The sequence below is a fragment of the Heptranchias perlo genome, chromosome 6 (assembly GCF_035084215.1).
Source record: "Heptranchias perlo isolate sHepPer1 chromosome 6, sHepPer1.hap1, whole genome shotgun sequence".
In the NCBI taxonomy this organism is placed as follows: domain Eukaryota; kingdom Metazoa; phylum Chordata; class Chondrichthyes; order Hexanchiformes; family Hexanchidae; genus Heptranchias; species Heptranchias perlo.
Genome location: NC_090330.1, coordinates 46,172,250 through 46,276,582, shown reverse-complemented (window position 1 = coordinate 46,276,582; position 104,333 = coordinate 46,172,250). Strand labels below are relative to the sequence as shown.

The window sequence follows — 104,333 nt, the reverse complement described above, 5'->3', positions numbered from 1 at the left end:
TCTATGCCCCCTCGTTATAGACTCCCCTACCTTTGGGAAAAGATTTTGACTATCGACCTTATCTATGCCCCTCATTATTTTATAGACTTCTATAAGATCACCCCTTAACCTCCTACTCTCCAGGGAAAAAAGTCCCAGTCTGTCTAACCTCTCCCTGTAAGTCAAACCATCAAGTCCCGGTAGCATCCTAGTAAATCTTTTCTGCACTCTTTCTAGTTTAATAATATCCTTTCTATAATAGGGTGACCAGAACTGTACACAGTACTCCAAGTGTGGCCTCACCAATGCCCTGTACAATTTCAACAAGACATCCCAACTCCTGCATTCAATGTTCTGACCAATGAAACCAAGCATGCCGAATGCCTTCTTCACCACCCTATCCACCTGTGACTCCACTTTTAAGGAGCTATGAATCTGTACTCCTAGATCTCTTTGTTCTATAACTCTCCCCAACGCCCTACCATTAACAGAGTAGGTCCTGGCCCGATTCGATCTACCAAAATGCATCACCTCACATTTATCTAAATTAAACTCCATCTGCCATTCATCGGCCCACTGGCCCAATTGATCAAGATCCCGTTGCAATCCTAGATAACCTTCTTCACTGTCCACAATGCCACCAATCTTGGTGTCATCTGCAAACTTACTAACCATGCCTCCTAAATTCTCATCCAAATCATTAATATAAATAACAAATAACAGCGGACCCAGCACCGATCCCTGAGGCACACCGCTGGACACAGGCATCCAGTTTGAAAAACAACCCTCGACAACCACCCTCTGTCTTCTGTCGTCAAGCCAATTTTGTATCCAATTGGCTACCTCACCTTGGATCCCATGAGATTTAACCTTATGTAACAACCTACCATGCGGTACCTTGTCAAATGCTTTGCTGAAGTCCATGTAGACCACGTCTACTGCACAGCCCTCATCTATCTTCTTGGTTACCCCTTCAAAAAACTCAATCAAATTCGTGAGACATGATTTTCCTCTCACAAAACCATGCTGACTGTTCCTAATTAGTCCCTGCCTCTCCAAATGCCTGTAGATCCTGTCCCTCAGAATACCCTCTAACAACTTACCCACTACAGATGTCAGGCTCACTGGTCTGTAGTTCCCAGGCTTTTCCCTGCCGCCCTTCTTAAACAAAGGCACAACATTTGCTACCCTCCAATCTTCAGGCACCTCACCTGTAGCGGTGGATGATTCAAATATCTCTGCTAGGGGACCCGCAATTTCCTCCCTAACCTCCCATAACGTCCTGGGATACATTTCATCAGGTCCCGGAGATTTATCTACCTTGATGCGCGTTAAGACTTCCAGCACCTCCCTCTCTGTAATATGTACACTCCTCAAGACATCACTATTTATTTCCCCAAGTTCCCTAACATCCATGCCTTTCTCAACCGTAAATACCGATGTGAAATATTCATTCAGGATCTCACCCATTTCTTGTGGTTCCGCACATAGATGACCTTGTTGATCCTTAAGAGGCCCTACTCTCTCCCTAGTTACCCTTTTGCCCTTTATGTATTTGTAGAAGCTCTTTGGATTCACCTTTGCCTGATCTGCCAAAGCAATCTCATATCCCCTTTTTGCCCTCCTGATTTCTCTCTTAACTCTACTCCGGCAATCTCTATACTCTTCAAGGGATCCACTTGATCCCAGCTGCCTATGCATGTCATATGCCTCCTTCTTCTTTTTGACTAGTGCCTCAATCTCCCGAGTCATCCAAGGTTCCCTACTTCTACCAGCCTTGCCCTTCACTTTATAAGGAATGTGCTTACCCTGAACCCTGGTTAACACACTTTTGAAAGCCTCCCACTTACCAGACGTCCCTTTGCCTGCCAACAGACTCTCCCAATCAACTTCTGAAAGTTCCTGTCTAATACCATCAAAATTGGCCTTTCCCCAATTTAGAATTTTAACTTTTGGGCCAGACCTATCCTTCTCCATAGCTATCTTAAAACTAATGGAATTATGATCACTGGTCCCAAAGTGATCCCTCACTAACACTTCTGTCACCTGCCCTTCCTTATTTCCCAAGAGGAGGTCAAGTTTTGCCCCCTCTCTAGTCGGGCCATCCACATACTGAATGAGAAATTCCTCCTGAATACACTCAACAAATTTCTCTCCATCCAAGCCCCTAATGCTATGGCTGTCCCAGTCAATGTTGGGAAAGTTAAAGTCCCCTACTATTACCACCCTATTTTTCTTGCAGCTGTCTGTAATCTCCTTACATATTTGCTCCTCAATTTCCCGTTGACTATTTGGGGGTCTGCACAACTAATAAAATAATTTAACCATAAAATAAATTTTCGACCAAACAAAAGGAAACTTATAAAATTAAATTATAATATTATCACTTAAGTCTATAAGACACTCCAGTCCTTGCGGTGCCCACCGGTTGCGGAAGGTCTCAAGTGTACCGATGGACACCACATGTTCCTTCTCCACGGCCATCTCAGCATCTGAAAAAAGACACATTATGATGTTCTGGGCATGTATGGGTCCACACCCAAAATGTGATATCCTGTCTTTTTATAGATGCTAACTGACTTGTGTAATTTCAACACATTTTATTATTTTTTTCAGGAACATTTTTTAAAACTTTGATCTATTCTGTATTTAAAGTGTTATCTTTGTAACTGCTTTCCCTCACATTCCCTTTTCAATCAGTCTGAAAATGGCTGGTTGATTTAATTTTTTTGTAACTATTAATAAGGTTTGTTGTCAAAGGAATATTTGGTTTTTAGTAAAGCTAAAAACAAGATTCTGAGCATTACTGTGTCCCTCTTTTAAAGTTTATTGCATTTGTAAAATGGTTCAGCACTCAGAAAATATTGCGGCTGAATGCAGCACATTCATGTATTTAGAACAAATTCTCTTTGTTCATTTAATATATGCATTTTTGTGAATATATACACTGTACAAATAATATTTATTTAAAAAGACCATATTATCAGTAAAGAGAAGTAGTGGTGGAGACCTTGGAGTAAAAAAAAATCAATATATTGCATTGACACTGCAGTCAGAGCTCATGTTTGGTTATCTGTTTACTCCTTCATCATCAAAACATGTAATCAACTTTCAATAGATTGAAATTTTTAACCCATAATAAAAATGTATTTTTTGGAAAACTAAGTACTGTATTAGGTTATTACATAAATTAGCAACCTTTTTCATGAGATTTCTTCTAAAACCTCATTTAGTTAGCAAATATTTATTTTTTCATTAATTTCAAAATCTTCACTCTTATCTATAAATCCCTCCATGACCTTGTCCACTTGCACCTCTACGATCTCCTACATTCCTCCTACTCTATTCTTCAGTGTATTCTTCCTTCCCTTCATCCCACCACTGGTGCCAGAACCTTCAACTGCCTCAGTCCTACTGTTTGGAATTCCATCCTGAAATCTCTGCATCTCTATTTCCAGCCTTAAAAACCTCCTCAAGGCCCATCTCTCTGACCAAGCTTTCAGTCAACCTCCCTCCACCCCAACTTTTCCTTCCAGGCCCAGCATCCATTTTTCATATAAGTATTTGTGAATGCCTTGGATGTTTCCTTACATTAAAGGCATGATATAAATGCAAGTTGTTGTGCTGTTGTTTTAAAGCATATCTTGCTCTAGAGTCCTGATTTTTTAAAATGCTAACCTCTACCCAATCTACATATATATATATATATCTTACAAATCATTAAATTTCTGAAATGCTTAATTTTCTTAAATAAGTACAATCTTACCTTAGTACAATTTATGACAGTACACTAAAATCCAGGAATCATTTTGTTGTCCTCCCTACATTTATGTATAGAATTAAAAGTTTGGCATGTGACTTGGCTCATCTGTTTTTAGAATGCAGGAACATTTCTGACATATGTCCCTACAGGGAGAGAGCGTTCACTCCATATTGAACAAACAGAAATAGGAGGTTGGGCAGTTGGGAGTTTCTGCTTGTAAGGAGGCAGTGATAGATGACTCCATGGGCCCTTTGGAGAATGCTGTGAGAGGCTCAGAAGGTAACAATGAGATTCTCCAGGGGGATTCAAGCTTGGGATGGCAATAAGAAAGTAGGAAGGCAGGGAAGAAAGTCATGTCAGTGGGTGGCTTGAGGATGACAAAGCCTATCCTCTGCTTCCTCGGATAATGGGCCCACTAAGAGTGGACAGAACAGCAGCAGAGGAGTACTACAACAAGGCACATGCCTCTACTAGATTGGCCATTGAGAGGATCATTAGGGTCTTAAAGGGATGTTTTCACTGCCTAGACAGGTCAGGAAGGGCTCTGCAATATGCTGCAAAATGTGTGTCCTGCACAGTTGTAGCTTGCTGTGCCCTGCACAACTTTGCCATACAAAATGATCTGGACTTTGACATTTCTGGGGAGGCAGAACTTCATGGAGGAAAGCATCGCAATGACCTGTACTCAGAGGACTCCTCAGTGACTGCTGCAAGGGGCATCAGACCACATCTCATCACTGAAGTCTTTTTTTCTATGTACAACTCAGTCTACGTTTGACACCAGAGCCTTACATTCCCTCAATCCACTACCCATCTTAGAGGATTGCAACATATTAGCCCTCTTTGCCCCTACATGACCATGCCAATAATCATCACGAAACCTGCAAAAATGTAACTCGTGCCAGTGCCACCTCCCTCCACATGGCATGAGTTACATTTTTGCAGGTTTCCTTTCATACACACTCAATAGTCTGTGTCTTCTGAGCTCAATTCATCCAGGAGAGTTTGCAGGTCCATTTCCATGAAATTATGGCATCTCCTCCTCTGCCTATGTGCCATGCCTTAGTCCCTTATTTGGCTGCCTGCGTCAGCTGCTCCTGTGTTGGACATTTATGAAAAGTGACACAAAACATTCATGAGATATGCAGTCAAGCTAGCTGACAGTCAACTCATTAAGCCAAGCACCGTGCCTTACTTATCTGCTGCTCCCCCAGCCTGCTACTGCAATCCTCAGCTAGAACTGGCTTTTTAATGTGTGCACTCTAATTTCCATGCACCCCAGCAGATTACTCATGTTTTACATGGGTTCTAAGCCAATTACTACTCCAATGAATATGCAAATGAGTTGATAAAGGAAATTCTCGTGAAACTCTTGGCTGGCACAACCATTTTTCCATTGGCATACAAGTGGTGCAACTTGACGCGTGGAAATTTGTGACAAGGGAGTATAAATTTGAGGTTACTACCAAGAGAATAGTCTTGAGCAGCAAGAAGTCAATGGAGTATTAAGGACCTGTGGAGTTAGCCTCAGAATGAGTTTAGCCTTGAGTTGAATTTGGCCTAAAATTATATATTCAAAGGATTAAATCACTAAGTTGTTGAGTTTGGTTAGGTAATTACTCAGACTGGCAAAACGTGGAAAGTGTTGTTCCACAGGATCGGTGCTGGGACCACTGTTGTTCACCATTTACATAAATGATTTGAACTCAGGAATCTGAACTATAATTTCAAAATTTGCGGACAACACCAAATTAGGGGGTATAGTTAATACTGAGGAGAACTGCGACAAAATACAGGAAGACGTAATAAACTTGTGTGTAATCGGCAAATGAACTTCAATATAGATAAGTGTGAGGTGGTACATTTTGGTACAAAGAATAAGGAGGCCACATATTCCTTGGAAAATAAGAGTCTAAATGGGGTAGAGGAGCAGAGGGATCTGGGAGCACAGATACAGAAAGTAGTGACGCAGGTTAATAGGGCCATAAAAAAAGCAAACAAAACACTGGAGTTCATTTCTAGAGGGATAGAATTGAAAAGCAGGGAAGTTAGGTTAAACTTGTACAGAACCTTGGTTAGACCAAGTGAACAGTTCTAGTCTCCATATTATAAAAAGGATATAGAGGCACTGGAGACGGTGCAAAAAAGATTCACAAGTATCATACCAGAACTGAGCGGTTATACCTATCAGGAAAGATTGAACAGATTGGGGCTCTTTTCTCTAGAAATGAGAAAACTGAGGGGTGACCTGATAGAGGTCTTTAAGATTATGAAAAGACATAGAGAAGATGTTTCCACTTGCAGGGGAGACCAGAACTAGGGGCCATAAATATAAGATAGTCACTAATAAACCCAATAGGGAATTCAGGAGAAACTTCTTTTCCCAGAGAGTGGTTAGAATATGGAACTCGCTACCACAAGAAGTAGCATAGATGCATTTAGGGGGAAACTAGATAAACACATGAGGGAGAAAGGAATAGAAAGATATGTTGATGGGGTTAGATGAAGAAGGATGGGAGGAGGCTCGCGTGGAGCATAAACACCGGCATGGACCTGTTGGGCCGAGTGGCCTGTTTCTGTGCTATATAGTCTATGTAATTATTAAGCAGTTCAGGGAAAACATTTTATTTAGTATAAAGCCTGAGATGTGCAGTACCTGTGTTATATGGGAGGTCCTGGATCATTTGTTTGTCTGGGATGACCACATGTGCAGTGAAGTGCCTCCGATTGCTTATGCTCATGCTCAAAAGTGTTTGAGAAGCTGCCAGGGACACTTTATCACACACAGGAGATGGAAGGGTTCATGGAATATACATGCTAGGATATGGTCACATCACAGGCAGAGAGAGTTAGTGAAAAAGGCAAATTGGGGTTGGAAGCAGAGATAAAGAAGGGACACAAATTGCTATGGGGAGCATGATATAACAGCATTTAAAGATACATTTCTTAGGTTAGAGGCAGACTGGGACCTAATATTACTGGTTCAAAATGTTCAGGAGGGATAGAGTAGGAAAAATGGAGGAGTGGTGGCAGCATTAATCAGAACTAAATCATACCAGTGATACAAGGAATGGTGAAAAACCTGAATCTATTTGGTTTGAGTTAAGAAATAATAAGGGAACTGTTACTCTATTGGGAGTATAATATAAATACTGGAAAGAAGATAGAACAAATCATATGAGACAAATTAGAGAAAATGTAGAAATAACAGTTTTTTTGTACAAGAAACTTCTTGGAGTTTGTTGCACACTTCCTTGCATCTCCTTAAAGCTGCTCTTTTGTGAGTGACTCTTTGTCCAGCTACGGTTGTTAAACAGCTCTATTCCTTTCAGGTAGAGGTATTGTACTCCTATGGGTGTAATTTGGTCTGCATTTTTTGAAGGTCAAGCCTGTGCATCAGAAAGAAATGAAACACAGGTGAGCTTTCACTTTACAAGCTCCCTGTGGACATACCTTCTACTGATGTTCGAGTATACAGCACCAGTTGACTTCTTAGATTAGATTTGGCAGCACAGACTTCAATTCCTGAAGGAAGCCATCATTGAACTCTGCACACTTTTGCAACATAGAGACAGTGTTAGTCAAATGTGGGAGATCTTGGTCAGAGCTCCCAACCCACAATTGTATCAACAGGTAACTGACACATTGTTTGCCAGGGCCAGAGATTTCGTACTGTTTCCTGTGGAAAGCAGGCAGCAGCAAGAAAAAGTCCTCCAGTTTTCCCATCTGTCAGAATTCCCACAAGGGCAGGCCATCATTAGCTGCACTCATGTGGCCGTACCTGCCTCTAGGTCAAACAATGTTCCATTTGTGAATAGCAAGGGTACTGTATCATCAATGTGCAGGTGGCCTGTGATTACAGCAACAGAATCGTGCACATAACTGAGCATTACTCTGGCTGCTCTCATCATCTTTTCATTCTTTGGCAGTCAAACATGCCAACCTTATTTGAAGGACCAAGAAGACTCCAAAGGTGACTTTTTTAACGTGTTAAATGAGCTGTGGAGTCTTCTGTAATCATCAGACAATATAATTGTGATGGCATCTCAATAAATGTCTTTGACTACCAATGTACAGCAGTCAGAGGAACAGGAGTAGACGATTCAGCCCCTCGGGCCTATTCCGCCATTCAATTAGATCATGGATGATCTGTATCTTAACTCCATTTACCCGCCCTGATTCCATATTGCTTAATACCCTTACCTAACAAAAATGTATCAATCTCAGTTTTGAAATTTTCAATTGACCTAGCCGCAACAGCTTTTTGGGGACAGAATTTCTGATTTCCACTACCCTTTGTGTGAAGAAGTACTTCCTGACGTCACCCCTGAATGGCCTAGCTCTAATTTTAAGGTTATGCCCTCTTGTACTGTACTCCCCCACCAGAAGAAATAGTTTCTCTCTATCTACCCTATCAAATCCTTTAATCATCTTAAATATCTCAAGTAGATCACCCCTTAACCTTCTATATTTGAGGGATACAAGCCTAGTCTATGCAATCTCTCCTCATAATTTAACCCTCTAAGCCCCGGTATTGTTCATCCCCTTCAAGGCCAACATATCCTTCCTGAGGTGCAGTGCCCAGAACTGAACGCAATACTCCAGATGGGGTCTAACCAGAGCTTTATACAACTGTAGTATAACTTCCATTCTTTTGTATTCCAGACCCCTTGAGATGCAAGCTAACAGTCCATCAGCCTTTTAAATTATTTTTTGTAACTGTCCGCTAAGTTTTAGCGATTTGTGTACATGGACCCCTAAATCTCTCTGCTCCTCCACAGTTCCTAGCTTCTCACCATTTAGAAAATACTCTGATCTATCCTTCTTAGGTCCAAAGTGGATGACCTCACACTTCCCCACATTGAACTCCATCTGCCATAGTTTTGCCCACTTATTTAATCTATCAATGTCCCTTTGCAACTTTCTGCTCCCATCTACACTACTTACTATGCCAACTAACTTGGTGCCATCAGCAAACTTGGATATACGGCTTTCTATTCCTTCATCTAAGTCATTGATAAATACAGTGGAAAGCTCAGGCCGCAGTACAGATCCCTGGGGGACACCACCAGTCACATCCTGCCAATTGGAGTACATACCCATTATCCCTACTCTCTGTCTCCTACCTTCTAATCAATTCACTACTTATATCAAAAGGTTGCTGCCAATTCTATGCGCTTTCATTTTTGCTAACAGTCTTTTGTGTGGAACCATATCGAACACCTTCTGGAAGTCCATATAAATAACAAGCATTGACACTCCCTTATCTACCATGTTAGTGACTGCCTCAAAAAATTCAACTAGGTTAATTAGACATGACTTACCCGTTACAAGTCCTTCCCACATGTGCTCAATCTCCATCCACGTGCAGCTTTCCTTCCGTTGGGTCCAGGTGTACCTCAGCATCCATTAATGCTACTTCATTTCTCCCCAGCAACTTAAATGGGCCAAAGACCAAAGATTAGCAAAGATGATACCTGAGATGAGATTAGAGACACTGGGGCTTTTTAATAGGACACCGATTTGCATATTGAAATGGGCCTACCATCTGAAACAGGCAGGTGCTTCATGCGCCCAGCAGTAGGCCCCCATCAAAATGGCACCAGCTATGTCAGGGTTAACTGGGTGGTAAGGCTACCGACCCCATTTTGAGGCTGCTACTGAATCCATTAATGCCAGGTGATACAAATTAAAATCAACCCCATCCTTCCTGAAGTTCCCTATCTCTGGAATCTCCTTCAGCGGTACAAATTTCCCTGAACTCGTCGTTCATCTGACTCCTGCCTCTTGTGCATCCCCTCCTTTGTTTGCCCCACCACTGGTGGCCATGCCTTCAACCACTTAGATTTCACCCACTGGAATTCCCTCCCTAAAACGCTTCGCCTCTCCACCTTTTTCTCTTCCTTTAAGACCCTCTTTTAAACTCACCTCTGACCGAGCTTTTGGTCACCCCTCCTAATATCTCCTTCTTTGGCTCCATTTTATTTTCCTTATGCCTCTGTGAAGCTTCTTAGGATTTTTTCCACATTAAAGGTGCTATATAAATGCACATTGGTTGTTGTGGTGATACTGCAATTTTGGGCAACTAATAATAGAAAGGACATTAAAGCCATAGAGAGGATACAGTGTAGATTCACCTGTATGATGCCAGGAATGGGAAACTATAGTTATAAGAAGAGACTTGAGCTATTGGTTCTATTTCCAAGGGAGCAGAGAAGTCTGAGAAGATTAACGTAGGTTTCTAAAACTATAAAGGTTTTTGATAGAATAAATAGGAAAAAACTGTGGTGGATTTTCATCTATATCACACGGGTGTAAAGTATCATCTGGATGGAGCACAGAGAGGAAAATTAGGCATCAAGGATTGCATGCCCATAACAGACCCCACCCAGTTTCCGTCCATTTAAGTTAACGGATACTTAGGTCCTGATATTAACGGGGAGGGTCCAGAGGAGCCTGGTAGCGGGCGAAGAACCCGGCAAGACAGGGGACATGGAGGCCTTGCCGATCTTAACGGCAGGACCTCATTTGAATAATTTTGGGCAGACTCTCGCCCAACAGTTGGCCAGATCAACTGCCTGGCCGGCAGACAGGAGCAGTAGCTAGAGGCAGGTGGCCGCAGCTGGAGCAATCGGTAGTGGGGTAGGCTCCCCAGGCAGCGATTGGGAGAGGAGGGAGACAAAAGATCGGGGCCGTGATCGGGGCTGGGGTGGGGGGAGGGAGTCAGAAGGTCGGGGTTGGGAAGGCCAAAGGCTTCCATTGTCAGGCCTGGGGAGAGCACTCCTGTTCCTCCTGACCCACAAGGAGTTCTAAAAGGAGCTGATCTTCATAGGAACATAGGAACAGGAGTAGGCTGATCTGTGACCTAATTCCATATACCCGCCTTAGCCCCATATCCCTTAATAACTTTGGTTAACAAAAATTGATCAATCTCAGATTTAAAATTAACAATTGAGCTAGCATCAACTGCCATTTGCAGAAGAGAGGTCCAAACTTCTACCACACTTTGTGTGCAGAAGTGTTTCCTAAATCAGACAGCAAGGATTGCATGACCTGAACAGATCCCACCCAGTTTCCGTCCATTTAAGTTAACGGACACTTAGGCCCCAATATTAACGGGGAGGCGGGAGGGTGCAGGGGGAGCCCGGAAATGGGTGAAGAACCAGGCAAGGCAGGGGACGTGGAGGCCTTGCCGATTTTAACAGGAGGACTTACCTTAGGCAGTCAGCGCCTCCTGCCTTGGATCTGCAGCTGGGCAGCCGACAGCGCGGGCTTCCCCAACGTACAGTTAAGTTTAAGTCGTGGTGCTGATGATGTCATTGGCCTCCACTTTTGAGTGTTAAGTGGGCTCCCGCCTGCCTTTTGTGGGAGCCTCGACAATGGTCTGATTTGGGTTTATAAAAATTCAAACAGCTAGGAAGTCGACGGTTTGGAGCAGGGATGCAGAGGAAAAATGGTGCGTGGGAGGGGGATTAAAGTCAGGGCCTTTATGTCCAGGCAGCAGGGAGAAAAATCTACCCCAATTTTCTCTGGTTGGGGAATCAGTAATGAGGCAAAATCAATTTAAAATTGTTAGGAGAAATTTATCGACACAGAAGGTTGTTGGAGCATGGAATGTTTTGCTCTATAAAGTGGTTGAGGCAAAGACCATTGCATCTTTTAAGGGAAAATTGAATAAATATTTGAAGCAGACATAGATACAAGGCCATGGGGAGAGCGCTGGGCAGTGGGATTACTTTTGGATAGTCAGTTTTTCAACCCATGTTTCAATTTGACAATGTTTTACAAGAAAAAACAACTTTTTTCACTGGCACTGGAGGTGGTCAATATCAATCAATAAGATCATTTGGAAGAAGGATTGGAGCTGGCAGAACTAAATCCAATCAGATGTTAGTTTTTTCCATTGTTTGTTGTGCACAAACTTGAGGCAGAACATCTTTAAATGAGCTGTTGGTTTCTGAGAAGTCTCAGTTACAGTTGTATTTACTTAGAGTTTGTACCCAAAGAAGTAAAATGTATCAAATAAGTTACTAAAATGAAGCCTCTAAAATCTTTTTTTCCCTCAAAGAGAATTTTCTGGAGCCTGCCTGTCTGTTGTCTTATGTGAAGGTTTATTTTCTTCAATGCTGATTGCAGTCACATCTTGAGATAAGGTGGATGTTCCCAGGTGTGAATGCAATAACTTGCTTAACTTGACGATTCCTGCCACTGTACTTGTGGAATTGCCACAGTTTAGGAATAAGATTGTGTGTGGGGTTGGCGTGATGCATTTTATTTAATTAAAAAAATTATGACTGAGAACCACACTCAGAATTACAATAGATCCAAAATGCCAAATCAGGTGTCAAAAATCAAAATGTTCTGGAGGGCGTATACTACCAGACAAATTAACCCTTGTGCCATAAACATGCACATTAAATAATTAAATAATTTCTAAATCACTACAGCTGCTAACTGTGCTTTTGTGCACTGCAATAAAAATGGTGGAGTGTTGAGTACATCTGCAGCATAGGTTATATATTTCATTGCACTTTCAGTCCAACTTGTCTTCATGTGTCATAAGTCTATATTCAGAATTATTTTTGAACCATCAGCTTTTGGGGGATGGGCCAGCCTTTTTGAAGCTTTTGCTAGTTTTATGGTTGGCATGTACATGCAAGAATTCTATTTGGTGAGTTTGAGCAGTCTAAACCCAGTTCCCAGTCACTATGGGGCCAAAGCAGAATACTGACCCTAATTTGACACAAAGAATGGCCTGTGTGGGAAATGAAAATATCACAATAATAGAGAATGCTTTTCTGAGGTAGGAGAAGATCAGAAGGAGCATCATTCTGCGGCTGGCAGTGCTCTGCTGGAGCAGGGAGTGCCTGATGTTGACACTAGAGGCCTGAAATGGGAAAGAGTTCCATTCCCCAGCATTAATATCCCTTATCTTGATGAGCAAAATTTAATCAGAAACACTTTTTTTTAATTTTCAGAAATGGAATTAAGAAAGAAGGTCTTGTATTTTTTAAGTGCCTCATCATCTGTTCAAAACATCTCAGAGAGCTTCATCCAGAGGGGTTATTTTCTCTAAAATTGTTATATTGGGGTCAATTTTACTAAGTACGGCTCCTGGAGCAGAGCTTTGTGCAATAGAAGCGCATATCGGGAATTCAGGCATGAAGGTCAGCGTGCTCCATATGATTTTCCATTAATTTTAATGGATAGGAAATTGTGTTGGGTGCGTTGATGCCTGCCTCTGAATTCCCAATATCGGCTTCCATCACGTAAAGCTCTGCTCCAGAAGCAATTATACCCCATTAAATGGATTTTAGACAAAGTTAAAACTTACCACTGTCAAATGAAATCAAAGAAGGCATGCTGTTATTGATCATTGAACCACATTATAGTGATCGTTGGTTTCAGGCCTAAGCATGAAAGCATACTGAGATACATTGCAAGCGATCCTCCACTTTCAGAAGATGAAAAGCCTTCTCTAAAACCCAACTAATTGCTTTACTTATAGTTGCCTGAGAGCATGTTTACTTGTATAATACTTTTGTGAAGAAACAAAGTAAACTGTTGTATTGATGTTTGTAAGCTAGTTCAGTACTTAACATCTCCAATTTATGCAGCTCACCACCACATGATAAATTCTTATGTATTTGAAACCCAGAAAATGCCTTTGGTGATGGGAGAGAATAGCCATGGCAACCACATGTAATGTTCCTTACAATTACATCCTCATAACACTATGGCATGTTTTGATTTCTTCACAGCAATTGGGAAAAATTTTCTGTGTTTACAAAACATTTTTTCATTCAGAGTGAATATTAAAAACAAGATTTCAAAAGTGAGGAAATGGAGCTGCAACATATTCCTTTATATCTTGTAACCCAATAGTGAAGTTACTAAAAACATTAAAATTAGAGATTTAACATGAGGAAGATTACTGGTGGATAGATGACATATAACATCTGTAGATAGTCTGACACTGCTAGATAGTTTGTGTAATAGTGCTATAGTATTCTATTTTGACTTTTATAAGTTTCTGAGTACCTCTTACATAATTCCCATAATAAGCCATATAATCAGTAATCTAATGATAAATCAGTTTTATAAGTTTTAAAAAATTTACACATGTATAAAGCCAAGGAAGGACATAACAAGTGAAAAACATAGAAGTTTCAATATGGATTGGCACAAACCCAGTATATTATGTTTTTCCTGTTTTAACCTCTCCACTGTTTTCTGCTGTCATCACACTTTTTCTTTCAGTTATTTGCTTTCACTTGCAATAAAATAATGTCTACCTGCTCTGAATAAACCTTGAGTACTGTGTCTAGTTCTGGTTACTAAGAAACAAGGGAACCATTTAAACCATGGAGAGAGTGCGGAGAAGAACCAGATCCTAGTACCAGGGGTCTGAGTAATAAAGAAAGACTGGAGAGAGTTGGGCTTTTCAGCCTGGAAAGGAGGTGTCTGAGAGGTGATCTTATAGAGGAACCAAAGATAACAAATGCTATGGAAATTGTTTAGTAACCCACCTTCCAATTCATAAGTATTTTATCTGATTTATGTGTTTTCAGATCAAAAATAATTTTCTATAATGCTTCTGATGTTAGGAAATATACTTTGCTCCCCTCAGGTGATTTAATGAATGGGAAATCCATACCTTATTCCACAATGTAGTGCGTATTATATCAGTACACTGCTGATTTGATTGTCTTGGGTATGTTTTCTTAATACCTGTAAATTGCCTGTGGTGTTGCCCACTGTCAATTGATGAATATACAAGATGGCAACAGGTTTGGGAGAGAAACGTCAGAAATTTGCTCCACAGAGCCACCTGGTGACCAGAGCCAGCAAATGCATTGTGACAGTTGACATAGTAACATTGAATAGGGAATGTTGACAAAGCAATTTACAATGGGAAATGTTGACACAAAAGCCTGCCCTGTAGAAAGCGTATGCATGAATTTTGGGTGAGAACAGGATCATACTCAGCAGTGATTCCCTGAATTGTTGAATAACCTGCCAACACTTACTGTTTGGCGCACATATGAAAAATGGTCATTTGGATGGGGGAATGGAGTACTGCTGGCATCTGTGGAACCATTCCCCAGCGGCAATCAGTGCTGTGATTTTGTACTCTCCAGATACATCCCAGCTCAAATGCTTGCTATAACAAACCCACTGGTGGATCAATAATCCCAAAACAATTAGCTCTGTCCTCTTGCATTTGGTAATCAAGTTTTTAAATTATTACATCTTTCTGGAGCGAGAAAGCATGAATCGTTAGTTCTTTATCCCTTAATAAGCTGGCTCATTTATTGCAGAACATTTTACCTCTGGCATTCTCTTGCATATAAGACTAGAAAGCTTCCACCTCACATGGCTCTTCTATATTTTCCTGAAGTGCAATTAAAGGCATCAAAGAACAGGAACTCAAAGTCCCATTATTTACATTGCTATGAGCTATTAGTGGTTGGAGTCCTGGTCCAGGTAGTGAAACAGAATTTTCTTTTAATCTTAGACAGGTGGCATCTAGAGACAATTGTAATAATATTTCATAAAAGTTGGCCTGCTGGTTGCTAGGACCATGAAAAGAGAAATTGAATTGGGATGCCAAAGGCCATTGCCAATAGCCTACTGCATACTCCCAGAATCCTGGTATATATATACATACAAAAAAAAAGCAAATAGCACTTCATACATTGAAACAGAAAGTGAAAATGTACTTGTTGGAGCTCTTGTTTTCCTGGTCTAAACATTGTAATCTGGCTTTAGTGCTAGCCAGTCATGTGATACTGCTCTGGTGACAATATTGTAGATGACGGCTCAGTGGACAGTGGCATAGAGTAAACCATCTTTATCAAGTGCACTGGACACATAGAGGCTTTGTGGAATATTGAAGTTGTTGACAATGATAAGTAAGGTAGAACGTTCTTGAGGATCCCATTCTCCTATCAGCTTTCCAATCATAGAATTTTACATCACAGAAGGAAACCATTCCGCCCATCTTGCCTGTGCCAGCTATCTGAAAAAGCTATCCATTTAGTCCTTTTCATCATAGAATCATAGAAATTTACAGCACAGAAGGCGGCCATTCGGCCCATCGTGTCTGTGCTGGCCGAAAAAGAGCTATCCAGTCTAATCTCACTTTCCAGCTCTTGGTCTGTAGCCTTGTATGTTACGGCACTTCAAGTGCACATCCAAGCACCTTTTAAATGCAATGAGGGTTCCTGCCTCTACCACCCTTTCCAGGCGGTGAGTTCCAGACCCCCCCCACCCTCTGGGTGAAAAAAATTTTCTTCAGTTCCCCTCTAATCCTTCTACCAATTACTTTAAATCTATGCCCCCTGGTTATTGACCCCTCTGCTAAGGGAAGTAAGTCCTTCCTATCCACTCTATCTAGACCCCTCATAATTTTATACACCTCAATTAAATCTCCCCTCAGCCTCCTGTGTTCCAAAGAAAACAACCCCAGCCTATCCAATGTTTCCTCATACCTAAAATTGTCTGGTCCTGGCAACATCCTCATAAATCTCCTCTGTACCCTCTCTAGTGCAATCACATCTTTCCTGTAATGTGGTGACCAGAACTGTACACAGTACTCTAGCTGTGGCCTAACTAGTGTTTTATACAATTCAAGCATAACTTCCCTGCTCTTATGTTCTATACCTTGGCTAATAAAGGCAAGAATCCCATATGCCTTCTTAACCACCCTATCTACGTGCCCTGCTACCTTCAGGGATCTGTGGACATACACTCCAAGGTCACTTTGTTCCTCTACACCTCTCAGTATCCTCCCATTTATTGTGTATTCCCTAGCCTTGTTTGCTCTCCCCAAATGCATTGCCTCACACTTCTCCGGATTGAATTCCATTTGCCACCTTTCTGCCCACCTGACCAGTCCATTGATATCTTCCTGCAGTCTACAGCTTTCCTCCTTACTATCAACCACACAGCCAATTTTCGTACCATCTGCAAACTTCTTAATCTTCCCCCCCACATTTAAGTCTAAATCATTGATAGATACAACAAAAGGCAAGGGACCTAGTACTGAGCCCTGCAGAACCCCACTGGAAACAGCCTTTCAGTCACAAAAACACCCGTTGACCATTACTCTTTGCTTCCTGCCACTGAGCCAACTTTTCTCCATATCCTTTAAAATTTTTCTTTTTTCAAATATTTATCCACTTCCCTTTTAAAAGTCATTATTATGAATTCTGCTCCCACCACTGTTTCTGGTAAGACATTCCATGTTCTAACAACCCACTGCATTTATAAAAATGTTCTAACTTCCCCCTTCATTCTTTTGGTGGTGATCTTGAATTTACCAACTCACTAGCCAGTGGAAGTCATTTTTCCCTATTTACCTCATCAAAACCCCTCGTAATTTTGAACTGTTGTATCAAATCTCCACTTTATCCTTGCTCTTGTGAAAAGAGTCCTTTTCTCTAGTCTCACTTCTTAATTCTGGTGTCATCTTAATAAATCTCTTCTGTACCATTGAAATCTTTCCCAAAGTAGGATACTCAGAACTGGTCAAAATATTCTATGATTCACAACCCCTCAGATAATGAAGCAGTCCGTGCCCGCATGCAGCAAGACCTGGACAACATCCAGGCTTGGGCTGATAAGTGGCAAATAACATTCATACTAGACAAGTGCCAGGCAATGACCATCTCCAACAAGAGAGAGTCTAACCACCTCCCCTTGACATTCAACAGCATTACCATTGCCGAATCCCCCACCATCAACATCCTGGGGGCCACCATTGACCAGAAACTTAACTGGACCAGCCACATAAATACTGTGGCTACAAGAGCAGGTCAGAGGCTGGGTATTCTTTGGCGAGTGACTCACCTCCTGACTCCCCAAAGTCTTTCCACCATCTACAAGGCACAAGTCAGGAGTGTGATGGAATACTCTCCACTTGCCTGGATGAGTGCAGCTCCAACAACGCTCAAGAAGCTCGACACCATCCAGGACAAAGAAGCCCGCTTGATTGGCACCCCATCCACCACCCTAAACATTCACTCCCTTCACCACCGGCGCACCGTGGCTGAAGTGTGTATCATCCACAGGATGCACTGCAGCAACTCACCAAGGCTTCTTCGACAGCACCTCCCAAACCTGCAACCTCTACCACCTGGAAGGACAAGGGCAGCAGGCACATGGGAACAACACCACCTGCACGTTCCCCTCCAAGTCACACACCAACCCGACTTGGAAATATATCGCCGTTCCTTCATTGTTGTTGGGTCAAAATCCTGGAACTCCCTTCCTAACAGCAGTGTAGGAGAATCTTCACCACACGGACTGCAGCGGTTCAAGAAGGCGGCTCACCACCACCTTCTCAAGGGCAATTAGGGATGGGCAATAAATGCTGGCCTTGCCCGCGACGCCCACATCCCATGAACAAATGTTTTAAAAATGATTTGTTTAGATTTAGCATTACCACTCTGCTTTTGTACTCTATTTAAAGTTTTACCATTTAGTTTACATTTCCTTATTTGTCTTTCCAAAATGTATCACCTCACATTTTTTTTGCATTAAATTTTGTCCAATCTATTAGCCTGTCTATGTCCTCCCAGAGCAACTTACAGTTCTCTTTACAGTTAACCATGCCCCCCATTCTGTTTACATTCTTCCAGTCTGAAAAACATCCATTAATCACGACACCCTGTTTGCTGTCCTTTAGCCAACTTCCTATTGATACCTCCACACTCCCTTTAATTCTGAGCACTTTCATTTCATAAACCAAGCTCCTATTTTCACCAAATGTTTGAGGTTGAGCACATGACAGATGTGATTACCAAGTCAAGGAGTGCTTTTATGTCAAATGAATCAAAAGCTAGATGCAGAACCAAGCTCTCTTTACTCAGCTGCCTCTACTCCCTAACTTCAGAAGATTGTCCTTACTGCACCAGTGAGAATTTTTCCATTTCCTCTACAAACTATTCTTTTATCACAAACTGGTGTTTACTAGGTATTGGGTTCAGAGTCTTATAGGACCTTTCGGGTAGCAGAGACTTTCACCCCAGCATTCTGGTCTATTCTGATGTAAAGGTCACTGCTCAAATCCTACTTGGAGTTCTATGTGCTTGATAGAGGAGAGTGATAATTCAATCAACCAGAACATAAGGTATTATTCGGAAATGTGGGATCCCAACATGCTAATTCTTTAAGAGTTAGGCGATTTTTTAAGGTATTTGTCTTTGTTATGATTTTAGAGCTCCAACAGATATTTTTGTCACGCTCAGTGTCAACGGCTATTACCTTTGCTCATAAATACCTGAGCGTGATTTCAAATGCACATGGTAGAAAATTTCTTGAGGATCTCAATTGCCATCCTGCTCACTAGGGACGCTGCATTGACCTCCTCTGTGATCTCTTTTGTGAGCTCCTCCCACATATGCCTTGCTGCAGTTGTCCATGGAGGGTTTCTCTTAGATCCAAAGATGACAATCTCCCTTTGCTACACCCTCTGCAACATCACCTGAATACACAGTAGACGCCCTTTAAAATTGTTGCTGTGCCAGATAATTGGCCCCTGTGGCAACTACGTTACCTGCACAGTGCCCACTTTACGCAGGGAACGCACACTTATATTTAAATGAGTGAACCTTCTGTAGACTGGAAGGAGGCTAATGTAGAACCCATCTTTAAAAAAGGAAACAAGACGGACCCGGGTAACTAAAGGCCCATTAATTTGACATCAGTAATAGAAAAGATGCTTGAGGGAATCATTAGGGATGTAATATATGATTACTTGGATAGAGAGGGACATATTAGGGACACCCAACATGGCTTCAAAAAAAGGTCATGTCTTACAAATTTGATTATATTTTTTGAAGAAGTCACCAAGAGGGCGGATGAGGGAAGCCCAGTAGACATTGTCTATTTAGACTTCCCAAAAAGCTTTTGACAATATGCTGCACAAGAGGCTTTGCTACAAGATCGAAGCCTCTGGTATTAGTGGTAGTATATTGAGCTGGATTGAGAACTGTCTGGAAGGCCATAGGCAGAAAATAGTTATAGATGGATGATTGGAGCTGATTGCAGATCTCACTGCTTCTGGTGGTGTTAGATCTGGCAGGAAAGAGGATGCTATTCCCCAGTTCTAGATCTTTTGAGTTTCCTGTACTTTAAATTTGGTGGCATTTTCTCTTTCTTCCAAACAGATTTTTTCTATCAAAAGGCAATCTTTTGAAATGAGGTATGTTTAGTTTTGATGTAAACCTGATGTGACCTCCTCAGCTAAGAAGTGTTCAGGGAATCTCCTCCATCAGAAAGAGCTGCCAGTGAGGGTCTTCTGCTGAATTAAGGTGTCTGGAGCTGCTAAATGAGCTGACTGGTTGTGTGCCAATGACAGGAGTTAAGTAATCTAACCACCTATAAGTGTATTCATTTTGATGGAGAATTTCAGATCCATGTAAAACCAAGACTGAGTCTAATTTTTTTTTGGTCAATTGCTATTTGTGGTATTCGGAATATGAATGAAAGAAGATCGAATGCCATGGTGTCAGAGGTGGCTCAGTGGTAGCACTCTTGCCTCTGAGTCACAAGGTCATGGGATCCTGTCCCATTCCAGTGATCTGAGCACACAAGTAATACTGACACTTCAGTACCGAGGAAGCGTTCCACTGTCAGAGGTGCCATCCTTCAGATGAGACATTACACTGAGGCCAGTCTGCCTTCTTAGGTGGATGTAAAAGATCCTATGGCACTTTTTGAAGAGCGGGGTAGTGACATGTTTTTCCTTCAGTCAGCGCCATCAAAAAAAAATCTGGTCATTTATTTCATTGCTGTTTGTGGGACCTTGCTGTGTGCAAATTGGCTGTGGTGTTTCCCTACATTGCAACAGTGACTACACTTCAAAAGTACTTCATGGATGTTAAATGCTTTGGGATGTTCAGAGGTTGTGAAAGGTGCTATATAAATGCAATTTGTTCTTTTATGGTGAATACTACTTACATGAAAGCTCAGCAAGAACTTGAGAGACCATGAATGGAACGTGCCATACATTTCCAAGAAATATAAATCAGACCCAGTGGAATGAAAATAAGTACTCCAACTTTACTTAAGGGGAGAAACAATTTGCTACATTACACCTCAATAAATAGACATTTACTTTAAGAAATATGTAATGATTTTACAATCTTTGCAGCACTGCATAATTACATTATAATTAACAGGAATGTTAACAAAATAATTTTATCGCATTTGAAGAAAGTACTGTTCAAATAACTTTTGTTATTGAGCTTTATTTCAGTAGCTGTCAACCAATTCAAGCCAACGTACTAAATAAATGAAATACAATACTGCCTATTATGTGTGGTAATGGCATTTGGACATTGGAACAGAATTTCTAAGCAGTTCTGGTTACCCAATGTAACTTCAAAGATAGTTCTAATCCACTCAAGAATCAATAGTAGTCCCTATAAACCTGAATCATTTCCTTTCTCTAAATCATAACATTCTATATTGATCTTTGGAAAGCTGTTCTGTTACTGAGAAGTTACCGTGTGACTGTGTCAGTTAAAAATGAGGGGACTCAATTCATAGAATCATAGATTGGTACAGCACAGAAGGAGGCCATTCAACCCATCGTGCCTATGCCAGATCTTTGAAAGAGCTATCCAATTAGTCCCACTCCCCTGCTTTTTCCCCATAGCCCTGCAAATTTATCCCTTTCAAGTATTTCTGCAATTCCCTTTTGAAAGTTATTGGGCCGGAAATTGTTTAAAAAAGAACGGTGAAGCACCATTGTTAGTGGCAAAATCGAGGAGCAAGTTCCGGCGTTCGCACGTGTGCAGTGAAATGCAGGCATCCGGAACTTGCTCCTCCTGGTTCACCGGCGATATGACAGCTTCACATTAAAGAGATATCACCAGCTGCAATCAACAGAATCAACGGACCAGCGCCAAATTGCTCTTCCGATCAGTTGGAAAGTAACTAATATCGTCACAAAACAGGTACGCTTAAATATACTAGGTCTAAACTAAATTTTAACCGTGCTGTAAGTCATAATGACTGCTAAACAATCAAAAATTAACTTTTAAAAATGTGGAGTCTCATTACTCCTTATTTTAATAGTTTTTGGTCATTAAAATTTTTTAAAACTTTTTCCTTGTCTCTTTTTAATTATTTAATTTGATTATTTCTTACCCTCCCTTTTGTTTGCTGTCTATAACTGTTTTTACAAATGATTTTAGTGTTGGGTAACTTTCACTTCCTGGATTTTACGTTCCAGCTTCCAGAAACTGTTCACAGCATGTCAAAAATGCTGCAATCTGATTGGTCGAGGGAAGAGATCGCTTCTCTCCTCCCATGGGTGCTAGCTTTGTTAGAGCTAATGCTGGGCTATTCTCCACTTCCTATTTGAGGAAGTGCACCCAGTAAAGACCGTGGTAAGTTGGTGGGTGAATATAAATCTATGGAGCGGCAAGCACTGTTAGTTCGCCGCTTGGAGCAATTCCTGGGCCATTATTGAATCTGCTTCTTCCACCCTTTCAGGCATTGCATTCCAGATCATAACAACTCGCTGTGTGAACATTTTTTTCCTCATGTCGCCTCTGATTCTTTTGCCAATCACCTTAAATCTGTGTCCTTTGGTTACTGGCCCTTATAGAATCATAGAAGGTGGAGCACGGAAGGAGGCCATTTGGCCCATTGTGTCCGCGCTGGTTCTACGTAAGAGCAATCTAGCAAGTCCCATTCCCCCATCTTATTCCCGTAGCGCTGCAATTTTTTTCCTTTCAAGTACTTATCCAGTTCCCTTTTGAAGGCCATGATTGAATCTGCCTCCACCACCTTCTTGGGAAGTGCATTCCAGATCCTAACCACTCTCTGTGTAAAAAAGTTTTCCCCCATGTCGTCTTTGGTTCTTTTGCCAATCACCTTAAATCTATGCCCTCTGGTTCTTGACCCTTCCGCCAATGGGAAGTTTCTCTCTATCTACTCTGTCTAGACCCTTCATGCTTTTGAATACCTCTATCAAATCTCCTCGCAACCTTCTCTGTTCCAAGGAGAACAACCCCAGCTTCTCCAGTCTATCCACGTAACTAAAGTCCCTCATCCCTGGACTCATTCTAGTAAATCTCTTTTGCACCCTCTCTAAGGCCTTCACATCTTTCCTAAAGTGCGGTGTCCAGAACTGGACACAATACTCCAGTTGTGGCTGAATCAGTGTTTTATAAAGGTTCATCATGACTTCCATACATTGTACTCTATACCTCTAGTTATAAAGCCCATGATCCTGTATGCTTTTTTAATTGCTTTCTCAATCTGCCCTGCCACCTTCAACGATTTGTGCACATATACCCCCAGATCTCTCTATTCCTATACCCCTTTTAGAGTTACCTCTCCTTGTTCTTCCTACCAAAATGTATCACTTTGCATTTTTCTGCGTTAAATTTCATCTGCCACGTGTCCACCCATGCCACCAGCCTGTCTATATCCTCTTGAAGTTTATCACTATCCTCCTCACTGTTACTACCCTTCCAAGTTTTGTATCATCTGCAAATTTGACAATGCACTTCTGCCACTGGAAACAGTTTCTCCTTATTTATCAAATCATGATTTTGAACACCTCTATCAAATCTCCCCTTAACCTTTTCTGCTCTAAGAAAAATAACCTCAGTTTTCTAGTCTCCACATAACGGAAATCTTTCATCGCTGGTACCATTCTATTAAATCTCCTCTGCACCCTCTTTAATGCCTTGACATCCTTCCTAAAGTGTAGTGCCCAGAATTGAGCACAATACTCCAGCTGGGGCCTAACCAGTGTTTTATGAAGGTTTAGCATAACTTCCTTGCTTTTGTACTCTATTCCTCTATTAATAAAGCCAAGGATCCCGTATGCCTTTTTAACAGCCTTTTCAATTTGTCCTACCACCTTCAAAGACTTGTGTACATATTCCCCCAGGTGTCTCTGTTCCTGAACTTCCTTTAAAATTGTACCATTTAGTTTATATTGCCTCTCCTCATTCTTCTCACCAAAATGAATGACTTCACACTTCTCTGCGTTAAATTTCATCTGCCATGTGTCTGCCTATTTCACCAGTCTGTCTATGTCCTCCTGAGGTCTGTTACTATCCTCGTCACTGTTTACTACATTTCCGAGTTTCGTATCATCTGCAAACTTTGAAATTATGCCCTGTATACCCAAATCCAGGTCATTAATATAATATATATGAAAAAGAGCAGTGATCCTAACACCAACCCCTGGGGGACACTACTGTATACTTCCCTCCAGTCTGAAAAATAACCGTTCACCACTAACTGTTCCTTAGTCAATTTTGTATGCACGCAGCCACTGCCACTTTAATCCCATGGGCTTCAATATTATAAACTAAAATTAATTAAAAAAGCACGTAAATTAAAAATATTTGTGAAGAAAAAGGAAACAGTTTTACAACAATATACCTTGCACTTATATAATTCCTTTTTAATACAGCAAAACATCCCAAAACACTTCATACAGGAGGGGGAAGTAGGAAATGGACACAGAGCTGGAATAAAAGCAGAAAATGTTGGAAATACCACTTGCCAGCTACCGTAAAGTGAAAAGGACAGGTTAACGTTTCTGGTGTAGTCTCTTCCTCAGAACTGGAAACTGGAAGATAAGTGAACCCTTTAATGGAATGCAACAAAACAAAAGGGAAAGGGGGTGGAAGAAAGATTGCTCAAACAAAATTTTTGGAAGACCTGAAAGAAGTGAAAGCTGATGGAAGATATATGAAGGTATATCCATACTTGGAAGTGCCGTAACCTACAGGGCTATGGACCAAATGCTGGAAAGTGGGATTAAGCTGGATAGCTCTTTTTCGGCCAGCACAGACATGATGGGCCAAATGGCCTCCTTCTGTGCCGTAACTTTTTATGATTCTATGAAGGTCAAGTGAAACAATTAAAGGGTATTAAAAAATAAAAGCACATGAAAATAGTAAGTAAGACAATGAAAAGACATGGAAGGAAAATGAGAGAAATAAATGAAAAACTTCAAATGCAGAAAATCTTGACCTATAAACAGAAAATGCTGTAAACATACATAGCCTGCCTACACTCAATAAGAAGCAATACCCCAGGTACTGACCTCATGTCAGAATTCTATTTTGATAACAGGTGATGACAACGCTAACCTGCCTCTTCAGTAGATGCCAATGGAACCCCATGGCCACCGTCACCCCCACCCCCAGCACATTCCTGGTCTCTGAGAAAATGAGAGAGATTTTAAGATCTGAAGTTGCTAAAGTCAAATTTCAGACCAGAGGGCTGCAGAGCACCCAGAATGATGAGATGCTTTTACTTGTGCATTAAGCTTGGCTCAAACAATGTAGGAAGCCAAAGATGGAGAGTTCAGAGTGGGAAATGGAGATGAAGTTTAAGTGGTAAGCCACAGGGATCACATTTGTTAAGAGAAAGTTGGGAAGGTGACCAAAGACACAATTAAAGAAATAGGTTTTGAGGAGGCTTTTGAAGATTGGAGAGATAAAGCAAGAATGAACAGTTTAAGGAAAGAGTGCAAGGGTGTAATGGTTAAAAGGCTTAGCTACCGATGATGAAGCGAGGGAGAGGCAATGCCTTGAGGGATTTGTAAATGAGGAGGACTTTGAAGTCACTTATGTTTAAAACTACATTATGATAAATTTTATGGACCTTCTGAATTATATGATCCATGTTTATTTATTTATTATTAAGTGGTAAATTCTTGGTACTGTTCCAGTGTTTCTTCATTCTTGTAAGGTGATGTCTGTAAAGCCATAAGGACTACAGTAGAACTCATAGGACACGAGTTTCAATACCCATTTATTAGACAGAATTGCTTCCAGATCTCCAAATCCAGAATTACAAAACACCATAATTAAATTTTTAAAAATGGAAGTTAGTGCAAATATTCATGGAGTGAATAATTATCATTAATGTAACCCAAAGAGGAGATGTCCCATAATGTTAAATCCAGAACTTAAAAAAAAGAACTGCACTAGCCTAAAGATAAAATTAACAAATCACTTATACAGAAAAAGAAAAATCAAGTGGGAATTATATTCCTTTTAATCAGGAATATTTTTGAAATGAATAAATATGAATACCCAGAAGAAACAGACTAACTCTTTTCCAAAGTGGCTTTAAGCCTCTAACCGGAAATTACTCTAAATTGTAATAACATTTTAATCCTTAGCTTTAATGCAATGAAAGTACTTTTCATTTTTCAATAATTGTATCTGGAAATATATTATTTATTGGAGAAACTATATTTCATAAATCTTGTCTAGTGGTTGTTTATTACCTGTAGTCAATCCAAGGTTAAGCACTGGGTCACATCTGCAGATTACTAACTGGATCAGTTTAAAGTTTTTCAGTGATATGATCTATCCATTCTTTCAAGAATTAAGGTTGACTTGAGGATCATAGGTCAAACTTGACTGAACATGAGGGAAAAAAAATCATGCTACAGGCAATAATCAGCAGACTAAATGGGAACCACTACATCAACAGTAGCAGTCAATAATGAATGGTTATTGGAAATGCTGCATATTTGCATATTGTAGGCATGCAAATCATGTCCTACTGTATGCATGAAACTATTTACTTTTGAATATTTTCAGAATTAAAGTTGTAGTATCCATTTCCCTGCCTTTTTATAAGCTTATGCTGTAGGCAGTTAACTCATTAGTTCTGCAGATAATCATTAGATTTCTCAAAATATTTAAAACAATAATGCAAACAAAAGTAGTATTACAACAGTGCAACAGAGTTTTAATTGTGAGTTACTTTTAGCATATTATATTAAAAATTCCTGTATGCCTGGAAGATTAAAATTTAAAGTATGTCAAAAATATATTTCTAAGCACTGTGTAACTAAGTGCTAATAATACTGCATTGTTTCTATCTGTGTACAAGTAGTCTGTGATGTGCATGTTTGGCTTAAAAGAAAATGATTCACATCTGAGCATCTCTGGTGTATTCCACTTGTTCTGCGCACTCTTCTAATTAATACAATGGAATGGAGGTTCCTATAATTCTATTTATAACAACTTGCATTTATTTGGCACCTCTAACATAGATAAACTATCTCCGGGCGCTTTATAGAAGCTGATTCAGATAAAAATCGACACCAAGCCAAAGGAGGAGATATTAGGAGGGGTAAGGAAAAGCTTGGTCAAAGATGTGGGTTTTAAGGAGGATCTTAAAGGACAAGATGGAGGTGGAGAGGTTTAGAGAGACAATTCCAGATCTTAGGACCTAGATGGCTGAAGCCATGGCTGCTAATGGTGGGGCAAAACGAGTGGGGGATGCACAAGAGGTTGGAGTTGAAGGAATGTAGAGTTCTTGGAGCGCTGTGGGGCTGGAGAAGGTTACAGAGGTAAGGAGGAGTGAGGCCGTGAAGGGCTTTAAACATGAGATGAGAATTTTAAACCTGAAGAGTTGGGGGACCAGGAGCCAATGTAGGTCAGAGAGGACAAGGTGATAGTTGAGTGGGACTTGGTGTGGGACAGGATACTGACAGCAGGGTTTTGGATAAGCTGAAGTTTATGGAGGGTGGAGGATGGGAGGCTGGCCAAGGGAGCATTGGAATAGTCGAGTCTGGAGGTAGCAAAGGCATGGACCAGGGTTTCGGCTACGGACAGGTTGAGGCATGGGTGGAGATTGGCAAGGTTACGGAGGTGGAAGTAGGCGGTTTCTGCCGCAGGAAGTTTGGTACAGTCACGCATTACAACAAAAAAGTTTTCCTACAATTTAAAAAAAATGCTTTTTGGGAAGAAAAATGCCAATGTCTGACACCCAAGAGGTTAAAACAAACAGTTTCATATGTATCTTGTGCACCAGTTTTAATATATTTATGAAGGACAGCTACTTACATGAATAGATATGCCAGCTAGCACACTTAAATATCATAATCATGATGCACAGAAGTTCAAATATGTATTTGCTAAAGTAGTTTGTAAAATAAAAACCTGTTTTTGTGAAATTAATCTTTACTGTTGTATAGTGAATTTATCAGCAGATTAATTTAAAAGTTTAGAAATAACAGTGGCTTGGTAGCTTAATCAGTTGGCTGCTTGATCCTCAAGCATATTGTCTGAGTTCCAAAATTTGTTGTCTCTCCAACTTGCTTACTGTATGGTTAGGCAATTTCCAGTCATGACACAGATGCAGGGTGTTCCAATCCAGAGGGAAGCCAAAGATGAATTCAAACTACTAAATCATACCTTCCACTGGTCTGTGTTTTTCAATGACTATTGCTAATCTTGTGTTTTTTTTTCCTCCTCTCAGCTGAAAAAGGTTGTGTGTGTTTGTGGGGGTGGGGGTGGGGAAGAGAAGGGAATTGAAATCAAGTTCACAAAAAGTATTTGTCAACTAGTTAATTAATAAAACTAACAATGGTATGTTTGAAAACGGGTACTGCAGCTTTAAATGTGCAAATTTTAGTTTTATTATCTGTTGTATTAAAAGACTTTTCCAAGCAGCAGCATTGACTCCTAAATTGAACAAATCACAAAAAATTATTTTGCCAGTACCTGTGACTATATGTGTGACAGTGACAATTCAACATAGGGGTCAAAAGGCATATACAGAAAAATCTTACAACTGATATGCTGCTCAGCAATTAAATTGACTTTCACTGTACTTGTCCTTGGAAATATTTTTGTTAAATTTTGATGATCTGTAATGCTGTTTTGATGTGCTCCATGCATCATACTATTGCTTATCTACTTCTAAAAATCATAAAATATTGTTATGCCTGTGTTCATTTATTACTGCATACATGCATGGATTAAACTGCTAAGATGTTTCAGGCTTTCTTTCACTCTGTGTGCCTTCACTGACCTCTGCTGGTGGTAGCATTAAAATGTTCAGTGTGTAACAAAAAACCCCAAAAGAAATGTAAACATGCACTGTACCCCTATTAGGCACAGTACTTGGGTAAATCAGTTTAGCAAAAAATCGGGTTCATCATAACCAAACAGTTTGAAATCTCCTTTGAAACGAGCATCAAGGCGCTTTATATCTCGTTTGCTGATTCCAGAGAAATACTGCTCCACCTTGGTTCTGTTGTATGCTGTAATACCAGGTGGGATTGGGGGATAGGATACCAAATTACTCATTCCTGCTTTCTTTAGAATGTATGGAGCATCCTTTTCCAGTGTTTCATGATGTCCTATGACACTATAGTTGATCTCACAAGGTGCACAAAGCTCTACATATGTTACCCAGTGAATAATGGGTTCTCCTATTTTAATATCAAGCCACTTATGGTTAGGATCGCCTAAGTAGCGAATAAAGTCATCAAATTGGAGTCCTTTAGTTTCTGTACGATTCCTTCTATATTTTTGAATAATTGCTGGAGCAATGTTATATCTGTACCATGGTTCAAATCGAGGATTCTTTAGAAACTTGTCTTTGAATGCAGAAATAAGTCTTTCAAATGGATCCCTAACAATGAAGAATTTGAAGTATGTATTCAATCTGGAAAAAAAAACACCAAGAAAGTCATTATTATGCTAGTGCAGTTCTCATATATACATATAGACTGGAGGACCCATTTTTATGAATAAAAAGGGCATTACAGCTGTGATCCAGTAGGCGGAGTATTAGCATTCATATTCGATAAATAAAGTTCAAATAGATGATTTAGTCAGGATATATTTTGTGCAGAAACATTGTCAAAATATGTTTACTCCAACCTTTTTGTTATTTCTGGTTCGCTGTAGGATGACAAGCGGGGCAAGCCATTCTTCTCATGATTATGGATCAAAGGCTCAGGGATATCTTCAACAGATTTAAATTCTCCTGTACAAAGAAAGAGAAAAATATGTTAAATACAGCTCTCCCGTATTCCAAAATCTTGTATTCCTGCCTCCACGTAGTATGGACAGGGACATAGAGCTGAAGAAGGTTGCAGAGGTAGGTGGAGACAAGATCATGGTGGGGATTCAGAAACGATTTCAGATGTGTTGGGTAACAGTGAACCAACAGAGGTAGACAAAGGCAGTGGTGATGGGCAAGCAGGACTTAGTGTGGGACAGGATGTGGGTATTGTAGTTTTGGATGAGCTGGAGTTTGTGAAGGACACCAAAATTCTCTAGACTCTGGAACAGTTCCTACAGATTGGAGGATGGCAAATGTAACCCCACTATTTAAAAAAGGAGGGAGAGAAAAAACAGGGAATTACAGACCAGTTAGCCTAACATCAGTAGTGGGGAAAATGCTAGAATCTATTATAAAGGATGTGATAACAGAACACTTAGAAGGCATTAACGGGATTGGACAAAGTCAGCATGGGCTTATGAAAGGGAAATCATGCTTAACAAATCTACTGGAGTTTTTTGAGGAGGTAACTAGTAGAATAGATAGGGGAGAACCAGTGGATGTGGTGTACTTGGATTTTCAGAAGGCTTTTGATAAGGTCCCACGTAAGAGGTTAGTGTGCAAAATTAAAGCACATGGGATTGGGGGGAATATATTGGCATGGATTGAGAATTGGTTGTTAGACAGGAAACATAGAGTAGGAATAAAATGGTCTTTTTCCGGGTGGCAGGCAGTGACTAGTGGGGTACCACAGGGATCAGTGCTTGGGCCCCAGCTATTCATAATATATATCAATGATGTGGATGAGGGAACGGAATGTAACATTTCCAAGTTTGCAGATGACACAAAGCTGGGGTGGAATGTGAGTTGTGAGGAGGATGCAAGGAGGCTCCAATGTGATTTAGGCAAGTTGGGTGAGCGGGCAAGAACATGGTAGATGCAGTATAACGTGGATAGATGTGAGGTTATCCACTTTGGTTGTAAAAACAGAAAGACAGATTATTATCTGAATAGTGATAGCTTGGGAAAAGGGGAGGTGCAACGAGACCTGGGTGTCCTTGTGCACCAGTCGCTGAAAGCGAGCATTCAGGTGCAGCAAGCAGTTAGGAAGGCGAATGGTATGTTGGCCTTCATTGCAAGAGGATTTGTGTACAGGAACAGGGATGTCTTACTGCAGTTATACAGGGCCTTGGTGAGACCACATCTGGAGTATTGTGTGCAGTTTTGGTCTCCTTATCTGAGGAAGGATGTCCTTGCCATGGAAGGAGTGCAACAAAGGCTTACCAGACTGATTCCTGGGATGGCAGGACTGACGTATGAGGAGAAATTGGGTCGACTAGACCTATATTCACTAGAGTTTAGAAGAATGAGAGGTGATCTCATCAAAACATATAAAATTCTAACAGGACTAGACAGATTAGATGCAGGGAGGATGTTCCCGATGGATGGGGAGTCTAGAACCAGGGGTCACAGTCTCAGGATACGGTATAGGACATTTAGGACTGAGATGAGGAGAAATTTCTTCACTCAGAGGGTGGTGAACCTGTGGAATTCTCTACCACAGAAGGCAGTGGAGGCCAAGTCATTAAATATATTCAAGAAGGAGATAGATATATTTCTTAATGCTAAAGGGATCAAGGGATATGGGGAAAAAGCGGGAACAGGATACCGAGTTAGACGATCAGCCATGATCATTTTGAATGGTGGAGCAGGCCTGAAGGGCCGAATGGCCTACACTTGCTCCTATTTTCTATGTTTCTATGTAGGACACTGGAGAAATTGATTCTGGTGGTAACAAAGTCTTGAATGAGAGGTCTCAGTAGTTATGGTGGAAGAAACAAGGGCTGAGGGGAGCGATGAGTCTGATGAAGGAAAGATATGGATGTGTGGAGACTGGTTTTGAGACGCATACCAATGCGACTTTGGGAACCACCTTTTTTTGTTCCAGTTGTCAGGGCGATGCTTTAATCCTGTGGATCCTGAAGGATGACATGAGCTAGCAAAGAGCCCTAACCAACTTGTTTTGATGGGTACAATAGGGGCCATGATCTGAGTGTAAGTCTCAGTACCAGCCCATTGTTAAAACTGGGTGGGCCTTGACTGGAGCTCAGAGTTACCTCTGAGTGGTACAAGTTGGATTTAAGGACATGGTGTTGTTGACGGGTAAATCTGGTTGCAGTCCATGATGAGTCTCGTCAGCATTTTTATGATGTCCCTTAGATGGAACTAAGTGGTTTGAAGAGGAAAATTGCAGAGGTGGAATGGCCATTGGAGTGATGATTGGTGGTTTTATGCAATATACAATCAGAACATTCGTGGTGAATGTTATCTGTTGAGTGGAAATGCTCAGTGCCTTTGAAGCATTGATTGATTGATGCCCCTGACAGTGGCAAATGTAGTTTGGGGGTGACTGCTGGTGGATGGTAAGGGCGCTTTGCTACTGGTGGTGTCAGGAGGAACCACTTATCTGTTTTCTCCCTAATTATGATGCAGTTTGTGAAGCCAGTCCTATCTGGTGCAGGCTGAAAAGAGCAAGAGCACACTTTACAATATTTAAAACCATTTACTAAATCAAATTTTTGAAGATTTGTTTTGGTGAATTTGATGAGCTGAAGCCTTGATGAATTTCGATAATGAAACTAATGAATAGAGCAGGAACAAAAATTATTCCTGCCATTGCAAAACCAGACTGAACCTTGTTCCTTCAGGTATGCTAAATTTTCTGATTCTTTTATTTAAAGTCATACTAATCAATGAATGTGTCTTAATTTGTCCAGTGGAGGGAGTTGCTGTAATAATATGTATAAGGTAACAAAGATTGGATAAATACAGTCACACCTCAAAGCAGCTTTTGAGAACTAAGGTAAAAGATTTCCTTTGTATTCTGTGTAGCAAAATTATAAACAGGGTTATCATTCTGTTACAAAAACAGAATGAAAGGGAAATTTTCCTCTCACTATGGTACAGTTCCACAGGTGCCATCAGCCCTCTGGTACCTCACCCAAGTGACTATTCCTTGTGTATGAGTGGGCCAAAAATGAAGCACTTATGGCTCTGTTAGGATGATCTTTCAGATCCTTTATTATTGGTAATAGTATGCACGGGTATAATTGTTTCAAACTTCAGAAAGGTTTACAAATGTACCTATGCTGGGAATAAGATGATAAAATACATAAAGTGCTGAATTAGTGTCTTTGATATCTTTTCAAGCAAACCATGAAATGAATATTATGCATATAAAACAACAGGAAAACTAGCAAAGTCTTAACCCTTAACAGCTACTAGCAGTTTGCTATTAATTGTGCAACTGTGCATCTAAAAATTGTGCAAAATTTGTCTTCAATGTTGTAGCATTAGTCTCCGGAAATCCAAATAAGTGATATATGTTCAGTTCCATTCAAACTAGTGAAATAACACTGTACTATAAAGATGATTAATAGGAGCAATGAATCACAAAAGAAAATATGGTCTCCTTTGTTGTTAGTCTTCTCTGCTCCTCCCTGAAGGCGCTGGCTCTCATTGTGGTACAGTTCCACAGGTGCCATCAGCCCTCTGGTACCTCACCCAAGTGACTATTCTTTGTGTATGAGTGGGCCAAAAATGAAGCACTAATGGCTGTTAGGATGATTTTTCAGATCCTTTATTATTGGTAATAGTATGCACGGGTATATCAGCTGTTGCTACCTATCTTCTGCAGGGAATTCACATTAGCCTGGATAATATTTATACCTCAGGGCAAACACTGGTAGTTCTGGAAGTGCTTGTTATGCATTGTTGCTATTGTAGGTGCATGGAAGCCCGTCTGGCAGGTCATTCAAAATATTTGGCATAGATTAGTGAAAATGGCCATCTCATTTAATTCCAAATCTAACTGATTTATACCTGGGACAGTGATTGTTGATTGATAGCTCTGTCTGGGGAAAATGGAATAAATTACTGAACTAATTCCAGCATATAGGACAGTTCCATGATGGGGTAAAATGAAAACAGAAAATGCTGGAAAAAGTCAACACATCAGGCAGCATCTGTGAAAGAAGGAAAATGGTTAACGTTTCAGGTCTTAGGTCCTGTTGTCAGAACCAGAAGATGTTACAGATGAACAGCTTATAAGGGGGAACAGAGCAAGGAGAGAGAAAAAGATATTCAGGGGAACGGATAGGATAGATAGAGAGAAACTATTTCCGCTGGTTGGGGATTCTAGGAGTAGGGGGCACAGTCTAAAAATTAGAGCCAGACCTTTCAGGAGCAAGATTAGAAAACATTTCTACATTCAAAGGGTAGTAGAAGTTTGGAACTCTCTTCTGCAAACGGCAATTGATACTAGCTCAATTGCTAAATTTAAATCTGAGATAGATAGCTTTTTGGCAATCAAAGGTATTAAGGGATATGGGCCAAAGGCAGGTATATGGAGCTAGATCACAGATCAGCCATGATCTTATCAAATGGCGGAGCAGGCACGAGGGGCTGAATGGCCTACTCCTGTTCCTATGTTCCTACCAACCTAGGAAGAACCATATTGAGTTACTTGTAAATTGTCACCAGTGGTTTATCAAATAGAAATATCTATGACTGGGAAAAAGTGGCACAAATGGGTTGTTATTAATCAGCTGAAACCCTATGTGCCTGAAGAGAGTCAGGCATTATAACAAATGACAGGTTCCAAAAGAACGAGCTTTAGCTCATTGACAAACTGGAAGTAAGTTTAATAGATAACTAATTTTAATAGGATATTGATCTACATTGATATTTCAGTTTTTCTAATCACCTTAATTGCTAATTGTTACTTAAATTTTGTGATTTTACTAATATGCTTCTTCTGATTACGACTCAGAAGTGGCTTTGCCATCCCACTTGTGTATCAATTGTGTTACTTATTTTAACAATGTGTTGGTGTTATTTTGTATTTACTTCATGGTTGTCATGTATTGTATGTATGACTGATGGTAGACTCACACATGTATCAGAGATTCCTTAACTAATTTACCCTCTACAAAGGTCATATCAATCTCCTGTCTTTTCCTGGGGGTTGTGGGGGGGGGTGGAGAATATGTAGGAGAAATGCCTTTTCGCCTTAAACGTGTCCTTAAAATGCAGTTAATAGTCAGACTGAATGCTAAGATAGGAAAGGGCTAATGCCAATTAAACAATGAAGGCTTACAAAAACAACATTCCCCACTAGGGCTAGAAGACAAGCCATCAAGACCATAGGCCCAGAAATAGCTTGTCAAGGATGACATAAAGATGTCCTGCCTTATCTGAATCTGCGTGCGACTCCTTTGTTAGCAAAGGCCTGATAAGCTAGGGAGTAAACAGACGACCTGGCACGGCTACGTGCTGGTGCTTCATTGATTTTGAGATAATCAGGGGTACCAATAGAGCTGTGCGAGGTGATTGGCATCAGAAGGGCTGAACTCGTCTAACACGTGTCACTCAGATTGAGGAGATTTCTTTGGAAATTAAGGATATATAAACCAGTGTTTTCAGTCTTCAGTTCTCAGTCCTTAATTTAGTTGTAGTTCTTTTTAGTAGTGGAAGGTATAGGTATAGTCTAGATACAGCTACCAGTGTGGAAGATGAATTTACCCACGAGCAGTGAATTCAGGAGGAATCTTGACAGAGATTCATCAGTCTGATGTCCCAGATGGCAAATAACATCCTCCCAGAGGAAGGTGAGGCAACCAGATCATCCACACCAATTTATATGGATGTAAAGTTCTAGAATCAGTGTCAACTACAAGCACAGAGCAAGTCTACTGAATAGATTAAAGTCTATCTAATACTGTCAACTTGTCAGTTATCTAAGGAGTCTAATCCTAAATTAATCTCAGCAATTTATATCAATCTCAGACACTGATCTCAACTGTAAATTTATAATCAGCAAGCAGTTACTGCTGAATTACTGAGACATAACCGAATTGACTTTTTAACCATTGTTATTTATTTTGTCAGTTAATCCTATCTATTAATTATTTGCATACTCAATGTTAAAGTTTGGGAGCTGCTAACTATGATTCTAGGATTAATAAACAATTATTAGTTCATGACTGTTGTTTGACTTCTTTGATAATTGGCAAGAAAGGGTTAATTCATTCACTCAGTAGTTTGTGTGGATCCTGATGGGAGGTTGGTAACTTAAGTGCTAACATAATCTGAAGTGGTTGACATAAGACAGTTTGGCAAGCCTAATTTAGATGTCATTCACCCCTGGGCGTAGTCTGGATGGTAAACCCCAGACGGTTCATTGATGACGAGTTAAGGTGAAGGGGTTAAGGATTCGTCTGATGCCCTTGATGAATATTCCTATCAAGGTATTAATCCCAGTGTTCTTACAAAATAGATTACATGAGAGTGACCAAAAGCAGGTTCAATCCCCAATTCCACTAAGTTTCCAATCGTAGCCATATTGTAGAAAGAAGGAAAAATTGTTGTGGAAATCTCTACTGGCCTGTTTTGCAAACTTCCAGTACCTGGCTAACTGCAGCAATAGAGGAGCCTGCCAGCATTCTAGTCCCTCTGCTCTCGCAGATGGAGGGAGTATGTGATCTTGGTTTGGGGGTGGGGAGGGGGGGAAATCAGCGCAGGAAAAACAGATGTCCTTAATGCCACAACACCTAACTAAGTGGGATCAATCAAATCACTCCATGATTACACAGGCCTAGAAATTGGATCGTGCCCAAAAGGGGTGCGCACTACACCCGCCTGTTCATGTGGACCCAGGCAGCATATTAAATTTGTGCTGGGGCATCATTATAATGAGCCAGGCGTGCAGCCAGCGCTAGCCGCGCTATTCATTGGCTGCATGCCTGTTTGGGGGGTCGTAGATTGGGTGTTTCTGAAGCCACTTAAAAGCAGCCAGCACCTCTTAAAGGGGAGTTGCACTCTGGCTGCAGACACCAGGGATAGACTTCTGAGAAAAGAAATGGCTGCAAGACCTGTAGATCGTGCCAACAGGTTCTCCGATGCTGCTTTGGAGGCCTTGGACCAGGTGGTGAACTGGAGAAGGAAGATTGTGTTCCCAGCAGGGGGCAGAAAGCCCTCCAGGCAACACCTGCACCACCAGTGAGAAGAGATCGCAGGAGGTCAATACCAGGAGCTTAGCTCCAAGAATGTGGCTGCAAAGCCACAAAAAATTCAATGACCTCACCAAAGTTGTCAAGTTGGAATACTGCTCTCTTACTCTCTGCTCACACCTCCAGCTTCACTACTCACGATACTCTCCTACAATCACTGCACCACACCTCACTCCACCTCCTTCTCTTCATACTCACCACTATACCAACTCTTATTTCCTGCCAGCGAGCTTCGCACAATCTCGCAGAGCATGGAGGAGTCCAGCTTCAACTTGTATCAAGGCTTCACGCAGAGCATGGATACTATTCTATCCAACATAGACTGAGCAGTCAACTCCATGAACACGACAGTGGCGTCCACCATGATGGAGCCTCTCCTGACAGCTGCGACAGAAGCACAGACATCTGTCATCTTGGCTTTGGGGGCTACTGGTGACAGAGGCCTCCAGGTGTCACATCATTCCTGCACTCTGTTCTCATTCTGAGCCTGAGGAGTTCTGAGGCACGGTGCCAGGGGAGTGGCTTTGGCTCCATGGGTGAGGCACCTGCTGTCTACTCTCAGGACAATAGCATGCCTGCTCTCCTGCCACCCACTCCGCCAGTACCCTTGTTAGTACCACACAGCCAACTGGCCAGGCTGCCCTGGCCCATGCAGAGATGCTACAGTCTACAGGCAGACCCCCTGACTGCTGCCAGCAAATCAGACCTGCATGATGAGCTGCCTGTGGTCGCAATCCAGCTGGACACTGAGGGACTCGAATCCCTTTTGATTGATAAAGATGCCAGGCAGTGATGGAGAGCATGCATAGCTATGTGGGAACAGTCTATGGCACCTTAGACCTTGGGGAAGCCTGCCATGCGTACAAAGCCTAGTGCTCTCTCGTCCTGCTTCACTCTGTCCATGGGGAAAGTAATGTAACTGTTCCTCCTGGTGTAGAGAACCTCGTTGACATCCCTGAAACAGTAGTACACTGCAAACTGTGAGATGGCGCTAATGTCACCTGCTGCAGCTTGAAAGGAGCTTGTTGCATAAAAATTAAGATTCCCGCTGACCTTGACAGCCACAGGCGGTGTTGTCCATGCCCTGGTGTGTGGCTCGAGCGGTAACTGCAGCAGGTGTCATAGCTCGGTGACAGCCTCCTTAGTGAAGCAAAGGCACCTCATACATTGCTCCTCCGAGAAGTTGAGATGGGAGAAATGCTCCCAGAAGACCCTCTGTGGGTATGGCCTCCTGTGCAGTGCCCTCCTCCTGCTACTCTCCCTCAAGCTCCAGCCCCAAAGGCAGTCCTACCAGACCACCCATGACTGCAGTCAACCTTTTTTGAAGGCAGCCATTAACAGTGCAACAGCTGCAAAAATTTCTTCTCAACAGTCAGAATTAAGTTTTCAGAGACAGAAAACAGGCCAAAAACCACCCAGAAGTTAATCAGCAGTCTCAAATGACAAACCAGCAACTAACTTGTAAGTAGTGAATGAGCCCTTTAAATAGTGCTGCTGAAGGGTCCTTCCTGCCTGTTAGCGCCACAAGTTACTGGGCGAGTTTATCACGTGGCTTTAAATTATTACATCAATAATAAATAGGAGTTAAGGAGATACTAAAATAAAGAAGTTAATAAATGAAAAAACAAGACTAATTAATTTCAAATTAATCTGAAAACAAGCTAAATCTATCTGCTAAATATAATCTAGATCAAGTAATTCTATTATATCTAGAACTAAATTACTACTAATAAATAAATAATAACTAGAAATAGCAATGCAAACTATGTGTTGGGGCTGTGATATGTGGGAGTTTGTGGACAGTGAGACTGTCCCGGATTGCCACATCTGCAGGAAATGTTTCTTCCTTGAGACACTCCAGTTCAGAGTTCTTGAGCTGGAGTGCGAGTTAGAGACATTCCGACACATAAAGGAGGGGGAGGAATTTCTGGATAGTTTTCTCCAGAGCACAGTCACACCTCAGAGGGAAGCAGAGGTGCAGGAAGGGGAGACACTAACTGTCAGTCAGCAGGGCAGGGGGAACCGAGAGAAGATAGAGGAGGAAATCCAGCAGACACTAGTCCAATCCAACAGGTACAATGTACTTACTTGAAACCTGTGAGGATAAGGAGAAAGACTGCGGGGAGGACAGTCACAATGCTGACCTAGGCACTGTGGAGCAGAGGGCTGTCCAAAGCGGGGAGGTGTAGAATAGAAACGTAGTAGTTATAGGGGATTCAATAATTAGGGGGATTAATAGCATCCTCTGCAATCACAATCAAGAGTCCCGAAGGGTATGTTGCCTACCTAGTGCCACAGTAAGGGATATCTCGATGTGGCTGGAATCCCCATGTCGGGACCAACGACATAGGGAAGAAAAGGGAGGAGGTCCTGCTGAGGGGAGTTAGGAGCTAAATTAAAAAGCAGGACCTCAAGGGTGGTAACCTCAGGATCATTACCCGAATTACATGCTAATTGGCATAGGGACACACAGATTAGGAAGGTGAACACATGGCTAAAGGAGTTGTGTGGGAAGGAGGGGTTCCACTTCATGGGACACTGGCACCAGTACTGGGACAGGAGGGAGCTGTACTGTTGGGACAGGCTGCACCTGAACTGGGCTGGGACCAAGGTCCTAGCGGAAGGAATAAATAGGGTGACAAAAAGGACTTTAAACTAATAAATGGAGGGGAGGGCTGAGTCAGAAACAATAGTAAAAACGACAGTTAAAAGATCTAAAAAAGGGATAAGAGCAGATTTCAGGTCACAGTGATATAGATACTCCAGGTGAAGGGAATACTAAAATAACTAAAGTAGTTACAGCAGGAGTGACAAATAAATAACGTGTTAAGTTAAACAGTGTGAGAAAGACAGCATCAGGGCAGAAGGACAGGTTAGAGTCTCTTGCCCAAATAAAAGTTTTATACTAATGCACGAAGTATAAGAAATAAATTGAGTGAATTAGAGGCTCAAATGCAGCTTAGAGGGTATGACATGGTGGGCATTACTGACACATGGCTGCAAGTTGGTCATGATTGGGAATTAAATATTCCAGGTTATAAGGTCTTTAGAAAGGATGGGGAAACAGGAAGAGGAGGAGGGGTACACATATTGATTGAAGATACTATTACAACATTAGTAAGAGAGGATATAGGTAAGGGAAAGCAATCAGCAGAGACTCTGCTTAGAATTGAGGAATAAGAGAGGACTTAAAATTGTAATGGTAATTGTCTACAGGCCTCCTAATAGCAGCAATGTAGTGGCAGAATGTATTAATTCATGAATTAGAGAGGCTTGTAGCAAAAGCAGTGTTATTTTAATGGGAGACTTTAATTTTCATCTAGATTGGGAAGAACAGAGTAGCTCAAATCAGAAAGGTAGTGAATTTCTTGAGCGCATTCAAAATAGTTTTCTGGAGCAATATGTTCTAGAACCAACAAGATGGCAGGCCATACTAGATTTAGTAATGAGCCAGGCTTAGTTAATAATCCTACAGTAAGGGAACATTCATCTAACAGTGATCACAATATGCTTGAATTCAATGTTAGGTTTGAAAAGGAGAAACATAAGAGTTACTAAGATTCTAGATTTTGGTAAGGCTAACTTTAACGGGATGAGACAAAGACTGACAACAGTAAACTGGTCAAAACTGTTATTGGGTAAAACTACAGATGAACAGTGGGAGGTGTTCAAAAAAGAATTTAGCTTAATACAGGACTAATATATACACCTAAGGGACAAGAGCACCACTTGCCATGATCGACAAAAGAGGTGAGAGATAAGATAAAACTAAAGGAAAGAGCATACAAAAGTGTAAAGAATAATGTAGATCCAGGGGACTGGGAGAGATATAAAGAATAGCAAAGGAAGACAAAAAGGTAGTAAGAGCTGCAAAAAGGAAATACAAAAAGAGGGATATCAAGATTAACAGAAAATGTTTTTACAATTATATTAGAAAAGGCTAGTCAAGGGCAATGTGGGCCCTTTATCAACAGATGTGGGTAATATTGCAAATTAAAATAAGGAAATGGCAGACTTGTTGAATAGTTACTATGTGTCATGTCTTCACAGTAGAAGAAGAGGATAATATACCTGACATTCCAGGGAAACTAATAATGAATCAAGGACTGGAGCTCACTAAAGCTAACGTAAGCAAGAAAACAGTATTAGAAAAAATAATGGTGCTAAAGACTGACAAATCTCCAGGTCCTGATGATTTCCACCCCAGGGTTTTAAGGGAAGTAGGTGAGGAAATTGCAGATGCTTTAGCCATAATCTTCCAAAGCTCTCGCGATTCAGGAATTGTCCCTTTTCAGATTGGAAAATTGCAAATATAACTCCGTTATTCAAGGAAGGTGAGAGCAAGAAACCAGGAAATTATAGACCTATAATTTAACATCTGTTGTGGGTAAGTTATTGGAATCTATAATTAAGGACAGAAGTGACTGAGCACTTAGAGAAACTTGAGCTGATTAGAGAGAGCCTTCATGGATTTGTAAAGAGTAGGTCATGTCTAACGAACATAACTGAATTTTTGAGGAAGTAACTAAAGTACTGGATAGGGGACTATCTATGGATGTAGTTTATATGGACTTCCAGAAGGCATCTGATAAGGTTGCACATAAGAGACTTAGCTAAAATTAAAGCCCATGGAATTGAAGGCAAATTACTGACCTGGTTAGGAGATTGTTAGGTGGTACAAGACAGAGAGTAGGGATAACTGGTATTTATTTGAATTGGAAGGAAGTGACTAGTGGTGTCTCACAAGGATCTGTGCTGGGGCCTCAACTATTCACTATATTTATTAGTGACTCAGATATCAGAATAGAGAGCCATATATCCAAGTCTGCTGATGACACAAAGATTGGTGGCATAGTTAGTAGTGTAGATGAGAGCATAAAATTACAAAGACATTGATAGATTAAGTGAATGGGCAAAACTGTGGCAGATGGATTTCAACACAGGTAAGTGTGAGGTTACCCATTTTGGACCAAAAAAAAGATAGATGAGTTTTTTAAATGGTGAAATGCTAGGAACAGTGGAGGTCCAAAGAGATTATGAGATCCATGTACACAGACCACTAAAATGTAGTTGTCGGACACAAAAAATAATCAAAAAGGCTAGTGGAATGTTGGCCTTTATATCTAGAGGGCTAGAATATAAAGGGGAGGAAGTTTTGCTACAGCTATATAAAGCCCTGGTTAGACCACATCTGGAGTACTATGTGCAGTTCTGGGCACCAAACCTTAGAAAGGATATATTGGCCTTGGAAGGAGTGCAGCACAGATTCACCAGAATGTTACCAGGGCTCCAAGGGTTAGATTATGAGGAGAAATTACATAAAATGGGCTTGTATTCCCTGGAATATAGAAGATTAAGAGGTGATTTGATTGAGCTTTTTAGGATTTTGAAAGGAATTGATAGGTTAGGTAGAGAGAATTTTTTTCTGCTGGGGGGGTGGGGGGTTGGGGGTGGTGTCTAGGATAAGGGGACATAACTTTAAAATCAGAGCCAGGCCATTCAGAAGAAAAGTTAGGAAACACTCCTTCACGTAAAGGGTGGTAGAAGTGTGGAACTCTCTCCCACAAAAAGCAGTAGCTGCTGGCTCAATTAATAATCTTAAATCTGAGATCGATAGATTTTTGCTAGCCAAAGGTATTAAGGGGGATGGAGCCAAGACGGAAGGTTGGAGTTAAGATACAGATCAGCCATGATCTCACTGAATGGAGGAACAGGCTCGAGGGGCTGGAAGTCCTACTCCTGTTCCTATGTGCCGAGTCAGGCAGTGGGGCAGCCCAATATCAGAAAGGGGTCTTAGAACAAGGGTAGGATCCTTATTTAAATATTTTAATTTGCCATTTTAATGTTTTTGGTGTGCGCCCTGGATGCCTATGGAACAGCCCTATCTATGGCGGGCAGCACACTTCTGGATCATATTGGATGCTTAGGCATCTTCTTTGCACTTAAAAAATGGGTATGGTGCCATCTAATTTCTTGGCCACAGTGTCAAGAATAAAGGGGAGATTTGAAAATTGGAGCTGTACCACACACTGCTATTTTTGGAATAATGTTATTGCTTTTAAACTCAAGGGCCATCAGAAGAAAACATGAAATTAAAGAAGATTTTTATCTAAATGATTTGTTCTTTGGCAATGAGGGCTAAATGTTCTGTTAAAACTATAGGAACAAACTACTTTGGTAAATTACAAACTAAATTTACAAATTTACTCCAGAACATTCACTGCTGATAGTAAAATATTGTACCAGATACAATAAATCACAAATTTCCATAATTACCATTTAAAACAATGAGAACTTTCTTCCATTGTGTATTACCAACTTTTGGGGTTTGACAGAACAGAATTTTGTGCTTATTGCACACAAATATACGATCCAAGACAAACTTTGTGATAGGAGAATGTGTCAGATTCCTTAACGATGCATTTCTGCACACGTTCTTCAGAAGATTGAGGCGTTCAGCATGTACTGCGTCCCAGTGAGGATCCACTTCATTCAAAGTACTTTGAGAAGGCTGAAAAATAAAGAAATAAACAACCTTTCTAATAAAATTTGAAACAAATTCTACAACACAAGAGCTCCACCCTAATTTTTCAAATTATGTTTCTGAATATGTTCACCAGCAATCCTCCACTTGTCGAGTTCACAAACATAGCTACAATGAGATAGGAAAGCACAGAGCAGAGGATAAATGCTTTCCCACTGCATGAGAGAAAAATCAATGGGAAAGTCAGCCTGGAAAGGTGACTTTCCCATTGTTCTCCGCAGCCTTCAACATGTCATCAATGAGGACAAACACCTCGCTATGGCCATCCCCACACCTCCACTACTCGCCTTTAAACAGCCACCCAACCTCAAACAGACCATCGTTCGCAGCAAACTACCTAGCTTTCAAGAGAACAGCGTCCACGACGCCACACAACCCTGCCACGGTAACCTCTGCAAGACATGCCAGATCATCGACACAGATACCACCATCACACGAGATGACACCACCCACCAGGTGCATGGTTCATACTCCTGTGACTCAGCCAACGTTGTCTACCTCATACGTTGCAGGAAAGGATGCCCCAGAGCATGGTACATTGGCGAGACCATGCAGACGCTGCGACAACGGATGAACGGACACCGCGCAACAATCGCCAAACAGGAGGGTTCCCTCCCAGTCGGGGAACACTTCAGCAGTCATGGACATTCATCCACCGACCTTCGGGTAAGCGTACTCCAAGGCGGCCTTCGAGACACACGACAACGCAAAATCGTCGAGCAGAAATTGATAGCCAAGTTCCGCACCCATGAGGACGGCCTCAACCGGGATCTTGGGTTCATGTCACGCTACACGTTACCCCACCAGCGAACAAATGTTATCTGTTTTTAATATAATGGGTCATTTGCTGGCTCTCTCTGCCTTCCGGATGTTTCTGCCTCTCTCTGTGTTTTTTTTTTTCTCTTTTTTTTTCCCTGTTTGTTTTTTTATTGAATGTGTATTCGGAGGTTCTGCAGGTAACACCTCTCTGTCTGAACACGGTGATTGCCTTGGCAACGGGCAGTTGCAGAGGCAGTCTGTAAACACCATTTATTATTGTTCAATATGTATAAATGCGTAGGCTTCAAGGAGATCTTGAAACATTTGCCTGAGGAAGGAGAAAATCTCCGAAAGCTTGTGAATTTAAAATAAAATTGCTGGACTATAACTTGGTGTTGTAAAATTGTTTACAATTGTCAACCCCAGTCCATCACCGGCATCTCCACATCATGACTACCATCGACACCACAAACTGCCGGCTCACAGTGGAAAGGATATCCAAGAAGATCGCGCATTTAGACACAGACATCAAGTTTTTACAGAGCTGCAAGAAAGCAGACAAGATCCCGAAAGGACTCCAGATCACGAACCCACTCAAGTCCACATACAACTCGGATTACGCTGAGAGACTCTGCCGCCGTACCTCTCGCACACTCCGCAACCATCTCATACACCAACTCTACAGCAGACGCCACAACCTCGAAACCAAGATAGAGTCCATACTCTCAACCTGTACTCAGGACACAGCAGACCAGCTACGTTATACCGCCAAACAGACGAGGCAACGGAACTACGCTGCCTACATGAAAACCAAAAGCAGGAAGCTTGAGAAACTCGGCATCACCACCAGCAACGACCAAGCTTCCCCTGGTACCACGGTTGCAACCACAGGGAAGTCTATTGTCAATTTATCCGACCACACCCTTCAACCAGACGAAATCGAAGTTCTCAGCCGAGGGCTCAATTTCTGCCCCACTACCAAAATGGACCCCACTAGTCTCGCGGCGGACACAGAGGAATTCATCAGGAGAATGAGGCTCCGGGAATTCTACCACAAACCCCAAGATTTCAGCAGCGAACCCAATGAGACAATCGACGATCCGGAACAGCAGACAGAGGGATCCGCGGTACAGCAACCGAAGAGGAAAGAGTCAAACTGGACTCCTCCGGAGGGTCGCTGCCCTCAGCTGGACATGTATGCTCAAGCTGTCAGGAAATGCGTCAATGCCAGATTCATCAGCCGCACTCAGAAGACAGTCCAGAATGTCACCCGAGCACAACGCAACGCCATCAACGCTCTCAAGACCAACCGCAACATCGTCATCAAACCAGCGGACAAAGGAGGAGCCATAGTCATACAGAACAGAACAGACTATTGCAAAGAAGCATACCGACAACTGGACAACCAGGAACACTACAGACGGTTACCCGCAGATCCGACCAAAGAACACACCCACCAGCTCAACAAACTGATCAAGACCTTCGATCCAGACCTTCAAAGCATCCTACGCATTCTCATCCCACGTAATCCCCGCGTGGGAGACTTCTACTGCCTCCCAAAGATACACAAAGCCAACACACCCGGACGTCCCATCGTATCAGGCAACGGAACCCTGTGTGAGAACCTCTCTGGATACATCGAGGGCATCCTGAAACCCATCGTACAGGGAACCCCCAGCTTCTGTCGTGACACTACAGACTTCCTACAAAAACTCAGTACCCACGGACCAGTTGAACCAGGAACACTTCTCACCACGATGGACGTCTCGGCACTATACACCAGTATCCCCCACGATGACGGCATCGCTGCGACAGCATCAATACTCAACACCAACAACAGCCAATCTCCGGAAGCCATCCTACAACTCATCCGCTTCATCCTGGATCACAATGTCTTCACCTTCGATAACCAGTTCTTTACCCAAACACACGGAACAGCCATGGGGACCAAATTCGCACCCCAATACGCCAACATTTTCATGCACAAGTTCGAGCAGGACTTCTTCACTGCACAAGACCTCCAACCAACACTATACACCAGATACATCGACGACATTTTCTTTCTATGGACCCACGGCAAGGAATCACTAAAGAGACTACACGATAACATCAACAAGTTCCATCCCACCATCAAGCTCACCATGGACTACTCCTCAGAATCAGTTTCTTTCTTGGACACACGAATCTCCATCAAAGACGGGCACCTCAGCACCTCACTCTACCGCAAGCCCACGGACAACCTCACGATGCTCCACTTTTCCAGCTTCCACCCTAACCACGTCAAAGAGGCCATCCCCTATGGACAGGCCCTGCGAATACACAGGGTCTGCTCAGACGAGGAGGAACGCGATGGACACCTACAGACGCTGAAAGACGCCCTAGTAAGAACGGGATATGACGCTCGACTCATCGATCGACAGTTCCGACGGGCCACAGCAAAAAATCGCATAGACCTCCTCAGGAGACTAACACGGGACGCAACCAACAGAGTACCCTTTGTCGTCCAGTACTTCCCCGGAGCGGAGAAACTACGCCATGTTCTCCGCAGCCTTCAACATGTCATCAACGAGGACAAACACCTCGCTATGGCCATCCCCACACCTCCACTACTCGCCTTTAAACAGCCACCCAACCTCAAACAGACCATCGTTCGCAGCAAACTACCTAGCTTTCAAGAGAACAGCGTCCACGACGCCACACAACCCTGCCACGGTAACCTCTGCAAGACATGCCAGATCATCGACACAGATACCACCATCACACGAGATGACACCACCCACCAGGTGCATGGTTCATACTCCTGTGACTCAGCCAACGTTGTCTACCTCATACGTTGCAGGAAAGGATGCCCCAGAGCATGGTACATTGGCGAGACCATGCAGACGCTGCGACAACGGATGAACGGACACCGCGCAACAATCGCCAAACAGGAGGGTTCCCTCCCAGTCGGGGAACACTTCAGCAGTCATGGACATTCATCCACCGACCTTCGGGTAAGCGTACTCCAAGGCGGCCTTCGAGACACACGACAACGCAAAATCGTCGAGCAGAAATTGATAGCCAAGTTCCGCACCCATGAGGACGGCCTCAACCGGGATCTTGGGTTCATGTCACGCTACACGTTACCCCACCAGCGAACAAATGTTATCTGTTTTTAATATAATGGGTCATTTGCTGGCTCTCTCTGCCTTCCGGATGTTTCTGCCTCTCTCTGTGTTTTTTTTTTTCTCTTTTTTTTTCCCTGTTTGTTTTTTTATTGAATGTGTATTCGGAGGTTCTGCAGGTAACACCTCTCTGTCTGAACACGGTGATTGCCTTGGCAACGGGCAGTTGCAGAGGCAGTCTGTAAACACCATTTATTATTGTTCAATATGTATAAATGCGTAGGCTTCAAGGAGATCTTGAAACATTTGCCTGAGGAAGGAGAAAATCTCCGAAAGCTTGTGAATTTAAAATAAAATTGCTGGACTATAACTTGGTGTTGTAAAATTGTTTACAATTGGAAAGGTGAAGGGAGAGGAGGAGAGAACTTGGTAGACTGGGAAGGAGTGAGAGGTGGGGTTGAGGGAGAGAGGGAAGTGGAGAGGGAAAGGAGTGTGGGAAATTATAAGGAAGGATAGAGGAGGAGGGAGAGGGAGAGAGAAGGGGTAAGGGGGAAGAAAAGACAGAAAAACTATCCAAGCAGAAAGGGGAGCCCAGATTTTGGGGACTTATGAAGAGCTATACCTTCCTTCCCTGGTGCCCTGAAATTACTCTCAGTTGGAGAAGGGTTTACATCTTCCCTTCAAATGGGGACAAAAATTATTCTTGGTGCTGGGGTTGTGCTGAGCAACATCTTCCTTCCAATCGGGGGAAGGAATTGGTGATTGGGGTGATGAGGGAAGGAGGAGAAAATGTGAAAAGAGAGGGAGGGGTACGGAAACAGGATGGAGGGCAGAGAGGAGAGGGAGGTGGAGTGCAGAGGAGAGGGAAAGGAGGGGGAGGGAAGAAGGGCGATGAGAAGAGGAGGAAGGGGACGGTGAAAGCAGAAAGCAGAGAAAGGGAAGGATGGAGCAAAGGCAAGGTACTAACTCATCAGAGAGGGGCAGCATGGATTTTCATCTGAACTGGGATTATGCTGAGCTACATGTTCCCAGAGACACAGACAGGTAAGAGAAAGACTATTTTATTTTCTCCAACTAGTTAAGTGCAAGGATTAGTGCTATTTTAAAAGTCTTGTGTATAGTGCATGCTTCCTTCCTTCCTGCAACACTCTCGCTGTCAGTTTCCCCATCACATTGATAAGACCCCAATTATTATAAAATAGTGTACCCACGGACTCACCATAAGCAACACCAGGCATTTGGCAGTATCCCAAAAAATTACTTTACACGGCCTCCTGTACTTCTTACTCAACAGTAGCTGTACTAACAAATCTTATATAAACTGATTAAATACAAACAAAGGGATTGTGTCTCTCAGCTTGGCACATACTTTGGAGTAAATAAAATAAATTAATAGCTTTTACTTAAAAATTTAGTTGAAAACCTCCTTAAATTCACTGTCCAGCTTGTATTCAAATCATTATCAAAATCACACAAACTGCTATTCAGGGACAGAATCTGAATTTTCCAATGAGAAAAATATTTAAAAAACACAAATAAACTTTATCTGAATAAAGCTTTTAAAATTTGTCCCCTAGCTATTTTTCAAATCACAATGAAAAACAACCAAGCACATACAGTTAGAATAAAAGAAAGGCCACAATTTTCGGTGAACGTTGGCTGTTAGTCAGGCACAGAAGTGAATGGCAAATGGCGGAAGGTCAGCAAATGGAGAATCCTGTGTGGGTGGAGAGATCTGGCTAGGGCCACTGGTTAACTTTAGAGTGGTGGATTGCAGGGTGACTTTTTGGCTAAGAAGGCATTGGCTAGGGCTGCAGGCAGGTTTCATGTCACCAATGAGGGGAGGGCTCTGGTACAGGACAGCATTGGAAAGAATTGTAAAGGGGGTGGAGCTCTAACTACCCCTTGCACCACATCAACAAGTGATATGATGCCCAAAACATTTAATGCTTGTGTCATGATATCACTACTAGAAATCATGCTGTTGTTGGAGCCAGAAAAACCTGCTACAACAGGGAAGACCCAGTGGAAAAAAATTGTCTTCCTGGTTGCCAAACTGTTATTGTCTCTGGTAACGTAGTCTCCAGATAGCGTAGAGTCAGCATGCTGAACCTCACCCAGTCCTCCATAGACAACTGTATTTCAAGTGACGCCCTACCGGTGACTTGCTGCTGCTGTTCATGTCTCTTCTGTGCTTGCAGTTAAAACAGCAGATCCCCTGCCCATGGACAAACTACCCACTGGATAACTTTCAACTGCTCATTTAGTTAGCACCTTAAGAATTCTAGTAGATTTGTGACTTGCACCTCCTAAAACCATGCTGACTGGAGTAATACCTGACACAAAGGAAGATGGTTGTGCTTGTCAGAGGCCAATCATTGCTGTCCCAGGACATCGCTGCAGGAGTTACACAGGGAAGCGTCCCTGGCCCACCATTTACAGCTGCTTCATCAGTAAGTGGGGCAGTTTGCTGATGATTCTACAGCGTTCAGAAATCCTCGGATAATTAAGCAGCCCATGTAAGTCTTCAGCAGGGCCTGGATAACATCCTGGCTTGGGTTGGCAAGTAACATTTGCACCACATAAAAGCCAGGTAATGGCCATCCCCAACAAGAGAAAGCCCAGCCATCTCCCCCTGACCTTCAAGGAACCACTTGCATTTATATGACGCCTTTAATGTAGCAAAACGTCCCAAGGCGCTTCACAGGAGCGTTATCAAACAAGATTGGACAGCGGCCACTTAAAGAGATATTATGACAGATGTCCAAAAGCTTGGTCAAAGAGGTAGGTTTTTAAGGAGCGTCTTAAAGGAGAAGAGAGGTAAAACGGCAGAGCGGTATAGGGAGGAAATTCCAGAACTTAGGCAGCTGAAGGTTTGGCTGCCAAAGTGGGGTGGTGGAAATTGGGGATGCGCAAGCAGCCAGAAATAGAGGAGTGCAGATATCTCGGAGGGTTGCAGGAGGTTACAGAGATAGGGAAGGGTGAAGCCATGTTAAGATTTGAACACAAGGATGAGAATTTTAAATTCGAGGCGTTGCCAGACTGGGAGTCAATGTCGATCAATAAGCACAGGAGTGGTGGGTCAATGAGACTTGGTGCGAGTTAGGATATGGGCAGCAGAGTGTTGAGTTAGCTGAAGTTTACGGAGGGTATAAGGTGGATGGCCAGCTAAGGGAGCATTAAAATACTATCGCCAAGTCCCCCACTGTTAACAGTTTGGGAGTCAGAAGCTTAACTGGACCAGCCATATCAACATTGTGGCTACAAAAGCAGGGCACAGGTTGTGTAATTTGTGATGAATAGCTCACCTACTGGCCTGTCAAAGCTATCTACAAGACTTAAGACTTATTTACCTGGATGGGTGCAGCTGCAACAACATTCAAGAAGTTCAACACCATCCAGGGCAAAGCACTTCGCTTGATCAGCCCTGTACCACTGGACTCAATATCCATCTCCTCCACCAATGACATATTGTGGCCTCAGTATGTATGGTCTACAGGATGCATTGCAGCAACTCACCAAGATTACTTTGACAGCACCTCCCTCCCTTGCGACCTCTATCACCAAGAATGGCAAAAGCAGCACTATCATGGGAACACAGTCACCTGCAAGTTCCCCATCAAGTCACACACCACCCAGACTTGGACATATTTCACCGTTCCTTCATCATTGCTGCATCAATAATATGCATTTCTCTAGCTAACGCATTGTGGGAGCATCATTACCACAATAATTACACAATGACTACAGCTGTTCAAGCAGAAGGCCCACCATCATCTTCTCAAGGCAACTATAGATGAGCAATAAATGTGGCCTCACAGTGTTCCCCACATGTCAAGAACTATAAAACAATTACTCATTCATGAATTTCTGGGATCTGATGCACACAAAGTTTCCATACACCTTGAAAATTTGGGATACTGTCTGAAACAATATGAATATTCCAAAAATTATGTCTAGATTATCACCAGTAACATAGCATCCAGCTTTCAGACTGGATAACTCGATCATTCATTTTGCACAATGGCAGATCATAATAGTTTGCACATTAGGTAATTTGACTGAGTTAGATCATCTCAAGTCTTTTGGACTGTTCAAACCAAAAATTGATCTTAATTAGTTCACATTTTTCAGATTCATTCAACTTTATTTTTTCCAAAAGGAGAAAACTTGCATTTATATAGCGCCTTTCACAACCTCAGGACATCCCAAAGTGAATTAGAGCCAATGAAGTACTTTTGAATAATAGTCACTGTTGTAATATAGGGAAAAGAATGGGTTTAATTCAGTTTCTCCATTTTCTTCTTTAGAATCCACAGCTCATGCATCAACTATAGTCAAGATGGTAGATGGGCTACTTGGTCCTAAACTTCCACCAATTTCACTGTTACAAATTTTGGGTCTACAGGAGATATTCTCTTGAGTTCAGGATCATTAGTCACTCCCGTAAGCAAATCCTTTGTCGTCTATGATCCGGAGAGCACCTTTATTGCCCAATACCCAGTTAAACTATTGGTGACCCAGGGACCGGAACAATATGATTCCCCCGTTGTGTTTACTGGATACTGTGATCTCACATATGCTGCCACATGCATTCTCTTATCTTTTCGGGAGGCTGACTGAAAAGCACTAGTGAGATGAGGCCAATTGCAAACCAATTTTTTTATATAAAATGCATGAAAGAATAGAATAGAGTTTTCACAATGAGATTTACCTATTTCCTACTTTGCCCTTTGTTATGGGCTACATTCACTTTACAAGTCAGCAGTCCCTGAACTCATTGGCACTAACTTTAAAAAATGAGACCTGACTGCCTATCTCTCCGTTCTAGATTCAGACTTCCCTAAACCTCTCCAGGAGACATGATGTGGAGATGCCGGTGATGGACTGGGGTTGACAAATGTAAGGAATCTTACAACACCAGGTTATAGTCCAACTGTTTTATTTGAAAATCACAAGCTTTTGGAGGCTTTCTCCTTCGTCAGGTGAGTGTCGTCCCACACTCACCTGATGAAGGAGAAAGCCTCCGAAAGCTTGTGATTTTCAAATAAAACAGTTGGACTATAACCTGGTGTTGTAAGATTCCTTACACTCTCCAGGAGAGATAGAGAAACAAAGACTGACTGACCTCTGATCTCTCCCTCAGCTCTCTGTGACAACAAATAACTTGCAGAACAGCCAATCAAAACTTAAATGAGAAACTCCCCTCCCTGGAGTGGGAACTATGACAACTACATTTAATTCCCCTGATGGGCACCATAAATGAAAACCTTTCTATTATTAAACAAGCAAACAGCTTTGGAATGTGCTTAATGGCCTCTATTATCTTAAAAACAATATAGTATGTGTGAATCTACAATCTTTGACAACTGCTTTATTTGGTATTCTAATTAATGGTCCCAGTCAAAAACCTGGATGACTTGTGTCTCTCTGGGAGTTAACCCTTTGTGAAATGAGCTTGACTTTATATCAGTAATATAATATAGAATGAACCCAAATCCCTCCCAGTCCATATAGGTAAAACTCTCAAAATGTTGCATTAAACCGAAGTGGTTATTAGGATGTGCATAGGAGTTACCTAGGAAAGACGGTCCCTCTGCTCAACATATTCCAGCAACATAGTTGAGATTAGCACTGGGGAAAATTAGAGCCAGACCTTTCAGGAGCGAGATTAGAAAACATTTCTACACCCAGGGTTGTAGAAGTTTGGAACTCTCTTCCGCAAACGGCAATTGATACTAGCTCAATTGCTAAATTTAAATCTGAGATAGATAGCTTTTTGGCAACCAAAGGTATTAAGGGATATGGGCCAAAGGCAGGTATATGGAGTTAGATCAGGTGAACGAAATGAAATCCCTGAGGAAGGAGGAAGCCTCCGAAAGCTTGTGAATTTAAAATAAAATTGCTGGACTATAACTTGGTGTTGTAAAATTGTTTACAATTGTCAACCCCAGTCCATCACCGGCATCTTTTTTTTCGTTCACGGGATGTGGGCGTCGCTGGCAAGGCCGGCATTTATTGCCCATCCCTAGCTAGATTTTTACAACTGAGTGGCTTGCTAGGCCATTTCAGAGGGCAATTAAGAATCAACCACATTGCTGTGGGTCTGGAGTTACATATAGGCCAGACCGGGTAAGGACGGCAGGTTTCCTTCCCTAAAGGACATTAGTGAACCAGATGGGTTTTTACGACAATCCGGTAGTTTCATGGCTATCATTACTGATACTAGTATTTTAATTCCAGATTTTTTTATTTAATTAATTGAATTTAAATTCGCCAGCCGCCGTGGCGGGATTTGAACACGTGACTCTGGATTTTAGTCCAGGCCTCTGGATTACTAGCCCAGTAACATAACCACTACGCTACCGTACCCTCAGCATTATGGTAGGGGAAGGGAGGGTTGAGGAGATGTTTGGTGTTAAAGGAGTAGAGAGTATGTACTGGGACATAAGACAGGAGGATATCATTAAAGTAGGGGCGGGTGAAGCCACGGAGAGATCTGAAAGCAAGGACGAGAATTTTGAAATCGAATTTGAACCAGGTAAGGCATGGGGCCTTAAGAAAGTCATCAATTGCTAACTCCACAATTAGAGAAAATGGAGTTCTACAATAGTTGTTGAGATGCTTCTTTCAAATAATAGGCAAACTATAGTCATTAACATTTTTATCATGATATCCTTATTTACAAATCATTTTTTTGACTGCATAAATAACATCATAGGGAATGCAAGAAATATGAAAAATACTGCATGAGCATTAGCAAAGATTCTGCACTATTAAATACAATTTATTTTCAGATTCATTGCTGGAATATCTAGATCAAAATGATCAATTATATTTCACTGATAGTCCACATAATCCAATAAAGGAATAATTAGCTACTAGCATGCTCATAGTTCAAAACAGCTGTTTAGTTCTCTCTGATATTTTAGCCATACAAAAGTAAATGTCAACATCAAACATGGGTAATGAATAACTAGATAACACACTTCACAATATAAGCAGTCTCTGATGGCTTTTCTACAAAGGTTACATCAAATATATTCCCACTTTTTTGAAAAAGATTAAACATCCCAAATGTTACCACTGAATAAATATCTCATTAATCTATTTTCATCAAACCGTTAGCATGAAGCGTTGGTTTTTCTAAGTTTTCCAAACACGTCTTCCAAATATGTTGTAATCATGTAAATTTTGCAAATGGACTTACAAAAATCAAATATTCTGTAGATGTTGTCTTACAATCTGTCAGTAAAATGCAGTGCTTTATTTGGTTTGTGCGCTTGTAATTTTTGCTATGGTTATGGTTCTTTTCCTCAATCCACATATTACTGAGGGTGAGCGGGCAGGCACTCAGGCCTTTGTCAACAGTAATAAATTGGTGGTCAGGAGGAGTGTGATAGATGCTAGCTAATCTCTCTCAATCTTCTAAATCATTCATCTGAGCTGGCACACATTCTGTAGAAGATTTTCAGTTATTCCTCCCTTAGGCAATTACTTGTGAGCATATTACACAGGTACAGGATACATTTCTTCCCACTCGCCTTTCAGTGTGACAATATTCAGATTGCGCTTGTAACCCTCTTTTACATGGAGAGGTCATCAAATTATGGACTAGAGAACAAGGAAGAGCTGTAGGGTATAATTTAAATCCCATAAGTGGCCTCATCCGATAAATTACAAACTACAAACTTTCAAGTTAAGTTAGTCAGTACCACGAGTGGGAAATGGATCAAATTCCATGGCTCCTCATAATGTATGCCAATTATACCACTATTGGGAATACGATATCGGACCGCTTAGGGAGTCCCTGCTCCGCTACTTACTTTCCAGTTCTGAAACATTCGAGTTGACACCAATTAGTTATAGTGGCAAGTATTTTATTGCAAAGAACAGTTTAATACACTCAGTATTTAAGCAGCAGTTTACAGAATGGAAACTGGAGATATACTACCTGCTTCCACACTGAGTAGAGCTCATGCCTTGGCTTCACGCCTCTCGCGGTCCTCTCGGCCCCCACCCCCTGGATCCCGCAGATCTTGCCTTCTGCAAACTTCTTCACTTCTTCTGACTACACAGGCATTAGGCTCCTGCCAGCATTTACGTCCATCCAGACAAATCTAGTCTCCGTCTACACAGGTGTTAGGCTCCCGCCAGCATTTACATCCGCCTGGAGAAATCTAGTATGCACCCTCGGGGGATTCCTCTACGCTGAACCTTTGTTTGAGCTGTATCTTTATACGCTGTTAACTAAAGATCATGTGGTACGCTGACTTCTCATCAAAATTGATGAGGAGGCCAGATTTAGCCTCATCACTTGCTGAAAAGATCCCGGCTGATGGCGCCAACTTGACATTATCAACTTGTTGAGGAGGCCAGACTTAGCCTCATCAATTTTGATGAGGGGATTAGGCTGATAACAGTAATGAGTCTTAGGCAATCACAAGAAACTTAACCTCATCAGTTTTGATGAGGAGATTAACCTCATCAATTTTGATGAGGAGATTAGGCTGATAACAGAAACATATCTTAGACAATGGCAAGACACTTAATGTTCCCCTTATCTCTTTTGGGGAATGTAGCTTGCCTTTTTCCAGACATGCCACATTCTTCTATGTCTATGAAACTCAAACAAAGTGTGAACTGTGGGATTTAAATACACCTCATCCAAGCTAACTACTTTAAAATACTGAATAAATGTGGCTGATACAAACGTATGATTTATACAATACTTGTGGTTACATATTAAATGCATTTCATGATAACATACATTGCGTAAGACAATTCTTTGATACTTGTTACATTTTTAGTACACACCGGCATAGTTTAACACCACACATTAAAAATAATTAGAATTATCAGTGTTAGATGTAAATTTTAATTTGAAATGAGAACTAAATTGATGCACTGATTGGGTAAAGGGCCCCACTAAGGCAGTGAAACTTTTTCCACTTACAGTGCAGTCCATTCTCAATTGTGACATTTTCTTTGTGAAATACAAAATAATCTCATGGAGATGGTGTCACTACGTAATGGGGCATATTCTGACAGGAACGAGAAAAAAATGCCCTTAGATCTCATTCTAGGCATACCATTAGTCCCATGTTCCTGATCTTTGACCAGCCGATGCGGAAGGGGGCAAGCAAATAGGAGAACCTCCTTGTGGGTCTGTTCCTGGACCTGGCCAAGGTGGCCATCCACAAGTCCAGGTTAGACGCGGCCCATGGGGGTGGTTGCTCCGGTTGCCTGTCTTTCTTCCGCAGCTTTGCCTGCGCCTGGGTGGCCCTGGAGAAGGTACGCTCAAGGCCTTCCGTGACCGGTGGGTACTGCAGGGACTGGAGTGCTTGGTCGATACAGAAAACAATATTATTTAATTTGATAAGTTCCTTTGTCTTTTCATAGTAGGTATAGCACAGGAGGCTGCCATTTGGCCCATCGTGCCTGTGCCGGCTCTTTAAAAGAACTATCCAATGAGTCCCATTCCCTTGCTCGTTCCCTATAGCCCTTTAATTCTTTTCCCTTCAAATATTTATCCAATTCCCTTTTGAATGTTATTATTGAATCTGCTTCCACCACCCTTTCAGGCAGTGCATTCCAAAGCGTTATAACTCGCTGAGTAAAAAAAATGTTTCCTCATGTCGTCTCTGGCTCTTTTGCCGATCACCTTAAGTCTGTGTCCTCTGGTTACTGATCCTTCTGCCACTTTGACACTGGAAACAGTTGCCCCTTATTTACTCTATCAAAACCGTTCATGATACGGCGATATATTTCCAAGTCGGGATGGTGTGTGACTTAGAGGGGAACGTGCAGGTGGTGTTGTTCCCATGTGCCTGCTGCCCTTGTCCTTCTAGGTGGTAGAGGTTTGGGAGGTGCTGTTGAAGAGGCCTTGGCGAGTTGCTGCAGTGCATCCTGCTGTTGGTACACACTGCAGCCACTGTGCGCCAGTGGTGATGGGAGTGAATGTTTAGGGTGGTAGATGGGGTGCCAATCAAGCAGGCTGCTTTGTCCTGGATGGTGTCGAGCTTCTTGAGTGTTGTTGGAGCTGCACTCATCCAGGCAAGTGGAGAGTATTCCATCACACTCCTGACTTGTGCCTTGTAGATGGTGGAAAGGCTTTGGGGAGTCAGGAGGTGAGTCACTTGCCGCAGAATACCCAGCCTCTGACCTGCTCTTGTAGCCACAGTATTCATATGGCTGATCCAGTTAAGTTTCTGGTAAATGGTGAGCCCCAGGATGTTGATGGTGGGGGATTCGGTGATGGTAATGCCGTTGAATGTCAAGGGGAGGTGGTTAGACTTTCTCTTGTTGGAGATGGTCATTGCCTGGCACTGGTCTGGCACGAATGTTACTTGCCACTTATCAGCCCAAGCCTGGATGTTGTCCAGGTCTTGCTGCATGCGGGCTCGGACTGCTTCATTATTTGAGAGGTTGCGAATGGAACTGAACACTGTGCAATCATCTTCAAACATCCCCATTTCTGACCTTATGATGGAGGGAAAGTCATTGATGAAGCAGCTGAAGATGGTGGGGCCTAGGACACTGCCCTGAGGAGCTCCTGCAGCAATGTCCTGGGGCTGAGATGATTGGCCTCCAACAACCACTACCATCTTCCTTTGTGCTAGGTATGACTCCAGCCATTAGAGAGTTTTCCCCCTGATTCCCATTGATTTCAATTTTACTAGGGCTCCTTGGTGCCACACTCGGTCAAATGCTGCCTTGATGTCAAGGGCAGTCACTCTCACCGCACCTCTGGAATTCAGCTCTTTTGTCCATGTTTGGACCAAGGCTGTAATGAGGTCTGGAGCCGAGTGGTCCTGGCGGAACCCAAACTGAGCATCGGTGAGCAGGTTATTGGTGAGTAAGTGCCGCTTGATAGCACTGTCGACGACACCTTCCATCACTTTGCTGATGATTGAGAGTAGACTGATGGGGCGGTAATTGGCCGGATTGGATTTGTCCTGCTTTTTGTGGACAGGACATACCTGGGCAATTTTCCACATTGTCCGGTAGATGCCAGTGTTGTAGCTGTACTGGAACAGCTTGGCTAGAGCCGCAGCTAGTTCTGGAGCTCTCTGCTTTCTGTCCCTTGCCAATTTTGTACCCATGTTGCCACTGTCCCTTTAATCCCATGGGCTTTAACTTTGCTAACAAGTCTATTATGTGGTACTTTATCAAATGCCTTTTGAAGGTCCTTATACACATCAACCGCACTACCCTCATCAACCCTCTCCGTTACTTCATCAAAGAACTCAATCGAGTTAGTCAAACACGATTTTCCTTTAACAAATTTGTGCTGACTTTCATTTCTTAGCCCATACTTTTCCAAGTGCCAATTAATTTTGTCCTGGATTATTGTCTCTAAAAGTTTCCCCAACACCGACGTTCGGCTGACTGGCCCGTAATTGCCAGGTTTATCCCTCTCCCCTTTTTTGAACAGGGATGTAACATTTGCAATCCTCCATTCCTCCGGCACCATCCCCATATCTAAGGATTTTGTATAATTTGGGTGATATTAGTTGTGCCCCTCAAAAAAGGGGGCACTTTTGTTAGATTTTTTAGTTGATGACAAAAGAGGCCTCCATGAATGTAAAGAAACAGACTTAATCCTCATGATCACTGTACATGGTCCAAATTAACCAAACATCTTTATTTCTCTTCCCCCTTTTAGCCTGCCATCTAAAGCCATATTGTTACAAGGGTTAGGCATTCTTCAGTTGTAGTTCTTTTCATCCCACTGAAACTAATTAATTTCCAGTCCAAAACATATATGTTGGACTCATCTTTCTCTTTACTTTTAATGTTAACCTAATTAGGTTCCGGTCGCTATTTATCAAGTATTCACCTACTTTTATGTCACTTATTTGTCCTGCTTCATTAGAATCAGATCCAGCACCACATCCTTCCTCATTGTGTATGCAACGTACTGATTAAGAAAACAAACCTGGATGCATTCTAGAAACCTCTTCCCATTTTGACGTAAAAATTTGTCTTATTCCAAGCTATCTTAGGATGGTTAAGGTCTTCCAATATTACGTTTCTGTTACTATTGCAAAACTCTGAATTGCCTCTAATTCTTAGTCTCACATTTTTCGTACTACTTGGTGGTCTGTAATTTGGTAACAGATCCCTTATTATTTCTTAACTCAATTCAACTCTGTCTCGGGACCAAAACCAAAAAAACTTTCCTTTCTATAGCTGTAATTGTGTTCTTAATTAATAAGGCTAACCTCTTCCCTTTTTTCTTATCACTTCTGAAAATTTTATTGCTGGGAATAAATACTTGGCTGAAACAAAGTTTCCATCAGGCTTACAGCATTATAGGAACATAGGAACAGGAGTAGGTCATTCAATTAGACCCTGGCTGATCTGCATCTCAACTCCATTTTACACGCCTTGGTTCCGTAATCCTTAATACCCTTACATAACAAAAATGTATCAATCTCAGCTTTGAAATTTTCAGTTCACCTTGTCTCATCAGCTTTTTGGGGGAGAGTTTTCTAGATTTCCATTACCCTTTGGGTGAAGAAGTGCATCCTGACATCACCCCTGAAAGGCTATGCTCTAATTATAAGGTTATGCCCTCTTGTTCTGGACTCCCCCGTCAGAGGAATTAGTTTCTCTCTATCTAACCTAGCAAATCCTTTAATCATCTTAAACACCTCAATTAGATCTCCCCTTAATCTTCTATACTCAAGGGAATACAAGCCTAATGTATGTGATCTGTCTTCATAATTTAACCCTTTTAGCCCCGGTCAATTAATTCTAATTAGTGCCTCTAGTTTCCTGATTTTATTTCTAATGCTCTGCATGTTCACATACCTGAACTGCAAACCTGACCTTTTTATATTTTTCGGTATGCTTTTCCGTTGTATTTCCTTCCTTATCTTTCTCCTATCTGTTCTAAGGTACGTCTTGCCATACCGCCCCCTTGAGCTTACATTTTTACTGTTTTGCTGCTTCACTATACTTATTCTGAGCCACCCAATACATTTTACGCCTTCCCCAACCCTACCATACTAGCTTAAATTTTCCTCTAAGCGCTAATTACTCTTTCTGTGAGGACATTGATACCTGTTCAGTTTATGTGAAGCCCATCAAGTTGGTTAAAATTTCCCCTGATCTGGAACCAGTCCAAATGACCCAACAATCTAAAAGCCTCCTTTCTACACCATTCGTCAAACCCCGCATTACATAAGAAATAGGAGCAGGAGTAGGCCATACAGCCCCTCGAGCCTGCTCCGCCATTCAATAAGATAATGGCTGATATTCTACCTCAACTCCACTTTCCCGCCGATCCCCATATCCCTTGATTCCCTTAGTGTCCAAAAATCTATCGATCTGTTTTGAATATACTCAACGACTAAGCATCCACAGTCCTCTGGGGTAGAGAATTCCAAAGATTCGCAACCCTCTGAGTGAAGAAAATTTTCCTCATCTCAGTCCTAAATGGCTGCCCCCTTATCTTGAGATTATGACCCCTAGTTCTAGACTCTCCCACCAGGGAAAACAGCCCCTCAGCATCTACCCTGTCAAGCCCTCTAAGAATTTTATGCATTTCAATGAGATCACCTCTCATTCTTCTAAATTCCAGAGAATATAGGCGCATTCTACTCAATCTCTCCTCATAGGATAACCCTCTCATCCCAGGAATCAATCTAGTGAACCTTCATTGCACCCCCTCTAAGGCAAGCATATCTTTCCTTAGGTAAGGAGACCAAAACTGTACACAGTACTTCAGGTACGGTCTCACCAAAGCCATATATAATTGCAGCAAGACTTCCTTACTCTTGTACTCCAACCCCCTTTCAATAGAGGCCAACATACTATTTGCCTTCCTAATTGCTTGCTGTACCTGCATGTTAACTTTCTGTGATTCATGTACAAGGACACCCAAATCCCTCTGAATACCAACATTTACTAGTCTCTCACACCTTTTAAAAAATATTCTGCTTTTCTATTCCTCCTACCAAAATGGATAATTTCACATTTCCCCACATTATACTCCATCTGCCACCTTCTTGCCCATTTACTTAATCTGTCCATATCCCTTTGTAGCCACTTTGCGTCCTCCTCACAACTTACTTTCCCACTAGCTTTGTATCATCAGCAAACATGGATACATAACACTCAGTCCTCTCATCTAAGTCATTGATATAGATTCTAAATAGTTGAGGCCCAAGCAATGATCCTTGAGGCACCCCACTAATTACAACCTGCTAACTAGACAGTGACCCGTTTATTCCTGCTCTCTATTTTGTCTGTCAACCAATCCTCAATCCATTCTAATATATTACCCCCAATCCCATGAGCCCTAGTTTTGTGGCACAAGAGGTTATCGAATGCCTTTTGAAAATCCAAATATACTACACCCTGCTGGTTACACCCTCTTAAAACTCCAATAGATTTGTCAAACACGATTTCCCTTTCATAAAATCGTGTTGACTTTGCCTAATCATATTATTATTTTTTAAGTGCCCTGTTACCACGTCCTTGATAATAGATTCTAGCATTTTTCCTACTACCGATGTCAAGCTAATTGGTCTATAGTTCCCTGTTTTCTCTCTCCCTCCTTTCTTGAATAGCGGGGTTACATTTGCTACCTTCCAATCCACGGGGACCATTCTAGAATCTAGGGAATTCTGGAAGATCAAAACCAATGCAACTACTATCTCTGCAGCCACCTCTTTTAAAAGCCTAGGATATAGGCCATCAGTCCAGGAAATTTGTCAGCTTTTAGTCCCATTAACTTCTCCAGTACTTTTTCTTTACTAGTATTAATTACTTTAAGTTCCTCACTCTCATTAGACCCTTGGTTCCCCACTATTTCTGGGTTTTTGTTGTGTCATCTACTGTGAAGACAGATACAAAATATTTGTTTAACGTCTCTGTCATTTCCTTATTCCCCATTATAATTTCTCCTGTCTCTGCCTCTAAGGGACCCACGTTTACTTTCGCTAATCTCTTCCTTTTTACATACTTGTAGAAGCTCTTACAATCTGTTTTTATATTTCTTGCTAGTGTACTCTCATATTCTATTTTCTCCCTCTTTATCAATTTCTTGGTCATCCTTTGTTGATTTCAAAACCCTCTTGATCCTCAGGCTTACTATTCTTTTTGGCAACATTGTAAGCCTCTTATTTTAATCTAATACTATCCTTAATTTCTCTAGTTAGCCACAGTCGAACCACTTTTCCCGTGGAGTTTTTATTCCTGAAGGCAACGTATATTCGTTGAGAATTATGAATTATTGCTTTAAATGTTCGCTATTGCTTATCTACCGTCATATCTTTTAATCTAATTTCTCAATCTACCTTAGTCACCTTGCCCCTCATATCTACATAATTGGCTTTGTTTAAATTTAAGACCCTAGTTTAAGATTTAACTACATCAATCTCAAACTCAATATGAAATTCTATCATATTGAGATCACTCTTCCTCTGAGGACCCTTTACTATAAGATTACTAATTAACCCTATTCTTATTACACAATACTAGATCTAAAATAGCCTGTTCCCTAGTTGGTTCCTCGGCATATTGTTCTAGAAAACAGTCTCAAATGCATTCCATGAACTCGTCCTCTAAACTACTTTTGCCAATTTGGTTTGCCCAGTCTTTATGAAGATTAAAACCCCCCACGATTATTGCATTACCCTTGTTACATGCTCCACTAATTTCCTGATTTATACTCTGTCCAACGCAGTAACTACTGTTAGGAGGCCTATAAACTAGCTCACCAGTGTTTTCTGCCCCTTGTTCTTTCTTAGCTCCACCCATATTGATTCTACTTCCTGATTTTCTGAGCGAAGATCCTTTCTCACTACTGTCTTTATTTCATCCTTTATTATCAGGGTTACATCCCTTCCTTTTCCATTTTGCCTATCTTTTCTAAAAGTCAAGTACCCTGGAATATTTAGTTCCCAACCTCAGACACCCTGCAACCACGTCTCTGTAATGGCTGCTAGATCAAACTTATTTATTTCTATTTGTGCCATTAATTCATCTAACCTGTTACGAATGCTTCTTGCATTCAGATATAACGCCTTTAATTTTAACTTTTTACTATTTTTTCCTGATGTGACCTTAGTCACTAATGCCCTATAACCTTTGTTAAACTCTCAGTTCCTTCATGGCACACACTCTTGTTTTTACCCAAATTGCTACTCTGCTCTACAGCCTTGACTTTTCTCTTTAGGCTTATAAATTTACCCTTACCTGAACCCTCCTCCCCCCCCCCATTAGTTTCAAGCCCTATCTACCGCCCTAGTTGTTCAATTCGCACCAGGCAGGCAACACAGCCTTCAGGATTCCCAGTCGCGGCTGCAGAGAACAGTATCTATCCACCTTACTATACTATCGCCTAACACTACCACATTCCTTCTTGCTCCCCCCCCCACTTAAATGGCCTCTTGTACTATGGTGCCGTGGTCAATTTGCTCATCCTCCCTGCAGTCTTTGTTCTCATCCACACAGGTAGCAAGTAGCTTGTACCTCTTGGACAAGGGGAAAGGCTGAGGCTCCTCCATCACTGCATCCTGGGTTCCCATACCTGCCTGACGTGCAATCACATCCTCCTGTCCCTGACCACTAAGCAAATCTAAACCACTACCTAACCTAAGGGGTGTGACTGCCTCTGGGTCAAAATGTCCAAGTAACTCTCCCCCTCCCTGATGCATCGCAATGCCTGCACCTCAGACTCCAGCTCAACAACTCTGAGCCGAAGTTCTTCGAGTTGCAGACACATTTTCCCCCCCAAAAATATACTTTATTCATAAAATTTGCAGCAATACATACAATACAGTTGTCATGTCTCATTCCAAACGTACACCATACAGATTATACAATTTGCAGGTTACATCAAGTACAGTTCAATGAACACATTGGACATAATTACAGTTCATGACACTCTAGGATGCCTCATTGTATCACAATCAATAAAGGTGATTCATTACAGGTACATTACATTTCATTACATCAATTTGAATTTTACGTTCTGCCCGAGTGGTTTTTCCCTGATTTCAGCCCCTCGGTGTACAGTGGCGGGAAGGCCCTAAACGGTTGCCTTTCCCCACAGAGCCTTTGTGGCGGCCGCACCCATCCTCAGTGCGTCCCTGAGCATGTAGTCCTAGACCTTGGAATGTGCCAGTCTGCAACACTCGGTCGAGGACAGCTCCTTGCACTGGAAGACCAGCAAGTTTCAGGCAGACCAAAGGGCGTCATTCACCGAGTTGATGGTCTTCCAGCAGCAGTTGATGTCCGTCTCAGTGTGCATCCCCGGGAACAGCCCGTAGAGCACAGAGTCCTGTGTTATGGAACTGCTCGGGACGAACCTGGACAGATACCACTGCATCTCTCTCCAGACATTCTTTGCAAAGGCACATTCCAGAAGGAGATGGGTGACGGTCTCGTCTCCACCGCAGCCTCCTCGGGGACAGCGCGCGGTGGCGCTGAGAGTCCGGGAGTGCATGAAGGATCTGATGGGAAGGGCCCTTCTCACCACCAGCCAAGCTAGGTCTTGGTGCTTGTTTGAAAGCTCTGGTGATGAGGCGTTCTGCCAAATGACATTGACAGTCTGCTCGGGGAACCAAGCGACAGGATCCACCATCTCCTTTTCCTGCAGAGTCTCGAGGACGTTACGTGCGGACCATTTGCTGATCGCCTTGCAGACACTTACTGCAGATGTGGTTGCCTGGAATCACCCTGCTCTCTACAAACTCCCACATGCTGCAGTTACGGCACACCACTTGCACCGCCACCTTTATCTAATCTTGTTTTATTTATTTAATTAATCAAAGCTTTTATGTAATTAACTCACGGTTTATTTTTATTTTTTAGATTTTTTAAAAACTAATTAATTTATCTAGTTTAAACTAGTTTCCTGCTCTTTTTAACTGTTTGTTTAGTTTTAAGGCTTTTTAACTAACGCTAACAAACTAACCACTAAAATCACTAACCACCACTAAACACAATAGCCACTAAAAACATTTACCTATAAACTAAATACTTACACTGACTTACCCTCACCGCTCCTCTGTGACGTCAGTTTTTGTCTACTTTTAAAAAAATTTCACCACTCAGGTCCGCTTTCCCCGCTCCTTTTATTGGCCCTCAAATCCACTCTCGCTGCTCCTTTCATTGATGTGTCCAATCTGCTTTTTTCTAACTGGTCTAGTGTTGTCACAGGATTAATTCTTGATCTCCTGTTTTTTAATCAAATATTGAACTCCTTAAATGCCTTAATGCAAGACCTCCATCCTGTTCTTCCCCATGTCATTGCTTCTGTGAACCACTATTTCAGGCTGCTCATGCTCCCCTTCCAGAATCTTCACCACCTGCTCTGTTATGTCTGTTACCCTGGCAAGTGGTGGAAAACAGACCAGTCGCAACTGCAAAAAAGGTTATTTATCCCTCTAACAATAGATTCCTCTATAAAAAAAACACTTGCGTATTCTTGATACTATTACTTCTTCCCCCAGGGTAATCACTTGTCCCATAATGCTCTAGTGTTGTTCATGATTACCCTCCTTCTCTGCATCATAGATATCCAGCACTGCCTATCTATCCGATAACTTCAAACCTCCAGGAGCTTCCTGTACTGCCTCTACAAGTCACTCAATTCCCCTTATTCATTTCAGTATTCCTCTAGCTAAGGTGGGGATCTCCTACAATGTGCATTCCAGGAACCCGTTCCTCCTCGTATAGAGTGGAACATCTTAAAGCTGTTTCTGAAACTCAGTGATTTGGAGCTTAAAAAAGTACAACTAAAGGTACTTCTTGCATTTTCTTTTTGACACTCAGCTTCCTGAAACTCCCACATTGTGCAATTTTTGTACAATACTAGCATTGTCCTGCCCCTTTAATTATTCATTAGTTAACTACTTCTTATTCAACCAATCTGATGGATCAGCTGACCTTTCATTCACCAGCTAACTCCCGTTCAAATTAACACTCTCTCTTTTAAGTCAATCTCACTCTTGCTCCTCACTCAGGTGCTCTCTCAGCTCATGAAAATCTGTAAAAAAAAACTTGTAAAAATCAGCTTAATTGTGTTTAGTCTGATTATCGATGGTACCGAGGAACTTTTCTGACATACTGCATATGTCTTCTGTTGATATGCATTCTTTTGTGCTATATATATTAATCTCTCAACCCCATCCCCATTAAAGTTCTGACCCCGCCCCACCCCACCCCCCATGCTAGCTGACATTATAAATGATTCCCTTTTCTATGGCAACCCCCTCCTCAAGAAAAAACTCTTCGGCCACTCTGTTTTTGCTAACTACCGCCCATTTCCAACTTCTCTTTCCTCTCCAAAGTCCTTGAACAAGTTATCACAGATCCACGATGTCTATCCCGCATCTCACGGTCTGAATCCCTCCAATCAGGTGTCTGCCCCTCCTATAACAATAAACCAGCCGTTACCAAAGTCACGAATGACATAATCTGTGACTGTGCTGCATTATCCCTCCTCATTTTCTCTACATCTTTCAGCACGGTCAATCACACTACCCTCCTTCACTGCCTCTCCTCCAACGTTCAGCTCAGTGGGACAGCCCTCACTTGACTCCATGCTCACCTATCTGAACATAGCCAGAACATCTCCAATAGTGGCTTCTCTTCCCACTCCACACTATCACTGTGGGAGTCCTCCAAGGATCCATCTTTGTCCCCCCCCCCCCTCTTCATCTACATGTCAGTCCTTTGCGACACCATCCACAAACTTGGGGTCATCTTTCACATGTACATTGATAACTCCTAGCTCTACCTCTCCACCATTTCTCTCAACCCCTCCACTCCTCCTTTCTATATTGTCAGACTACTTGTACGGTATCCAGTCTTGGATAAGTGGTTATCTCCTCCAGCTAAACATTAGGAAGACTAAAGCCATCGTCTTCAGCCCATTGCATGAGCTCTATACCCTCACCACTAACTCCATTCCCCTGTTCGGCCATTGTCTCAGACCCATTCAAACTGCTTGCAACCTTGGCTTCCTGTTTGACCCTAAGCTGAATTTCATCCTTTATTCTCTCCATGACAAAGACCGCTTACTTCCACTCAGTAACATCGCCGGCTCCACCACTTGCTACCTGCTACAGAAATTCTCATTCATGTTTGTCACCTCCAGACGCAATTACTCTAAAGCTCTCCAGGCCAGCCTCCCATCCTCTATAAACTTCAACTAATCTGAAACTCTGTTGCCTGCACCTTATTCCACACCAAGTTCCATTTGCCTATACCCCTGTCCTTGCTGATCTAAACTCACAATCCCCCAAAACCTCAAATTTAGAATTCTCACAACTGTATTTAAATCTCTCTGTGGTTTCGCCCTTCCTATCTCTGTAACCTACTTCAGCCCTACTACCTCTCTTCTCCCCCACTTGTACTCTCCACTGTTATGAATCCAACCTCTTATGCACCCTCTTTCTTTTGCCCCAGCATTGGTGGTTGTTTCTTCAGCTGCCTAGGCCCCATGCTGTGAAATTCCCTCCCCAAACCTCTCCACTTTTCTTTTCTTCTTTAAGACTCCGCTTAAAATCCACCTCTGACCAAGCTTTTGGTCACCCCTCCTAATGTCTGCTTCTTTGGCTCAGCATCCATTTACCCTAACACCTCTACGAAGCACAGTGAGACATTTTTATATATTACAAGTGCTATATAAATTTGCAAGTTGTTGCTGTTCTAATAAGTGGAACCAAAAAAATTAAAAATTATAATTTTTCAAAAATTGGTTGGATGTGGCTCTTTTTCTGTTCAAATTCAACATTTGACTATCTAAATGAACTAAGAAATCTTCAAGTCACTAAACAACCACCAATTCAATTTGTTCTTAATCACCACATTTTGAAAATTACCCTTCTCCAAATATAATTACCTTTCCCTGTTGAACACTGGAATTCACACTGCCAGGATTACATTTCTTTACATTCTAGATATCACTTCAGACGGCTTTTAATGTTCATTTGCAGAGTTCATTTGCATAACAATATAAGAATCTATGAATGAGAGAAGACCATTCAGCCTATTACCTCATCCTATTGTTTAGATCGATGTTCAGAATCCACACACAAATAACCACCTAATTACTGACTACTTGCTTCCCCAAATCGAGTATTTTGTCCATTTCATTTTTCAGTGCTTCAACCAAATCCACAGTGATTGTTTCATAAGTTAATTTAAATCTGAAGTAGTTTCTCTTCTAGCTATGTTTATTCATGATTCCTTTGTTTATAACCTGGTCCTCTAGTGCTCTTCATCTGGTTCCACGCAAAGATTTTGAGATATATATCATAGAATCACAGAAAGGTTCAGTGCGGAAGGAGGCCATTTGGCCCATCGAGTCCACGTTGGCTCTATACAAGAGCAATCCAGTTAGTTCCACTCCCCAGCCCTATCCCCGTCGCCCTGCAAATTTTTTCCTTTACAAGTACTTATCCAGTTCCCTTTTGAAAGCCATGGTTGAATCTGCCTCCACCTCCCCCTCAGGCAGTGCATTCCAGATCCTAACCACTTTCTGTGTAAAAAAGTTTTTCCTTATATCACCTTTGGTGCTTTTGCCAATCACCTTAAATCTATGTCCTCTGGTTCTTGACCCTTGCACCAATGGGAACAGTTTCTCTCTATCTACTCTGTCTAGACCCTACATAATTTTGAATACCTCTATCAAATCTCCTCGCAACCTTCTCTGTTCCAAGCAGAACAACTCCAGCTTCTCCAGTCTATCCACGTAACTAAAGTCCCTCATCCCTGGAATCATTCTAGTAAATCTCTTTTGCACCCTCTCTAAGACCTTCACATCTTTCCAAAAGTACAGAGTCCAGAACTGGACACAATACTCCAGTTGTGGCCGAACAAGTGATTATCATAACTTCCTTGTTTTTGTACTCTATGCCTCTATTTATAAAGCCCAGGATCCCGTATGCTTTTTTAACCACTTTCTCAATCTGCCCTGCCACCTTCAACGATTTGTGTATATATACCCCCAGATCTCTCTGTTCCTGTATCCCTTTTAGAATTATGCCCTTTAGTTTATATTGCCTCTCCTCATTCTTCCTACCGAAATGTATCACCTCGCATTTTTCTGGGTTAAATTTCATCTGCCACATGTCCGCCATGCCACCAGCTTGTCTATATCCTTTTGATGTCTATCACTATCCTCAATGTTCACTTCCAAGTTTTGTGTCATCTGCAAATTTGGAAATTGTGCCCTGTACACCCAAGTTCAAGTCATTAATATATATCAAGAAAAGCAGTGGTCCCAGTACCGACCCCTGGGAAACACCACTCGACACCTCCCTCCAATCTGAAAAACAACCGTTCACCACTACTATCTGTTTCCCGTTACTTAGCCAATTCTGTATCCATGCTGCTACTGCCCCTTTTATTCCATGGGCTTCAATCTTGATGACAAGCCTATTATGCAGCACTTAATCAAATGCCTTTTGAAAGTCCATCCACATCAACTGCATTGCCCTCATCGACCCTCTCTGCTATCTTAACAAAAAACTCTATCAAGTTAGTTAAACACAATTTGCCTTTAACAAATCCGTACTGGCTTTCCCTAATCAATCCACTCTTGTCCAAGTGACTGCTAATTCTGTCCCTGATTGTCGTTTCTAAAAGTCTCCCCACCCAGAGATTAAACTGACTGGCCTGTAGTTGCTGGGTTTATCCTTACACCTTTTTTGGAACAATGGTGTGACATTCGTAATTCTCCAGTCCTCTGGCACCACCGCCGTATCTGAGGATGTTTGGAAGATTATGGCCAGTACCTCTGCAATTTCCACCCTTAATTCCCTCAGCAACCGAGGATGCATCCCATCCGGCCAGGTGATTCATCTACTTTAAGTGTGGCTAGCCCTTCAAATACCTCCTCTTTATCAATTTTTAGCCCATCCAGTATCTCAACTACATCTTCCTTTACTGAGAGTCTGGCAGCATCTTCTTCCTTGGTAAAGATACATGCAAAGTACTAATTTAGTACCTCGGCCATGCCCTCTGCCTTCGTGAGTAGATTTTTTTGGTCCCTAAATGGCCCCACCCCTCCTCTTACTACCCATTTACTGTTTACATGCCTATAGAAGACTTTTGGATAACCTTTTATGTTGACTGCCAGTCTATTCTCATACTCTCCCTTTAACCAGGACCAATGTCCTCGCGGGGGTGTTTGCTAGTGCTGTTGGGGAAGGTTTAAACTAGAATGGCAGGGGGATGAGAACCTGATCAGGGAGAAACAAGGATAGAAACAAAAGAGAAAAAGGGAAGAAGCAATAGTGGAAGGCAGAGAAAACAAGGACGAAAAACAAATAGGGCCATAGTGCAAAATAAAACTAAGATGACTAGCAATCTTTAAAAGACAAGTCTAAAGGCCTTGTGTCTTAATGCGCGGAGCATTCGCAATAAGCTAGATGAATTAACAGATATTAACGGTTATGATATAGTTGCGATTACGGAGACATGGCTGCAGAGTGACCCAGGATGGGAACTGAACATCCAGGGGTATTCAATATTTAGGAAGGACAGGCAAAAAGGGAAAGGAGGTGGGGCAGCGTTGTTAGTAAAGGAGGAAATCAATGCAATAGTGAGGAAGGATATTGGCTTGGAAAATCACAATATGGAATCTGTATGGGTGGAGCTAAGAACCACCAAGCGGCAGAAAACTTTGGTGGGGGTTGTCTATAGGCCCCCAAACAGTAGTGGAGATGTAGGGGAGAGCATTAAACAGGAAATTAGAGATGCATGCAAGAAGGGTGCAACTATAATCATGGGTGACTTTAATCTACATATAGATTGGTCAAACCAAATTAGCAATAATACTGTGGGGGAGGAATTCCTGAAGTGTGTACATGATGGTTTTCTAGACCAATACGTTGAGGAACCAACTAGAGAACAGGCAATCCTAGACTAGGTATTGTGCAATGAGAAAGGATTAATTAACAATAATTTTGTGCGGGGTCCCTTAGGGAAGAGCGACCATAACATGATGGAATTCCTCATTAAGATGGAGAGTGAAGTAGTTGAAACCGAAAATAGGGTCCTGAATCTAAATAAAGGAAATTACGAAAGTATGAGGTGCGAGTTGGCTATGATAGATTGAGGAACTTTACCAAAAGGGATAACGGTGGATAGGCAATAGCTAATATTTAAAGAACGTGTGCAGGATTTACAACAATTATTTATTCCTGTCTGGCGCAAAAATAAAACAGGAAACCGTGGCTTACAAAAGAAATTAGGGATGGTATTAGATCCAAAGAGGAGACATATAAAATTGCCAGAAAAAGCAGCAAGCCTGAGGATTGGGAGCAGTTCAGAATTCAGCAAAGGAGGACAAAGAGATTGATTAAGAGGGGAAAAATAGAGTATGAGAGTAAACTAGCAGGGAACATAAAAACTGACTATAACAGCTTCTATAAATATGTCAAGAGAAAAAGATTAGTGAAGACAAATGTAGGTCCCTTACAGTCAGAAATGGGGGAAATTATAATGGGGAACAAAGAAATGGCAGAACAATTAAACACATACTTTGGTTCTGTCTTCACAAAGGACGACACAAATAACCTGCCAGAAATGTTAGGGAACCAAGGGTCTAGTGAGAGGAACTGAAGGATTAGTAAAAAAATAGTGCTAAGGAAATTAATGGGGCTAAAGGCTGACAAATCCCCAGGACCTGATAATCTACATTCCAGGGTACTAAAGGAAGCGGCCCTGGAAATAGTGGATGCATTGGTGATCATCTTCCAAAATTCTATACACTCTGGAACAGTTCCTACAGATTGGAAGGTGGCAAATATGGAGCTAGATCACAGATCAGCCATGATCTTATCAAATGGCGGAGCAGACACGAGGGGCTGAATGGCCTACTCCTGTTCCTATGTTCCTAAATGTAACCCCACTATTTAAAAAAGGAGGGAGAGAAAAAACAGGGAATTACAGACCAGTTAGCCTAACATCAGTAGTGGGGAATATGCTAGAGTCTATTATAAAAGATGTGATAACAGAACACTTGGAGGGCATTAACGGGATTGGACAAAGTCAGCATGGGTTTATGAAAGGGAAATGCTTAACAAATCTACTGGAGTTTTTTGAGGAGGTAACTAGAATAGATAGGGCAGAACCAGTGGATGTGGTGTACTTGGATTTTCAGAAGGCTTTTGATAAGGTCCCACACAAGAGGTTAATGTGCAAAATTAAAGCACATGGGAGTGGGGGGAATATAATGGCATGGATTGAGAATTAGTTGACAGACAGGAAATAGAGAGTAGGAATAAAAGGGTCTTTTTCGGGGTGGCAGGCGGTGACTAGTGGGGTACCGCAGGGATCAGTGCTTGGGCCCCAGCTATTCACAATATATGTCAATGATTTGGATGAGGGAACTGAATGTAACATTTCCAAGTTTGCAGACGACACAAAGCTGGGATGGAATGTGAGCTGTGAAGAGACTGCAAAGAGGCTCCACTGTGATTTAGACAAGTTGGGTGAGTGGGCAAGAACATGGCAGATGCAGTATAATGTGGATAAATGTGAGGTTATCCACTTTGGTTATAAAATCAGAAAGGCAGATTATTATCTGAATGGTGATAGATTGGGAAAAGGGGAGGTGCAAAGAGACCTGGGTGTCCTTGTGCACCAGTCGCTGAAAGCGAGCATTCAGGTGCAGCAAGCAGTTAGGAAGGCGAATGGTATGTTGGCCTTCATTGCAAGAGGATTTGAGTACAGGAGCAGGGATGTCTTACTGCAGTTATTCAGGGCCTTGGTGAGACCACATCTGGAGCATTGTGTGCAGTTTTGGTCTGCTTATCTGAGGAAGGAGGTCCTTGCCATGGAGGGAGTGCAACAAAGGTTTACCAGACTGATTCCTGGGATGGCAGGACTGACATATGAGGAGAGATTGGGTCGACTAGGCCTATATTCACTAGAGTTTAGAAGAATAAGAGGTGATCTCATCAAAACATATAAAATTCTAACAGGACTAGACAGACTAGATGCAGGGAGGATGTTCCCGATGGATGGGGAGTCCAGAACCAGGGGTCACAGTCTCAGGATACGGGGTATGCCATTTAGAACCTAGATGATGAGAAACCTGTGGAATTCTCTGCCACAGAAGGCAGTGGAGGCCAAGTCATTAGATGTATTCAAGAAGGAGATAGATATATTTCTTAATGCTAAAGGGATCAAGGGATATATGGAAAAAGCGGGAACAGGGTACTGAGTTAGACGATCAGCCATGATCATTTTGAATGGCGGAGCAGGCCCAAAGGGCCGAAAGGCCTACTCTTGCTCCTATTTTCTATGTTTTTATGTAACACCTTGTATCCAGGAATATTTAGTACCCAATCCTGCCCTTTTCTGAGCCAGGTCTCTGTTATCGCCACAACATCATATTCCCATGTGGCTAAATGCGCCTGCAGCTCACCAACCTTGTTTACCATGCTTCGTGCGTTTACACACATGCACTGTAAACCAATCTTAGACTTCCTTGTACTCTCTCTTAGTCTGATCCCACCTAAAGCTGTACTATTTCTTATTCTAGTGCTATCTTTCTCTCCCAATCCTTTGTACCCCTTGTTTCTCCTTTCCAATGCAACATCCTGGTGCCTATCCCCCTGCCAAATTAGATAAAACCCCGCCCTCCCCCCACAGCATTAGCGAACCTCCCTGCGAGGACATTGGTCCCAGTTTCAATGAGGTGCAACCCATCCGGCCTGTACAGGTCCCATCTCCCCCAGAGTAGGTCCCAATGCCCCAGGAATCTAAACCCCTCCCTCCTGCACCATCTCTCCAGCCACGCATTCATCTGCTCTATCCTCCTGATTCTACACTTGCTAGCGCGTAGCACCGGGGGTAATCCGGAGATTACCTCCTTTGAGGTCCTGGTAGCTAATCTCTTTCCTAACTACTTAAATTCTGCCTGCAGGACCTCATCCCTCTTTCTACCTATGTTGTTGGTACAGATATGGACCACGTCCTCAGGCTGTTCACTCTCCCCCTCCAGAATGTTCTGCAGCTGCTCAGTGACATCCTTGACCCTGGCACCAGGGAGGCAACATACCATCCTGGAATCACGTCTCCGGCCGCAGAAACGCCTCTCTGTTCCCTAACTATTGCCCTTATTACTATTGCTCTCCTGGTGTTTCTCCTCCCCCCCTGTACAGCTGAGCCACCCATGGTGCTATGGTCTTGGCTCTGGCTGTACTCCCCAGAGGAATCCTCTCCCTCACCAGCATTCAGAACTGAATACTGGTTAGAGAGTGAGATGCCCTCAGGGGAGTCTTGAAGTCTATCACTATCCTCCTAACTGTTCACTACACTTCTAAGTTTTGTGTCATCTGCAAATTTGGAAATTGTGCCCTGTATACCCAAGCCCAAGTCATTAATATATATCAAGAAAAGCAGTGGTCCCAGCACCGACCCCGGGGAACACCACTGACACATACCAATGACTGGGACTATAAACTAGAGCACATATAGTTCCTAAAAGAAAAACATTGAGTGCCATTTTTTTCTGAATAATCTTAGTTTGCTTTGAAATATAGATGCTAATTTAATTAAATAAAAGTGATATAGTCATGCAAAGCTTTAATTTATGATAAATTGGTTTAAGTACATAAAAGTGACTCTGGTACAGAAATGCTACTATACTTCTCAAAAGGCTAAACAGGGAGCTACTGTTCTTACCTGGTCGTCGGTATGCAAAGTCTTTTCTTGAGGCTTTAATTTTTTAACATATTTGGTCACAGTCTTGTCCAATATGTGTGGTTCAGTACCATATTCTGTAAAACAGAACATTCAACTCAGATGTGTCAGGACAGTGCAGCCTGTCAGTAACTACCACTTTCACCAATTACTTCAGGCGGTCTAATACCAGTTTAAATGTGAATCATTCATTTATTGTTGTAACTCGTGGAAATAAGTGGTCTTTATGACAGGTGTGGGTATACCATAAGCACTGAGCTGAAAATAAAGTTAAACAACAAAAAAAAGTCTTCACTGATATTGCAAGTTGCTTTTACATCTTTATTGTTAGCGCAGCATAACATTGGGAGCAACAGTACATTTTTCTCAAGCAACATAAATTGTGATGAAGTATATTTTTCCTTTAAACTACGTTTTTCAGTACTACCACACTTTTTCTCATATCAAATTTAATGAAATCATCGTAGCATTTATTTTTGAGTGAATTCTGCCAACACAATATAGTGCATTGTGCTTTTCTGAACAGTTAGACATCAGCACACACTGTATTGCTGTTACATAAATGGAACTGGCAACAAGATTGCTGTACTGAGTAGACTCGTTTTCATTGTTACAAGATACACAAGGGCAGACTATGAGTGGAAAATTGCAGTGGTTGCCAAGGCCACTCAAAGTGATTAAGTTAGAGTGAACAATATCACATATTAGATAACAGGTTTTGGTTCCTTTTTTACGTTAATAAATTGTTCTATGGACTGGCTTCCACTGTAAAATGTTATATTATACAGGTTTAATGAGTACCAGCATTGTCAATTACATTTTGTACAGCAGTTTTAAAGCTGCATAATTGAGCTAAATATGAATTTGAAAAATGAAACAAAATCAGCTCACAGTTCATTTAAAGATGTAATTACTAGTAACTAGATTGGTGCATTTAATTAAATTGATTAGGAAGAATTGTTGTCACAATAGAAATGACAATAATTTGCAGGATTTATAAAATGTACTTGAAATCAGTTAAAACATCTTTAACAAAATTGTGAGTCAAAAGTCAGCTTTTCAGGTTTATCAAATTATTAGGTGATATTTGTTTTTAAATTTCATGAATCAATTTTCCAAATCAATGTATCAGAAAACCTTGAATTGGAAGAAAACAGTATGTGAAGCAGAATGAATAGAAAGTGCTCTCCACCCCCAATTTCTAACTCCAGCAGATATCAATAGTTTTATTATTTCTCCTCATGGGGAGATTCCATTTCACACCTCCCACTCCCTGCAGGGAGCTCCTCAAGTGACACCAACCGAGCAAGCATCAGCTACAGCTTGATAGCAAATCCCATACATCAATATACCCTGAATGCTGATCTGCAGACATCCAAGTTGGAAAAGTTCAGTAATAGCACAGTATACAACAGTATATAGCTGATTCAGAGTTTTTGCACCTTCAGATCAGCATCCAGAACCTGAAAAGTTGCTGAATGCCTTCCTGCAGAGAAAATAGACCCAAAATGACAGGTTTTCATGAGGACAGAAAATAACAATGAATCTACAAGGTACAAGTGTTTTCTGACATCATAACGTGATCCCGAACATTTTTCTTCTCCTTTAGCCTGTAGTCCTTTCGTCAATTTGTTTAGGAGAAGTGTGTTTTTCCTCTTGGAAACCGAGGGCGGGGTCAGAGGGGGAACCAAAGAAACCCCCCCCCCCCATAATTTCTGAGACTCCCCCGAATGCCGATAACTCTGATTCTCGACTCTCTAGCCCCTTCCCAACTGCACTCCACACGATTGCAGCTCTGCGGCGATGGTCAGGTGATGTCACCAAGCCGGAGGCTTCTCCAACAGCGGCCGGTGATGTCATGGAGCGGAGATGCGGTGGGAAATTTAAATCGCTGACCGCCTGGGCTGCTGAAGGCAGCGCTCGGGGGAGGAACCTTCAATGCCGGGAAACTCCCAGTCATTCTGTGAAGGTTGGGGACCCTGGTTTGTTGGGGACTGAAATAGATAAGATGGGCACCAAGATTCCGAACACTGCCAGTACTACAGGAGCTGTTGTGGTCAGCTATAAAGTTGCCAACCCTCCAGGATTATCCTGGAGTCTCCAGGAATTAAAGATTAATCTCCTGGACACTGCCGCAAGCAACCTGGGAGTAAAACCATAGGGGCATTAAAAAAGTGTTTTTTTCATTTTCTTTTTGTTTATTAGTAATAAAAATATTGGACATGGGAAAAAAGACTGTTTGAAGGGCAGGGCAATTGGGAGGCAGGAGGTAATGTGATAAAATCTCCAACCAGAGTTACCAATCCTAGTCAGGTATGTCAGGCTAGTGTTCTTTTTATACATGCAAGTTTACCTGGTTTTGAGATACGGGGGTATAGAAAGAGAGAGGTAAAGAGAACCCCAGTACACATTCCTTTCCTGTTAATGTCCTGCAGGAAACATACTTTGGGCAACATATATGGATGCATAGATGTGTTTGTGGAAGTATCAATTACAAACTACAGGGACACAAGTGTGTTTTTGCTTCTCCAATTTGCTCTCTGATTTTATTCCATTTCATTCTACAACTAACTCATGCTGGGCTATAATTCTACAGATCGGGGTATTGCAGCCAAGTAGTTATGAGACTGGACTAGCAACCCAGAGGTCATGAGTTCAAATCTCAATAAATCTGGTGATTTGTGGGCTAGCACCAGAAAAACAGCCATGAAAGCTTCCAGATTATTGGAAAACCCCAACTTGTTCACTAATGCCTTCACCAAAGGAAGCCTGCGGCTACCGGGTCTGGCCTACCTATGACTCCAGTCCCACACTATGTGGTTTAATCTTAATGCCATCTTGTAGTGGCCTAGTAAGTCATCCAGTTGTAAACAATTGCTGCAAATTTCAATAAGGAGAAAATTGGACTGACCTATTAGTAACCTAGGACAAAACAATGGCAATTTCAGGCCAGTGAACCCTGTAAAGTCCTCCTCACTAACATCTTGAATGCTTTGAGGCCATCCATGGTGTTCAAGTTGATGTCCCCACAGTCTGACATTGATGTACTTTCATTAGGATGTCCCAAAGCGCTTCACAGCCAATGGAATACTTTTCAAAGTGCAGTCACTGTGTGCAAGAAAGCTTAATCTATTCTATCTAAACATCTACTAGCAGGGCCAGCCTAGATTCATCTAAAATAAAAACAGAAAATGCTGGAGAAGCTCAGCAACTCAGGCAGCATCTGTGGAGAAAGAAAGAGTTAATATTTCAGGTTGGAGATCTTTCGTCAGAACTGGAAGATATTAAAAGAGTTAAAGTTTTTAAGCAAGTACAGGGCCAGGGAAAGGGGGGGGGGGGGAAGGAAAGAACAAAAGGGAAGGTCTGTGATAGGATAGAGGGCAAGAGAGATTAAATGACAAAAGGGATGATGGTGCAAGGCAAGGAAGGTGGTAATGGGACAGGTTAAGAAACAAAAGATTGGTCAGAAGTAGCTGTAAATGACAGCAGCAAAACCATTACCAGCACTTGATGTCCGAAAAAAATGGGAAAAGTGGTTATGATCTGTGAAGTTATTGCAATCAATGTTAAGTCCAGAAGGTTGTAAAGTGCCTAAACAAAAGATGCTGTTCCTTGAGCTTCACTGGAACAGTGTAAGAGGCCAAGGACAGAGAGGTCAGAGTAGGAGTGGGATGGGAAATTAAAATGGCAAGCGACCGGCAGGTCAGGGTCACGCTTGCGGACAGAGCGGAGGTGTTCGGCAAAGCAATCACCCAGTCTGCGTTTGGTCTCCCCAATGTAGAGAAGACCGCATTGTGTGCAGTGGATACAGTATACTAAATTGAAAGAAGTACAAGTTTGAAGTACTGTTTTACCTGGAAGGAGCATTTGGGGCCCCAGACGGTGGAAAGGGAGAAGGTGAAAGGGCAGGTGTTGCATCTCCTGCGCTCGCATGGGAAGGTGCCGTGGGGAGGAGAGCAGGTGTTGGGGGTGATGGAAGAGTGGACCAGGGTGTCGCGGAGGGAGCAGTCCCTTCGGAATGCTGAAAGGGGAGGGGGAGATCTGTTTGGTGGTGGGATCGCGCTGGAGGTGGCGGAAATGGCAGATTCATCTGATGTAGTTGCAGAATACATGATGGGGAGAAATTACTCTAGAAAATGAAACCTGTCTGATTAGAGTGAATTAATTTCCAAATTATTCAGACAAACTGCAATAAAATAAGTTTTTAAAGAATTTCTACTGCTCATATCATTTGCAAGGATTCCCAGTGATATATGGGAACTCTGGGAAAATCTGGGGGTCATAATGTTCTAAAATAATAGTGGGTGATAATGACAAAAAAGCCTTAACTCTTCCTCACGCCTAGTTCAAAGCAAGCACTACATTCTGGCTGATTTGACGGAGATGCAGCTTGTTCGATAAAATCAACACTCAGTATTCTGCAAAAATCAGAAACATCTCTTCTAAGGATTTATAATAACAAAGTATGTTAGGTGTAAAATGCAATTTGAAATAGTTTTAACTTGAGCAGCAAGTGATTTAACCAGGTGCCACTTCGCCAATTTATTGTCCACCAGGAGATCTAGATTGCCCGAGAAACCAACCACAGTATCGCAAGTGACTCTCCAAATATGGAAAAATAATTTGGATGATCTCAAAGCATTCAGAGGTCAGGCGTGGTTAAGTAGGTCATTATTCACAGAAGGCCTCAAAGTTTATATTAAAGTAATATATGATCTTTGCATAACCTGAACACCACAGACTGTTTTTGACATTTCTATATAATCCTTACTTCCTTGCGAAAGTTTGCACCAATTATTATGTAATATTTTAGCATATATTTTGTGGTTAAAATAAACAGAATATATCTGATTCAGAATGGTTTAATTGCATTAGCTCTTCAAATTTTCAAAACTAACAGTAAATAAACGTATGTCTGGACATTTCATTGCCCAGAAACATGGAGACAATTTTCTAGGGGAAAAAAAACTCTTCCCTTAGTCGCTAAGATGTATAAACAAATATTATGAGAACAATGATTGTTTTGGAATTCTAAATATAAAGATCACAGGTGTTCTAATTATGTATGTGTGTGTATTTGACCTGCTGTCTTTCTGAAGCAAAAAAAAGCTTTCATATTGAACAAGCTTCTTAAATTCATCTTCAATTTTTAAAATCATTTGAAAAAGCAAACTGAAATATAGTGAACAAAGACACAATTTGACTTTTCTACTGAGAAAAATCAATACATCTTCTGTAATCAATATTTTTTTTGAATTCTGAAAGTATGTAAAGCAAGGTGTTCAAATTATCTATCTGTTTCTCTAAACTCGGTGATCACTCTGATGTATACGTCATAGCTCAATGATTAACCTTATCTAAGTTAAAGCTTAAAATTCATTCGGAAGCTGGTTTTCAAATCATTTGGAAAAACAAAGGAACTCAGAAGTCCTGTGACATTAGATGGAAACAAAACTTCTGTTAAAAAATTATACTGGTGAACGCTGGAAAATACTGTGCATGCTCAGATTGGAGCATCTAGAAAATTACAGGCAGCGTATTAGGTGTGGGGAAAAGATGAACTACAAGTCCAATCTTTTAATGGAAGCTGAGGTCTTCATGGAGAAGCTTTAATGAAGGTACTCAAAGACAATTTTATATGTAGGTTTAATGTTATTATGAAAAGATTTTTTTGTCTTTATTATTTTTGGCATCAGTAATCACAGTTACAGAGGAAAAAATGGCATATTAAAGGATTTTTGAATATTTTTGGAGCAATTCAATTAGTTTAGGTTCTGATTTGCTTTATGATTTGGAGTTTGCTTTGATTTTCTACCTACTGAATTGTGATTTCTTGAGCATGAAATTGAAGCAAATCAAAAAGCGTGATGCTAAAGTGTGAGAAAATCAAAATGTCTAACATGCAAATATAACGCGACAAACAGGAAACGCACACACTCATACATTTTTTTGAAAAAATCATTTTATTTCAAGAAGCCAATCATTATAAACAGATTACAAATTGAAACAGAAAAGCTGGCAAACATTTCAAAATTAATAGTCACGTTAGTAATATTTTTAAAATTAAATTTTTTTTAACCAGAAAAAACTATATTCAGATTTTCATGTTGATATTATAGTGGTATATATTCTCAAGACAGCATTTACAGTAGAGTACAATCACACCAGAGCTTATATACCACGTATTTGTACAGTACATTGACGTTTCAGGATGGGGATGCACATGGGGTAGGGGCAGGCAAAGCTGGACAGAGGTGTACAGGGGCTATCTCACTTTTTCCACGGTTGCGTTTGGGTTGTATCAGCCTTTCTGGGGACCAATGATAATCTGCTTGTATATGGCATCAACCCATCCCTTCCTCTGCAGGTGTGTGCTGTGGAGTTTGTGAGAAGGAACTTGCTGTAGAACGTGCCAGGGCGAGAGTCCAGACTTTTGCCTGTCTATCTGACTCCCTTGCTACCAGCAAATGAATCACTGCTCCCACCCCTTTTTCTCCCCTGGAAAACTTGAGCATACCTGGTGCACAACCAGATTTGTGGCAGCCTAGGTGGCTTTAAATGGTTGCATTTGCAGGCAGGACCAGAAGGTATGGCCTATAAATATGGCACTCTGGCCACATCCTCTCTAGCAATCATCTGACATGGAGAGGCAGAATCTATGAAGCTTATGTGGGATGTGGTACATTGACCGTATTGATTTGAGTTCATTCCCTCGTATCTTATTGAAGGTGGGGATTGTGAGGGTTTCTTACAGATTTTCTTTCATTCTGCTCCAGTTATATAGGCGGAAATGTCTTGGATACCCATAACTCCCCAAGCTCAAAGAAGCAGCGGGCCTCATTAAGCTATTACTAAGCAGCCCAGTTCAAGAGTAATATGGCTTGGAATACAGCCTTGCAGCAGAACCCATAGCTGGGTATCAAGACTGAAGACTGTCAACCTATCCATCCCATCTAACCTGTCTTTCATACACTTCAATAGGAGGCCAAAGAAGTAAAGAAGTACCCTACAGTTACATTAATGCTAGTGGTCTGGAAGGAGGCTTGTGCATAACTGAAAATTCTGCTGGGTGTGTTAGCCCTCTCCTCAACTGATGCAACAAGGAACTCCCAGGTGTATTAGCCATAAGTTGATTTAGATCCTGGCATGAGAAGGGAATCACCTCCCTCAAGAGGATATGTTTAGGTACCTCCAAATCCAAAACTACCCCTAAGAGTCAATACGAGCCAAGCCCTCTATCAATACTCATTCTCAACCTCCAAAGTACTCATTAACATAGCTCTGCTCAACCTCTTTGTGACACTGTGCTCAACCTCTACATTGACAGCATACGCAGAAAGCTTAAAAGGAGCATGGGAACAAGCTCCAGGTCATCATACCATTTTTATAATATTACTAGCGGCACTGCTCATGGTAATTCAGAGGATGTGCTGTTTTAGAAGGATGAGAACATTATACCACGTAAAACACAATGTATTATTCTTCTGCTAAAGCACAGTTGTGGTCCTGTAAAGGTGACAGTCTAACTGATATTAAGTTCTTTCAAAAATTAACCATTTTTTACGCTGGAGATCACAATCATGTCTATGTTGGTGGGAAGATCCATTAAGAGCCTGTAGACATGGTTGCGTTGGTACATTTTGTTCCTGTACACTGCAAATTATTACTTTTGTTTCTTTATAATTATTTTTGAAGTGTGACACAGGAATGTGTTATGTCTGAAGAAATTAGGAGATCAAGGAGGGGCCATGAAATAACACTGGCGAACAAAATAAAGGAAAATCCTAAGATGTTTTATAAGTATATTAAGGGTAAGAGGATGACTAGGGAAAAAATAGGGCCCATTAGGGACAAAAATGGCAATCTGTGTGTGGAGCCGGCAGATGTAGGAGGGGTTCTAAATGAATTTTTTGCATCTGTTTTCACTATGGAGAAGGACGATGTAGACATAGAAATACGGCAGGGGGACTGTGATATACTCGAACATATTAACATCGAGCGGGAGGAGGTATTGGCGGTTTTAGCAGGCCTAAAAATGGATAAATCCCCAGGCCCGGACGAAATGTATCCCAGGCTACTGTGTGAGGCAAAGGAGGAGATTGCGGGGGCTCTGACACATATATTCAGAACCTCTCTGGCCACAGGGGATGTGCCAGAGGACTGGAGAACCGCTAATGCAATACCATTATTTAAGAAGGGGAGTAGGGAAAAACCGGGGAACTACAGGCCAGTGAGTCTAACATCAGTGGTAGGAAAATTATTGGAAAAAATTCTGAAGGACAAAATTAGTCTCCACTTGGAGAAGCAAGGATTAATCAGGGATAGTCAACATGGCTTTGTCAAGGGAAGATCATGTCTGACTAATTTGATTGAATTTTTTGAGGGGGTGACTAGGCGTGTGGATGAGGGTAATGCAGTGGATGTGGTATACATGGATTTCAGTAAGGCCTTCGATAAAGTCCCCCACAGGAGACTGGTCAAGAAGGTACGAGCCCATGGAATCCAGGGTGCCTTGGCACTTTGGATACAAAACTGGCTTAGTGGCAGAAGGCAGAGGGTGATGGTCGAAGGTTGTTTTTGTGACTGGAAGCCTGTGGCCAGTGGGGTACCACAGGGATCGGTGCTGGGTCCCTTGCTGTTTGTGGTCTACATTAATGACTTGGATATGAATGTAAAAGGTATGATCAGTAAGTTCGCTGATGATACAAAAATTGGTAGGGTGGTAAATAGCGAGGAGGATAGCCTCAGTCTGCAGGACGATATAGATGGGTTGGTCAGATGGGCGGAACAGTGGCAAATGGAATTTAACCCGGAAAAGTGCGAGGTGATGCACTTTGGAGGGACTAACAAGGCAAGGGAATACACAATGAATGGGAGGACCCTAGGCAAGACAGAGGGTCAGAGGGATCTTGGTGTGCAAGTTCACAGATCCCTGAAGGCAGCGGAACAGGTAGATAAGGTGGTAAAGAAGGCATATGGGATACTTGCCTTTATTAGCCGAGGCATAGAATATAAGAGCAAGGAGGTTATGATGGAGCTGTATAAAACACTGGTTAGGCCACAGCTGGAGTACTGTGTGCAGTTCTGGTCGTCACACTACAGGAAGGATGTGATCGCTTTGGAGAGGGTGCAGAGGAGATTCACCAGGATGTTACCAGGGCTGGAGCGCTTCAGCTATGAAGAGAGACTGGGAAGATTGGGTTTGTTTTCCTTGGAGCAGAGGAGGCTGAGGGGGGACATGATTGAGGTGCACAAAATTATGAGGGGCACAGATAGGATGGATACTAAGGAGCTTTTTCCCTTCGTTGAGGGTTCTATAACAAGGGGACATAGATTCAAGGTAAAAGGCGGGAGGTTTAGAGGGGATTTGAGAAAGAACTTTTTCACCCAGAGGGTGGTTGGAGTCTGGAACTCACTGCCTGAAAGGGTTGTGGAGGCAGGAACCCTCACAACATTCAAGAAGCATTTGGATGAGCACTTGAAATGCCATAGCATACAAGGCTACGGACCAAATGCTGGAATATGGGATTAGAGTAGACAGGGCTGATGGCCGGCGCGGACACGATGGGCCAAAGGGCCTCTATCCGTGCTGTATGACTCTATGACTATGACTCTATGACGAAGTGCACACATACATAAAAGTTCTGGAAATATTACCAGCAGATATGCTGTAGTGTTGCTTAAGGTGAGTTGGAAACTTTAATAGGGGTGTTACGATAATTAGTATTACCAGGAGCACTGACTTATCATCAACGGTTGGCTCTGAGAAAAAGGTCTGGGGTCTGGCAACAACAATAACTTGTATTTATTATACAGCCTTTAATGTAGTAAAACATCTCAAGGCCCTTCATAAGAGCGTTATCAAATGAAATTTAACACTGAGCCACATAAGGAGATATTAGCCCAGGTTACCAAAAGCTTGGGCAAAGAGGTAGGTTTTAAGGAGCGTCTTAAAGGAGGAGAGATAGGTAGGGAGGCGGAGAGGTTTAGGGAAGGAATTCCAGAGCTTAGGGCCTAGGCAACTGAAGGCATGGCTGCCAATGGTGGAGTGATTAAATGCGCAAGAGGCTAGAATGAGAGGAGCGCAGAGATGTCAGAGGGTTGTAGGGCTGAAGGTTAGAGATAGGGAGAGGAAAGTCCAATAAGGGATTTGAAAACAAGAATAAGAACTTTAAAAAAGCCAATGTAGGTCAAGGATGCACAGGGGTGATAGGTGAACGGGACTCGGTGCGAGTTAGGATACAGGCAGCTGAGTTTGGATAAGCTCAAGTTTACGAAGGGCGCAAGGTAGGAGGCCTGTCAAGAGAACATTGGAATAGTCGAGTCTAGAGGTAATAAAGGCATGGGGGATGAGGGCTTCAGCAGCAGGTGAGCTGAGGCAGGGGCGTAGACGGGCAATGTTACAGAGTGAACAGACTGGAATGGGGGTCTCACCGTCTAGTAGTACTTTGAGGGAGGACATGGGTCTGGGAACATCGGGAGAGGAAAGCTGGAGTTCCAGGAACACTGCACAGTGAGGGTCTAGGAACACTGAAGTAGCTTCTAGAAACTGAGATCACTTGTAAATGGGTACTGAGGATCTGAAAGTATTGGGTTAGGTAGTCTCAGGGTCTGGGGGCTGTTCTGGGATCTGAAAGTACTGGGAATGTGGTCTAAGGATTTATGAGCATTGAGGGAATCCTGGGTGGGGGGGGGGGGGAAAGAGAGAGGGAAGAGTCCGGAAAGGGATGTTTTGCGGTCTAGCAGGAGTAGGATTCAGGCATTGGTGGGATAGTCTGGCAGTATTGGATATTTCTATGATCTGGCAGTACTGGGAGAAAGCACAGCCCAGCAGCCTTGTGGGGGAGGGGGCACTGGAGAATGGGACCCACACTGTCCTTAGCAACTTTCAAAGCAACAGACCTCAATACCCCATCACATACCTGCCAATCAAACTCCTCCCTTGACTGATCCATAGCCCCGTTTGCTCTTTCAGAAATCCCTCCCCCTACTGCTTTGCCCATTGTCGGATGATTGCTATCCTTAATTTCCTGCCTTAAAAAAATTAAGGGCAAACCTTCTGCTTCTTAAAATTAATTGATGTAAAATCATGGGCTGGGGATGTGCAATTTCTCAATACGTGCTCCTGGCATATGCCTGAAATAAATAAGTATGTTCTTGAAGTTAGTTAGAAGTCAGGTCAAGAACTCCAAAGAAGCAATTAGCTTCTAGGCTTATAAACAAAAACAAAGGCCAATAAAGTAAATATGAGAATGAAGGAATTATGGTTAATAAATTTCAGGGCTATTTATTTCAGTCACTCTTTGAAATACTGCTCTAAAATCTTTCCTGGAAATCTCTTTCAACAGCATTGCAATTGTGCCACTCTTGTATACCTCATAGCAGAGGTCTAGCACAGGTTGCCCCCTCGCCTGTTCCATCAACTGTGGAATGGTATTTGGAGAAGGCCCTAAAGAGGAGAGGAAGGGGGAAAATACATTTTATGACAGTACAATTGGTGCTATTACCAAGAGAAAAATTAACACCACACATGTTGAACCCCAAAGGCGGATTATTTTGAAAGTGAAAAACTACAATCATTCATACTTGACCTACCTTCTTTATCTCTGAGACTTAAAGTAATGAATTTACTGACAAACAGCAACATGAAGACTGCCCATCCACACACAGCCAGCAGCAAGCATCGGTGCCGCATGTTTTCAGACATAAGCCATCTCTTGTGTGTTCTGCAAAAGTAAAAGAATATTTGAAGATTAATTACAGCATAATCCATATCCCCTAACTACAGTCTATCAGAAGTCAAGACAAGACACTAAAAACACCAAACCTATATTTGCAGCATTGTACCTATCAGTTGCTTTCATTGAAGTTTTCCAATTTAATTAACTCAAAACTATTTCTGTAGTGAAAGAAACCTTATTGGTAGTATATGTCAGAATTTAAAACTGAATTATTTCCCCCCAAACCACTGAGCTCTAACCTTTTCCTTGCTTTCATTTTGTACTTTAAACCAATTAAGTGTAGTGTTCCACAGAGTGTTCATTCACAGGTTCACAAGAGCATGAGACAAGTCAGAAACAAGATGAAGCTGTCAAACTCATTGAAGCCCATGCCTCTAGTACATTAGCTCGCTCATCAAAATGCACCTTATTATCCTTTGAATAATCTAGACTGTTTTGCCTCTATTAACTGGTTTGGAAGATTATTTCAAATATTTGTCACTGATAATCTGATATCTGTTCTAAATTTACATTTCATTCATTTCCATTTATGACTTCTGTTACAACTTTTAGTGTACTTTTAAGCCATAATCTGGTTTTACCTCATGTATACCATTCAATATTTGGTGTACATCGATGAGGTGCCGTGTAATCCGCCTTTTTTCTAGATTGCAAATCTTAAACTTCTCCAGTCTTTTGTCATAGCGCATCCCCTTCATACTTGGTATCAGCCTTGGTAATTCAAGAATATTTTTTCTGTGGCACAATGACTGAAAATGAACATCGTACTCTTGAGTATAGTCTGACTAACGTTTATGAAGCTTTAATATAATTTCTGCAGATTTATTTTCTACTGTTCTGGCTATATATTCTTCAATGCTATTATGTTCTTTAATGTTTTGCTACATTGTCTAAAAATTGCAAGTGTCTTGTCTATTATTATTTCCGGCTCACTTTTAAAGCCACCGTGTACTAATTCAATTCCATTCATCGCACAATTATTTCCCACATTTTTCAATGTGTAATACTTTATATTTATCAGTATTAATTTTCATTTGCCATGTGTCTGCCCAGTTGCATAATCCATCTACGTGCTTTTACTGTTAGTTTCAGTGTTCAGTTCAGTTACTTCAATTGGAAACTATCAAGGTCCATGCATCGACCTTTGTGGCCCTTCACTCAACACTTTCCCACAGTTTGATATTACACTTTTCATGAATAATCCTTTGTATTTTTTTTAACCAGTTTGTTATCCAGTTCCATGTTCCCCCTGGATTCTTGTGGCTTTTAGTTTAATTAGAAGTTTTTCCATTTGAAACTTTGTTAAAAGCTTTCTGAAAGTCCAATACTCTAGATCATAAGGGATGCCTCTATGTCCTTTATCTATATAGTCCTCAACTTCCAGAGTATCACAAACAAATACTACCAAACTTTAGTATAAAAAAAATCTCATGGGTACTAATAAGTTGGTTCTTAATGAAGATTCATCTATTAAGCCTTGAACTGCACTGGCAGCTTGACTGGAGATACAGCCAAGATACACAATAAAATTTGCTAGAAATAAATTTGTTAAAATGAGGTTTAATTGGGCAGGGAACCTTGACTATCCATCACAATGGAAAGGACTCCCCTAGTACATAACCAAGGTTCCATTGTGAGAACGCACTGATCTGCTGTTTAGAGCAGTGTGTATATATATATATATATATATAATACACAAAAAACAGGGAGAGAGAGATTGTACAGAGTTGTTTGTACAAAGGATTGGCAGTAGTGGCAGGAATTGAGAGACAAGGCTTGAGGAAAACGACACAAGGCCACCGGCATCGGCAAAAGAAGCTCGTTGATCATTTCAAGGGAGTATATATGGTTCTCATTATATAATACTCCCTTTCAAATCCTTTGAGTATTCTTAAGCTGACAAAAAATTTCAAAAGCAAATTGTGACGTCAGCCTTATTAAGAAGCCCTTTTATTCCCTCTAAAAAGCTGATCAATGTACTCTCATCTTAGTGTTCCTCAATCCATTTCCTCCAGTGATTACTCCAAAATGCTGTCACTGTACTCTGATCTTTTTACATACAGTTCTCTTTATAGTCCATCTCTTTTCAAATCTTTCATCAGTTTGGGAATAACTCAATAAAAGATTTAAAAGAAGCAGTATTTAAGGAGAGCCATATGTAAGAGATTTCTTTGCTCTTCATGAACAGCTGATCTGTGTCATACTGAGGTCAGTGTTAGCACTCTTACCTCTGAATTAGAAGGGAGGGGGTTCAAGCCATACTCCAGAGCTTGAACACATTATTTTGGTTGATACTTCAATGCAGTACGAAACATAACATTTTCATTTTCCAGATTTTCAGACAAGATGATGAACTGAGGCCCTGTATGCCTGGTCAGGTGGACGTAAAAGATCCTATTCAAAGAGCGGGGGAATTTTCATGGTGTCTTTTATCCCTCAGCCATTACCACCAAAATAGATTATCTGGCCATTTATCTCATTGCTTTTTGTGGGACCTGGCTGTGCGCAAATTGGCTGCCGCATTTGCCTACAAAGCTACAATGACTGCACTTTAAAAGTAATTCATCAGTTGTAAAGTGCTTTGGGATATGCTAAGGACATGAAAGTGCTATATAAATGCAAGTTCTTTCTTTCTTTCCTCTCTCTCGCATCTGCTGTTTTCCCAACTTAGGCCAAAATGATTTTCTTCATTGTATCTAACTTTTGATAATGTGACCAAGGTGATATTTTGGAGCTGGACAATAATGCTTTCCCAAGAGATAAGTGTGTGGATTTGTAATGAATGTGTTACTTGCTTTGGAACGCAATTAGATGACTATGTCTAAATGACTCTAATGTATTAATGGCACCTATTTATGAGAAAGGAGTTATGGAAGAATGAGCAAAGTATTGCCCTCACTGTCCTACAACAATGGCTGTAATGGGAATGTGAGGCTAGAATCCAGAGATGGCGAGGAGCACAACCAATGCAAAAAACACCAACTGGCACACTTCTCATGTAAAGCCTGCTGGGAGAGGGCAAGTGCCATATAAATAGAGTGATGTGGGTGATGCTGGCAAGGTCAGATTTATTGCCCATCTCTAGCTGCCCTGAAAAGGCCTTCTAAGGAGAAGGTGGTTGTGGGCCACCAGTTGTATAACTGAGTGGCTTGCTAGGCCACTTCAGAGGGCATTACAAGCCAACCAGAAGTTATGTGCAGATCAGATCAGGTAGGGGTGGGAGGTTAGAGTTAGGACTAGGACATCAGTGAATCACTTTGGTTTTTACAACAATCCAACATCTTTATGGTCTTAGACCACAAATTATTGAATTTAGTTTTACAACTTCATTGGTGAAATCTGGACTCTCAGTCGCTGGGTTGCTAGTTAGCATTAGCACTACACTACCACACCTTCTTACTTGCTAACTCTGATTGTTTCTGCAACAAGCTTGCATTGACAATGAGTTTAAAGATATCACATGTGGAAGTCTGGCAAGGTGGCGTATGAAGTAAAAATGTATTCTGTTAAGCCACGCACAGTTTTGGAGTACCACCAAGTATGGACTTAAAGTTTGGCTTTGAGACATGGTTAAACTGCGTAGGCAAAAACACTGGAAATATTTAACAGCTTGGGAATGGTGGAGTACAATTAAGCAACTAATGGGAAGAGCAAGCTCCAAAAACATTCCAATCCTCAACGATGGTGTAGCCCAACAAGTGAGTGCAAAAGACAAGGCTGAAGCATTTGCAACCATCTTCAGCCAGAAGTGAGGTCCCCACCATCACAGATGCCAGTCTTTAGCCAATTCGATTCACTCCACACTATATCAAGAAATGGCTGAATGCACTGGACACAAAGGATGTGGACCCTGACAACTTCCCTGACCCCAACGTCCTCTCCTCTCCACAACTAAGATACTTACTTCCACCTTTGTAGCATCGCTTGTATCCGCCGCTGCCTCAGCTCATTTGCTGCTGAAACCCTCATTCATGCATTTGTTACCTTAAGATTCGATTGTTCCAATGCTCTCCTGGCTGGCCACCCACCTTGCACACTCTGTAAACTTGAGCACATCCAAAACTCTGCTGCCCGTATCCTAACTCGCACCAAGTCCCGTTCACCCATCAACCCTGTGCTCACGGACCGGCAAAGCCTCGATTTTAAAAGTCTCATCCTTGTTTTCAAATCCCTCCAAGGACTCAGCTCTCCCTATCTCTGTAACCTCCTCCAGCCCTACAGCCCTCAGAGATCTCGGCGCTCCGCCAATTCTGGCCTCTTGCGCATGCCTAATTTTAATCGCTCCACCATTGGCAGCTATGCCTTGGCCCTAAGCTATGGAATTTCCTCCCTAAATCTCTCTGCCTCTTTAACTCCCTTTAAGACACTCCTTAAAACCTACCTCTTTGACCAAGCTTTTGGTCACCTGTCCTAGTATTTCCTTATGTGTCTTGGTGTCAAATTTTGTTTGGTAACACTCCTTTGAAGCACCTTAGGACGTTTTACTACGTTAAAGGCTCTATATAAATGCAAGTTGTTGTTGCTTTTTTGGTTGCTGTAATCATGAATACTTGTGCTCCAGAACTAGTTGCGCTCCTAGTCAAGCTGTTCCAGTACAGCCACAGCACTGGCATTTACCTGACAATGTGGAAAATTGGCAGATATCTCCTGTCCAGAAAAAGCAGGACAAATCCAACCCGGCCAATTATCACCCAATCAACAACAAAGTGATGGGAGTCATCAAAAGTGCTAATAAATGACACTTACTCACCAATAACCTGCTCACTGACGCTCAGTTTGGGTTCCGCCAGGACCACTCGGCTCCACATCTCATTACAGCCTTGGTCCAAACATGGACAAAAGAGCTGAATTCCAGAGGTGAGGTGAGAGTGACTGCCCTTGACATCAAGGCAGCATTTGACCGAGTGTGGCACCAAGGAGCCCTATTAAAACTGAAGGCAATGGGGATCCAGGGGAAAACTCTCCAGTGGCTGGAATCATACTTGGCACAAAGGAAGATGGTTGTGGTTGTTGGAGGCCAATCATTTCAGCATCAGAGCAGCATCCTAGGCTCCATCATAAGGTCAGGAATGGAGCTGTTCGATTATGATTGCAGTGTTCAGCTCCATTTGTAATTCCTCAGATAATGAAGCAGTCCATGCCCGCATACAGCAAGACTTGCACAACGTCCAGGTTTAGGCTCATAAGTGGCAAGTAACATTTGTGCCATACAAGTGCCAGGCAATGATCATCTCCAACAAGAGAGAGCCTAACCAACACCTCTTGACATTCAATGGCGCTTCCATCTCCATTTCTCCCACCATCAACATCCTGGGGGACACCACTGATCAGAAAGAACAGGACCAACCATATAAATGCTGTGGCTACTAAAGCAGGTCAGAGGCTGAGTATTCTGAGGCGAGTGATTCACCTCCTGACTCCTCAAAGCCTCTCCGCCACCTACAAAGCACAAGTTAGTAGTGTGGTGGAAAACTCGCCACTTGCCTTGATGGATACATCTGCAACAACACTCAAATAGCTTGACACCATCCAGGACAAAGCAGTCCATTTGATCAGCACCTCAGTCAATAGTCTAAACATCCACATCCCGAGGATGATTTTAAAAAAAGACCCAAGCATGTGTATGGATATGTTAAGCTTTGTGCCGCATTTAGTGAATTGTTTAAAGTAACACTGACTAAAAACCATACATGTGAATATAAATATAATTGTCAAGAAAAGTGACAGGTAAGAGAGGCTGGGAAGATCGTTTGTAGTGGTGTGCAGCAGAGACGATGAAGATAATATTTTCAAAAGAATTCAACCAAACTATCTATAAAAGTGTTAGGATATCAGAAGAAAGGCAGAAATTGACCACTAATCATGGCAGTACATTGTTAGAATCATTTATGAATGAAAATGTGAGGAGATAGGTTGTTCCTCAGAGGCAGTAAGTGAAGGGAGGCTAAAATCTTTTTAAAATAATGCTTTATCTTATTACGGGACAGAAAAATTTAACTTTTTGGAAGGGAAGCATACAGTTTTTTTTAAATTGTGAGATGGCCTTAGGAATCATGTCAGCTTCCTCAAAAAATATAAAGGGGGTGACACTATGAGCATAACATATGCATTTTAAATGTTTTACTAATTTATACTATGACCAGTGACTCTTTTAACCTGCTATTACTGTGTCTATGGTCCAGAGGGCTTTTCACTCAGGTTCTGGAGTGTGCACATGTCAATTAAACACTGAAGTCTGTGATGTAGTTTAACTAAAATGATTCATCTTAAAACTTTCTGCTGAGTTGTTAAATAAAGATATAAAAAAAATTTAGTAAACCTGATCATTTTTACATCACACACTGAAAAACATTGAATATGCATATGGTAAACAAAGTGATATTTTGTGAGCACTCAGATCAATGAATTTTATTTTTAAACTTTTCAATTTAATAACCATGCATATTATAATTCCAGGCCAATATAAAACTAGTTAACATTTTTTAATTAGGAAAAAAACAAAATCAGCTACATTTACAATTACAGGAGGCTACATAGGCTAGAAGCCCACAATACAGCCTATGCAACCTAAATCATTACACATATTTCTTAAACTCTCAGGTTTACAATATATCACACATATATCTACAGTAGCATAAAGAACAGATTATGGGGATTATGGTTTAAACAAACTAAAATCAGGTGAAATAACATATGTGTAATTCAACTGTAATTGAACAGTGGGCGGCCTTTAAAGAGATGGTTCAGGTACAGTCTACGCACATTCCCATGAAGGAGAAAGGTAGGGCAACTAAAGCCAGATCTCCCTGGATAACAAAAGTGATAGAGAGTAAGATGAAATGAAAAAAGGGGCGTATGACAGGTGTCAGGTTGATAACACAAGTGAGAACCAGGCAGAATATAGAAAGTTCAGAGGGGAAGTAAAAAAGGAAATAAGAGGGGCAAAGAGAGAGTTTGAGAATAGACTGGCAGCCAACATAAAAGGGAATCCAAAAGTCTTCTACAGGCATGTAAACAGTAAATGGGTAGTAAGAGGAGGGGTGGGACCAATTAGGGACCATAAAGGATACCATGGAGGCAGAGGGCATGGCCGAGGTACTAAATGAGTACTTTGCATCTGTCTTTACCAAGGAAGAAGATGCTGCCAGAGCCTCAGTAAAGGAAGATATAGTTGAGATACTGGATATGCTAAAAATTGATAAAGAGGTACTTGAAAGGCTAGCTGTACTTAAAGTAGGTAAGTCACCCGGTCCGGATGGGATGCATCCTAGGTTGCTGAGGGAAGTAAGGGTGGAGGTACTGGCCATAATGTTGCAAACATCCGTAGATATGGGGATGGTGCCAGAGGACTGGAGAATTGTAAATGTTACTTGTTCAAAAAGAGTGTAAGGATAAACCCAGCAACTATAGGCCAACCAGTTTAACCTCAGTGGTGGGGAAACCTTTAGAAACGATAATCCGGGAGAGAATTAACAGTCACTTGGACAAGTGTGGGTCGATTAGGGAAAGCCAGCATGGATTTGTTGAAGGCAAATTGTGTTTAACTAACCTGATAGAGTTTTTTGATGAGGTAACAGAGAGGATAGATGAGAACAATGCAGTTAATGTGGTTATATGAACTTTCAAATGGCCGCATTATCATCAAGATTGTAGCCCACGGAATAAAGGGGGCAGTAGCAACATGGATACAGAATTGGCTAAGTAACAGGAAACAGTGAGTAGTGGTGAACGGTTGTTTTTCGGACTGGAGGGAGGTATACAGTGGTGTTTCCCAGGGGTCGGTGCTGGGACCACTGCGTTTCTTGATATATATTAATGACTTGGACTTGGGTGTACAGGGCACAATTTCAAAATTTGCAGATGACACGAAACTTGGAAGGGTAGTAAACAGTGAGGAGGATAGTGATAGATTTCAAGAGGATATAGACAGGCTGGTGGCATGGGCAGACACATGGCAGATGAAATTTAAGGTAAAATGCGAAGTGATACATTTCGGTAGGAAGAACGAGGAGAGGCAATATAAACTAGAGGGCACAACTCTAAAAGGGGTGCAGGAAGAGAGAGATCTGGGGATATATGTGCACAAATCGTTGAAGGTGACAGTGCAGGTTGAGAAAGCGGTTGAGAAAGCGGTTAAAAAAGCATACGGGATCCTGGGCTTTATAAATAGAAGCACAGAATACAAAAGTGCGGAAGGCATGAAGAATCTTTGCAAAACACTGATTCGGCCACAACTGGAATATTGTGTCCAGTTCTGGGCACCGCACTTTAGGAAAGATGTGAAGGCCTTAGAGAGGGTGCAGAACAGATTTACTAGAATGATTCCAGGGATGAGGGACTTTAGTTACGTGAATAGACTGGAGAAGCTAGGGTTGTTCTCCTTGGAACAGAGAAGGTTGCGAGGAAATTTGATAGAGGTATTCAAAATCGTGAAGGGTCTAGACAGAGTAGATAGAGAGAAACTGTTCCCATTGGCGGAAGGGTCAAGAACCAGAGGACACAGATTTAAGGTGATTGGCAAAAGAACCAAAGGTTATGAGGAAAAGCTTTTTTACACAGCAAATGGTTAGGATCTGGAATGCACTGCCCGAGGGGATGGTGGAGACAGATTCAATCATGGCTTTCAACAGGGAACTGGATAAGTATTTGAAAGGAAAACATTTGCAGGGCTACAGGGAAAGGGCGGGGGAGTGGGACTAGCTAGATTGCTCTTGCTTAGAGCCGGCGCGGATTCGATGGGCTGAATGGCCTCCTTCCATGCTGTAACATTTCTATGATTCTATGTGTCTGTGCTGCTCATCTAATATTGATTTATACACCAATAGATGAACAAAGAAATTCTCTTTAATTATCAGACTATTTTCAAAAAATTTGCAAGAATTATGTAAATGTGAGCCATGGCTCATTGGTAGCACTCTTGTCTATTTCGAAGAGCAGGAGAGTTCTCCTGGCGCCGTGGGCCACATTTGTCCCTCAGCCAACATCACTAAAACGGATTATCAGGTCGTTTACTTCATTGCTGTTTGTGGGAATTTGCTGAGCGCAAATCGGTGCTGCGTTCATTACATTATAACAGAGACGACACTTCAAAAGTACTGCATTGACTCTAAAGCGCTTTCAGACATCCTGTAGTCATGAAAGGTATAAATGAAAGTCCTTTCCTTTCATCCAGTGGTACTGAAAATAAAATCCTCACATAAATTTAACAGTGTAAACAATTGATACAGAAGAGTGGTTTCACGGCCGCAATCTTGTCCCCAGCATTCGGGTGATACTCTGCTTTTCAGGTCACGTAACACCTTTGTAATCACTCCCGGGTAACCATTACTTTCAATACAGTAACTGTTCATGAAGCCGTCACTTACCACCCACCCTCGGTATAATAAACATGTGATGAGACCAAATCCATCACTCGGCTCCCCGCTCACTCAATGAAATGATGCAGATCCATCAATCTGAAGAGGGATCCACCAGCCCTCTCCTCACCGGCTCCGGCCCCGGCCCAGGGCGGCCGCTCTGCGATGCACAAAGTGTCTCGCTCGGCATCATCCGCAGGCCGCAGCACTGGAGCGGGATCCGGCCGAACACCTGCAAACCTCGCTCCTCCCTCAGTGAGCCCGATGCCCGCCGCTCCCCTCGGGCCCTTGATCCCCGGTCGAACGGTCACCCCGAGTCCCGGACACTGTTTACTACGACCAGCCCTCTGGCACCACCCCTCACCCACCTTCTCAACTCCGGGTCTAAGGACACCGTCAGGCCGCGCCAGCCCGAGGTCTCCCCCGCGCTTCCGTCACCTCAAGGCCTGCCCGAGCGCCGCTTTCCACCCGACCGCCCATGACAACGGGCAACAGCGCCCTGGTGGAGACAACCCGGCACTGCAGCTCCGAGGTCCTCCTGGCGGAGACGGTCCGGCACCGCAGGCCCAGGGTCCTCCTGGCGGAGACGGTCCGGCACTGCAGCTCCGAGGTCCTCCTGGTGGAGACGGTCCGGCACCGCAGGCCCAGGGTCCTCCTGGCGGAGACGGTCCCGCACAGAAAGTGCAGCAAACACAGTAGGTCTAGTAGGCCTGAAAAGAGATGTTAAAAAAACAGACCAACATTCCAGTCTCGATCTACCATTATGTTTGATGAAGGATTTACACCCAAAATGTCAGTCTACCTCCCCAGGCAGACTCAGCCCACAGCATTTCCCCATCCTGCTATAAAGGAAATGGAGGATGTAGCTTAGGTCTGAAGTTATTAAAGTTTGTGTTCTGGCAGGATTGGTCAGGGGAAAGATTACATGCTGTTTCTGAAGCTAAAGTTGAACTTGATTGGAGCGCAGTAGGAGGCCAAAGACGGAAAGGTCAGAGTGGGAATGCGAAAGAAGGTTCAAATAACGAGGTACAGGATGGCCATAATCACACTTATGAACAGAAAGGAGTTGTTCAGCAAAGTGATCACTCAATCTGTGCTTGGTTTCCTCAGTGTAGAGGAGAAAGTACAATATATTAAACACTGCACTCAGCAGAGGCCCAAACATACTGATAGCGCCTACTGATAGTAGGCCGTATTCTTTGCACCCAGCCTGCTCAGATTCTCCAAAATTTTGGATTGAGCCACAAGGTAAGTTGCTTTTTCAGGTTAAGGATTGGGGCTGGACGCCTTCTCATAATGTTTCTGAACAGCAACCAGAAGGTCCCGAAGCTGGCAGCAGCCTGCAGAAGTGGTTGGCTTTCCTTTTCCACTTCCAGGTGCAAGGCCCTGCAAATGGGTAATGACCGTGGTGGCTGCAGTGGCCTGTTGTACCTTCATTTTGCTGCCTTTTGTGGCTGCCTCAATGCTGTTATGAGCCAGGGCTGAAGAGGATTGCCTTGGTCTCCTGGAAGCTATATTAGCTGTCTTTCTCTTTTAAATGGCATAGAGGATTGTCTAGAGATTAAGGCATAATGACTGCTGCCTGAGAACCAGGCATTAACCTGCATGATCCTGTTTTACTGGTCTCTGATCACCTGGACATTGATGGAATTAAACCCCTTGCAATTCATGAGAGCAATTCATTGTGTGCAGAGCCCAGATGCCCACATGGTTGCCTGGACTTGGCAAATACCGTGATGTGAAAAAATGCAGGAGCCTTTCATTCTGCGGCTGGGTTTCTAGGGAGTAAATGATGAAACTATTTGCGACAAGCAATACATCAGTGCTCTGCTTGATGCATTGGTGCACTACAGATTGACTAATGATGCTATGTGAGCAGTGAATGAACCGAGGAATACATGTTCAGGGCTGGGGTGACTGTTATTGCCACTGGCAGTACTGTTCTTGTAGTGGACATTGTCAGCAGGCTAGATTCATGGAGATGGTACAAATCTGTCACTGCCTCCCTGCTGAAACAAGGTCAGTTTTCCTTGGACATTCCCAGGAAGCTGTACTTGTTTCTATAGATATGTTACTTGGGTGAGGGCAGTCTGCCCCTGATATAATTGAACCTGTCTTCCATCCCTCCTTTCATTCTCTACTTCCTCCAAATAACAAAAAAAAGGAGGAATACCCATTAGATTCCTCAAAACTAATTTTAACTTTTATTGTCGGGAGAAAAACGGATGGTTGTGATACAGCAGCCCGTTTTAGTCCTGCTTGATTTTCAATCAGGCAGGGTGTGACATGGGCTGCCGTATCACCATCGCCCATTTATTGCCCTTCGATAAAAGTTAAAATTACCTTCCTCATGTTCAGAATTTGAAGGCAGGAATGATAAATTTTGCTGCAAAACCCTGGGGCAAAAACCTCCAAAAATAAACACTGAATAATTGAGCAGCTGCAAACCTAAAGTTAAAATCCACTTACATATTTGATCCAAATAAGCTGCTCCCCTTCAGCCCAGAATGTACCTGACCCCAATTGCCTGTTTTATATGGGCAATATAAGTACACAGTGCTTTCCCTACAATAATTGGGAAATCACACTGCACTAATTTCCATTGATTATAATATTAAAATGAGGCTTTCATCCATTTAAAGTGAGAAGGTGAAGCACAGCATGCATTGGGCAACAATGTGACAAGGGTGCTCTCCATGTGACCTCTCAGCACCTGATTGATTATTCAACTCTGATGCTGCCAACCACGGGGACCAGAATATCAGCCCTCGTATTCTCAGGCATAATGCCTACTTGTTCTTATTAGACAATGCTGCTGAAATATTGAGAAAATTGTCAGGTGATTGTACACAAATGAAAAAGCTGCAATTTAGGATTGCCCCAACCATCTTGTTCATGTTTGTGTACGTGATGCAGCACAGAATCTGTCAATTTCTGCTGAAGGTCTGGTCACTCAGGTGCTTCGTTATTTCAACACAAGCTGTCGTACAAAGAGCTAAAGCAGCATTGTCAGATGTGTGACCAAAAATACAAGATGATTTTGGAATGTGAACATGTTAGCTGAATTTGGGGAGAAATATTGAGGGAGTCTTAATTTAATTTAAACAAAATAAAAGCCAAAGATGCAAAAGTGAAAAAGCTATCAGAAAGTTTTAATAAGTAATTGAGCCAGCTACACACAATCATCGATCACACTGCACGACAGATTTCAATATACAGTATAGCTTCCTTCTGACCAACCACTGTTTTGTATGATTGTTTTATATCATTATTTAGGTCATTTTGTAAAGTTCAGCTATTGCGAAGGAAAGAGAACATATTTTGGAAACCAATTTCCTGAATATGGTTTATCAAAAAAGAAGTAACCTATTTGTAGGCTTTAACACACATGGTTTAATACTTATTGTTCTGATGTGGAGATGCCGGTGATGGACTGGGGTTGACAATTGTAAACAATTTTACAACACCAAGTTATAGCTGGACTATAACTTGGTGTTGTAAAATTGTTTACTTATTGTTCAACCAGGAACATGAGAAATGTGGTGACATTTCAAAGGCTGTGCTCATATCAAACAGTTTTACGTTACTGCATGTTTAAGTGCCAAGTCATTGAATGATGTGATCTAATAACTCACCGTGATGAGTTCACCTAGCAAGGAACACACATTTTAGAGCCTTGTATTTCTTAATAAATAATTTGCCACTTCAGCAGAAGGGTATACCGACAAGGGTATGTATGTTGGATAAGAAGGTTAAAGGGGCGACCTGATAGAAATCTGCAAGATTATGCAGGGTTTTGATGGATTGTTTCACTGGTCAGCGAGACAATAACAAGACGGAATACATTTAAGATAATCAGAAGAAAGAATTAAAAGAAAATTAGAAAAAAAATTCTTTACACAGATGGCGGTAGAATTCTCTGCCATAGATTTTTGTTGAAGCAGAGCCCGTAAATTCTTTTAAAAGGAAATTTGATAGGGTTGAAAGAAGGAATATTGAAGGTTACGAGGAGCAAGCAAGGGGTTGAGATTAGACTAAGTGGAGAAAAACACTGGTGCAGACTTGATGGGCCATTTGGCCTATTTCTGTGCTGCAACATTCTATAATTCTAGATGCAAACAGATTCAAAATGGAAAGTTCGAAATGGGAAATCCTGAATAGTGACCTATTTCATGGATATACTGCTTAATCATTTTTTGGGGAAGATAGGATTGCTAATAATTAAACAGCAGTTATATAAAACACACTCCCAGCAAAGGCAGTTAAAACTTAAAAACATAAACATAAATGAATGACAAAAAGCCATTCAGGCCATTGAATCTCATCTCTCTAGTGTCCTAATTCTCCTATTATATCATCAGAAATAAGCAATTAAACTGTAAAATAAAACTGTGTATATATATTTATAGTGAATGAAGTTGAAGTTTATGGGGATAGGTATATATAAAGATTATCCATGCAACAAAAAGGTGTCTCTGCCGAGACTATAGAATTATCATTTATGGAAAGCAACCGACTATGTTTGAACAATGTAGGTGTTTAATATTGATCAACATTGTGGATTTTTTCATGACTATCTCTGGGCATTAGGTGAACCTTTTTCAGAGGTGTCATTCAAATAGCTAAATAAGTTCGATAGAGTTCATGATAGGGTATGTTGTACATAGTCTGTGGATGAAGCAAATTCAAAGAGCTGTTAATTCCACTACCTCCCACCTATATGTTATGATCAGGACTCAGAACATACACAGCTTGAACACTTGAGCCCAGTCTGACATTAAAATAAACACTGTAACCTGATTTTGCAAGGCCCCACCAATGAGTTAGTGGGTCCAGATCTGGAAGGGCAGGCAAGGTGCACAAAATGGACACAAAGAACATTTTGAGTTACATGGACATGGTGGAGATTAGACAAAACAGGACAGGCACAATCAGCTTTGGACCAATGCAGTTTCATGACTGGAAACAAAAAAGCATAAATTTAATGGAGGATGTCTTCATCAATCAGGCAGGACATTAGTCCATTAACAGTTTTATGATGTAGAATATGAAGAGATATCAGATCACTTGACAGGGCAAATTTTTCCCATTATATATTGCAAGACAATTAATTATCTAGTATAAATTATAATACAGACATGGTGACTTTGAACTCCCAAAAAGTTCATATCACAATAGTCTATATGAGTTCTACCAATCTCTTCAGTTAAGAAATCTGATCTCCAAACACTTAAAGAAAGGAAAAGTTAGGGCAAGAAGAATCAGAATTTTGAATCCTTCATCTGACCGGAGAGTTACTACTACTTGGTGCCTAGATTGTTTGCTTATTGCACCAGTGCAGTGTGGTATGGTACTGAGCCATACAAATCAGAAAGGTGCCAGGTTCGATCCATGGTTTGTGCTGAGTTAGCTGATTTCAGCTGACGCAATGGGAGCCTATTACAGTTGACCTGAGTGTCTTCTGGCCTTCGAGACACACGACAACGCAAAATCGTCGAGCAGAAATTGATAGCCAAGTTCCGCACCCATGAGGACGGCCTCAACCGGGATCTTGGGTTCATGTCACGCTACACGTTACCCCACCAGCGAACAAATGTTATCTGTTTTTAATATAACGGGTCAGTTGCTGTCTTTTCTATGTTTCTACCTCTCTATCTCTGTTTTTTTTTGTTTGTTGTTTTTTTTTGGTGATTTGTATATTCTGAGACCTTGCAGGTAACACCTGTCTGTCTGCACACTGATTGCCTTGGCAACGGGCAGTTGAAAAAACTGTCTGTAATCAACAAGCATTGTTCTGTGAATTATAAATGCGATTTCATTTCGAGGATTTCATTTCGTTCACCTGAGGAAGGAGGAAGCCTCCGAAAGCTTGTGAATTTAAAATAAAATTGCTGGACTATAACTTGGTGTTGTAAAATTGTTTACAATCTTCTGGATTAGGGAGAGAAAAATTCAGCCAACTCCTGACGACTATTCAGTGTCACCAAATGGAAAGTGTGTGTGTGTGAGTGGACATTGAACAAAGACAGGATTTCAGCTATGATGTTCCCCATGATTGAACAGCCTGCAGACATTAACTATCAAAGCTCACACATGAAACACAGCCACAAGAAGGTTGTCGGTGCCTATGAATCTGTGCCTCAGAATGAGTCACCACCTTCAAAAGAGAAGAGAAAATTGGGAAAAAGTTTATATGAAATACAGAACTTAATAAGCCAAAGGTAGAGTAATAATTAAAGTTCTGATGGGATGGGAAAGAGGCAGGAAGGCAACTTCCTGCTTTTAGGCAGCAAACAATTTCTTGAATGCATCCATTTGGAGAGCAGATTTAAAATTTTGAGAAATGTGACATTTCATAGAATTACGTAGAATTACATAGAAAGTACAGCACAGAAGCAGGCCATTTGGCCCAACAGGTCCATGCGGTGTTTATGCTCCACACGAGCCTCCCCTCTCCCTACTTCATCTAACCCTATCAGCATATCCCTGCATTCCTTTCTCCCTCATGGTGTTTATCTAGCTTCCCCTTAAATGCATCTATGTTAGTCACCTCAACTATCCTTGTGGTAGCGAGCCCCACATTTTAACCACTCTCTGGGTAAAGAAGTTTCTCCTGAATTCCCTACTGGATTTATTAGTGACTGTCTTATATCTATGGCCCCTACTTCTGGTCTCCCCCGCAAGTGGAAACATTTTCTCTACGTTTACCCTATCAAACCCTTTCATAACCTTAAAGACCTCTATCAGTTCACCCTTCAGTCTTCTCTTTTTTATAGAAAAGTGCCCCAGCCTATTCAATCTTTCCTGATAGGTATAACATCTCAGTTCCAGTATCATTCTAGTAAATTTTTTTTGCACCTTCTCCAGTGCCTCTATATCCTTTTAATAATATGGAGACCAGAACTTTACACAGTACTCCAAGTGTGGTCTAACCAAGGTTCTATGCAAGTTTAATATAACTTCTCTGATTTTCAATTCTACCCCTCTAGAAATGAACCCCAGTGCTTAGTTTTTTTTTATGGCCTTACTAACCTGTGTCGCTACTTTTAGTGATTTGTGTATCTGTACCCCCCCATCCCTCTCCTCCTCTACCCCATTTAGTCTCTTATATCTAAGCAGTATGCGACCCCCTTATTCTTCCTGCCAAAATGTAATACCTCGCACTTATCTATATTGAAATTCATTTGCCAATTACATGCCCATTCTGAAAGTTTATTGATGTTTTCCTGTATTTTGTCACAGTCCTCCTCGGTATTAACTATACCCCCCCCCCAATTTGGCATCATCCACAAATTTTGAAATTGTGCTTCCGATTCCCGAGTCCAAATCATTTATGTAAATGGTGAACAGCAGTGGTCCCAGCACCGATCCTTGTGGAACACCACTTCCCACCTTTTGCCAGTCTGAGTAACTACCTTTAATCCCTCTTCTCTGTTTTGTAGCCAGCTTGCTATCCATTCTACTACTTGTCCCCTGACTCCACATGCTCTGACCTTGGTCATGAGTCTACTATGCGGTGCCTTCTTAGTTCAAAGAAATGTTGAATTTAAACTTGATAAGAACATGTATTTTTCTTCCCCACTGAACAGCCCCATACTATTCCATCCCCTACTCTGTTATTATTGGCTCCGGTATTAACCCGGAGACGGGAACGGAGCATGGGGTGGGTTATTCAAATTCAACATTTTAACCCCCCGCCTGACCCTCTCCCGCCTGTCACAGGGGGTGTGGGTTATAATCGAGGCCTTTGTCTCTAAACTGGACTTCAACCTGTCCTGCATGCCACAGCAAAGGTCAGTAAAGTTGTGTCATATCTGTCAGAATGTTTTGCCAGAAGCATTCCTGGACAATAGCCACACATCAAACAGACCCAAGTGTTGGGAAAAAGAAATAAATGTGTCATATGGAATGGTGAGCTAGATGAGTATGGTGGGTTAAACAATTAATTTCTCTCAGTTTGTTTCAGTAATGGGCAAAGAGGCCTGTGTAGATTTGTTGCAGCCCATCTCACTAGATGCAGAAACTGCACCATGTGAAGTTGTATTTGGATCCATTTTGTATTGGGATCATCATCCTCATTATGTGGTCTAAGACAGTTTCTCCAGAGATTCGCAAAAACAAGCGATTTCTGGAGAATGTCAACAAGACAGTCTGAAATGCCAAGGCCTGTTACAGGGCTGGCACAGACTATCATTACTTAGGAGGCATTCTGAATCCTTGCGCCGTTCTAACATTCAGATGCATACGTTTTATCTGTTTGACCTACTTTTTATGTACATGTAATGATACAAGAAATTTCCTTCCAGCAGTTAGTAGAAAGAGGTACGAAGTCTTTGACAGGCCAAAAAAGTGTACATAATGTGACTATACCCTGGCCCCTCACTTTATACCCTGTGGTCTCACACTATACCCTGGCCCCTCACTCTTTACCCTGGGGTCTCAGACTATACCCTGGTCCCTCACACTATTCCCTGACCCTGCGTTGTCAGGGATGTGAGAGGAGGTAGCCAATCAAGTAATT

At 41.9% G+C, this 104,333-nt stretch overlaps 1 protein-coding gene across 4 annotated transcripts; it reads right to left on the bottom strand.

The window, feature by feature from the left end:
- Window positions 1-27,045: 27,045 nt before the first annotated feature.
- Window positions 27,046-96,299, bottom strand: chst10 (carbohydrate sulfotransferase 10). 4 transcript variants are annotated; one of them, XM_067986231.1, is made up of 7 exons: window positions 96,181-96,299; window positions 87,038-87,205; window positions 86,311-86,441; window positions 74,698-74,792; window positions 42,898-43,132; window positions 29,428-29,533; window positions 27,046-29,209 (listed from the first exon to the last, which is right to left on the bottom strand). In XM_067986231.1, the coding sequence occupies exons 2-7, from the start codon at window positions 87,049-87,051 to the stop codon at window positions 28,672-28,674; spliced, it is 1,119 nt and encodes a 372-aa protein (XP_067842332.1). In that variant the 5' UTR covers window positions 87,052-87,205; window positions 96,181-96,299; the 3' UTR covers window positions 27,046-28,671. The 4 variants fall into 4 exon arrangements, with proteins under 4 accessions (XP_067842332.1, XP_067842333.1, XP_067842334.1 ...); XM_067986232.1 differs by lacking the exon at window positions 87,038-87,205; XM_067986233.1 differs by lacking the exons at window positions 87,038-87,205; window positions 96,181-96,299 and adding an exon at window positions 95,822-96,166.
- Between the last annotated feature and the right edge of the window lie 8,034 nt (window positions 96,300-104,333).

Coding starts and splice junctions, on each gene's coding strand:
- chst10 (XM_067986231.1), bottom strand. Junction 74,793..86,310: donor AAGTCTCAGAGATAAAGAAG/GTAGGTCAAGTA, acceptor TCTGTTTTACAG/AATATGGTACTGAACCACAC. Junction 29,534..42,897: donor AGTTCTCATTGTTTTAAATG/GTAATTATGGAA, acceptor TTCTTTGTACAG/GAGAATTTAAATCTGTTGAA.